The 144179-nt window shown below is 41.7% G+C and overlaps 2 protein-coding genes across 2 annotated transcripts; both read left to right on the top strand.

The window, feature by feature from the left end:
- The first annotated feature begins 37614 nt into the window (after positions 1–37614).
- On the top strand, positions 37615–68134 carry CCDC112 (coiled-coil domain containing 112). The gene is made up of 10 exons (XM_027076875.2): positions 37615–37901; positions 48482–48603; positions 53142–53263; positions 56628–56717; positions 59135–59210; positions 59631–60021; positions 64514–64927; positions 65662–65757; positions 67236–67354; positions 67562–68134. The coding sequence occupies exons 1-10, from the start codon at positions 37785–37787 to the stop codon at positions 67602–67604; spliced, it is 1590 nt and encodes a 529-aa protein (XP_026932676.1). The 5' UTR covers positions 37615–37784; the 3' UTR covers positions 67605–68134.
- Positions 68135–71862: 3728 nt separating this feature from the next.
- PGGT1B (protein geranylgeranyltransferase type I subunit beta) lies at positions 71863–134351 on the top strand. Its single transcript, XM_027076876.2, has 9 exons — positions 71863–72038; positions 80878–80996; positions 98620–98687; positions 102878–103029; positions 104842–104974; positions 111297–111342; positions 120246–120430; positions 126757–126865; positions 132924–134351. The coding sequence occupies exons 1-9, from the start codon at positions 71899–71901 to the stop codon at positions 133103–133105; spliced, it is 1134 nt and encodes a 377-aa protein (XP_026932677.1). The 5' UTR covers positions 71863–71898; the 3' UTR covers positions 133106–134351.
- Positions 134352–144179: the final 9828 nt, after the last annotated feature.

The raw sequence follows: 144179 nt of genomic DNA, 5'->3' as shown, positions 1-144179 counted from the left end.
AAGTAGTTCTCTGACAGAGACTCTCTGCTCCTCAGGACATCCCATATTCATTATTCAAATCCATACACATCCCTGGAACAGGTTCAGCGACAGAAGTTCCTTGGATTTAGGATGGTGAGGTATAAATAGTTCTGTAGGACTGAATGCCCGCATTTATTTCATAATATTGAGAGCCGTGGAATGTAGCTGTGAATCAGGTTTCAAGCTGTTGTACCATTTCTTGGGGGAAAAAATGATTTGAGCTAATTCATCCCTCAAAGGTCTAATGAATTTCATTGCTCCTATTTGGAGCCTGGCTTCACACAGTACGTGCAGTTAACCTGGCTGTTTTTAAAGGAGGGGAGGGAATCGTAAGGTCAAATAAGAAGGCAACACTCAGAACCACAAAACTGAAAACAATGCTACTCTTTATGAAGTCAGCTTTTTTTTAAAGTTTTTATTTACTTTTTTTGAGGGAGAGAGGTAGAGCATGAGCATGGGAGGGGCAGAGAGAGAGGAAGAGAGAGAGAATCCCAAGCAGGCTCCACGCTGTCAGCACAGAGCCCAATGTGGGGCTTGATCTCACAAACTGTGAGATTGTGACCTGAGCCAGAAACAAGAGTAAGACGCTTAACCGACTGAGCCACCCAGGCACCGATATTAAGTCAGCATTGAGAGGAGTGGTTGACCTGGAGGACAGTGTGATGTCTCCAGGCCATCCTAAATTTGGGGGTGAATATGGACACAGTGATACGGAGTGAAGAGCACAGAGAGGACAGAAGCGCCTTTCTATCCAGTCTCTAAAGTAGACAATATCACACCCCAGTACCGTCGGGGGAGAGAATGCCTTCCTCCACCACCTTCCCAGAGGACAGTTTGTGGGGGTTGCTGGGAAGGGAACATTGTTGGGCAGTCATTTTCCATCTATAAAACAGCTGTGACTTTCAGTACATACCTTTTCTCCCTGGTCCTTGCTTAGATACTGCTGTGTGTCTGTCGGTCCATCTCCTCTCTCCCGCTTAGCCTCGTTATCCACAGATCACACTCCTGGCCCCTTCCCTATGGTCGCTTACATGCCTAGCTTCCTATTCCGTCTGTCCACAGCTTATCACAGGAGAGTCATGAAGCCCAGAAAGCTTGTGGGTACCTGCATCTCCAAGAGGCACCACATTTTCTGTGTGTGTGTGTGTGTGTGTGTGTGTGTGTGTGTGTGAAAAGCAGCGGTGCTAGGAAATCAGGCAGTAATTCCCAGCTGAGAATTTAGGAATGCTTGCCCTGTGCATAGCCTTGTTCTAACTTATTTAGTATCCACATCAGGCCTATGTTTCTTTCTTTTTTTTTATGTTCTTTTTTTAATGTTTATTTTTGAGAGAGAGAGAGAGACAGAGTGCGAACAGGGGAGGAGCAGAGAGAGAGGGAGACACAGAATCTGAATGAGGCTCCAGGCTCTCAGCTGTCAGCACAGAGCCCGAGGCAGGGCTTGAACTCACAAACTGCAAGATCACGACCTGAGCCGAAGCCGGATGCTTAACTGACTGAGCCACCCAGGAGCCCCTAGGCCTATGTTTCTTATATCCACTTTCCGGGGAAGTAAAGCAATGAGGAGAAGAGGGGGAGTCTCTTGCCTATGGTCACAGTTTGCAAGGCTCCGAGTCAGGACTGGATTCTATGCAGTGTAGTGACAGTGTCTATGCCTTTAGCCACTATCTAAATAACATTAACCAACAACGTTGGGGGCTTCTGGCCAGCTCAGTCAGTTAAGAGTCTGATTCTTGGTTTCAGCTCAGGTTATGATCTCATGGTTCGCGAGTTCGAGCCCTAAGTCGGGCTCCATGATTCCCTCTTTCTCCCTCTCTCTCTCTCTGCCCCTCCCCCCCCCAAAATAAATACATAAACTTTTTTTTTAATATTTATATTTGAGAGAGAGAGAGAGAGAGAGACAGTTTGAGCGGGGGGGGGGGGGGCGGTAGAGAGAGACCAAGATAGAATCCGAAGCAGGCTCCTGGCTGTCAACACAGAGCCAATGCGGAGCTTGAACCCATGAGTCATGAGATCATGACCTGAGCCAAAGACAGACACTTAACTAACTGAGCCACCCAGGTGCCCCTAAATAAAAAAAAAAAGATTAACCATACTTTTCATACTAGAAAATAAACGTCATTCTTTCCAGAAAACAGTCCCATTTCCCCTTTAGGGGTTAAGACCCCTGTCACGTGTTGCTGGGGAGGAAAGTCACCGTCTTCTTTCCTGCTCTGTGGTCTTGAGCCTGTTCGGCTTCATTCCCCAAAGGAGAGCAGCTAGAACACTCCACCTCCAGCACCCATCTGGGGGGACAGTGGTCCTGAGCAGGAACAGCTGAGGATTTCCCTCTCCCGAGCACATGGGCCCCCCAGCCCGGTGTGGCAGTGGGGGGTACTCACCATGGGGAAGGAAGGCCCCACGTCTGTGCGCACCTGCTCCAGTATGGCTCATGGACACTCACACGACACTCATAGCATCTTTACTGGAGACCGATCACTGGGCACCTCCTGGCTCCCAGGTTCCCCTTCATTAAGATATATCCTTGGGCCCCGGGCGCCTGGGTGACTCACTTGGTTAAGCATCCAACTCTTGGTTTCAGCTCAGGTCATGATCTCATGGTTCATCAGTTTGAGCCCCGAGTCAGGCTCTGCGCTGACAGCACGGAGCCTGGGGCCTGCTTCCGATTCTGCGTCTCCCTCTTTCTCTGCCCCTGCCCTGCTCCCACTTTGTCTCTCTCTCTTTCTCTCTCTCTCTCAAAATACATAAAACATTTTTTAAAATGTCTTAAATTTAACGGCAGCTCTTGTTTTCTAGCACTACTGTATTACTTATTTTTTTTAAGCTATATGCTGTTAATTGAAAGGATTTGGAGAGGTGGGCATATGTGCTCAGTCTGACACCTTGTTCTAATCTGTCAGCTCTACAGAACGGAAGATGACTGGTTCAGAATAGTCAAAAGAGAAAGACTTGCTCAGGATCTTTACATAGAAACTCTCTAGGAAATTTTCCTCTTTTGGAAACGTCTGACCCTGAAATCTGCCAGCGGGCTCTGTGAAGCATCATCTGCAATGTTAGTTTTTCTGTTGAATGCCTCTCGCTGTGGGTCAGGGAGGAGAGGACATAGAGCATAGATTTTTATATCACCCTAATGGATTAATGGCTCGAAATCAAATCCTGGCCGAGTATCAAAGCCTCACAGCAGAAACGCAAGGGGAGAAGTTCTCTCTCTTGAAAATGTGTAACTTTGAGCTTTTTTTTTTTTTTTTCAAACATTGACTGTATTTATCATATTCTTTTAATCCAAGAAACCAAAAGAAAACCGCAGGGTGCCAAAGAAAGCAAGCCTCCAGAGAATAAGGAATAATTTTGGAAGCAATAAGATCTACTTTAAAACATTTGCTTGTTTTAAGGAGACGCTAAATGACCCCGTGTTCCATACAAAATTCTCAAATCTGGACACAGGCCTTCTGTTTTCTGTTTAAAGGCCTGTGCGATAGTCCAAGCAAATGCTTTGTCCAGCTGGCATTATGCTTTGAGCTGACTCTGCTCTGACAGGATTTCACCTTCTCAATTCTGCAGGAAGGTTTCTGGCCACATACCCCACCCTCAAGGCTGGATCTCTGCAATGCTTTGAAGCAGTGAGATTTTTTTTTTTCCCCCTGGTTTCCCAATTTGGGCAGCCTTTTTTTCCCTCTATCTCTGCGTTTTCTTCTGTCTCCCAGTCCTGAAACACCTGCAGATTCTTTATTAGTGCAAATGACTGACGGTTGCTTAAACTTTTTCTTACAGTTTATTTATTTTGAGAGGGAGAAATCAGCTGTGAGTGCAGGGGAGGGGCAGAGAGAGAGAGAGAGAAAGAGAGCGAGGGAGAGAATCCCAAGCAGGCTCCATGCTGTCAGGGCCGAGCGCGACGTGAAGCTTGATCACAAGACTGTGAGATCATGACCTGAGCTGAAATCAAGAGTCAGAGGGGGAGACGGGGGCATAGGAGGACGCTGGGCTCACCACGCGTCCTGCTGATCACTTAGATTCCACTTACACCTGCCTAAATAACCCAGAAAACCGCCAGAAGACTAGCAGAACAGAGTCTCCAAAGCCAAGCGCAGACAAGAGGCCCATGGAAGAGGGTAGGAAGGGCAGAGAGACAGTGCGCGCTCCACGGACTGGCGGGAGGGAGCTGGGGCAGAGGGGCGGCCCTCCGGCCAAGCAGAGCCCCCCCCCCCCCCCAGTCTGGCTTACAAGAGCGAAGGGGCCGGACGGAGTGTGTTCCGACAGCAAGCGGGACTTGACATCTGGAAGGTTATAAGCTAACAGCTCTGCTCGGAGAACAGGAGGGATGGAGGACAACGGGAGGGAGAGGTGTTGAGCCCCGGACGACACAGCACAGCTTGGTGGGGAACAAAGGCACTCGCCAGCGCCATCTCCCTCGCCCATCCCCCAGCCAAAATCCCAAAGGGAACCGGTTCCAGCCGGGGAACTTGCTTGCACCCCACAAACACCCAATGCTATGCTTCTGCGGATCCATCCCTCCAGCGGGTCTGACTCCCTCCTGGTGCCACAGGGCCCCTCCCGAAGCAGATCTCCGAAGGAAAAGCAGGCTGAGCCTGCCCCTCCCACCCCCGGGCACCTTGCCGATCCACCCCAGCTAATACGCCAGATCCCCAGCACCACAAGTCTGGCAGTGTGCAAGTAGCCCAGACGGGCGACGCCACCCCACAGTGAATCCCGCCTCTAGGAGAGGGGAAGAGAAGGCACACACCAGTCCGACTGTGACCCCAGCGGTGGGCTGGGGGCAGACATCAGGTCTGACTGCGGCCCCGCCCACCAACGCAAGTTATTCAAGACAGCACAGGGGAAGTGCCCTGCAGGTCTGCACCACTCCAGGGACCATCCAAAATGACGAAATGGAAGAATTCCCCTCAGAAAAACGTCCAGGAAATAACAACAGCTAACGAACTGATCAAAAATGATTTAAACAATATAACAGAAAGTGAATTTAGAATAATAGTCATAAAATTAATCACTGGGCTTGAAAACAGTATAAAGGACAGCAGAGAATCTCTTGCTACAGAGATCAAGGGACTGAGGAACAGCCAGGAGGAGCTAAAAAATGCTATCAATGAGCTGCAAAATAAAATGGAGACAACTACGGCTCGGATTGAAGAGGCAGAGGAGAGAATAGGTGAACTAGAAGATAAAATTATGGAAAAAGGAGAAGCTGAGAAAAAGAGAGATAAAAAAATCCAGGAGTATGAGGGGAAAATTAGAGAACTAAGTGATGCACTAAAGAGAAATAATCTACGCATAATTGGTATTCCAGAGGAGGAAGACAGAGGGAAAGGTGCTGAAGGTGTACTTGAAGAAATAATAGCTGAGAACTTCCCGGATCTGGGGAAGGAAAAAGGCATTGAAATCCAAGAGGCACAGAGAACTCCCTTCAGACGTAACTTGAATCGATCTTCTGCATGACATATCATGGTGAAACTGGCAAAATACAAGGATAAACAGAAAATTCTGAAAGCAGCTAGAGATAAACGTGCTCTAACATATAAAGGGAGACCTATAAGACTCGTGACCGATCTCTCTACTGAAACTTGGCAGGCCAGAAAGGATTGGCACGAGATCTTCAATGTGTTGAACAGAAAAACCATGCAGCCGAGAATCCTTTATCCAGCAAGTCTGTCATTTAGAATAGAAGGAGAGATAAAGGTCTTCCCAAACAAACAAAAACTGAAGGAATTTGTCACCACTAAACCAGCCCTACAAGAGATCCTAAGGGGGAATCCTGTGAGACAAAGTACCAGAGTCATCGCTATAAGCATGAAACCTACGAACATCACAATGACTCTAACCGCATATCTTTCTATAATAACACTGAACGTAAATGGACTAAATGCGCCAACCAAAAGACGTAGGGTATCAGAATGGATAAAAAAACAAGACCCATCTATTTGCTGTCTACAAGAGACTCATTTTAGACTTGACGACACCTTCAGATTTAAAGTGAGGGGATAGAGAACTATTTATCATGCTACTGGAAGTCAAAAGAAAGCTGGAGTAGCCATACTTATATCAGACAAACTAGTCTTTAAATTAAAGGCTGTAACAAGAGATGAAGAAGGGCATTATATAATAATCACAGGGTCTATCCATCAGGAAGAGCTAACAATTATAAATGTCTATGTGCCGAATACAGGAGCCCCCAAATATATAAAACAATTACTCACAAACATAAGCAACCTTATGGATAAGAATGTGGTAATTGCAGGGGACTTTAACACTCCACTTACAGAAATGGATAGATCATCTAGACACACGGTCAATAAAGAAACAAGGGCCCTGAATGATACATTGGATCAGATGGACTTGACAGATATATTGAGAACTCTGCATCCCAAAGCAACAGAATATACTTTCTTCTCGAGTGCACATGGAACGTTCTCCAAGATAGATCACATACTGGGTCACAAAACAGCCCTTCATAAGTATATAAGAATTGAAATCATACCATGCATACTTTCAGACCACAATGCTATGAAGCTTGAAATCAACCACAGGAAAAAGTCTGGAAAACCTCCAAAAGCATGGAGGTTAAAGAACACCCTACTAAAGAATGAATGGGTTAACCAGGCAATTAGAGAAGAAATTAAAAAATATATGGAAACTAATGAAAATGAAAATACAACAATCCAAATGCTTTGGGATGCAGCGAAGGCAGTCCTGAGAGGAAAATACATTGCAATCCAGGCCTATCTCAAGAAACAAGAAATATCCCAAATACAAAATCTAACAGCACACCTAAAGGAAATAGAAGCAGAACAGCAAAGACAGCCTCAATCCAGCAGAAGAAGAGAAATAATAAAGATCAGAACAGAAATAAACAATATAGAATCTAAAAAAACTGTAGAGCAGATCAACGAAACCAAGAGTTGGTTTTTTGGAAAAATAAACACAATTGACAAACCTCTAGCCAGGCTTCTCAAAAATAAAAGGGAGATGACCCAAATAGATAAAATCATGAATGAAAATGGAATTATTACAACCAATCGCTCAGAGATACAAGCAATTATCAGGGAATACTATGAAAAATTATATGCTAACAAACTGGGCAACCTGGAAGAAATGGACAAATTCCTAAACACCCACACGCTTCCAAAACTCAATCAGGAGGAAATAGAAAGCTTGAACAGACCCATAACCAGCGAAGAAATTGAATCGGTTATCAAAAATCTCCCAACAAAGAAGAGTCCAGGACCAGATGGCTTCCCAGGGGAGTTCTACCAGACGTTTAAAGCAGAGATAATACCTATCCTTCTCAAGCTATTCCAAAAAACAGAAAGGGAAGGAAAACTTTCAGACTCATTCTATGAAGCCAGTATTACTTTGATTCCTAAACCAGACAGAGACCCAGTAAAAAAAGAGAACTACAGGCCAATATCCCTGATGAATATGGATGCAAAAATTCTCAATAAGATACTAGCAAATCGAATTCAACAGCATATAACAAGAATTATTCACCATGATCAAGTGGGATTCATTCCTGGGATGCAGGGCTGTTTCAACATTCACAAATCAATCAACGTGATACATCACATTAATAAAAGAAAAGATAAGAACCATAGGATCCTGTCAATCGATGCAGAAAAGGCCTTTGACAAAATTCAGCAACCTTTCTTAATAAAAACCCTCAAGAAAGTCGGAAAGAAGGAATATGCTTAAAGATCATAAAAGCCATTTATGAAAGCCCACAGCTAACATCATCCTCAATGGGGAAAAACTGAGAGCTTTTTCCCTGAGCTCAGGAACACGACAGGGATGTCCACTCTCACCGCTGTTGTTTAACATAGTGTTGGAAGTTCTAGCATCAGCAATTGGACAACAAAAGGAAATCAAAGGCATCAAAATTGGCAAGGATGAAGTTAAGCTTTCACTTTTTGCAGATGACATGATATTATACATGGAAAATCCGATAGACTCCACCAGAAGTCTGCTAGAACTGATACATGAATTCAGCAAAGTCGCAGGATACAAAATCAATGTACAGAAATCAGTTGCATTCTTATACACTGATAATGAAGCAACAGAAAGACAAATAAAGAAACTGATCCCATTCACAATTGCACCAAGAAGCATAAAATACCTAAGAATAAATCTAACCAAAGATGTACAAGATCTGTATGCTGAAAACTATAGGAAGCTTATGAAGGTAACTGAAGAAGATATAAAGAAATGGAAAAACATTCCCTGCTCATGGATTGGAAGAATAAATATTGTCAAAATGTCAATAGTACCCAAAGCTATCTACACATTCAATGCAATCCCAATCAAAATTGCACCGGCATTCTTCTCGAAACTAGAACAAGCAATCCTAAAATTCATATGGAACCACAAAAGGCCCCGAATAGCCAAAGGAATTTTGAAGAAGAAGACCAAAGCAGGAGGCATCACAATCCCAGACTTTAGCCTCTACTACAAAGCTGTCATCATCAAGACAGCATGGTATTGGCACAAAAACAGACACATAGACCAATGGAATAGAATAGAAACCCCAGAACTAGACCCACAAAAGTATGGCCAACTAATCTTTGACAAAGCAGGAAAGAACATCCAATGGAAAAAAGACAGTCTCTTTAACAGATGGTGCTGGGAGAACTGGACAGCAACATGCAGAAGGTTGAAACTAGACCAATTTCTCACACCATTCACAAAAATAAACTCAAAATGGATAAAGGACCTGAATGTGAGACAGGAAACCATCAAAACCCTAGAGGAGAAAGCAGGAAAAGACTTCTCTGACCTCAGCCGTAGCAATTTCTTACTTGACACATCCCCAAAGGCAAGGGAATTAAAAGCAAAAATGAACTACTGGGACCTTATGAAGATAAAAAGTTTCTGCACAGCTAAGGAAACAACCAACAAAACTAAAAGGCAACCAACAGAATGGGAAAAGATATTTGCAAATGACATATCGGACAAAGGGCTAGTATCCAAAATCTATAAAGAGCTCACCAAACTCCACACCCGAAAAACAAATAACCCAGTGAAGAAATGGGGAGAAAACATGAATAGACACTTCTCTGAAGAAGACATCCGGATGGCCAACAGGCACATGAAAAGATGCTCAACGTCGCTCCTCATCAGGGAAATACAAATCAAAACCACACTCAGATATCACCTCACGCCAGTCAGAGTGGCCAAAATGAACAAATCAGGAGACTATAGATGCTGGCGAGGATGTGGAGAAATGGGAACCCTCTTGCACTGTTGGTGGGAATGCAAACTGGTGCAGCCACTCTGGAAAACAGTGTGGACGTTCCTAGAAAATTAAAAATAGACCTACCCTATGACCCAGCAATAGCACTGCTAGGAATTTACCCAAGGGATACAGGAGTACTGATGCATAGGGGCACTTGTACCCCAATGTTTATAGCAGCACTCTCAACAATAGCCAAATTGTGGAAAGAGCCTAAATGTCCATCAACTGTTGAATGGATAAAGAAATTGTGGTTTATATACACAATGGAGTACTATGTGGCAATGAGAAAGAATGAAATATGGCCTTTTGTAGCAACGTGGATGGAACTGGAAAGTGTGATGCTAAGTGAAATAAGCCATACAGAGAAAGACGGATACCATATGGTTTCACTCTTATGTGGATCCTGAGAAACTTAACAGAAACCCATGGGGGAGGGGAAGGAAAAAAAAAAAAGAGGTTAGAGTGGAAGAGAGCCAAAGCATAAGAAACTCTTAAAAACTGAGAACAAACTGAGGGTTGATGGGGGGTGGGAGGGAGGGGAGGGTGGGTGATGGGTATTGAGGAGGGCACCTTTTGGGATGAGCACTGGGTGTTGTATGGAAACCAATTTGACAATAAACTTCATGTATTGAAAAAAAATAAAAAATTTTTTAAAAAAGGTAAAAAAAAAAAAAAAAGAAAAGAAATCAAGAGTCAGATGCTCAACCGACTGAGCCACCCAGGCGCCCCTTAAACTTTTTACTGCTTGGGAAATACCTGCATGTTAACATGGGTGCATGTAATTATGGAAGCCGGGGGTTAGCGAGCAGGTGCAGCCAGACTGTGTGGGCACCAGGGACTCCCCCGTGCCCTAGTAGGTGAGGGGTGGCCTCCTTCGTCTGCACACCTGGGTGCCACTTCCAGCTTCTCACCAGACTTTCATGTGGTTGCGGCCAACAGGATGACACTTTCATGCATCTCAGGTTCAGAGAAGAGCCAAGGGTGAGCCAGGCTTCCAGCAGTAACTGCTCAGCCCCTCAGCAGCCTCCAGGGAAGGAAAGTGGTGAGAACCGGTGAGACCTTGGCCACTCCCCTACCTTCTTCAACCAAAACAATTCCTTGTTTTTCCTTTTTTTTTCCCCCTCAGGGTAAAATGTTGGAAAGGGGAGTCCTGTGTCTAAATAAAGCTGGAAACCAAAAGTGAAGGAGATTGTGTTCTCTAGAACGGAAGAACGCTCTGATTCCTGCTTCCTGGAGCTCGGGTGAGTTCGGTTTGCAGCGACTAATGTATACAAGTCTTGGTCAAAGATGACGTTGGCCCAAAGTCACATGGGGTCAAAGGAGACTGTAGCCCACAGCTGCCTCCCAGGTCAGGCTGCACCTCTGTGGACAGGGCATGCCATCCTCAGGGCAGGAAAGATCATGTGGATGGGAGACATTTTCAGTGCACATGGAAAACCAGACAGTTGTAAATGACGTGTTATATTTTATTTGTTAATGTTTATTTATTTTGAGAAAGAGAGAGTCGGGGAGGGGCAGACAGAGAGGGAATCCCAAGCAGGCTCTGCTCTGTCAGGACAGAGCCCGATGTGGGGCCCGAACTCACGCATCGCTGAAATCAAGAGTCAGACACAACCGACTGAGCCACCCAGGCGCCCCATGACATGTTATATTTTACTAACTCTCCAAGTCTCAGTGTCCTCATCTGTAAAATGGAGCGATGACAGTGACCTCACAGGACTGAACAAGTAATATGTATAAAGCTGTTTGCCCATCATTTGTCCTGAGGTCAGTGCAAATGTGGGCTATTGTCACCTAGGTATATGCTGTCCTGTGTCACTCTCCAGCCTCTTTTTTTTTTTAATGTTTATTTAATTTTGAGATGGAGAGAGACGGAGTGTGAGTAGGAGAAGGGCAGAGAGAGAGACACACACACACAGAATCCAAAGCAGGCTCCAGGCTCTGAGCTGTCAGCACAGAGCCCAACGCAGGGCTCGAACCCACGAACCCTGAGATCATGACCTGAGCCGAAGTCGGACAGTCAACCGACTGAGCCACCCAGGTGCCCCTTATTTTAAATTTTTTAATGTTTATTTTTGAAAGAGAGAGAGACAGAGCACAAGCAGTGGGGGAGGGGCAGAGAGAGGGTGACACAGAATCCAAAGCAGGTTCAAGGCTCTGATCCATCAGCACAGAGCCTGACGCGGGGCTTGAACTCATGAACCGTGAGATCATGACCTGAGCTGAAGTTAGACATTTAACTGACTCAGCCACCCAGGCGCCCCTCTCTCCAGCCTCTTCACAGGGGAGCCACGTGCGGCACAGCTGGGCAGAAAGTGCTTGGATGGCATTATACTTCTCCTCCTACAGCCTGTGGCCTCTCATCTCCCCACATCACCCAGCCCAGTGTCAGCTCTCCACAGACATTTGTCAGCTGAGTCATAAATATTGTAGCTGAGCTCACGCGCTATCTTTTCTTTCGCGGTCCATGAGATTGGGCTCCCCAGACACCCTTGTATCTGTTTGCTCCTTTATAGAGAATACCACCTTGACTTCCAAGCACTTTTTGATTTTTGTTTTGTTTTGTTTTGTTTAGAAAAAAAAGTTTCTGTGGTTTGATCTTCTGGTCTACCTACATGAAGTAAAAGAAAAGGAAGGATAAAAATCGCATTCTTTTGTGGGTTTTTTTAAGTGCACCTTTGGAGTCAACCCAATTAAGAGCTTGTATTTTCTGCTCTTAAACTATAGGATATTGGGGGGAAAGTTTTGATTTCACTGTGCTTTGTATTCTCCACTTGTAAAAACAGAGGAGAAAAGCACATTTTCTTTCAGTGCCTTAACAATTTAAAATTTTTTTAATGTTTTATTTTATCTTTGAGCGAGAGAGAGACAGAGCGCCACTGGGGGAGGAACAAAGAGAGAGGGAGACACAGAATCCGAAGCAGGTTCCAGACTCTGAGTTGTCAGCACAGAGCCTTGACACGGGGCTCGAACCCACAAACTGCGAGATCATGATCTGAGCTGAAGTTGGACGCTTAGCCCCCCAGGCTCCCTCAGCAGATTAGCAATTTAATTTTTATTCATTTTGACCTTTGTTGAGGATAACACATTTTTGAATGCAGCGGAGACTGTCTTGTTTTTGAAAGATGAGAAAGGTTAAATATCAGTAAAGATCCCCTACATGAAGTATATTCAATAGTAGGAACATGAAGAGGTTTAAATTCTCCTCCATCATTGGGTGGATTTTGAGTTAAAAATATGGGGTGCCTTGGGGAGCCTGGGTGGCTCAGTAGGTTGAGCTTCCCACTTCATCTCAGGTCATGATCTCACAGTCCGTGAGTTCAAGCCCTGCGTCGGGCTCTGTGCTGACAGCTCAGAGCCTGGAGCCTGTTTCAGATTCTGTGTCTCCCTGTCTCTCTGCCCCTCCCCTGCTCATGCTCTGTCTCTCTCTGTCTCAAAAATAAATAAATAAAAACATTAAAAAATTTTTTTAAAAATATGAGGTGTCTGGCTGGCTCAGTCAGAAGAGCACGTGATTCTTGATCTTATGGTTCTGAGTTCAAGGTCCATATTGGGTGTAGAGATTACTTGAAAATAAAGTACTTAAAAATAAAATAAAATAATTTAACAATAGATCTTATGTAAGATGAATTGTGTAATTTCTCAGATGACAAAAGATATCATTGAGTTAAATCTTTAAAAATATGCATACTTGATATTACAGTTAATGTTGAACTCACAAAGGAGTTTTCCTGTTTAACATATACTTCAAAGATAAATAATGATGAAATAGCATAGTCACTTGAGAATACAGTTTGGCAGTTTCCTGAAAACTGATCATGCACTTTGTATAATCTAGCAATGATACTTGTGGGTATTTATTCCAGAGAAATGAAAATTTATGTTCATACAAAAACTTGTCCATGGATAATCATGGCAACTCTACTCATAATATCCCAAACTGGAGATAAACCAAATGTCCTTCCATGGTGAACGGTTGAAGAAATTGTTGTGCATCTGTACTATGGATCACTACTCAGCAATAAAAAGGATGAATTCCAGATATATGCATCAGGAATTATGCAGAAGAAAACAGTCAATCTCAGAAGGTTATATACCATGTAACTTTATGTAGCATTCTTTAAAAAAAAAAAAATGTTTATTGTGGCGCCTGAGTGGCTCAGTCCGTTAAGCATCAGACTTCAGCTCAGGTCTGATCTCACCATTCATGAGTTCAAGCCCCGTGTCGGGCTCTGTGCTGACAGCTTAGATCCTGGAGCCTGGTTCGGATTCTGTGTCTCCCTCTCTCTCTGCTCCTCCCCACCCTCGTACTCTGTCTCTGTCTCTTTCTCAAAAATAAATAAACATTAAAAATTTTTTTAATAAAATGAAAATTTAGGGGCAACTGGGTGGCTCAGTTGGTTAAGCATCCAACCCTTGATTTCTGCTCAGATCATGAGCAGATCGTAGCAGACTGTCGTGAGATCTAGCCCCGTGTCCAGCTCCATGCTGAGCATGGAGCCTGCTTAGGATTCTCTCTCTCTCTCTCTCTCTCTCTCTCTCTCTCTCTCTGCCCCTCTCCTACTCTCTCTCTCCCTCAAAATAAATAAACATTAAAAAATTTTTAAAAAGTAAAACTTGGGGCACCTGGGTGGCTCAGTCGGTTGAGCATCTGACTTTGGCTTAGGTCATGATCTCATAGTTTGTGGGTTCGAGTCCTGCGTCAGGCTCTGTGCTGACCTCTTGCTCAGAGCCTGGAGCCTGCTTCAGATTCTGTGTCTCCTTCTCTCTCTGCCCCTCCCCCGCTCACACTTTGTCTCACTCTGTTTGTCAAAAATAAATAAATCTAAAAAAAATTTTTTTAAAAAAAGTAAGTAAAACTTTGAAACAAAAATACAGAAAAGAAAAAACAGAAGTTCTACACAAAATAAATTTCCATTGCAGACATTAGGTTTTTTTCAGTAGACTTATCTAAAAAGGGAGCCACGTGGTATTACAAATGATACACAGAAAGGGAACTAGAAAATGTAACCCAGCAAACTTTCCTTTTGACTTAGCTTGTGAACACAGATGGAGTCGATTGAATCATAAAAATTTGGCTCTCCAAAATAATAATTAAACTTGAGCAACAAACATTTTTATTCATCTCTTAAAAATCCAAGAGAGCTCCAGGGGCACCCGGGTGGCTCAGTCGGTTAGGCGTCCAACTTCAGCTCAGGTCATGATCTCACGGTTCATGGGTTCGAGCCCCACATGGGGCTCTGGGCCGACAGCTCAGAGCCTTAAGCCTGCTTCAGATTCTGTGTCTCTCTCCTCTCTCTCTCTCTCTCTCTTCCCCTCTGCTCCTCCCCAACTTGCACTCTCTCTCTCTCTGTCTCAAAAATAAACATTATTAAAAAAAAAAAATCCAAGAAACCTCCAGCATAGCTGTTAAAGAACACGCATACTTATCTATATTTTTGGAGAAAGAACATGAAGCATAAAGTTTCTCCCTGTATGCATACTACAGAATTTCTGTTAACATTCCTTATTCTCCATAAGTGGCTCTATTTCTTTCCCTTCCCTTTGATTCTCACAATAATTACAGGAAGTATGTAGAGGAAAGAACAGCAGCGGAAAAATCATAGGCTGCTAACGCAACCATTCTTGTATAAACTGCCAAGATGATCACACATAGGCAGACGCAGGTGTCCCCAGTAACCCAGAGACACCCCACCACCACCACCACCCTCACCTAGTCTACCAAAAGGACCCAAACATGTGGAGTGACTTGACCACTCTTCCAAAGCACTGTGCCCATGGAAACAATGTTCGGTTCATTCCATTTTCCGACATTTTATTCTCCTTATTACTGTGTGAGGTAGGCGTCTTATAGGTAAAGAAACCACATAACTCACCAATTTGCAGAAGAAACGTATACATGACCGAGCCTGGGGCTCGTCCTGGCCCAGCCACACTCAGGGTGACTTGGCTTTCACCTTCTGGAGCCGAGCTGCATGGGTGTGAATCTCAGCTTTACCATGTGTGAGCTGTGCTGTGCCAGGCTGGTTACGTGAACTCTCTGTGCCTCAGATTTCTTATCTGTAAATTAGTGGCAGTGTTTTGAGGATCAAATAGCTTGATACATGTAAATCTGTAAATCATTCAGTCGGGAGCCCTCAAGCTATGTCCTGTGGGCCCCCACCCAGCCTGCTGCCTGTTTTGGAAAATTAAGTTTTATTGGAACAGAACTATGTTCACCCCTCCCATGTTATCTGTGGCTGCTTTCTCACTACGACGGCAAAATTGAGTAGTTGTGACAGAGATCAGGGCCCAGAGAGTCCCAAAACATTTGCGATCTGGTCCCTTCCAGAAAAAGTTTGCCGACACCTGATCTAGTTGAATACGTGGCAAAAGCTAAGTATTCAGGAAGTGTTGGCTCCTGTCATCCCTGTTGCTGTTAAAGTTCACACTGAAGGCTTGGAGAACAGGCTGCCCCCTCCATGGAGGGCCTGGCACAGTTCATACTTCAAGTCACGTGTGCTTCAATCATAATTTACTTATTTATTTTTGAGAGAGAGAGACAGAGCCCAAGCAGGGGAGGGGCAGAGAGAGAGGGAGACACAGAATCTGAAGCAGGCTCCAGGCTCTGAGCTGTCAGCACAGAGCCTGATGTGGGGCTCAAACCCACAAACTGTGAGATCACGACCTGAGCCGAAGTCAGACGCTTAACTGACTGAGCCACCCAGGCACCCCTAATGTTTATTTTTGAGAGAGAGAGACAGAGCACGAGCAGGGGAGGGGCAGAGAGAGAGGGAGACACAGAATCGGAAGCAGGCTCCAGGCTCTGAGCTGTCAGCACAGAGCCTGACGCGGGGCTCAAACCCACAAACTGTGAGATCATGACCTGAGCTGAAGTCGGACACTCCACTGACTGAGCTACCAAGGTGCCCCAATCATAATTCACCTAGAAAACCCATACAGTTGGCTGTAACTTAGGCCTGTGTTATGAAGGCAGTAACCTGGTAAAACAGGCTTCTCCTTACAGAGAAAAAACTATAGTCACTTTAATCTTTGGGTTGGGTTTTTGGGTTTTTTTGTTTGTTTTTTTGGTCAAAAAATCTTGGTTTGGGGCATAGTTGCCGCATGACTTTTCCGGGTCATGCCAACCCATGCGTTTGCTAAGAGATCATGAGAGGATGGGCCGCTTCGCCCCCCTCCCCTCCCATGCTAGGTCATTATGGTCATGTTCTCTGGGGAGGGGAAGTGTCATTACCTAAAAGGGCCTGCTGTTTCTGGAGGAAACAGCTGAGGTAGAACCAAGGGGAGGGATCATACACTAATCTGGATTTGCAACAAGTGGAAGACAAAAATAATAATCCTGCCACTGGCCCAGGTAGAACTCCTGGATTAGTTTGTATCGGCCCCAGTCACAAGATCCACTCGTCACACGGCACGCGGAGTGATCTGTGACAACACCTGTCAGGTTATGTCCCTCCCCTGACCAACATCCTCCCTCGACTTCTCATCTTAGCACCCGGTCCAGGTTCCATGATCCTGTTCGTCTACTCCTCTGACCTCGGTCTGCCCTCTCTCTCCCCCTTGCTCACTTGGGCTGACCACAAAGGCCTTCTGTGGTTGCAAGGGCTTGTCCAGCCTGCTCCTGCCTCGCTTTGCTCTGTCTTCTCTCTGGTTCCTGCTCCTGTGGAGAAAGAGACATTTTAAGCACTGATGCAAAAATAATTTCTTTGATGAAGTTCTTTACCATGGCCAGTTTTCTTAGGCACTTAAGAAATTGTTTCCTTTGGTAGGGGGAGTATCTGGGTGGCTCAGTGAGTTAAGCATTGGACTCTAGATCTCAGCTCAGGTCTTGATCTCAGGGTCGTGAGTTCAAGCCCTGTGTGAGGCTCCAAGCTGGGTATGGTGCCTACTGAAAAAAAAAGAAAAAAAAGAAAAAAAAAGTTGTTCAATGAATGAATGAATGAACTGGCAAGGTTTTTAGCCCCACAACTTAAAAAAAAAAAAAAAAAAGCTGACATAGACAATAACTCTTCAGGCAACATTCATCTAGGTCAGGAGCAGTATGTAGTTGGAGGGCATAGGGGGACAGAAAGACTGTGTGGAACAGAACTATTTGTAATGTGCTTTCAAAATGCATTCCTCTGATACACACATCCTCTCTTCTGCCATTTAGGCAATGGACTTGGAAAGCCTGTGGAAATGTGTTTTAACCAGCAATGACACTCCACCTTGTTAATCTTCATCAAGCTGCCTGTAAAACCAGCAGACAGATGCAACTCCCCTGAGCACTGAGTCCCCTTCAGTGCCTGCAAGGTAATCTTTCCCTTCAGTGTCTCTGGGATCATGGTCCAAAGTCTAGTTCTGTTTTCAGAAGAGAACACAAATCACTTTTTGTTTATGGCTCCATAAACAAACAAACAAAACATATATATATGTATGAAAAGTTATTAACATATAAAAGCCCATTAATGAAAATAACTGTGTAGCTGAGACTAGATCTTCAATATTTTCCCAAAAAGCAAAACTAGGCTTGGCATAGGAAAGACATGACATCATTATCCCTCTATTAGAGTCTTTTTTTTTTTTTTAAGTTTTATTTATTTAAGTAATCTCTATACCCGCCATGCAGCTCAAACTCACGACCCTGAGATCAGGAACTGCACGCTGTTCTGACTGAGCCTGCCAGGCGCCCCCAGAGTTCTTTTTCCTAGTACTAAAATTAGACAGACATTCCACACAGAATGAAAGATCTAAGCAGCCCCTTTAATTACCTACACCGGTGACCTAGGGACGCCATGAAGGCAAGGCATCGGGTCCTTCAGAATCCACTCCGAGGACCAAGCACGTCCAGGTCATTGGATAACAGCACATGGATGTCTTATTGAAAATGGATTTAGGGCACCTGAGTTACTTGGTTGGTTAAGCATCCAGTTCCAGCTCAGGTCGTGATCTCACAGTTTGTGAGTTTGAACCCCATATTGGGCTCTCTGCTCAGAGCCTGCTTGGAATCCTTTGTCTCCCTCTCTTTGCCCCTCCCCTGCTCACGTTCTCTCTCAAAAGTAAATAAACATTAAAAAAAAAAAGAAAGAAAGAAAATCGGGGCCCCTGGGTGGCTCAGTCGGTTAAGTATCCGACTCTCGGTTTTGGCTCAGGTCATGATCTCAGTTTGTGAGTTCTGAGCCCCGCGTCGGGCTCTGTGCTGACAGCTCAGAGCCTGGAGCCTGAGCCCCCCATCGCTCTCTGTCTCTATCTCTCAAAACGAAATAAACACTAAAAAAAAAATTTAAACTCTTCACATAAATTATTTAACATCTATCTGGACAGACCTAGGGGATATTCATTCTAGTGAGAATTCTGAATTTCACATAAATGGCAGATTTGAACGAGAATTTCAGAGTGGGGCAGACGAGAAGCGTGTCTTCCAGGAGGATTACATTTTTATTGCACTGAACGAGAATTGGACTCAGATTTTACTAGAGCAAATTAAATATGGGACATTTGTTCTCGTCACGTAACAAAAAGTATCGTCTAAATGGAGTTTATCAAATAAAATAGCTTTCTATGTATTTGGTGGATTAGAAAGATTAGTCTTTCATGGAGTGGTGTGTTTTGCTCTTCTCCACAGAGAGCACATCCTGATGGGTCTCTGAAGAGGGGCCCCAACCTGTATAGGAAAACTCAGAGGCCTTGTTTGCAGATGGTTCGGTCTCTGCTGGGTGCCGGGCCCTCTATGGGCTTTACAGCTGTGACCTCCCTTAAACCATAGATCCAGTAAACAAACGAGTGGTTACCAGATGGAGAGGGCTTGGGGAGCAGGCAAAGTAAGTGAAGGGGATTAAGAGGTTCAAACTTCCAGTTATAAAATAAATCACGGGGATGAAAAGTACAGCGTCAGGAATATAGTCAATAATGTAATAACTTTGTACGGTGACAGATGGTGACCACGCTTGTCACGGGGATCATTTTGTAATGTATGAAATTACTGAATCATTATGATGCATGCCTGCAATTAATACGCTATTGTGTGTCAGTTACACTTCAGTAAGAAATCTTTTAATAAATAAATACAATACACCTTTCAAACAACCTGACCAGACAGTTAGGGATACAGAGTTAAACCATTTGCCCAAGGTTGCCGTGGCTAATGGGTCAGCAAGTTCAGGCCTGACTCTGGGGTCCACGAGCACTCAACCACTTTCCTGGGGCCTCTCTCTCAGTTGAGAAATGTCCAATAAACTTGAATCTGAATCAGGAGAGTGTTATGGTTCATTTGGCTGTTTCTCTGTTTTATTATTATATTTTGAATGTTTATTTAATTTTGAGAGAAAGAGAAACAGAGCACAAGTTGGGGAGGAGCAGAGAGAAGGAGACACAGAATCCGAAGCAGGCTCCAGGCTCTGAGCTGTCAGCACAGAGCCCGACGCGGGGCTCGAACTCACAACCTGCGGGATCATGACCAGAGCCAAAGTCAGACACTTAACCGACTGAGCCACCCAGGCGCCCCGTGGATGGGGTGCATTCTTATCCACTCCGAAGATTTCCTTGTCTGCGAAGTATGCTGAGTTACTGGTACACTCCTGGTCTCCTGCTGATGCCTCAGTTACTCTGGCTCAGTGGAGGTGGAGGATGTGTCCTCACTGGCAGGTTTGAGAACGGGAACTACTCGTGCTGAGGGTTGACCCTTGCTGCCTTGCTTGCCCACCCAGAGTATTCTGAAATATTCCCAGAAATGTGATCACAGAATGGTTTCCTTTAGAGAAGTACCTCCTTATCAAACTATTAAACATACTTCTGTAAGAATAATTGGTTTGCATCCCCTGATGCGACCATAGGTTAGTTTATTTGTTTTAAATATGTCTGTGCGTTGGGGCACCTGGGTGGCTCAGTTAAGCATCTGACTCTTGATTTTGGCTCAGGTCATGATCTCACAGTTTGTGAGTTTGAGCCCTGAGTCGGGCTCTGCACTGACAGTGTAGAGCCTGCTTGGGGTTCCCTTTCTGTCTCTCCCTGCCCCTCCTCTGCTCGCTCTCTCTCTTCAAACAAACAAACAAACAAACATTGAAAAAATATGTCTGTGTGTTCTGTTTGGGGCAGAGTTCTCTGGACTGCACAGGGCCATTTTGGCAGCTAATGTATTCAAGTGTTTCTGAGAGGTTCAGTCAGTTGTGTGTCCAACTTTGGCTCAGGTCATGATCGCACGATTCGTGGGTTCAAGCCCCGCATCAGGCTCGCGGCTGTCAGCATGGAGCCTGCTTTGGATCCTCTGTCCCCTTTTCTCTCTGCCCCTACCCCCACTTGCACTCTCTCAAAAATAAATAAAACATTAAAAAAAATAAAATAAAATATTTCTGAGTAGTGTGACCTATACCCAGTAGAACATTGTTTCTTTGCCATTCTAAGCTAAAGCCTAGCATAGGACAATCATGGGGAAGGAGAGTGGTGATAGCGTCCTTTGGTGATTCTGATACGTGTCCCAACTTAACACCCATACTCACTCAGTCATCCTTGGGGAGTAAATAGCTCTAAATATAAGATCACGCTGGTGCCCACTGGCCACGATAATCTTTCCTCTCAAGAGGGAAGTTACACCAAATCAAAAGAAAATGTCACCACATTCTTCTTAATGAGCTAGAAGGAAGAACATTACCATAACCCTTTTAATAATTTGTGATCCTCGTACTATACTGCTGGGACACAAGTGGTTACTTTAAGGAGTTAGGCTTTCCAAAGATCCCTGTGGGTTTTGCCTTACATTTTCTTTTTTCCCCACAGTTTACTCATCAACCTTATCCAAAGGAAATTTGTGACACAGCTCAATGCTTAAGAGACCAGGGAACAAAGTTAGGGCTGGAAACAGTGACCTGGTTTCACTAGATATAGCAGGAAAATTACAGATTTATAGGTCACTGTTTTTTTTGTTTTTGTGGTTTTTTTCCTACCAGCAGTGTCTTACTCAATTAGATTATGGCCTGCAGCCCTGTCACCTGTCTCTCATATAAATAAAATTTCCCAAGAATGCCCTTTCAGCCCTACGCATTGGATGACGGGCACAGTCATTTCAGCTAGAATAAATTATCTTGTTTGTTCCAGGAGAAATTCGGTTCTCTCAGTGGGTGTGGTAAGAAAATCTGCTCAAAGCCAAAGGTGAGTGATCAAATACAATGGTCTCTAGGACCACAGAATTCTATGATTATAGGGTATAGAATGGAAATTAATGAGATCTGCTCCACACAAACAAGCAGATCTAGGAGTAGAAGTATGTCACAACCTGGGGTGCCTGGGTGGCTCAGTTGGTTGAGCGTTTGACTTCAGCTTAGGTCATGTTCTCACGGTTTGTGAGTTCAAACCTTGCCTCAGGCTGGCTGCTGTCCGCACATGAGCCTGCTTCAGACTTTGTCCCCCTCTCTATGTCCCTCCCTGACTGATTCCCTTTCTCTGTCTCTCAAAAATGTAATAAACATTAAACTAAAATATGTCATGACTTGAAGACAACCTCAAGTTTATTTTTAGGTGACATGAATCTTTTAAGGTTCTTGATTTCAGAAACAAAACCCACTCTGACTCGTTTAAGCAGAAAAAGAATTTTATTAAAAGTTTAAAGTAGTTGTCAGACTCTTGGTGGGGGCCATTGAATCAACCATGGATGCTCTGAGCCCGGGAGCCACATGCAAGTTACACAGCAGGATGGCTCCCCCAAGTACCCCACTTTCCCGGGGCCTGGACAGCCCAGCACTCACCCCCAGGGGTGGACTCCAGAGGCCACCGCTAGAATCTCCGGCAGTGGTCCCTGGACGCAGCCTCCTCTCCCCTCACCTGTCAGGATGGCATCTGTGAGGTGCCTCACTTCCTTCTGCATGGAGATCTCCCTGGTGTGGATCTAACTGGCAGAACCTGGAGCACCCCCATCCTCAAATCTAAGACGTCAAGAGACGTTCTGACTTCTTTGGAGAGCAAACTCTCCGAAACTGGGACATCTTCCATATATAAAAAGGGCTCAAAAGTAACAGGTGGCCAAAAACCATGATGGATGCCCACTTCGGCTTCCCCTAGGTGCCTGAAGAGGCTGAAGCACGTCTTTCCAGGGAAGTTAATGACCCACAGGGTAGGCTCTCTACTGGCAGGACGTGGGGAATGGGAATGAGCCGGTAGATCGATTTCCTTCCTCTCTCCTGCGGGGCTGCCTTGAGATGCCGCAGTTTGTTTGGTCTTACTGAACACATCCCATGAGATGGAGTCGTAACTACTTGCAACCAATAACAGGCTGACTCCAGCCTCTCTCACATTTGCCCCTGATTCATTCCCCCTTCTCCCTCACCCTTGCTTCCCTGGGATTGCACCTCCCTACAAGGGGGGCAGTGCACAGGCTTTTCCCTTAGGTTCTGGTTTCTCAGGGAACCCATGCTGTAAGCACAGCTTACTGCAGGTGCAACGTCTGTCTTCTCACTCGTCTTTGCCGGGTTCCCATAACCAGCTTCAGTGATTTTCCCTAGAAAACCAGTAATAGACACTCATGCTGATTTATCAACCCGTATTTGCTTCAGCTGTCGCTCATGCTGAAGACTTCTGTCTCTGATTTATCGTTGCCTTATGTACAAAAAGAGAATTATTATTCATTGGGAGATTGGGCTGGGAGATGGGGGTGGAGGAATCAGCTTGCCAACTCTTTCAGGGTCACTGAGAGTCTCCTAGCTTCTGGTTGAAACAGCCCCATGCTTTGTTAGAGCCATGCTGACTTTTTTTAGGTCCTCTAAACCAGCCATTGTGCCCCAGTGCTCTGTGCCCTTCTGCAAGTTGTTTTCTAGAAAGTGGTGCTTCTTTCTTTTCTTCCTTTCTTTTCTTTCTTTCTTTCTTTCTTTCTTTCTTTCTTTCTTTCTTTCACGTTTATTTTTGAGAGAAAGAGAGTGCAAAAGCAAGGGAGGGGCAAAGACAAAGGGGAACAGAGGATCTGAAGTAGGCTCCATGCTGATAGCAGAGAGCCTGATACAGGGCTCGAACTCATGAACTGCAAGATCATGACCTGACCTGAAGTGAGATGCTTAACCAACTGAGCCATCTGGGGGCCCTGCTCTTCTTTCTGTAACTGAAGGCTTCTTATCCTTGAAAACTAAGCTTGGGTGTCTCCTCCTTAAGGAAGCTCTCCCAAAGACCCCTGACCACAATTCAAATTAATTTGAGCTGTGTATTCTACTGATACACCGTGCAGAATATTTATGTGGGCCACACTGGACTTCAGCGATGAGTCTATTGGTCTGTCTTCCCTAAAAGATGACAAGCTTCTTGAGGGCCAGGACCATGTCTCATTTGGCTTTATAGCCCAAGCTTCAAGCAGTGTCACAGACACATAATGGTTATTCTGTAAAACGCTACTGAATGAATGAATAATATTTGCGGAATAATTGAGTATTTCCAATCAGAGTCTCTGAGCTAGCTTGTGGCAGCACCCAGAAAAATCCCCTTTGCAAGCCCTTCATCACGTGGAAGAGCTTCTCCAGCCTTCCACCCAGCTGTGAATCAGTCATAACTGCACTGCATGGTCCTAGTGAAAAATCCCTGTGATCTCCCTAGGAAGGAAGAAAACCCTAGGAAAGGGTTTAGCGTCCATGTTTGGTTGGTTTTTGAGTCAGCAAATGAAGGTGATAAGAAACTAAATTTCTACTTAAAAAAAGAATGTTATTTCACTTAAGATTTGCCTCATAGATGGGGCACCTGGGTGGCTCAGTCGGTTAAGCAGCCGACTCTTGACTTCGGCTCAGGTCACGATCTTGCAGTTTGTGAGATCAAGTCAAGCGCGAAGTCAGGCTCTGTGCTGGCAGCTGGCCCTGCTTGGGATTCTCTCTCTCTCCCTCTCTCTCTCTCCGCCCTTTGCCCACTCGTGCACACACTCTTACTCTCTTTCTCTCTCTCTCTACAAAAGAATTAAAAACAAATTTGCCTCATAGCTGGCCAGACTGTTTGTCAACCATGTATACTCATTCATTTGTTCAAGGATCCATTTAACAACATTAATGCCTACAGTGGGCCTCTTCTAGGCATAGGGTTGCAAGAGTGGACAGAACAAAGATCATCCTCCATGAAGATTGCATTCTAATGGGAGATGTGCACAAACATTGTAACCTGTATTCAATAATTCTTTCAACAAATATTTATTAAGTGCTATTGAGTAAACTCTACTGTGGCCTAGATAAACTAAAAAAAACACACTTTACAAAAAAAATTGAGGTGTCTCAGTGGCTCAGTTGGTCGAGCGTCCAACTCTTGGTTTCCTCTCAGGTCATGATCTGGAGGTTTGTGAGGTCGAGCCCTGAGTCGGACTCTGCACTGACAGCACAGGACCTACTTGGGATTTTCTCTCCCTCCTTCTTTCTCTCCCCTTCCCCCACTCAGGCTTGCTCGCTCTCTCTCAAAATAAATAAACTAGAAAAAAAATTGAAACTCTACTGTGGCCTAGATGGCAGAGATACAAGGGTGCCCCATGGAGGTGGTTCTCATCTAGATCAAATCACCACACACGTAGATAATAACAGATGGTGTCAACTATTATGAAGGAAAAGCAGATTGGAAGGAATCCAAATCTAGACAGTACTGACCATGGCCAAGAAAGGCTTCCTTGGGAGCTGGCATTCAAACTATGTCCTGGAGGCTCATGACTCATAAGATAAAAGAGGGTTGGAGGCTCATTCCAGACAGAACCCCTAACATATGCAAAGGGGACACTGCCTCATTCCTGGATTTGTAAGAAGCCCAGGGCAGCTGGGGAGAGCCAGGAAGGCAGGAGAGGGAAGCAGGAAAGGTGGTCGGTGCCAGATCATGCAGGGTTTTATAGGTCATTGAAGGAGTCTGGTCACACATAAGAAAATAATAGATTACAGAAGAGGGAATGGGGTTGTTGATAAAAATTAGTTCATGAACTTCAAAGTTACTCATCTCTATTATTTTGGTTTACCTTCTGGTGTAAGTAAGTACGTTTTGGGTTTTTTTTTTCATACCAATAGATATTAGAAATTGGTAGCATTAAAAACTATTCCAATGACTTCCGCTAAAAAGAGCTCTTAGTGTTAGTATAACATTTGGAAAACTGATATCGTCAGTTGACTCTATTTGAGAATCTAAATACACGTAAATATTTTTATTTATCTGCCACATTTCAACTAGTATGCACCTTCCTACCCCTCTTGCTGATATATCCTACCAAGAACATTCTAATTTTCATGCATAAAAGATAACGATATTTTTCTTCTGCGAAGATTCAAATATAGACTCTTGCTTACTGTTTCTCAGGTGACATCTGGTGGTTAAAAACTGAAATGCAGTTTTATGTAGTTGGAAAGGTGAGGTGGTCAAATTCTTTGAGTAGGAAATCATTGAAGAATTTGAGCTGAATTGGTTGAAGACTGATTTTGCTTAGATTTTTGGCATTGTGTGATCCACAGCAAGTAGGCATTGTGGTAGGAGATGTGGTGGAGAGAACGGTAATGTTCTACTGGATGTGGCAGGCTTTCAGCCCTGCTCAAGCCTCTGGCAATTAATAGCTAGAAGATTTGCTTTTGTGTTTGCTTTTCAAAAGAGCTTCCTGGAGTGCCTGGTTGGCTCAGTGGGTGGAGCAAATGACTCTTGATTTGGGGGTTGTGAGTTCCAGCCCCATGCTGGGTACAGAGATTACTTAAAAATAAAACCCTGGGGGGGAGAAAAAAAAAAACCAAAACAACAGCAACAACAACAACAACAACACAAAACCACTTCCAAACTGAAGGAGCAGATCAGCTGCAGGCAGACAAGAATCAGATTAATATTGGGCTCCACAGTGGCAGTACTGGATAGAAGAGACAACAGAATAGTTTCTTCAGCATTCTGAGGGAACTTTACTTTTATCTAGAGTTCTCAGCTAAGCCGGCTCTCCTTCAGATGTGAGCAAAACAAAAGCATTTAAAATATCGTCTTTATCAGTTTGTTTTTAGGGATTTTATTTTTTGCTATTGTAATTTGGGTCTTTATTTCCACTGGGTCTTTATTTGGTCTTTATTTCCTTCCTTCCTTTCATTCTTTTTTTCTTCTTTCTTCACTGAGGTATAACTGATATGTATCCCTTATGTTTGCTGACTGGTTGTTACTATTTGTATAGGTGAAATCAGTTGATTTTCATACATGAATTTTATATCCTTGCAGGTCATAAGTTCTCATATGGTTTACAATAGATTTATAATTGAGTTTCTTGAGTTTTCTAGGTATACAGTTATCTCTAAATAGTAATAAATGTATCTCTCTTCTAATGGTTATACCCCTGTGCCTTTGTCTTGTCTGATTATGTTGGTTAAATGTCCAGAACTATGCTAAATAATAATGGAGACTGTAAACATAATTGTCTTGCTGTTTTCTTTTTTTAACATTAAACATCTTTTCCACTTTATTTTGTTTTTCTAAGTAGGCTCCATGCCCCACGTGGGGCTTGAACTCACGACCCCAGGAACAAGAGTTACGTGCTCTACCAACTGAGCCAGCAAGATGCCCCTTGCTGTTGATTTTCACAGGAATGCTTCAGTGTTTCCTCATGAGACATATTGCTGGCTTTTAAAAAGATTCATCTTTCCTGTTTTAAGAACTTTTTTTTAAGTTTATTTAATTATTTTGAGAGAGAGAGAACGCGTGTGCGTGGGAGGGGAAGGGAGGGAGGGAGAGCAAGAGAATTCCAAGCAGGCTCCGCACTGCCAGCACAGAGCCCAATGTGGGCTTTGAACTCACAAACCGTGGGATCATGAACTGAGCCAAAATCAAGAGTTGTATGCTAACTGAGCCACCCGGGTGCCCGGGAAGATTTTTAAAAATCAAATGTGGATGGTGAAATCTATCAACTGCATCATCTTTGCAGAAAATCATACAATTCTTTTTTCTCTTTTAATCTATTTTATCAGCCTGAGTTCAGTTGCAGGAAATAGAAAGGGATTTAATACAGGGAATCAAGTGCTCACAAATCGGGAGGGCAGGAGGAGCAGGTTCTAAGAATAATTCCCAAAGCCATGCCAAGAGATGGACTCCCTCCGCCATGGTCAGGAAGCCATGCTCCCATCCATTAGCTCCAGGAGCACACCGTCTTTTTTCTAATATAATTAAAAAAAATTTTTTTTTTTCATTTATTTTTTTATTTGAGAGACAGAGAGCACAAGTGGGGAGGGGCAGAGAGAGGAGACAGATTCCAAAGCAGGCTCCAGGCTCTGAGCTGTCAGCACAGAGCCCGACACGGGGCTCGAACTCACAAACTGTGAGATCATGACCTGAGCTGAAGTTGGACACTTAACCAACTGAGCCATCCAGGCGCCTCCAGGAGCACACTGTCTTAATGTAATCTGGGAATGAGGCGTTGCCGCCAGAATTATCTGTCGCCTCTGGATCTCAAAACTGATGAACTGATGCTGGACCGTTAGCTCCACTGTTTCACCACGTCTGCTACAATCAACTCCAGCAAAACGGGTGCCTCAGGCACCACCTCTTTCCCTATTTAATTGAGTTCTGAAATGGAGTTTCACACAAGTGCCTCTGATGGGCGAACATAACATACAATGAGGACCTTAGCTGCAAGGGGCTCTGGGAAATGAGGATTCCTGAGTTTACCAGTCTCTGCAGTATGGGATGGCACGCCAAAAAGAGACTAAAATAGATGTTGAGTGAGCCAACCAAATAAACCCAACTGCTTCCTAACATAGTGAGTGATCCTGAATCATTCTTGCAATTCTGGGCGGGGGGGGGGGGGGGGGGGGGGGGTAGGGGGAAGCTGTTTTCCCTTTAATTCTTCTAAGGTGCCCCTGGATTCAGTTTCTGAAACTGCTGAACGTTTTTTGCGTTCAATGTTCATAATTGATTTTTGTCAGTAATTTTCTTTATGCTACCTGTCAGTTTTTGGTAAGTATATGTCACTTTTACTACCAGAATTGTGAAGCTTTTCTCTTTTGTCTCTGTTCTGGAATAATTTGAAAAGCATTAGAGCCTATTTAGTTCCTAAGATTTGGTTAAGATCAGCCTGTGAAGTCCTCTGGGCCTGGTGTTCTTTGGGAGTCTACCATTGTAACAATTTTTATCCTTTTTCTTAGGTTTTTGATAGGTAATTTTTAGATTTTTATTTTACCAATTTTATTAAATTGTATTTTCTTAATTTTTTAAATGTTTATTTTTGAGAGAGGGAGAGAGACAGAGCATGAGCGGGGGAGGGGCAGAGAGAGGGAGACACAGAATCCGAAGCAGGCTCTAGACTTCTGAGCTGTCAGCACAGAGTCCAACACAGGGCTTGAACTCATGAACTGTGAGATCATGACCTGAGCTGAAGTCAGACGCTTAACCAACTAAGCCACCCAGGTGCCCCTATCAATTGTATTTTCTTAGAAAAATTATTCATTTCATCTGGATTTTCAAATTTATTTGCAGACAATTAAGCAAAATAGTCATCTATGATTTTTTTTAAATTTTCCTTTGCATTTTATAGTATGTATATTTGTGCTTTTTTAAATCAGGTTAGCTAGTAGTTTAGTTTACCCTTTTTTTTAAAAGTTCATTCATTCATTCATTCATTCATTCCTTCTTTCATTCTGCGTTGCCAGCACAGAGCCCAACTCGGGGCTTGATCTCACGAACCATCAAGAGTTGGACACTTAACTGACTGAGCCATCGGGTGCCCCTACCCTTCTTAATTGATAAATTTATTCATTGAGATCATTTCTCTGATTTTCATTTTATTGTTTTCTGCTTTCACATTTCTCAGTTCATTTTTCCTTCTTTCCTTTTGGTTGTTGATCTTGCCTCTGTCTTCCTGAGTCAGGTGGTTAATTAATTTACTTTTATTCTTTCTTATTTACTAATATAATGTTTAGCTCCACAAATTTGCTTCTGAGGATTGCTTTAGCTGTAATCCCTGGGTACTAATATGTAGCATTACCAGTGTTTTTTTGTAATTAAATGGCAAATTTAGTTTTGATATCTTTGTTGACTCTAGACTTTTCTGAGAGTTTTTTAAATTATTTTTAAATTATTTTTTTTTTTAAGTAGGTTCCGTGCCCAACATGGGGCTTGAGCTCATGACCCTGACTGAGCCAGCATGCTCTACGGACTGAGCCAGCCAGGCACCCGTGGACTTCTTTTAGAGTTTTAAAGTTTCAGGTCACAGGGTCTTTTTGTCTTCTCAGTTGATTTGCTTTCTGATCAGAGAATTATGTTTGTGTTATTTCTTTTTTTTTCAATGTTTATTTATTTGAGAGAGAGAGCCTGCATGCAAGCAGGGGGAGGGGCAGGGAGAGGAAAAGGAGTTCTAAACAGGTTCTCCACTGTCAGGGCAGAGCCCAACGTGGGGCTTGAACCATGAGATCATGATCTGAGCTGAAATCAAGAGCTGGATGCTTAACCAACTGAGCCACCCCGGCGCCCCAGGTCTGTGTTATTTCTGCTTTCTGGTATTTATTGAGGTTTTTGTGGCCTACATATATGGTCAATTTTTGTGAATGTTCCATGAGTGTTAAAAAAAGAAGTATTATTTCTTTTCAGTGAACAGAGTTCAATATGTGTCAGATCTAGCTTATAAAATAGATCATTTAGTCTACTCTGTACTGAAGGCTCCAAGCTCCAGGTTGTCTCCCCATGGCTTGGCAGCCTTAAATGAAAAGAGTGGTTTTGCTACAGGAGTCTGACAGCTATGATCCTGAGAGAGTGAACATCCCTGCCTCCCAAGCTAAAAACCAGTCCTTACAGAAATATTGATAGGCGGAGGAAACAGAGCTACACAAACAGTCATTCACTTATACTGACCAGCAGCCAGGTCAAGCACACGCTTGGACACACATATTTGTACAAAACCAAAACCTTTCTGTTTTCCCTTATTTTATCCTTGATTCTACCAAGATTGCCACCAGGTACTTCGCGCATAGTGATCTATAACAGCCTGGGAGCAGCCTCTCGATACCGCCTACTTTCATGCCCAGATTGGGGTGGGACATCCACTTCTGCGTATATCCCCGTCCTTGGCACCTTGGCTTGGTATCTACAGTCTTTCCTTCACAATAGCCCTAACGTTTATAGATCTTCCTTCCAGTGTGAGCAAGCCGTAAAATGTTTCTGTGCACGTCACTAGACATTTATTTTGTGTTATGTTTTACAGGCACCAGTAAATGTTAAACTGGCATTATCAGGATTATCTCTGCCTATGTGTAATAAAAATCAAAAAAAAGGAGTGGTTTTAAAAATAGACGATTATTTTTCTCACATAAAAAGAAGCGCAGGAGGGCACCTGTTGCGATAAGCACTGGGTGTTGTATGGAAACGAATTTGACAATAAATTCCATATTAAAAAGAAAGAAAGAAAGAAAGCGCAGAGAGAGCCAGCATACCTGTTCAAATTAATACATGATAATTATTAAAAATTTCCAACATTATGGAAGTCCCAAACATTACTTGGTATTTTCTTTTTTATTTTCTTGATGTACAATTGTTTAACTTCCACACTTACGTCTAGGGCTATGCTTTTTGTTGAAAATTCTCAAGCAAGAGTAAATACTTATCGAAAAGTTATTTCATTCCTATGAGCTAGAAGTTTCTGAAAACTTTCCTAGAAACCCAAGGAAATACAGAGATGACATATGAGTTTAATTTTCTATCAACCTGCAAAAGAATGACCCTACAATAACTTTTTCTGAAATTAATTTTTTCAGAAATGATGGATTTATGCTCATCACATAGGTTGAAATTCGCAGGGAAAAGTGTTCTTTGGGGACTAAGTGGTGTAGTCATAAAACTACCAAATGGAGACTTTTCATTTCCCTGAGGTTGATGTGAGGGTTGCCAACCTAGGACTGCCTGCAAAAGAATAAAAAACACCCATTCAGGGGTGCCTGGGTGGTTCAGTTGGTTAAACGTCTGGCTTCAGCTCAGAGCATGATCTCGCGGTTTGTGGGTTCAAGCCCTGCATCGGGGCCCTACGCTGACAGCCCAGAGCCTGGAGCCTGCTTCGGATTCTGGGTCTCCCTCTCTCTCTCTCTCTGCCTCTCTCCCACTCACACTCTGTATCCCTCTCTCTCTCAAAAATACATAAGCATTAAAAATTAAAAAAAAAAACACCCATTCAAACACAATTGATTATCTTCTTTATTTTCCACTGGCCTTTAGAAAAAAATAGTCTGCAAAACAGACCTGGAGGTTATTGTGGTTTAGGAAAGTAAGTATTAATTATTAAGTCAGATCCAGGCTCTGTAGTTGGCTCTGTCATATTCAAGCCATATTATCTATAAAAGTTTGTTAGGGGCGCCTTGGGTGGCTCAGTCAGTTAAGCGTCTGATTTTTTGATTCCAGCTCAGGTCATGATCTCACAGTTCATGAGTTTGCACATGAGATTGCACTGTCAGTGCAATCCAAGCCTGCTTGGGATTCTCTCCCTGCCTCTCTCTCTGCCCCTCCCCACTTGTGCTCTCTTTCACTCTCAAAATAAAGAAATAAATGTATTTTTTTAAAGTTTATTCATTTATTATTTATGAGAGAGAGAGATAGACAGAGCACAAGCAGGGGAGAGGCAGAGAGAGAGGGAGACACAGAATCCAAAGCAGGCTCCAGTCTCTGAGCTGTCAGCACAGAGCCCTACACAGGGCTTGAACTCACAAACTGTGAGATCATGACTTGAGCTGAAGTCGGACGCTTGACTGAGCCACCCACTCCAACTTTATTTACACCAAGGGGTAGTTATGAGATTAATTAGAGTGTTTGGTACACAACAGGCAATCAAATGTAAGGATTATTATTTTCTAACACATGCTCACACTTTTTTCTTTTATCCAGACCCGCCCTCACTCTTCCTTAACAGCTATATCTTTTTTTTTTTTTAATATTTATTATTTTTGAGAGAGAGAGACAGAGAGAGAGAGAGAGAGAGAACAAGGGAGGGGCAGAGAGAGAGGGAGACACAGAATCGGAAGCAGGCTCCAGGCTCTGAGCTATTAGCACAGAGCCCAATGTGGGGCTCGAACTCACAAGACAGCGAGATCATATCCTGAGCCAAAGTCAGACGCTCAACCGACTGAGCCATCCAGGTGCCCCTTAACAGGCATATCTTAATTGGATACCTCAGCTTCTCCATCCCTTGGTGGAGCTATTCTAAGGATTGTTCTGTGACCTTCCTTAGGAGATCTAGGTAGAGTTAGTCCAACTGTCCACAGCAATAACTAATAAAGCCTCTTTTTAGGGTTTTCTCCCTTCCTTCACTTGGCTTCCTGGGACCACAGCCCAAATAAGGTCCCTCCCTTTGCTCACGTCCTTGACTCATGATCTGATTTCAGGGAAACTCAAACTTGCAGTCCTTTTCCTTCTTTCTAGTTGGAATATAAATATGAGAATTGGAAGGGAAGCTCTGACATGATCTCTGTTTGCAGATAATATCGTAGCATAAATGGAAACCCTAAAAGAATCACTCTAAAAATAAGACCAAAATTAAGAGAATTGATTCAAGCAGCAATATAAAAATTTAACAAAAATCTATTATCTTCACATATTCAAACTCAAAGAATAACTAGTGAGATGATATGAAAGAAAGGAAAATCACACTTATAGTTGCAATAAAAAACACAGGAATAGGGGCTCCTGGGTGGCTCAGTAGGTTAAGCATTTGACTTCAGCTCAGGGCATGATCTCACAGATTGTGGGTTTGAGCCTCATGTCAGCTGAGCTGACAGCACAGAGCCCGGATACTGCTTTGGATTCTGTGTCTCCTTTTCTCTCTGCCCTTCCCCTGCTTGTGCTCTCTCTCTCTGTCTCTCAAAAATAAATAAATTTTTCTTTAAAAAGCTTCAGAATAAATTTAAAGGAAAATCTTCACTCTTCAAAGATGCAAACGTAGGGGCGCCTGGGTGGCTCGGTTGAGCATTTGACTCTTGGTTTCAGCTCAGGTCATGATCTCACAGTTCATGAGTTTGAGCCCCACATGGGGCTCTGTGCTGATAGGGTGGGGCTTGCTTGGGATTCTCTTTCTCTCCCTCCTTCTCTCACCCCTCCTGTTCTCTCTCTCTCTCTCTCTCAAAATAAACAAACTTAAAAAAAAAAAAAAAGAGGAAGATTTCTGTGAAGTGATACCAAGTGAGTTCCCAGAGATATTTTTAGGTGAAAAACGTAACATGTAGAGGATTATATACAGTATGTGTTATGAGTTGAATTGTGTCTTCCCAAGAGATGCTGAAGTCCGAACGCCCAGTACCTGTGAACTTAGTTGGAGATGGGATCTTTGCAGCTGTAGTCAAGTTAAGATAAGGTTATACTGGATTAGGATGGACCCTAATCCAATGACTGGTGCCCTTATAAGAAGAGGAAAATTTGGACACAGAGAGCCATCATGCTGGGAGAGCCCATGGAAAGATGGGAGCAGACACTGGAGTAATGCTTCCACAAGCCAGGGAGCACCGCAGCTTGCCAGTGACCGTCAGAAGTTGGAGAGCACCATCGGACAGATATCTCCTCTGAGCCACAAGAAGGGGCTTCTAGCTTCTTGAACTGTGAGAGAATAAGTTTCTTTTTTTTTTTTTATTAAAAAAAATTTTTTTTTTACATTTATTTATTTTTGAGACAGAGAGAGACAGAGCATGAACGGGGGAGGGGCAGAGAGAGAGGGAGACGCAGAATCGGAAGTAGGCTCCAGGCTCTGAGCCATCAGCCCAGAGCCGGACGCGGGGCTCGAACTCACGGACCGCGAGATCGTGGCCTGAGCCGAAGTCGGATGCTCCACCCAGGCGCCCCGAGAATAAGTTTCTATTGTTATAAACCACTGAGTTTGCAATACTTTGTCACGGCAGCTCTAAGACAATACAATATGCTACATGTTTTTGTAAGAGAAAGGAAATAAATATATATATATATATAAGATTATACATATGCCTACATAAGTAACACATATTTGTTATATATGACACACATATGACACATGTAAGATATATAGCACATAATATATATGTTATATATGTAGGCATAGGTATAAGTGTGTGTGTGTGTGTGTATACACTCATTTTTGCAGAAAGAAATGTGAAAGGCAAGCCAGAAATTAATAAAAATGTTTACATGTCAAGGATCATTTGAAATGGCACAGAGAGGATGTGTTAGCAAGACTTCTTTAAATAGACCTTGTCAGATCATTTTGACTTTACATATGTCACATATGTTTTACATCTCTTTAAAAAAGTAAACCAGAAAGAAAATAAAAAAGAGGAAGCACTGAAACTGAACACAAATACAATCGAAAGAACCCAGCTATAAACAAATTGATTCCATAACCATAGAGAGAAAAGACAGATTTCAGTAAACCATCTCTGTGCGGACAGCTCAGAGCCTGGAGCCTGCTTCCAATTCTGTGTCTCTCTCTCTCTCTGCCCCTTCCCCACTTGTGCTCTGTCTCTCTGGTCTCTCGAAAATAAATAAACATTAAAAAAATAAATACTCTGATGGGATAGCCAGTGCAGGACATAGTCTAAGGACAAAAGAACCGCAAAAATTTCACTCAGTGGGTTGACTATTAGTGGAGATAGTGGAACTGTAATTTGAGAGTATGCAATTTTTGCAAGAAAAAGCAATTAAGTAATATGTTCGTGGCCTAAGGAACCAAGATTTTCAGTATGCGAGAAAGGCAAATCCAAAAGAGGTTAAGGAAAGACAAACCTCTGATGTTAAATTAGAATTAGTGCAAAATGCAAGACAATGACACCGTGTAATAACAATATATTTTGTAGCTCTGATCACTGAAAGGGGCCTGGAAGTGAGGACCCAGGCAGCTGCCTAATCTCACTGCAAAAGCCTGCTCTGGTTTTCTGTTTATGAGATTTTTAATCATTTCTTGGAATTCTCCGTCCTGATAAACCACTGAAAGCCTTCAACATAGCCGGCATCTTAATTGTTGCACGTATATTCCCTTCCTGTGTTGCCCCTTGCAGAGACCACTGAATTGAAATTGTTGATTGACTGTTTTTCCCCTGAGGCTGCCAGATTTTTCTAGACTAACAGCAACAGGAGCTCAGGCGGTGCTATAGCAACAGACCTCATTTGGGACAAAATGTAAGTATATAAATGACACATAATTTATATACTTAACAGGGAAAGGAGAGAAGATCCTCTGGTCTCCCCACATCTACCAACCACGTTGTGCTGAAACACTCCAGTCAGGAAGAGTCCACACCCCAGGGCACCTGGGTGGCTCAGTTGGTTAAGTGTGTGACTTTGGCCTAGGTCATGATCTCATGGTCCGTGGGTTCGAGCCCTGGGTTGGGCTCTGTGCTGACAGCTCAGGGCCTGGAGCCTGCTTCCGATTCTGTGTCTCCTTCTCTCTCTGCCCCTCCCCTGCTCACACTCTGTCTCTCTCTCTCAAAAATAAATAAACATTAAAAAAATGTTTTGTTTTGTTTTTAAATAAAAAAAGGTCAAACACCAGCCTTTTCACTTGTGCCCTGGGCTCCAGGGTACAAACACCCTCTACAAGTCCTCACCCTGGGAGCACAACACAGCAAAGATCACACATCTTCTCTGGTCACACATTTTCCAGCTAGCACCTCATTTATCTGGTCACCTGCATCACACAATCTGTGAAATACCTGTCATTTCTATTCCTCGCCTTCGATATCTCCTCATCCCTCTCAGTGAGGCTTTGGTCCTCACCATCCCGCTGGTGGTGCTCTTGTCCAGTGGCCATGGCCTCCCCGTTGCCAAATCCAACCATCATTCCCTGTTTTCATCTCACTCACCTCCCGGGGAGCAAACCGCACAGTTGATCATTCTCTCCTTCTCAAAACATGTTTTTCTTCCAAAGACTTGTGGTTTTTCTCCCTTCTCTCCTTCTGAGTCTCCCTTCTCCTCCTGTCCATGGTCACCTATGTTGGAGGGCCCTAGGACTCAGTTGTCAGACTTCAACCTATACGCTCCCTGTGTGAGCTCATTCAGAGTTATTTAAAATATTTTCTACATGCAGATGAAGGCCAAAGTCACATCTTTAGCTCCAGTCTGTCTCTTGGGGTCCAGAAGCATTTATCCACCTACCTGTGTAATTTCTCTATCAAGATCGTCTCTGGTCAGGATGCCTAGGTTTGTATCCTTATCTGTGAAATGGAGATGATAATACTTAACTGGGTTACTTAGAACAGTGCGGACACAAAGTAAAACTCAAAAAATACCCTATTTGTTTACTTGTTTAAATTGCCGACTAAAAGTTAGAAGGAACCTTGTGTGTGTGTGTGTGTGTGTGTGTGTGTGTGTGTGTGTGTGTGTCTAAGTCTACACTGTCTAAGTCTACGATGAATTCCAAAGGCCTAGAACAGCCCTTGGCATCTAAAAGGAGCTGGATGTTGATTAAGTGAAGGGATGAATGAATGAATCCATTTCTTCAAACAGGCGGTGCATTCCGCTATGCTTTGACTGGAGGGATCATCTGTGGCCTTTTTCCACCTCCCTGACACAGTATCTTTGGAATCTCTTTTCTTATTGACCAAGTGTGGCATTTTTGCCTCTGGTATCCGACAGTGTGCAGAATGCCCTGTTTCGTTTCTTTTAAAGTGTGAAATAGAGTTTATTGTTCAAGCCCATAAATAAGTGCTTTTTCATTTTCACTCGGTTTTACCAGTGGTTTGTAGAAACCTAGAAGGAAGTTCTATTATGTAAAATATCTCTGTACATCTATAGGTGGAGCTGTATCTATATATGACACGAATAGATTTGACAGTAAAAGGGGGGTCCGGAATCGGAGGTGAATAAGGGGATTAGCAAGATTTTGCTGAACGAGTGTAGACAAGTGCTGGGTCAAAGTTTACACAAACCCGCGGTAGCATAGTGAGGCTCTGGCCTGTAGCCCCGCCCCGCACTCAGGCCCCGCCCCTTTCCTCCACCCCGCCCCTTGCTCCGCCCACACCTGTAATCCGGCCGCGCCCTGAAGATACCCAGGTCCCTCCCTGCCTGCACTCTGGCCCAGCTCAGTCCGCATTCTGGCCCCGCCCCGCATCCCGCCCAGTCTCCACCTCCACCCTGCCCCACACGGCTGCTAGGGGGCGCCTCGGTCCCGCGCTCTGGCCCCGCCCCACACCTTGACCCGGCCCCTGCCTGACCCACCCTGCGCACTGGCCCTACCCCATCTCTCAACCCCGTCTGCGCTCCCGCCAGGCCAGAGCTCCTACCCAACCCTGTGATCCAGCCCCGCCCAGCTCGGCCCTTCCTTGCATCCCGGCCCAGCCCAGTCCAGGCCCTGCCCCACATCTCGGCCCTGCCCAGCCCTTGGCCCCGCCCCATGCTCCCCTTCCCCACCCTGCTCCTCGGCACCGCCCGCACCTCGGCCCCGCCCCATGCCCCAGCCCCGCCCTGCCCTCGGTCCCGCCCTGCCCTCAGTACCCACCCCCTGCCTACCCCGTGCTCCGGCTCCGCCCCACATCTCGGCCCCTCCCTGCGTCCCGGCTAGGTCTTGCTCTGCTTCCAGAAGAGCTCCGTTGCACGGGGAACGGTCTGCAGGACCAGGAGCTCCCGTGGCCCGAACCCTCTGGCCCGGGTGGCCGCTGCGGCCCGAACAGCTTGGCGAGGAAAGATGGCCGCCCTGACGACGGTCGTGGTGGCCGCGGCGGCCACCGCGGTAGCCGGGGCTGTGGCGGGGGCGGGCGCGGCCACCGGGGGCGGCATGGGAGCAGCGGCGGTGCCGCAACAGGTAAATCGAGGAGGGCCGGAAGCCTCTCTGGCGGCGAGCGTGGGCCCGAGGGGATGTGGGTACCGGGGGCGGGACGGGGACCCGGCCCTCGCCGAACAGGTGTCCTAGGCGGCACGGTCCCCGAGGCGGGAGGCGCGGTGTTAGCCTCCCTTTGCTCTCGGTCTGGCCCACGCCGGGCGTTGTGCGCTTTTGGCGTGTGCGTTTATCTGCTTTTACAGAGCTACCTCCATGTGGTTTCGGAGTCGAGGGAAGATCTGGGTGGAAGCCCTGGCTCTGCCTCTTCTTAGCCCTGTGAGGGGAACATATTCTCTCCGCGACTCAGTGCCTTCTCGAAAAACTGGATCTGGTCATTGCATCTTACCGAGCAGTGGTCCTTATGTGTGGGAAGGCCCTCGCACAGTGCTTGGTTTGAGAGAGATTCGGTGCCAAGTAATTGGTGGCTGCTTTGTTATTGTACCTGCGCCGGGAATACAAGGGGGAATAAATATGGGGTGGTCCGAGGCAGATGTGTTTCCAGAGATCTGCATATAGGACCCCTTTCTCTGCAGTGAGGACCAGAGGGTCCTCGGGAATTATTGGATCCAGTTGCTTAAGCCAAAGCCCTTAACTGCGCTCGTTCTCTCACAGCCCACACCCAAAAGCATGGGCAGTTCCTCCATGTTCTAGCTGCGGAATAAATCCAGAATCCCACTCTTAACACCTCCAGTGCCACTGCCCTTGTCCCCACCATCATTTCTCCCTGGCTGAAATACTTTCCTAATTGGTTTGTGTTCTAACAGCCTTGCCTTCCTAAAGTATTTTCAACAGCCAGGGCGATTCAGGCCAATAATGACATTCTTCTGCTCAGAACCCTCATAGTAAAAGCCAAGGTCCTTATTATCTACAGGGCCCATGAGTTACCCCCACCATCTCCCTTCTTCTCTTCTTCTCTGGACTTCTTCTCCAGTGCCCTGCTGTGAGTTGGCTGCAGCCATCCTGGCCTCCTGGTTGTCCCTCAGACATTCCTAGCACTCTCCTACTTTATAACCTTTGTAATTGCTATTCCCTCTGTTTGGAATGCTGTTCCCGGTCTGTTCTATGGCTAACTGTGTTCCTTCCAGGTAACTCTGTTCAGATGCCATCAGCTCAGTGATTCTTTTCATAACCTCCCGAAACCGAATCTCTTTAGTTAGCATATGCCCTATTCCCTTTCCTGGTTTTATTTTGCTCCATAGCCCTTATTACCGTATGCTACCTTACATATTTTCATTTTTCTCCACACGTCCGCCCCCACCGTGGGAACGTAAGCTGTATGAGGGCAGAAACTTTTGGAAGTTTTATTCACTATTGTGTTCCCAGGTCCACTATCGTGTGTAGTCCTGGAACATAGTAGGCACTCCCTAAATATTTGAGGATCGATCCAAAACTGAGGGAAGGCTGTTGTGAGCTGAGGACAGGTACCATCATTTTCTTCCTCTAAGGAAATACAGCGATTATCTGTCTTTACTTGTATAAGCTCAGGAAATTCCAACTCAGGCAAATGTTTTCACACAGCAATTCTGTTTATTATTCTAACTCTGGCCCAGAGATCTCGGGGGGGGGGGGATGTAAAATTTATAAAAATACATAACACAGGAAATATTTATTGAATAATTTTTAAAAATTTGTTTCATGCGTGATCCTAGTAGTGTAGCCATCTTGCTGGCTTTTTCCATGAAATCTTTCTGGCTCATTCTAGTTCAAAGTGATTTGTTCTCTAAATTCTTATAACCATGTTTTGCCTCCTGATTTGCATTTCTCACAAGTTGCCTAATACTGTTAATTGATGAGCCTTTTTATCACGCTACCATGATGATCCCCAGAGATTTGCCTTTCCAGGGGTTGGATCAGAGTCACCTGTCGAGCTGTTTCAGGTGTTTTATCTGTTCCCGACATTTAGCGATGTCTTAAGACATTTTTGGTTGTCACACCGGGGTGGGTGCTGTGTGTACTACTAGTGGGCAGAGGCCAAAGGACAGCCTCCCCCCCCCCCCGCCCAAACGAAAAATTATCTAGTCCAGAATGTCAGAGTGTTGAGGTTGAGACACCCTGCTTTATATGCTCTCATCACTTGGGGGAAGGGTAGAGCCTCACAGTTGATGATGACAGCACTGATAGAGTAGAATCCAAGGGTGTTTGGACTTTTAAAAAGGAATTACGGTCACTGCCGTACCAAATTGTGAGGTTTTGGAGGATTTTAATTATGTGTTACCCATCTTCGTACTTCCTTCAGTATACCACACACGTACGTATGCACGCAGATTCTCAGCCTAACACTGAACTTGAATATTTGTCATATGATTAAGTGAATATTTCTAGTGACTCTAATAGTAAAACCAACTAATGCTTTCTTGAAGAGACATAATTTTCCTAATGACAACCTCATCATGTAGGAGAGGTTCACTTAAATATCTAAAATTCCTCTCTGGGTCCGTTAGGGCTGCTGTGGCAAAATACCACAGACTGCGTGGTTTCAACAACAGAAATTACTTTCCTCACCATTCTGGAGGCCAGAAGTCCGAGATCAAGGTACCACCAGTATTGGTTTCTGGTGTGAGCTCTTTTCTTGGCTTGTAGACAGCTGCCTTCTCATGTGTCCTTACATGGCCTTTCCTCTGTGCACATGCAGTGACAGAGAGAGATCACCAATGTCTCTTCCTCTTTTTTTTTTTTTAATATTTTTAAATGTTTATTTTTGAGACACAGAGCATGAGCGGGGGTAGGGGCAGAGAGAGAGAGAGAGTGAGAGAGACACGGAATGTGAAGCAGGCTCCAGGCTCTGAACTGTCAGCACAGAGCCCAATGCAATGTTCGAACCCATGAACCGTGAGATCATGACCTGAGCTGAAGTCAAACACTCAACCAACTAAGACACCCAGGCTCCCGGTCTCTTCCTCTTCTTATAAGGACATTAGTCCTTTTGGAATAGGACCCCACCCTTATGATCTCATTTGACTTTAATTACCTCCTCAAAGGCCTTATCTCCAAATACAGTCACAAAGGGGGTTAGGGCTCCACTATATGAATTTAGGAGGGACATAAGTCAGTCCATAATGGTTCCTTTACGTTATTTTGGAGAAATTCTCTTTGAAGTTTTAGAAACGGTTTGTATTGTACTTTATTCTACAACCTCCTTAGGGTGTGGAACACTATAAATTTCTTACCCGTAACAAAAAGTAATAATGTCACCTGTCTATCCTTTCTAATATCTGTATATTATTTCTTGATAATCCTCACCTATGCCTTTCAGCACTGAATACCACAAATCCGTCTACCCTCCTCTCAAATGCCGTTTCCCTCTTAATCAGTTTAATAGACGAATGATGAGTTTTTAAAGGTATCTGTAACAGTATCACACTAGCGTATGTCTCTGCTTTTACCAGGAAAGGGCTGTGTCTTCTGTTTTGTTTTGTTTCTTCAGTGAACTTCCCTCTGATGGCCTAAACATTATGGCCTTTGGCTGCTTGGAGTAGTCCTCTGGTAAGAAGCACATTCCTTCTCTGACTTTAAATGATTACTCAAAAGGGATTTCCTCTAGACAATCACACACATGCTGGGCACCCGGGTAGCTCAGTCTGTTGAGCTTCTGACTCTTGATCTCGGCTCAGGTCGTGATCTCACTGTTCGTGGAATGAAGCCCGTCCCCCCCCCCCCCCCCCACTCCATTGGGTTCTGTGCTGGCAGTGCCGAGCCTGCTTGAGATTCTCATTGTTTCTGCCCCTCCCCTGTTCGCATTTGCACACTCTGTTTCTCAAAATAAATAAATAAACTTTAAAAAAAAATTTTTTTAATGTTTATTTACTTTTGAGAGAGACAGAGACAGAGATGAGTCAGGGAGGGAGAGAGGGAGACACAGAATCCAAAGCAGGCTCCAGGCTCTGAGCTGTCAGCACAGAGCCCAACATGGGGCTCTAACTCACGGAACGCGAGATCATGACCTCAGCTGAAGTTGGACGCTTAACCGACTGAGCCACCCAGGCGCCCTAAATAAATAAACTTAAAAAAAAAAAACAAAACAAAACCTTAAAAAGGAGCACCTGAGTGGCTCAGTTGGTTAAGTGTCTGACTTCAGCTGAGGTCATGATCTTGTGGTTTATGAGTTTGAGCCCCACATCGGGCTCTGTGCTGACAGCTCAGAGCCTGGAGCCTGCTTAGGATTCTGTGTCTCCCTCTCTCTTTACCCCTCCCTTTGCTCGCCCTCTTTTTCTCTTTCTCTCAAAAATAAATAAACGTTAAAAAAAATCTTAAGGAAAAAAAGAAGAGAAAATCACACACATGCATAGGGTAATGTCCGTGTTCAGGTGTGGTAGGCTGAATCTTGGCTCTCCAAGGACATTCACATTCTAATCCCCAGTACTTGTGACTATGTGACCTTACATGGTAAAAGGGACTTGGCAGATGTGATTGAATTACTGATTTTAAAATGGGGAGATTATCCTGGATTAAATGGTTGAGCCTAATGTGTTCACCAGGGTCCTCATAACAGGAATGTAGAAGGACCAGAGCCAGCAGTAGGAGATGTGACAGTGGAAGCAAGAGGAAGAAGTGACGTGAGAAAGTGGCATGAGCCAAGGCTGAAGGTAGCTTTTAAGAACCTATAGGAAGTATGGAAGTAGATTTTCCTCTGAAGCCTTCCAGGAGGAACACAAACTTGTCCACACCTTAATATATACTTGGCCTCCAGAAATGGAGGAGAATAAATTTGTGTTAAGCCAGGGAGGTTGTGTGAAAGTGATTCGTGGTGAGCTGTTACAGTAGCAGTAGGAAACTAATACACCAGGGAAGGGCGTGAGAAGGCCCTACGCTTTCATGGTTGGCCAACCTTGAAGCTCCGTGCAGGTGATGAGTGAAGACTAAGGTTGACTTGTAAACTCTCCGTCTGAGGGGTGACAGTATGTCCTGCCATGCACACAGACCATGTCAGCAAAGGCTGGGAGGCAAACTGGTTCATGGCATCTAGGAAACATTCTGACCAGCCAACCGTCAGGTGACAGCTGAGCTAACTGCCTCACAGAGTACAGACTTCACAGGATTAGTTCAGGAAGGTGACGAAACAAAGGGCAACAACAACACATGTTGGGCATGGAAGAAAATCTCATATTCAGAGCTACCAAATAATACATTTTTTAAAAGTCAAGGGGTTTTGGGTTTTGTTTTGTTTTGTTTTACCAAAATGACATTTTTAGTGGAATGAAAAGAAACTGATAAGTATTTGGAATGAAAAGGAATTGACAAATATTTGGAATGAGAAGAAATTGACAAATATTTCATGAAGAAAACACATTTAAAAATATTTAGGCTTCTCATTCATAAATTTGGTAGCTTTTTTTTCATTTCCTAAAAAAAAATCTACTTTTAATTTTAAGTATATTTTAACATCCTTTTATAGTTTTCTTCATATAGATTTTATATATTTTTATTAAGTTAATTCCCAATGTTTTGTTCTTGCTGTTAATAGGATATTTATATCCCATTCTCTCCAAAGTTACTCTTTTCTTTTTCTTTCTTTCTTTCTTTCTTAAAAAAAATTACATCCAAGTTAGTTAGCATATGGTGCAACAATGATTTCAGGAGCAGATTCCTTAATGCCTCTTACCCATTTAGCCTATCCCTTTCCCACAACCCCTCCATTAACCCTCTGTTTGTCTCCATATTTAAGAGTCTCTTATGTTTTTGTCCCTCTCCCTGTTTTTATATATTTTTTGCTTCCCTTTCCCTGTGTTCATCTGTTCTGTGTCATAAAGTCCTCATCTGAGTGAAGTCATATGATATTTGTCTTTCTCTGACTAATTTCGCCTAGCATGATACCCTCTAGTTCCATCCACATAGTTGCAAATGGAAAGTGAAGGTTTTTTTTAATGTTTATTTATTTTGAGAGAGAGAGAGAATGTATGCAAGTGGGGGAGGGGCAGTGAGAGAGGGAGAGAGAGAATCCCAAGCAGGATCCAGTTCAGTGAGGAGCCCATAGCAGGACTCGATCTCTTGACTGTGAGACCACCACCCGAGCCCATATCAAGAGTTGGGATGCTCAGCTGACTGAGCCACCCAGGTACCCCTAAACGTCAAGTTTTTAACAAAAAAAATTATGAGACATGCAAAGGAAAACTAGATAAAATAATAGACAAAGACTTTTAAATAAGCAGTTTCATTTATTTCTTTTTTATTTTTAAGTATAATTTATTGTCAAATTGGCTTCCATACAATACCTAGTGCTCATCCCAACAAGTGCCCTCCTCAATGCCCATCACCCACTTTCCCCTCTCCCCCACCCTCCCATCAACCCTCAGTTTTTTTCTCTGTATTTAAGAGTTTCTTATGGTTTGCCTCCCTCCCTCTCTGTTTGTAACTTTTTTCCCTCTTCCCTTTCCCCATGGTTTTCTGTTAATTAAATAAGCAGTTTTAAATTGTTGAAAAAACTAAAGGAAACCATGGCTATAGAACTAAAAGAAAGTATGAGGATGATATCTCACCAAATTAAAAATACCTGTAAAGAGATTTAAATTGTTTAAAAAAATTAAATAGAAATTCTGGAGTTAAAAAGTATAAGAACTCAAATGAAAAGTTCACCGAAGGGGCTGAACATCAGATTTGAACTGGCAGAAGAAAGAGGAAATGTGAAGATAGGTCAATTCAGATTATCCAGACTAAGGAACAGAAGGAAAAAAGAAGAAAAGTGAAAGAGCTTCAGAGCCCCATGAAACACCATGAACGTTGGACTGAGAGTCTCAGAAGGAGAAGAGAGAAATGGGGAGGGGCAGAATATTTGAAGAAATAATGGCTGAAAACTCCCCAAATTTGATGAAAAATATTCTACATATTTTAGAGCTTGATGAACTCTGAGTACATAATGAAATAATCAAAGAGATCATACCTAGACACATCATAATCAAACTGTTGAAAAACACAGACAAAAAGAAGAAAATCTTGAAAGCACCAAAGGAGAAGCAACTGAACACATACAAGGAATCTTCAATAAGATTAACAGCTGACTTCTCATCAGAAACCTTGGATTCCAGAAGGCAGTAGCATGATGCAAAGTGCTGAAAGAAAAGGACTATCAGTCAAGAAATCTATGTCCACCAAAAGTATTCTCTAAAATGGAGAAATTGAGACATTCCCAGATAAACAAACTAACAGACTTCATTTCCAGCATATATGCCTTACAAGAAATATTAAAGGAAGTCTTTCAGACTGAAATAAAAAGACTACATAGAAATTCCAATCTACTTGAGGAAGATTATGAATAAAGAGTACTGGTGAAGTAAGTGGAGAGGTAAATATAGAAGTCAATATAAACATTTTTTTGTTTGTAACAAACTTTTTTCAGAAAATACAGGAGAGAGCATTTTTCAACTCATTGTGTGGGACCATTATGATTACCCTGATACACAATCAGGCAAAGACATTACAAGGAAGAAAATAACAGACTAGTATTTCTTAATACAGATGTGAATTCCCCAACAAAATATTATCGACCTAAATCTAACAACATACAAAAAGGATTATGCACCATGGTCAAATGAGATTTGTTCCAGACATGCAAGGTTGGTTCAACATATAAAAATCAATCAGTGTGATAGAGTATATTAATAGAATAAAGGACAAGCCACATGATCATTTCAGTAGATTTAGAAAGAGCAACTGACAAGATCTGACACTTTTTCATGATAAAAAATATTCAACAAACTAGCAATAAAAGGGAACTCCTCAATCTGGTAAGGCATCTATAAAATGCCCACAGCTCACATAATACTTAATGACAAAGGATTAAAACCTTCCCCCATAAGATCAGGAACAAACAAGAATGTACATTCTCACCACTAATTCACTGGAGATTCTAGCAAGGGCAATTAGGCAAGAAAAACAAACTGGAAAGGAAGATGTGAAACTATTCGTATTTGCAGGTGACATGATTTTGTATATAAAAATTTTTAAAGAATTCATGTAAAGACTACTAGAGCAAATAAACAAATTCAGCAAGATTGAAGGATTAAAAAGCAGTCAACAAAAATCAGTTGTAATTCTATATGCTAGCAATGGACAGTTCAAAAATGCAAGTAAGAAAATAATTCCATTTACAGTAGTATCACAAGAAGAAAATACATAGGAATGAATTTAACAAAAGAAGTGCAAAACTTATACTCTGAAAACTGAAAAACATCGTTGAAAGAAAGTAAGGAAGACCTACATCCTTGGCCATTTCAGGTTCATGAATATGAAGACTCAATATTGTTAAAATGGCAATACTCCCCAGATTGATTTACACAGTCAGTGCAATTCCTATGAAAATCTCTGTTGCCTTTTTATGCATAAGTTGATAAACTGATCCTAAAATTCATATGGGAAATGCAAGGGATGCAAAATAGCCAAGACAGTCTTGAAGAACAAATTTGGAGGACTCCCTACTTTTGATTTCAAAACTTATTATGAAGCTTCAGTAATCAACAGTGTGGTACTGGCATTAAAGAGAAGACATACAGATCAAAAAGAGTTAAGAGGTAAACTCTATGTTCATGGGCAATTGATTTTCAACAAGGGTGTCAAGATAATTCAATAAGGAAAGAAGATGTTTTTCAGCAAGTGGTGTTGGGACAACTGGATATCCACATACACCATATGCAAAAATTAACTCAAAATAGATGGAGACTGAAATGTTAAGAGATAAAACTATACAACTCTTTAAAAAGGTGTAGGTGTGAGTCTTCATGACCTTTGATTGTTTCTTCTATATGATATTGAACACACAAGCAAATACATTATCAAAATTGACAGCATTTGTGCTTTGAAGGATGTTATCAAGAAAATGGGGGGAAAATGTGCAAGTCTTTTATCTGATAAGGATATATCCAGAATATATAAAGAATGTTTCCAACTCAACAATGAAAAGACAATCCAATTTTTAAAATGAGAAAGTAAAACATAGAGTTACCATATGATCCAAAAATTCCCTTGCAAGGTGTATGCCCAGGAGAGTTGAAAACATATTCATACTAAAACTTGTATACAAATGTTCATAGTAGCATTATTCATGTTGGCCAAATAGTGGAAGTAGTCCGTTACCCATCAACTGATGAGTAGATAAACAAAATATGGTAGATCCATATCATAGAATATTATTCAGCCATAAAAAGGAATACAGTACAGATATATGGTACAGTGTGGGTAAATATTGAAAAGATGCTGTGTGAAAGAAGCCAGACACAAGAGGTTGCACATTGTATGATCCCATTTATATTAATTGTCCAGAACAGACAAATCCATGGGGTCAAAAATAGATTGAATGGTGGCCAGGGGCTTGTGGGGAAGGCAGGTGGGCAGTGACTCCTAACGGGTATGGGGTTTCTTTTTGGTATGATGGAAATTTTCTGCACTTAGATAGTAGTGATGTTTGCACACATTTGTGAATATACTAAAAACCCTGAATTGTACACTTTAGATCGGTACTGTATGGTAATTTGAACTATATCTCCACGAAAAAAATATTTCCTAAATTCTTTACTTTTGTTTTGTCTGCTGCTAGAAATGTAAAGCCTTGTTTCCTTTCTCTCTCATCTCCTACATCAATCTGTCAGCAATTCCTCTTGGTTATAGACCCAAAATGTATTTAGTTTTCTTCCTTTTATATCCGCCACCCCAGTGGTCCTAGACACCGTGGTTCCTCATCTGTATTGCTGCACCAGCTACCACCTCGATCCTTCTGCTTCCAGTCTTGCTTTACCTCCACCCCCACCTCCCACCAGTTTATTCTCCAAAAATGGCCAGAAAGAGTTTTTTAAAAAATTAAATGTATCATGGTATTCTCCTGCTCAAAACCCTCCAGTAAACTCCAGAATCCCCCCCCCCACCCCCACCAAGTCACTTACAATGTCAATGTGATATACCTGCCCGTCTACCTTCATCTTGTACCAAGCTCTCCATCTTTTCTGATATCATGTTGCCCTTTCTCTGCTGAAACCAGCCGAGGTCTTTTCTTGCCCTGGGGCTTTTTCACATTCTGGGCCTCGCCCTGGGACCTCTTTCCCTACTGGCTGGTTCCAGTCTTCAATGTCATCCCCCCAAATAGAACTTTTGTGGCCATTCTAATTCTAACTGAAAAAACAACGTTTTGACCCATTATCTCTATCTCAGTACTTTTTATTTCCTTAGTAGCACTTATTGCAATTGGTGATTTTTTTTTATTATTGCTTATTTACTCTTTTCTTTTTAAATTTGTTTCCCTCACTAGACTTTAAGGCTGGGGCCATATTCATGTGGGTCATCATTGTTTCCCTGGTGTCTCGTGCACCACAGGTCACATCGTTAAGTGTTCAATATATATTGCCAAATGGCTGAATGGAAGAATTAGATCTTTCTGTAGGAATCCCTGGAGACTTAACATTTCCTACTCAGTAATTCAGCATTTTAAGGTAAGATATTCCTTCTTCCACAAAATATATTTCTAAAAATTAAATAAGATCAGCCCCAAGTTATCCCCTGAGAGAAACTTCATTATTGACGTTATGTCTCTGAAAGAAACTCTGCCTTCACCTCCTACCCTAAATTTGGTTTTGTTCTCCACGTAGAACGATAGCTGTCTTGGTACTTCAGGTGGGATTCGTCCTTTTCAGCTTCAAAACTGGAAGCAGAAAGTTAATCGGACAAAAAAAGCGGAGTTTATACGCACAGCAGAAAAACTAAAAAATCAGTAAGTATAAGAATGTTATCTCCAGTTAACATAACAAGCCATTTTATTGTGGACAGTCTAAAGTTAATTCTACTCCACCCAATCCCATCCCACATTAAATTACAAAATTCGAGGCACCAGCTTTTTCAAAGATGAACAAGAAAAAGGCAGGAGGTATGAAGTACACAAATTGTTACAGACTGTTTAATATAAAGTTTAAGTAGAGCTATTTCAATTTCATCTACTATTTTGAATATGTGTATTTCAAGGGAAACAAAACATTTATTTCTTTAGATTGCACATATCGGGGGCACCTGGGTGGCTCAGTCGGTGAAGCATCTGACTTCTGCTCAGGTCATGATCTCGCAGTTCATGAGTTCGAGCCCCGTGTCAGGCTCTGTGCTGACAGCTTGGAGCCTGGAGCCTGCTTCGGATTCTGTGTCTCCACCTCTCCCTACCCCTTGCCTGCTCACACTCTGTCTCTCTCTCTCTCAAAAATAAACATTAACAAAAATTTTAGATTGCATATATCAATGCATTTTCATTTACCAATGTAAGCACTTGTTAAATAACTTGGAGGGAATCAATAATTTTAATGAAGAGTCTATACCCTGGAGTTACTTTTCTGGAAATGGCCTTTTAATTGGTCTCCCTCCCTCAGTCTCCCCTTTCAGATCCGTCCTGCACATCATGAGTAGGGTCCTTGACAAGTTGCCATTTATTTTAATTTTTAGTGTATGTATAGTATTTCTTTAAATGGCCAGTGACATATGTTGAATGGTCAACATTGTCAGCAGCTCCATGATATGATAAATATTGCGAAGAATGATCAAAAGAATTAGAACTCATAATGCCCGGCTCTATCCTGCAGTTGAGAGCTTTATATAAACCCTGCTTTGAATTTGTATAGTATCGATTTGGTAAGGAATCAGGAGATATAGAGCCTGTTGTACAGAATGGTCTTTGGACCAGAATTAGTGGCAGTTCTTTGTTTAGAAATTCTGCCAACAAAAAAGTATACTGTTTGAATTTTGAAACATTATACCATATGTAGCTTTGGAAGTTTGAATTCACCCTGCGTTTATGTAGTACTTCTATTTTTAATACTCAGAATTTGAGAAAATACAATTTCATTTTATTTTTTATTTTATTTCTAAAATGCATGACTTTATTTTATTTTATTTTTTTACTTTATTTTGAGAAGGGGGTGGGGATCCCAAGCAGGCTCCAAGCTGACAGTGCAGAGCCCGATGTGGGTTCGATCTCAACGAACCGTAAGATCATGACCTGAGCTGAAACCAAGAGTTGGATGCTTAACCGACTGAACCACCCAGGTACCCCTAAAATGCATGAATTTAGATACAACCGGACTCTAGGATAGGAGTCTGGCTTATGTTTCCCTCTAGATACAGGATAAACCATCAAGTGGTTAAGGGCCCTATCTATAGCAAACCAGTGTAGATAAATGCCAGTGTAGATACCTCGTTTATGAGTATGTGTTGGTTTTACAGCTCCACTTCGGCTTTCTTCATTTTGTTGTAAGGTTTTGGAAAAAGTCATGGAAAGGGTATTAGAAAAATCCATTGGTAGAGTGTCTCTAGCCAACAATTTTCACTGAATACAAAAAAACCAAAGACAGTTTATCATAATACAGATCTGTTCTGTTTTTGGCACAGGTAATGCATTCACGTGGTTCACAAATGAACGTATATCAAAGGGTACACAGTGGAAAGTCTCCATTTCACCCTGGACCCCAGCCACCTACTTCTTCCTTCAGACAGCCACTAGTTTTAGTTTCTTGTGTATCCTTCCACAGAAGTTTTATATGCTAGAAGGAAATAAAAATACATATTCAGATGTTTCCTTTTTTATGTAAATGGTAGCATAATGCACACACTAGTCTGCATCTTGTTTTGCTTTTTTTTTTTTAAGACTGCATCTAAGATACCTAGGAATTGTTGATTTTTATCAGACATGATAATGGCGTTATAGTGAAGTCTAATATTCACAATTTCTCGAGAGGCACACTGAAGTATGCTGGGGTGAGATTACATAATGTAGTGGATTTACTTCAGAAGGCTTAAGTAAAAAAAAGAGAGAGGAGCGGGGAGGGAGAGAGAGAGAGATTGCAAGGAAAAAGAGCCAGGTGAACCAAGAAAGGTAACATCGTCCAATCAGAGTGATGTGAGGGAATGCGAAGGGAGACATTCCAGCCTCTCTACTTTGGGACATGTCTAACATTTGGCTGTAAAAACCTTTGATGGAAGAAGAGTGGGTCTTGGAGTTCTTTCCCTATCAGCATACAGAACACAGTACTGCTTCGTGGTATTCCCGGGCACAAGGTCCCCCCCCCCCCCCCCCCGCCCCATAATTGATTTAACTTGCCCCATAGCAGTGGACATTTAGGTTATATTCAGTCTTCCTTCGTCATAACCAATCACCGTAGCTGCATGGGTCCACGCTGTTTTGCGTATGAGTGAGTGTATCTTTAGGAAAAAGTCCTAGAGGTAGAAATGCTGAGTCAAAGGCAATAAATACTGCTAAATTGCCCTCCGTAGCAATTTGCAATTCCACCAATAGTGTGTGAGAGGACCTATTTCCCCACAGTTTTAGCAACAGAGTATATTACTTACACCCGTGATTTTTTGCCAATCTGATAGGTGTATGCTGTTACTGTGTTATAGTTTTTTTTTTTTTAATGTTTATTTATTTTTGAGACAGAGAGAGACAGAGCATGAATGGGGGAGGAGCAGAGAGAGAGGGAGACACGGAATCGGAAGCAGGCTCCAGGCTCTGAGCCATCAGCCCAGAGCCTGACGCGGGGCTCGAACTCACGAACCGTGAGATCGTGACCTGAGCTGAAGTTGGACGCCCAACCGACTGAGCCACCCAGGCGCCCCAACCGTGTTATAGTTTAAGTTTGTGTTTCTCCTACTGTGAGTGAGGTTGAGCATCTTTTCATGTGTCTAGCTATTTGTCTCCATTAGTACATTTTGAATGTCTTTGTAGGTGAATATTTTTAATCCAGGAATGGCAAAATATAACTTACTATCATAGCGTATCCTGTGTCCATGCAGACATTTCTAGATGATCGTATAATTTCCCCCACCTGCAACCAGAGCCGAGGTGGGCTTCTCAGCACAAGACTCCAGTAACCACCCTCAGTCCTTTAGAGTTCATGTGTAGACCGAGATCCATCTGACATCTCCCTTCTACCTGTTACTTCCTCTCCCATATCCACATACTACGGTGTGATCTTCTCAGCCGTGGGGGCAGCCGGGTAGGGCCCAGGGCAGTCTCATCTGTTTACCCCGCTGCACCTTATAAATATTTAACTTTTTTTTAATGGATGGCAAAATGGAGAATCTTGGGAAGCTCTCCCTTAAATAGTTGCCCCTCACGTTGTATGAAATTAAGTCAACGGCCAGAGACCTTCCACCATTCATTCGATACAGGATTACTGAAGAAGAGTTTGTGTTAATTTCTGGGAGAAAGAAAACAGGTGTTGAGAAAATAAGTGTCTTTGTCTAACCAGAAAATCTTGCTAGTATTTGTTTTGTCTTACCCTGGGGTTCAAACTAATACTAGAATTGCTTACTTACTGGTAGATGGGCTAAATCCAAGGACCAAAGATGACACAGAAGAACCTTTGAAGTCAATGTAGACAATATCCCTAAATATACTAAAATTCCTATCTATGTAGATGGTTTGCCTCCTGAAGTTTTATTTTTATTAATTATATTGTCTTCCATTTCCATGTTGTATTTCTACTGCCTGCCCTCGTGTAATATAATCACAGCCCTATTTAGGTAGTAGAGAGCTGTCATGATTCACATTTTAGTGATAAGGAGGTTCACCTCAGGTGAGGTTAAAGGTATTGATTCAGTTTACAAAAGCTAACTGTATCTCCCTATTGAAAGCAGCCGTCAGCAATGGTGGTCATTTTCAGGTTACAATGAGATTGAGTTGGAATCAAGAGCCAAATAGCTATTATATTTTTGTTTATTTTTTTATTTAATTTATTTATTTACTTATTTTTTAAAATGTTTATTCATTTTTGAGAGAGCGAGTGGGGAGGGAAAGAGAGAGAAAGAGGGACACAGAATCTGAGGCAGGCTCCAGGCTCTGATCTGTCAGCACAGAGCCCAACATTTGGCTCGAGCTCACGAACCGTGAGATCATGACCTGAGCCACAGTGGGACGCTCAACCGACTAAGCCACCCAGGCGCCCTGCTACTGCGTTTTTATACTTGATCTTAGCCAAAAGGCCGAAAAGCGATGCCCTGCTATTGTATCTTTAAAACAAGTCCATGACTGCCTTTTCTTAAACTCACATTTTATAATTTAAATAACAATTCAGATTACTTATGGTTATGATTGAACTTGACTCTTTTCTAACTACTATTTTGACTCCTTAGCCTTATTAATTCTAGTAATCATATTTTGACTCTGTAGACGAATTAATCTGTCTGTAAGTACTGATTATGAGTGTCTTCATATTTTAAACAATTTAAAAGCTATTTCAATCATATTTATGCCATTTATTTCTTTTCTTAAAGAGTTATTAACATAGAAAAAGATAAACGCAGTCATTTCTACAACCAAAAATGTGACTTCAGAAGCGAGCAGAATATGCTGGAAGAATTGGAAAATAAACTGATCAACAGCAGGAAAACAGAAAGTAAGTTGAGCTCATGATGAACTACAACCTGTTGAGTAACATCAAGCTGTAGTTGTTTTTCTTTGCCTTTGTGCATTGACTGTGTTACATTCTCTACGAAAGTGCTTTCTAGTTGGTAATGTCTGTCTTTTAGGGATGTGTATTTATTTTCTCAGGTCACTATTTGGTCATTCGAACTAGATTGTTTTCTGTGTGCGTTTCTTTCTATGTAATAGGAAAAAGAGGGTTTTGGTTTCGGGTGGCCAAACCAGTTAAACGCCATTAAAATATCTTAAAATGAAGGGAAATGGGTTCCTCGGCTCTGATCTTTGCTCGTCGCTCTGATACTGTCAACTGAGTAAGTAAACAGCAGCAGCCGCAGAAGCTGTTTGTAGCAGCGGTGTGCAGTGGGCAAGTTACACAGTTGCTTAAACCTGAGTTTACTTGTCTGTGGCAGAAAACCTACCATTTTGGCCTCAGGGAGCTGCCTGTGCGTCCAATAAGACAATATATGAGAAAGTGCACGGTAAATATATTCTGCTGTTTGTTATGAATATTAATCATTGTTAGCTGTGTACTAAGTGTCCCCCTTAAAAGATTTTACAGGGGCTCCTGGGTGCTTCAGTTGGTTCAGTGTCCCGACTTCAGCTCAGGTCATGATCTCACGGTTTGTGAGTTTGAGCCCCACGTCGGGCTCTGCGGACAGCTCAGAGCCTAGAGCCTGCTTCGCATTCTGTGTCTCCCTCCTTCTCTGCCCCTCCCCTGCCCTTACTCTGTCTCTGTCTCTCCCAAAAATAAATAAAACATTAAAAAAAAAAAAAGGAATTCTACAAAAATATCTTTTGTTGTAGACTTTATATGTTGCAAAATCCTTAACGTTCTAATAAAAAAAAAACTGCTTAGCATTGCATAAAGGAAAAAATGGTTATCAACTAAGGTTTATAAAATATTAACACTTATATGAAGAGTAGACTGCTTATGGTATTCCTTTACAGTCAATTAAAAGAAATTCTTAATAAATTTTTTCTTGCAGAATATAAGATTGCAGTGTTGTAAAAAGTCATCTTCTATCAGGTAGTAGCAAAAATCATTCTTCCTCCTCTGTTGGAATGACGGCAGGACCTAAGATAATTACCAAATGTTCAGTTCTCCTCTTTGATTCATGGAGAAATCTAAGCATCCCTAATTTAATATTTCTTTCTTTCTCTCTCAGTTCTTTTATAGACTGAGAGACTGATATTTTTGTGTCTTTTTTTTTTCAATGTTTAATTTATTTTTGAGAGAGACAGAGACAGAATGCGAGTGGGTTAGGGGCAGAGGGAGAGGGAGACACAGAATCTGGAGCAGGCTCCAGGCTCTGTGCTGTCAGCACAGAGCCCGATGCGGGGGCTCAAACTCACGAACTGGGAGATCATGACTTGAGCTGAAGTCAGACGCTCAACTGACTGAGCCACCCAGGCGCCCCTGATATTTCTGTCTCTTAATCATACCATTACTAGAGTGTCTCCATACTGTGCGTTTCCTTTTTTTTTGGGGGGGGGGGGTAGGTTTCACACGTGGAGCCCAATGTGGGGCTTGAACTCACAGCCCTGAGATTAAGACCTGACCTGATATCAAGAGTCAGACGCTTAACTAAGCCACCCAGGCACCCCTATGTGCATTCCGATTTTTAAGGCAACTTTATTTGTATCTTTTCATTTCCCATTGTTATACCATTTTTCCCTTCTTTATTTGCACTTTGGGCTTATCTTGTCTAAGAGAGGAAGGAATGCATTACTTCAGTATAAGCATGTAGAAGTTTCTTCTTCCAATATTACAACTTAAAATACCTTTCCCTTGCCTGAGATATCACACCACAATTTTGGCCTGCATTTATGTACTATTGTAATTAATGGTTTGCCCATACATAGTGTCAATTCCATAGTGAATAATTAAAAGATCATTTGCCCTGTGGCAGTGTCATTGTAGTTGATCCGACTATGGCAAAAACAAAACAACTGAATGCTTTCCTAGTACCTACACTTTGATGGAAAAGTTACCCGACCTAGAGCTGCAACCGTGAATGAATGAGACCCTATAAAATACACTGGATAAGTTTCTGATTTTATGGAACTCTTGGATTTTAGCAAAAAGTAGAAGAAACCAAAGTCACATATACACATGGTTTGTTTTGAACGTTAGCACTGGCTCTGGTCCTATGGGTAAACTTTTAAAAAACTAATTGGGGGGCACCTGGATGGCTCAGTCGGTTAAGCAGCCGCTTTCAGCTCAGGTCATGTCTCACGGTTTGTGAGTTCAAGCCCCGCGTTGGGCTTTGTGCTGACTGAGTGGAGCCTGCTTGTGATTCTCTCTCTCCCTCTCTCTCTGCCCCTCCCCAACTTGTGCTTTCTCTCAAAATAAATAAAGTATAAGTAAATAAATACATAAAACCTAATTGGTTCTGAGGACTTTTGGACAGAGCTGTTTGATGGTTCATGCTCATTTGTGGGAAAGTTGCCAGAAAGTAAAGGGGAAGCACATAAAATACCCAAAGATGATAAACAATAAATAATAATATCAATTATATGAACATATGTCTGTGAATATATATTAGCCTAATAATTTAAATAAACATTAAAGTAAGGTTATTACTTCAGAGCGAAAATACAAAAGATGAATCCAGTCTTTCTGCTGCTGCTACAGAACATCTAAAAATGTCTGTGAGACCTTCATCTGCTTCCCAGGCTTTTTTTGTGGGCCTAGTGAGTGACTCCAGGCTAGTCCCGTGGTTGAGGTGGGCAAACAGTAGCGTAAGTACCACTCCTTGGCTGCTGGGCATCTCCTCAAGGTCATGGCTGGTGTCACTGTTACATCACATGTCTTATCAGCCCCTGTCTTGGAGGATGTGATTAGATGAAATTAATTCCCATTAGGAAGTTTGTCAGTGTTCGTAGAATTAATACTGGTTAGGCAGTTTTAATATGCCAACGATAGAGTTGAGATCAAATTCTATTTCCGTAAATTATAACAAATTCAAAAAGAAAGAAAAAACTTTTTAAAAACAAAACACGACCACATCTAAGCTACTGTTCTCTGTGTTCATGTGTTCAGAGCAGTGTCCAATCACTCAATCCCCAAAGAGTTAAAAAAGAGAGAGAGAAAGAACATTTCCTTTTATGGTAAGATTTAACCCATGGTGCTTTTAAATACTGGAGGAGATTGGGAGATGCTTTATTTATTTGTTTGTTTATTTATTTGTTTAGAGTACTTAAAATGTTCAGGCTGTTTTGACACAAATAACCTTTTTTTGTCCATTATGTAATTGCTCTTGGCTGTCTTTTACTAAGTGATGGTGATCAGTCTTACAACCACCTCTGTCGGTAAAGTACATACTTCTTCCTTATAGGAGCAAAAATCCAGCAACAATTGACCAAAATACATAACAATGTAAAGAAGCTTCAGCATCAGTTAAAAGATGTGAAGCCTACACCTGACTGTAAGTAAATTTAGATTTTATGTTCTGTCTTTTGTATTAGTATTGCCTGATGCTTGTTAGAATTGTTTCTACTTTCCTAATAAGCAGGTTTTCTGTTTGGCCTTAATGGAACTCAGCCCTACTTTATTGGTTAGGGATTAATAAAGATGTATTAGGTAATTACTTCTAATATCTGGTGCTGATGTAATTGCTTTAAAATGCTATCACACCCTGGGTTGCCTGGGTGGCTCACTTGGTTAAGCGCTGGACTCTTGATTTCGGCTCAGGTCATGATCTCATACTTGCGGGATCGAACCCCGTGTCGGGCTCTGCACTGACAGTGTGGAGCCTACTTGAAATTCTCTCTCCCTCTCTCTCTTCCCCCTCCTGCTTTCTGTCTGTGTGTCTCAAAATAAATAAATAAACATTTTAAAAATGCTATCATATCCTTAAAAATTATGAAGCAGATAGAACAGGTAATGTTGTCATCTACAGGATGAAACTTTTGGTTTGGAGGAGTTCAGACTCAGCTGACAAAGAGGAAAAAGACTAATTTCCTGATTTCTAAACCCAGTGCTTTTCCCATCATTTACTTTTCGAAATAATTACCTTTCAAATAATTGCATTTAGAATACATAAGGAAGAGGTTAAGTAGTATTGGGGCAAATGTCAGCCATTTGGAAAAAATGAAACAGCGTCTTTACCTCCCTGCATACACCGACATTCATTCCTGAAGGATCAAATCCCTTATTCATTATGTGATTTTGGGCAGATTGCTTGATCTCTCTGAGCTTTCATTTCCTTAGCTGTAAAGCGGAGATAGTCATAGGACCTGACTCAGGAGTCTTTGGGAGATAGACTGACAGTGCATGTAAAACATTTGTTCAGTGTTTATAATCTAGGAAGCACTAATAAAAAAAAAAAAGTAACTGTGACTCTCCTAATTATTATTTATTAAATTCATACATGAAGCCATAAAAATCCTAGAAGAGAATATGAGTTAATATTTTTATCATTGTATTCTAGTTTATAAGAATGACAATGAGAAGCCATAAAGACAAGAGTGGACGTACCTGACTACTTTACAAAAAAGCCCCAAACCATAAAGTTGAAAAACAAATTAGGAAAGTATCAGCAATACATATGTAACTTATAAAAAAACTAATTTCTGTAACATATAAAGAGTGCCGACAGGGGCACCTTGGTGGCTCAATTGGTTAAGTATCCAACTCTTGATTGTGGCTCAGGTCATGATCTCACAGTTGTGATATCGAGCCTCGTGTCTGGCTCCACATTGAGCATGGAGACTGCTGAAGGTTCTCTCTCCTTCTCCCTCTGCCCCTCTCCCCTCCTTGAGCTCTCTCTTTCAAAGAAAAAAAAAGAGTGCCCACAAATTGGAGCAACAAAGGTAAATAACCAAATAGAGTAGGGGGTAAAGATTATCAGGTGCTCGTTTATAACAAGAGAAATACAAAACACATGTGAAAATACTGCTCAGGCTCATTAATAATCACAACAATGTCACTGAAATCAGTAACGATCGGTTTGGCCTCCCGTTTTGGAAACGGTTTGAGGTGCGCAGGAGGGGGCACTCAGGAACAGTAAGTCGGTAGAGCCTCCCAAGAGGACAGTGCGCCAGCGTCCTCCACACCATGAGGTGCGTATGCTGTTTTATTTGGCATTTCAGATTTCTCTGTTATCATCTGAAAACATCCAAGCATGCAAAATCAGTACACAAAAAAATATTTAGCATGGCATTGCATCTATCGAAAGGTTCATCGCTTGGAGAATTAATTAAATGAATTAGGGTAGATGTAGACAATGAAAGACTATGTAGCCATGAAAAGAATGAGGGGGACATATATATATATATACTGATATGGAAAGTTAGCCACATGTGTTTAAGCACATTTTGTTAAATAAAAACCGGTTGTCACAAGACAGCATGTGTAGTGTAAAACATTTCTATGGGAAAAATAATGATATTAAGGTTTAATAATATGTGTGTATAGGAATAAATTTATAGTCAGAAAAAAATTGCAGTCATAAACATTAGCTTCATAAAAGCGCAATTGTCTTATCCTTTAGGTTACAAAGCATTTTTAAGTTAAGGTGTGACATTCCCTTTTCTCCTAACATTTAATTCTTAGTCATATTAAAATATGACATAACAGGAGTGCCTGGGTGGCTCAGTCGGTTAAGCGTCCAACTTTGGCTCAGGTCATGTTCTCGCGGCTTGTGGGTTCGAGCCCCGCATCAGGCTCTGTGCTGACAGCTCAGAGCCTGGAGCCTATTTTGGATTCTGTGTCTCCGTGTCTCCGTGCCCCTCCCCTGCTTGCGCTCTGTCTCTGTCTCCTTCAAAATAAATAAACATTAAAAAAAATTTTTTTCAAAGATATGACATAACAGTTTTTTCATATTTTTTTGTTTTTTTACAGTTGTTGAAAAGCTCAGAGAAATGATGGAAGAAATTGAAAATGCAATTAATACTTTCAAGGAAGAGCAGAGATTGATGTATGTTTCAAATTCATTTTAATATAAAATGATTGACGTTTATGTTTCACTGCCTCTCAATAGGTTGTTCACAAATCATTTTATTGTTCTGTATTTAATATTGGTCTTACACAAAAGCAGTATAACACCTCTCTTCTTTTGTTTTAGGTTTCAGACTGCTTTTTATGTTTAAACTGAATTTTCATTTATGTTTGGACAAGATAATGTCCCAAATAAGAATTTGAATGATGTTTTTTTTTTTTGTTTTTGTTTTTGTTTTTATTCTGAGGAAACTCTTTTGAGGCTTATAATGTTAATAATTCTAAGTGGAGACGATGACACGGAAAGAGTCAGGATTAATGAAATTTGAGGGCGGGAAAGGAAAGGTTCATATGGATTGGTTTGTATCTTATTATTGACAATTTACCTTTAAAATTGTAGGTATGAAGAGCTTATTAGAGAAGAGAAAACAACCAATAATGAGCTGAGTGCCATATCAAGAAAAATCGACACCTGGGCTTTGGGTCATTCAGGAGCAGAACGTGCTTGCAGAGCAGCGTCAGGCAAGGTTCCTGTAGACAAAATGACGCCAGGCACCCTTCCGGAAGAAGTGGTAGATTTTGAAAACTTCCTTCAGCAGACAGGAGGGCGACAGGGGGGCTGGGACGACTATGACCACCAGAACTTTGTAAAGGTGAGAAACAAACATAAAGGGAAGCCGGCGTTTATGGGAGAGGTTCTCGAAAACCTTCCTGCAAGAACACAGGATGAAGTTCAGCAGCATGAGAAATGGTATCAAACCTTTCTGGCCCTGGAAGAAAGAAAAAAAGAGGTAAGAATCATTACAAGAGCTGTCATCTGTTGTATGTTTCTGTCTTCTAGGCACTGTGCTATGTAAACTCTTTGACACTGTCTAGTCGTTAATGTTACAGCCTTTCCGGGAAGTGTGTTTAGAGTCCCCTCCCCCCACTCTTTTCAAAGAGAAATGGAGGCCGCGAGAAGGTAAACATTTTACCCCTCCAGTGAAGTACAGTTGTATTTCCTCAAGGCCAGACACTTCTACCCCAAGAAATAAAACAGCGGTCCAGAAAACTTCTGACTGTGGGCAGAACCCTCTGTGTGCACCTGAAATGTGGGAAATCCAGAGCTCTTTTAGGCTTTTGGTAGAAGTCATCTTACCACCAAGGCCAGATTGTTGTCAATAGAAAATAAAGAGGCAGTAGGAAAAAAAAGTGTCTTTGATTCTTAAAAGTTTCTTTGAGTTTTGGAGCTTAAGCCTCATTGCCTATTTTATTTTACTTTACTTTACTTTATTTTATTTTACTGTTTTAGATAGAGAATGTGAGCAGGGGAGAGGGGCAGAGAGAGGGAAAGAGAGAGAGAGAATCCTAAGCTGCCTTCCACACTCAGTGCAGGGCCCAACGTGGGGTCAATCTCCTAAACCATGAAATCATGACCTGAGCTGAAATCAAGACTTGGACGAGCCATCCAGGCGCCCCCTCATTGCTTATTTTAAAAGACTCAAAGTTTGGCTACCCAGAGGAAAGGGTAACTCTTAATGGCAGCAAATACCTGACAAGTTGCATTTTCACAATAATATTATTTTGTCTTTGGTTTAAATCAGGACTTCTCAATCTTGGCACTGTTACTATTTGGGCTGGAGAATTCTTTGTTGTCCTGTGCATTGTAGATGGTTGGCAGAATCTGTGGCCTCCACCCTCAAGGTGCCATTAACACTCCCTTAGTTGTGATCATCAAAAATGTCTCCAGACATTGCCAAATGCCCACTGGAGGGCAAAAATTGCCCCTGGTTGATGGTCGAGGTCTGAGTCACTTTTTTGTGGACTTCAGCTATAATAAACGTCATCTAGGTTGGTTGGACAGCAAAGGTATGACTGTTCAACAGATGACATACCTAAGGAGCATTAAAGAAATGTTGATTCCATGTTTAAAGTTGTTGTTTTTTTTTAATGTTTATTCTTGAGACAAAGAGAGAGAGGAGAGTGAGAGCAGGGGAGGGGCAGAGAGAGAGAGGGAGACACAGAATCTGAAGCAGGTTCCAGGCTCCCAGCTGTCAGCACAGAGCCCGACATGGGGCCTTTGGGGTCGAACCCAGGAACTGGGAGATCATGACCTGAGCCTAAGTCAGATGTGCTTAATGGACTTAGCCACCCAGGCACCCCTACATGCTTTTAATTTAAAATCTTAAAAGGGGCTTGGGTGGTTCATTCGGTTAAGCATCTGACTTCGGCTCAGGTCATGATCTCAAGGTTTATGAGTTCGAGCCCTGCATTGAGCTCTCTGCTATCAGCATGGAGCTCTCTTCAGATGCTCTGTCCCCCTCTCTCTGCTCCTCCCGTTCTTCCTGTCTTTCTCTCTCTCTCAAAAATAGATAAACATAAAAAATAGCTTTTAAAAATAAAACCCTAGGGAAAATAACTGGGGTTCATTGTTGTGTTTTTTTCCTTCAAAATAAGTTGAATGTAGGAAAATTGATATTTGGGACTTTAAGAAAATTTTTTTGAAACCAGTCTTTTTTAAAAATTTGTTTTAAGAGAGAGAGCACATGTGCAAACATGGGAGAGGAGCAAAGAGGGAGAGAGAGAATCCCCAAGCAGGCTCTGTGCTGTCAGCACAGAGCCCAATGAAGGGCTCAATCTCACAAACTGAGATCCTGACCTAAACCGAGATCAGGAGACTCTTAACCGACTGAGCCACCCAGGCGCCCCTGAAACAAGCCATTTTAAAAACCTCAAAATAACAAGCTATTAAAAATTATTTGGGCCTTTTTCCCAGGATACTGAAAACATGGGGTCCCTGGACCAGCAAAATGGTCCATGGACCAGCAAAGTCAGTGTTACCTGGGGACTTGTTAGAACTCATAGGGCCCCAACCCCAGACCTAATCTGAACTCGGGGTGTGGGACCAGCAGTCTGTGTTGTCACAAGGCCACTTGGCTGTGCTGTTATGAGCTAACGTTTGAGAGCCATCTCTCCAGGGAAGGGAGCAGACACAGTGCTTCTTGTCATAAAGGTAAACCACCTGGATTCTAGCTGGCTCTTCCCAGCCGCTCTGTATCCTGGTGTTTGGTGACAGCCTGAATGTAGGAGTGAGGCGGGTGGAGTATGCAAGTTGGGGGGGCATTTACTGAAGTAGGACATGGTGGAGGAGAAGAGAGAGGCTTGGGGGAGAGCGTCAGGAATGTAGTTTAAACTCTACTGAGTTTAAGATGATACATGGGAAATTTTCCATTTGTTTCTCCCACGTCCCTTCACATGTCCCGTGTTTTGCCCCAATGAAGATACTTACTTTCAGACGTGCCCTGAACCTTCTGGCCTGAGTACCCTTGTTTGTCCTATTCTCTCTTTCTAGACCCTCCCTTCTTTGTTTTCCCCTCCACCGCCAGCCTCTCAAAACCCGCCCAGATCAGGTGTTACTTCCTGCTTGCCCACTCACACACAGGAGGCCCCCTCAGGATCCACAGACACCTCGTGTATACCTCTTTTAGGATGTGCAAGGGTACGTTCTGTGTTCTGGTGTGTTTGCACCTACCTCATCTAGAGCAGTGCTTGATCCAGGGACTGGCTGGGTTTGTAAAGCGTTAACTGGTTTCCAGTAGGATAAAGCGATTGCACTAGAACCGTCTACTCAGTAAGCATACTGTTTGGTTCAGTTCCCTTTTTTTCCAAAGAAAACTTTCTTGTTGAAGAAAGCAATGCATTGATCTACATTCTGGCATGAATTCCCGATACGTTTGTGGGCCTGCACTTTGAGTAACTATGTACAAAGTGGCATTTGCTATTGTTTTAATCGTCCATGGCTCCGATCACTTTGCCTCGCGTATGGTACATATACCACAGGGATTTATTTAATGAATGAGTGATACACCATGAGAAAAGATGAAGAAATGGTTTCCTGACTTGAGGGCAAAAAATTCAGTAGATGTATCTTTTATGGCTGCCAGAAGGCCGCTAGAATTTTCAATAATATTTATGTACCCATATGTAATGCAGTGAAGCGATTTTACTTTTTTTCTTCACACCTCTGAATCATTATGTGCCAGGCACTGACTCACTTCATCTTCATGACAACCCTATTTACAACAGGAGCAACACGAGGACAGAGAAGTTTAGTGACTCATCCAAGTTCACACCTACTAAATGGCAGAACCAGGGTTTGGTTCCAAATAGCCTGGCTTCAGACCTCATGCTCTCAACCAGCCCATTTTTATTTTTATTTTTTTTATAAAGTTTATTAATTTATTACTTGTGAGAGACAGGGAGACACAGAATCCAAAGCAGGCTCCAGGCTCTGAGGTGTCAGCACAGAGCCTGATGCAGGGTTCGAACCCATGAACCATGAGATCATGACCTGAGCCGAAGTCAGATGCTCAACCAACTGAGCCACCAGGTGCCCCTCAACCAGCCCTTTTTTAATTCCTCTTCTGATATTTGACCAGAGAAAGGTCACTCAGAAAGTATTCCAAGCCTAGAAAGAGGATTTGGAAACAGAGCAAGATAATTGGAGGAAACAGATGTTCCCCATGAACACACAAGCAAAGGAGGTAAAGGAGAGAAGGATACCTGATGAGGTACAGTCCATGTGAACCTGGGGATTCAGACAGGAGGAGGAAGGCCAAAAGGATAAACCACTATTCACTGTTCAAAAGATACATTCATTTTTTATAAAACATAAGTAGAAAATTGCATTTGCACAGGGGAAAAAAAAAAGCTTTAAAACCTAAGGAAACGGCATTCTGCAATCAATATTCTTTCTAGAAAGATGGATTTGACGTTGCATTTTTTTAAAGTTTATTTATTGATTTTGAGAGAGAGAGTCAGCATGAGCAGGGAAGGGGCAGAGAGAGAGGGAGAGAGAGAATGCCAAGCAGGCTCCGCTGTGTCAGCACAGAGCCCGATGTGGGGCTCAATCTCACAACCGTGAGATCATGACCTGAGTTCAAATCAAGAGTTGGACGCTTAACCAACTGAGCCACCCAGGCTCCCTGAGGTTGCATTTTAAAGTACTCTTGGTTAGAGGTGCCTGGGTGGCTCAGTTGGTTAAGCATCCGCCTTCAGCTCAGGTCATGATCTTGCAGTTGGTGAGCTTGAGACCCACATCAGGCTCTGTGCTGACAGCTCGAATCCTGGAGCCTACTCCAGAATCTGCCTGTCTCTCTCTCTCTCTCTCTCTCTCTCTCTCTTTTCTCTCTCTCTTTGCTCCTGCTCTCTCAAAAATAAATAAATGTCAAAAAAAATTTTTTTAAAGAGCGCTCTTGGTTATTAAAAAAGTTTTTCTCTTGCTATCTTTTTTAAATCACTTAGTCTATTCAGAACTGGAAAACCAAAAAGCAGCAAAAGAAGGAGGAAATTTTTAAGTTAAAGGAAAAGGCAGAGAACATGTCTCTGCTCTTTCACAATAAAAAAGATAATCAAAAGCGAAAAGAGGAACAAAGAAAGAAGCAGAAATTGGCAGTCGAAGCTTGGAAAAAGCAGAAAAGTATAGAAATGTCAGTGAAACGTGCCTCCCAGGTGAAAGAAGAAGAGGAAGAGAAAGAGAAGAAGCGACAGAAAGAGCACCAGCGCCAGTTTAAACTAAAATTACTATTGGGAAGTTACACCCAGCAGAAGAAGGAACAGGAAGAATTTCTGAGACTGGAAAAGGAGATTAGGGAAAAGACAGAAAAGGCAGAAAAAAGGAAAATGGCTGCTGAGGAGATTTCCAGGTTTCAAGAGAGAGTGAGTAAATAGGGTTCCTGAATCCAGTTTCTTTTTCTTTCTTTCTTTTTTTTTTTTTTAAGTGTATTTATTTATTTTGAGGGGCAGAGGGAGAGGGAGAGAGAACACATGCGTGAGAGCAGGGGAGTGAGTGGCAGAGAGAGGAGGAGAGAGAATCCTAAGCAGGCTCCACGCCCCGCACCTCTACACAGGGCTCGATCCCAGGAACCATGGGATCACGACCTGAGCCGAAATCAAGAGTCGGACGATCAACCGACTGAGCCACCCAGGTGGCCCCCTGGATCTTTGATGCTGCACGTAGAGGTGTTACTTCCAGATTGAGGTCAGCGAATATTGAGTGCTTCTCATGTGCCAGGCCCGTACCCAGCGTTCACATAAGCCAAATGAGAAAGCCGTGCTCCCTAATTTGTAGCAATTATAGTCTCGTGGGAAAGGGAGACGTTCAAGTGGGAGGCTGCCGCGGAAGGGGGTTAATTCCAATACGTGGGGTTTATTAGGAGAGAGCAGAGTGCGGTGCTGGAGGTGTGGCCTGGGCACTTGAGGCGTTAGATAGGCAGCAAGGGAAGCATTCGTAGTGTGTCAGACCGAAGGTGATGCTGCAGTGGAGTCTTGAAAGAGAAGAAAGGGGGGATCCTTCCTGGTAGAGGGAACAGCATCAGTGCTGCTTTGAAACAAATTCCGATTAACTTTGTTTTCTTAATGTTATCCTTCTTTTGTTGGTGTGTATTTTTTAGGATTTACATAAACTTGAACTGAAAATTCTAGACAGACAGTCAAAGGAAGAGGAAAAGGCAGAAAAACAAAGAAGACTGGCAAAATTAAAAGAAAAGGTACTGCCTGCTGAGATTTCTTTATTTTTATTGTTACTGTCCTGATTCCTTGATTGGTAAGGATACAAGCATAAAACCTATTTCCTTTAAAAACAATTATTTATTTTGAGAGAAAAAGAGATAGACTGTGAGTGGGGGAGGGGCAGGGGGAGAGAGAATCCCAAGCACGTTCTGCGCTGTCAGTGCAGAGCCTGACATGGGGCTCGATCCCACGAACTGTAACATTCTGACCTGAGCCGAATCCAGAGTCAGATGCTCAACCGACTGAGCCACCCAGTGACCCTAAAATCCATTTTCTTTATATTCAGTGCTCCATTTCTGTATCATTTCCTCTAAATTTCATACTTATGTATTTACATGTTACAAAGCACAGCTTAGCACAACTTAGGCAACTGTTGTTTGAATTCTGCCATTTCACATTATAAGCACCTTCTTTTATTTTTTTTTAATTTTTAAAAAAAAATTTTATTTATGGTTTAGAGAGAGGGAGACAAAGTGTGAGCAGGGGAGGAGCAGAGAGAGAGGGCACAGAATCCAAAGCAGGCTCCAGGCTTTGAGCTGTCAGCACAGAGCCCGACACGGGGCTCGAACTCACGAACCATGAGATCATGACCTGAGCTAAAGTCGGACGCTTAACTGACTGAGCCACCCAGGCACCCCAGAAGCATGTTATTTTCTTTACCCTGAATTAGTTCTCTCTTCCTACTCTTCATTCTGTTTTTCTTATTTTCTGTATATGCCTCTATTTTAGACCAAGTGAGCTAGGCGCATGGCTTAATCTCCCTGGTAGGACTCAGAACCACAGATGTTGGTGACTCTCATGGGTAAAATCAAGAACTTCTGGTGGTTATTTGTCCTAAAGTTACTGTCTGCCTATCCCACTATCACACTTGGCTACCTTACATTTCCCTCAGGTTACAAACAGAAAAACTAGAACAACAATAGAAACAGAATAAAATCATTGAATTAGAAAAAAATAAACTAAATTAACAGTTTATTAATAGATTGATGTAGTCCAGATTTTGTGTTAGCTCTAGAAGCACAATGAGAAGTTTACTGAAAAGGGGGTGCCTGGGTGGCTCGGTTTGTTAAGCTTCCGACTCTTGATTTCGGCTCAGGGTCATGATCTCATGGTTTCATGAATTCAAGTCCCGCATTGGGCTTGTGCTGACAGCTCGGAGCCTGCTTATGATTCTCTTTCTCTCTCTTTCTCTCTCTCTGTCTCTCTCTCTCACTGTGCACCCCCCATCCTGTTTCTGTCTCATAAATAAATAAGCTTTAAAAAAAATAAATAAATAAAATTTTAAAAACAAGTTTATGGTGAAAAGGTTACTAACAGTTTTATTTCTGGTTGGCTAATATTGAGGATGCTTCTTAAAACTGCTTACTGTTACTAGGGATCTCACCCACTAGTCCAAACTAGTTTGTATAAATAGTTTATATAAATCAACTGGCATTCATTTTATTTCTGATTATAGGTTGAAAACAACGTTAGTAGAGATCCCTCTAGGCTTTACAGACCTACCAAAGGTTGGGAGGAAAGGACCAAAAAGACAGGACCCACAGGCTCTGGGCCGCTTCTGCAGATTCCACACAGGTAAAAAAGGAGTGAGAGTGGCTGTCCCCTTTATAATAATTTGATAACTACATGTTTATATTTTATGCAATTTCTGTTTGCTACATTTTACAGCAAAAAATTGATCAAGTAAATCCTTATACTTTTTTTAAGTTAGTATTTAATTAGTTAGGATTTTTTTTTTTTTTTAATTTCCTTTGTATTTATAATTGCCCTTCTTCTTTTTAGGGCCATCCCAACCTGGAGACAAGGAATTGAGAAAAGAATATGAGATAATGAAGTTGATACTCAGTTGATGAGAATGTCAACATACTCAGTCATACCAGGAGAGAGTCACTAACCATGTTCTTTCAATAGCCCTAAACCCAGTCAGAGTGATAATTGTGTTGTATGTGAACCAATAGGTATTGAGTTTCATGCGGCGTTGTCGTTATTTCCTGTTTATACTAAGAGGGTATTTCATGGGTATGCTGGCCTGTTACTGATGTAAAAGTTTCCCTGAATAAGTTGATGTTACAAACATTGCTTCATTTTAATACTCGGAACATTTCAAAGATTCTTTGTTTTTGTCATGGCATAGCAAAATAAACTGGGACAATCATAGGGGAACATTTTTTTTTAAACAAAAATTTTGTAACATTTATAACTTGGAGATGAATCAGCTTAAGTAAGAAAAATGTAAAGGTTTTCCTTTTTTTTTTTTTTTGGAAATAAGTTGGTACTTTTCTAAGTTTAACAAATTGGCCGTTTGTTCAGTTACTACATTTTTGTGTAATAAACATTTTGTATTTGTTTGAAGCATGCTTTGTTTTATAGAGAATATTTATTAAAAAAAAATATGCCTCCCCTCATATATAACCCGTTATTTGTATTCTCAATATCTTTTTGGTTTCCTTTAGCTATTCCAAATTTGCCTAAAGGGGAAAAAAGCCTTTCTGGCCTTCACACATTTATAAAACCTTTGTGTCTTTCACATCTTCCTGGCTGGTGCAGTTTTTTTTACTGCTTCTGTTTGGCTCAAAATATTTGGTGAAAAGATTGAATTTTAACATTTCCAAATTTATGTGCATGAAAACACAACTTAGTTTGACTCAACTTTTCATATTATAAAATCTTAGTTCCTACTTTTAATCAGTTCCTATCATATAGGAATGGTACCATGTCCATGGTAAATGTAGGAAACTCATTGCTTTTAATTTTTCTCTTCGAATATCTTTTTTTTTTAAGTTTATTTATTTATTTTGAGGGAGACAGAGCGTGAGTAGGGGAGGGGCAGAGAGAGGGGGATAGAGAATCTCAAGTAGGCTCTGCGCTGTACTGTGCAGAGCCCAATGCTGGGCTTGAACCCACGAAACCGAGAGATCATGACCTGAGCTGAAATCAAGAGTCAGCCACTCAACCGACTGAGCCACGCAGGCGCTCCTCTTAGAATATCTTTAATTGTAATTTGACATATCTAGGTCATTTGACCTAGAAATTTACTATTAATAGTGGCCAAAACCTTGTCTTATCTCACAGTTAATAGTCAAAGTAGATGACATCCAAATTTTGGAGACTGAATTCTGATTACACAATTATTGCTGCAAAATGAGAGAAATAACATAAAATATCCTTAATCAGGAATGCCTGTTTTATTTGTAGTCTTTGTTCTCTAGAACTCTTTTTATTAAATGATTGGAGGCAGTTTAGAAATAAAATATAGACGTGGACAACGGATTTTAAAAACAGAATGGAACTACTACAAGATACCCAAAAGGAAGGTTTCTTATGTATGGTTTTTGAACATGTTGCTTTTTGTTGCACACAAAGGCAGCTCTCCATTTCCTGCATCTAAGGGAAGCATACCAGGTCCTGTGATTCTTATGGCTTTTTGTCTGTTTTTTGGTTTGTTTCTTAATAAAAATATGGGATTTTCTTTGACAAAACCAGTGCTTCTGAGTCTAAAATAAGTGAGGGATTTAATTTATGGTTCCTTTATATAAAGGATGTAGAAAAAACAATATCTCAGTTACAGGCTCATAGAAGGGCAAAATAAACATTTCTTATACTGGTTTAAAAAAGATAGGAATAAGAAATTTAGAAAAAACCCTAAAGGGAAAATATTAATAAAGCACCCATAATTCTACCACTCCAGGGTAACTTTTTCCAAAAATATACCTGCATATCTTAAAGTAGCTACAAAGAGGGGCACCTGGGTGGTTCAGTGAATTAAGTGTCTGACTCTTGATTTGGGCTCAGGTCGTGATCTCACACTTTCTGAGCTTGAGCCCCGCATCAGGGTCTGTGCTGGCAGCATGGAGCCTGCTTGGGATTCTCTCTCTCCCTCTCTCTCTGCCTTTCTGCTGTGTGCACTCTTTCTCTCTCTCTCAAAATAAACCCTAAAATAAAATAACTATGTAGAGTACATTTTATTTACTATACTAAATTACTTAACATTATGTTACACATACTTTTCTGTTTCTATATATTTCCAACATTATTATTTAATGGCTGAACAATGTTCCATTATATAGATGTTGTATCATTCCTATACTTTGAAAACTTGAGCTAATTATACTTCTTACCTAATCATGTAGAGTGGCATTTTACATGGGGGTTAGATTCTGTCATGCATGCGTCAGCAACTTGTGTGGTCAAAATCACCCCTCAAAAGCCCTTTCCCTACCTAGTAGGCATATATTAGTCTCAGTGAGCCCGCCCTCTCTGAATTGGATGAGATTGCTGGTTCTTGAGCTGAGAATCAAATGAAATATTTGGGTTCCCATTAAGGGCCCAGTTGAGTAGGATCATCTTTCAGAGCATTTATAGACTGCATTGTTCGTTCTAGTTAAATGTGTGTGATATGACTCCATTTTGAACATCTTCAGACATGTTTGTAAGTGTGAGAAAAAGATCTCAACTGTAATCACCAAATGAAAACTCCTCTCTGCTGGGCATACCTGGAAACCAAGCAACCGTGGCCTATTTGTAAGGAGGCACCCAGAACAGCCCTCTGCCCATACCCAGCCCTTTGTTAATGCAGTTTGTCAGTGAATAAGTAATTACTAGGGCCTAAAATTAGGTGCTTTGGGTTATTGAGTAAGTAGAAGACAATTCCTGCCCACGCAGTACTTATTTTAAGTAGTAGATTTTCTAAGAAAGTGAACAATCATAATTATATTCAAACTTCTCTTGCTTAGTTGACTGTAAAGAACCTGGGTTCAGGCCTGTCCATTGGGTGGATTTTTTTCCCCCAAAGACTGCCTCATGAACTTTTTTTTTTTTTTTAAATATTTATTTTTGAGACAGAGAGAGAGAGTATGAACGGGGGAGGGTCAGAGAGAAGGAGACATAGACTCTGAAGTAGTCTCCAGGCTCTGAGCTGTCAGCACAGAGCCTGAGACGGGGCTGGAACTCGCTGGAACTCACAGACCGCGAGACGCGGGTCTAGAATTCACAGAGCATGAGATCATGACCTGAGCCGAAGTCGGAAGCTCAACCGACTGAGCCACCCAGGCGCCCCTTGCCTCATGAACTTTTAAAGGGAATAATATATGATAGAAGCAAATTAAGATCCTCTTAAAAAAAAAATAGCATCTTATTTCATTTTGTAACATACGGGTAGTTGAACATTTTGTGCTATGGCAAATGGACGCAACATTGCTACTAGATGACGCACTGACTCAAGCATGAAGAGTAAAATCTTTTTAAGACTTGCAAAAGAGAGGCATCTGGATGGCTCAGTCCGTTAAGCCTCAGACTTTGGTTCAAGTCATGATCTCACCGTTTGTGAGTTTGAGCCCTGCTTGGGGGCTCAGTGCTGACAGCTCAGAGCCTGGAGCCTGCTTCAGATTCTGTGTCTCCCTCTCTCTCTGCCCCTCCCTTCCTTGTGCTCTCCCTTTCTTTCTCAAAAATAAACATTTAAAAAAAAAAAAAAAGACTTGAAGCACACACTTAGGAATATGTATCTTCTGTGTATATTGCATTTGTGTGTGTGTGTGTGTGTGTGTATATATATATATATATATATTATTTTTTAAGTGATTCCTGGTATTCTAGAGAGGACTAGGAACGTCTCTGAACCATTGAAGCATCTATATTTAAAACACATTTATCTCCACAGATGGATTTGAAGGTTTAGTTTCCCTACCCATTCAGCTTAAAACTGTGACCTTCCAAAAAGGTGTGTTGGCAAATTTATTCTGATCCATCCGTTTTCATATATACCACCCTTTAGGGCCGTGATTTTCTCAAAGCAAACTAGGAGCTTTGGATCTTGCACTTCCTCCCAATTATCGAGGATACAAGTTCTGGAAGGATTTGTGGGCTGAATTTTACAAGGCTTAAGAGGGGTCCCCAATCCTGTAGGGCTCGGAAGAGAAAAGGTTGAGTCTAGAGAGAAATCAGGGATTAAAGTGCTGCGAAAGACCGTCAACAGCGAGGAAGTTCAATCACAGACCGGGTCAGCTCCCCGCCCCCGGCGCCCGCCCCATCCCCACCCTCCAGCCGCGAGTCGCCCCTCGGGCTTCCTTCACGGCGCTCGCCAACTGCTTCCGGGTCGCGGCGGACGTCGCTTCCGCAGCAGCATGGCGGCCACGGAGGACGAGCGTCCGGCGGGGAGCGGTGAGGGAGAGCGGCTGGATTTCCTGCGAGACCGGCACGTGCGGTTCTTCCAGCGCTGCCTCCAGGTCTTGCCTGAGCGTTATTCTTCGCTCGAGACCAGCAGGTGATTGGTGGCCGTGGTCATCGGGGTGGGGACGGAGCCCGGCCGCAGCGGGAAGGCGCCGCGGAGCCTGCGCCGCCGCCCACCCGGCACTGCCCGGTGCCTCTCCTCTCGGGCGGGTGTGCCGTGGCTCTCCTCCCGCGAGCTACGGCGGGGGGACTGGGGGAGCCGTAAGGCCAGGCCTTGTGGGATCCCCATTTTCCGCCTTTTTTCACTTCCCAACCATTTTTCCGGTCAACTCTGAGCTTCCTTTTTTACTTCCTCTCGTAGGCTGTGAATCGCTTGGCCTCATTACTTCCGAGTGTAAAAGGGAAAAGACAAACCATTTTGTCTCCGTATTTTAGATAGCCTGTCCTGTGCTCCCCTTTCCTGCAAAACGTTATTAACTCTGCACTGAACATCTGTATGGTGTTTGAGGTGTAGGAGCGGCGCAAAGCCTGTAAAGGTTTGAGGAGAAATGAACTTTCCAGGAATTGTAAATAGAAAGATAGGAGAAGGTTGGCGGAAGAGGTGCAGTGTTCCGTAAAGCAGGCTGTGAAAAGTGTATCTGCTGTAGCCTTGTGAGTTGGAGTTGGCTGAGGAGTGTGATTTGGCTGCGGCTAAGAAGCTGTGAATTAGTCATTCAGAGTAAAAGTCTGGGGACGAGGAGAAGGAGGCGGTTTTGCTCTGCACTGCTGGGTTTTGGAGCGAGCCTCCAAAGCTGCCTGGGACGGGCTAAGACGAGAGCAGATTGGTTCTGCTCTCATCTCTCCATATGTTCTGAATTCTGATTCCCTGGTGTATTTTGAACTCTGCATGACTGGGTCAGTTTTGGAAGGTTTACAGATTCCTTCTGCCTACGTGGTCTACAAATTTATTATGATAGGTACTGGAGTACAGCTGAGCAAGACATACAGTTTCGTATAAGAGGCACTAAGTATTTGTTGAGTTGTGTGAGATGAGCCCTGAAGGACGAACACATTCTTGCTAAAGAAAGAGTGAAGCCTTACGTATATTCCTTTATCCATACATAGGTGTTGATTGGCTAGCAGAGCACATCCCTGGACCTAAATTAAGGTCTTCAGAACGGACTCCATTGACTGAATGATATGGGATGAAACAAATGATATTAATAAATCACATTTTAGGGGGATTAATTTGACGTGAAATTGGGGGTCGCCTGCCTGGCTCAGTCCGTTAAGTGTCCGACTTCGGTTCAGGTCATAATCTCACGATTCATGGGTTCAAACACCACGTTGGGCTCTACGCTGACAGTCGAGAGCCTGGAGCCTGCTTCTGATTCTGTGTCTCCTCTCTCTGCCCCTCCCCCAGTACCGCTCTGTCTCTCAAAAATAAACATTTAAAAAGTAAAAAAAAAAAAAAAAAAAAAAGTGAATTTGAAGCATTTGGATAAAAAACCTCTATTGTGACTGTTAAAGTTGTAGCTATCATTTTAGGTCTGTGGTTGCATTTTCTTTAATTTTTTTTTTCAACGTTTATTTATTTTTGGGACAGAGAGAGACAGAGCATGAACGGGGGAGGGGCAGAGAGAGAGGGAGACCCAGAATCGGAAACAGGCTCCAGGCTCTGAGCCATCAGCCCAGAGCCTGACGCGGGGCTCGAACTCCCGGACCGCGAGATCGTGACCTGGCTGAAGTCGGACGCTTAACTGACTGTGCCACCCAGGCGCCCCTGTGGTTGCATTTTCTAAATGCCAGTGTTTGCTCTATTTAAAATTCCAGCATGGACAAAACCATATATATACTAGTGCATGTTGGTAAACTGTGTAATGCTGCTCATAGAATAAGTAAAGCTGCAAAAACTGATTAAACTGATTTAACAACTTTAATACAATCTTAAAATCTACGCCAGGCATCATATATTAGATAATCATGTATAACGTCCTGGCGCATTAGTTAATATGTCTAATGTTTATCATTTGAGTAGAGTATCATTTCTTGTTTTGTTACAGCACACTTAGTAGCCACATTGAAGATCATCTGTACGTAGAAGTTTTTGTATTGATTTTTTAACAGTTTTTCAGTTTTTCTCTTTGCTGATTCACACTCCTGGTTTAGCATTAAGTTCTTCTGTGGTAGGTGTGTGTGATTCATGATTGATTGGAAGATGCTTGTGAAGGGTCTTGACCTCTTAAGCAAAGGTGACTGGTCACAAAATTTCTACTGATACCAGAGTTTTCAGGTAAAACAATGTGTTGGCTAGGTCACAGTTCTTACTCAGTATTGCTATTGTACAAACAATTATTGAGTGCCTGCTGTGTGTCTGGGTACAGGCATACAGTCCGAAACCAGTGCTTGTGGTGGTCCTGTGTTCCTTCTTACTGATAGGTATGAAACGGGACTCTTTGGAAGGCTCCGAACAGGCTAGACATTTAGACACTTATTTTCTGACCCACCATTTTGGCAAAATTCCTTCATTTCCCTGTTTCTTTTAGTCTTAGAAATAGGACTACATTTTAATTTTTCTAATAGCTGTGCCTTTATGAAAATAAAGTACTTGTAGTTTTACCTGTGGCTTTTTTTCATACGAATTTCTGAAAGGTGGTAGTTGTTAGTTAATTCAGCTGAATATTTAACCTTGGATGGTGAGCTTTGTGCATTAACAGGTTTCTTTTTTGTAAGTGGTTTAGAAAGTTGTTTGGTTGGGAGTTGCTGTTGCCAATTGTATTTGGCTAACGGAAGTTAGGGTAGGGTAGGTTTGTTTTGTTTTGTTTTTTTTAATCAAAGGACTAAATACTGACTATTTTTTGTGTATGTTGTTTTTATGGACCCAGCTGCTCTCCAGGAAGGGTTTAGTCATTTGGTTTTTATTTTAGAAGACCCCACAATCAACTTAGTCTTTCTGTTCACGGGTCCTTCCATATTCCCCTACGTAGCCTGTGATGTAGCTGACTACCATGTAGCAACCACTCTGCCTTCTCTTTCCCTCCCTTATCTGAAATAAATCACAGTCCAGCAGCGTATCTCTCAGTGTGATGACCGTGGCAGAAGGCTCTGCATTAGTGACATCATAAAATGCTTATAGGGGCGCCTGGGTGGCTCAGTCGGTTAAGCGTCCGACTTTGGCTCAGGTCATGATCTCACAGTCTGTGGGTTCGAGCCCCGCATCGGGCTCTGTGCTGACAGCTCAGAGCCTGGAGCCTGCTTCCGATTCTGTGTCTCCCTCTCTCTCTGCCCCTCCCCTGCTCATGCTCTGTCTCTCTCTGTCGCAAAAATAAATAAAAACATTATAAAAAAAATTTTTTTTTAAATAAAAATAAAATAAAATGCTTATAAAAATACACATACCTGGGCCCCTCCCCAGTTCTGCATGGAACTCTGTGTGGGCCCGAGAGTGTGCATTACAACAAGCATCCCTGCACGCTAAAGTTGGAGACTGTTCACTTGATAGGAGAAACATCTACAAACGGATTCTTGTAACAGTGCCTCCCAACCCTTTTGTGCGTATAGATCACCTGGGGATCTTGTTAAAATGCAGATTCTGATTGCGGAGGTGTGGGAAGGGTCTAAGTTACTGTGTTCTGACAAGATCCCAGATGATGCTGATCTTGCTGATCGCTTCACCGCGCTTGAGTTTGGTTCAGTGATTGTGGTATTTGCAGGGTGTTACGGAAGCCCCTTAGCCCAGCCTGAAGAGACACACATCTCAGAGATGGCTTCTTGGAAGAAGTAACCCTGGAGCTAAATAAATATTCAGTTTGGGGGAAGTCTGGGATCCGTTATAGGCAAGTGGACAAAAAAGGCGGATAAGTGAGTGTTGAGCAGAGAAACTTCAATCATTTGTCTAATAGTATAAGGCAGGTGTGGTAGGAATTTAGCCTGGGGGGTAGACAGGGGCCAGATCACAGAGGGCTTTGTGTGCCAGGTCAGGAAAGCTGAATTTGATGTCACATAAGTGATGTGAAGTCGCAAGCAGTGCATCTTCCTGGTTAGATACGCGTTTTAGAGTGGTCGTTGAATTTGAAATTGGTTGTTGTAGTCAGTGGGACAAGATCAGAGCCAGAAAGACCAGTTAGCTGTCGCAGTAGTCCGGAGGCCAGATGCTGGGGCAGTGGAAGGAGGGATAGAAAGGAGGGGTGGAGGAAAAAGGAGTTCCAGGATCCTGGGACTGGAGCTGCCATCTGGTCTCAGGAGCATGAGGCCGAAGGAGCAGGTTTAGAGAGGAAGAAGATGATTTCTGTGACAGCACTTTTCCTATAGGTACTGAGTTGTTTCCCCTCATAATTTAACCTGGTTCAGGTTAGGAGGCTTGTTATATTTGTTTTTGTCATGAAATCCAGCATGTAGTAGATGTTTAGTAAACATTTCTTCTTGAAAAATTATTTTGCATGTAAAATAATTCCAGAGATGAGCGGTTATACTTAAAAATACTTACCAGTCGGGCCAGCTATTTAAGAATATTACAGATCAAGAGTAAGGCTTAAAATTGTGGCATTTCTGCAGTGTTGCAGTAGGTCATTCCAGAGTATTTATTGGGACCTCTGTGTGCTGTGTGTTTAACTTTATGATTAATTTTCACGTGTTCTCTAAGGCTCTCATTTCCACTGTTAGCAATTTTATCAAGCAACTGTGTTCCTATTTCTAAATATAGCTGCTTGTTTATAATTTTAGAACTCTTTGCAGTATGATTTAGTTATAGCCCCACCGGAGATCTAGGCAGGAATGCAGTCACTTGTTAAAGACACTTGGAGATGCCAGGAAAGAGACTGTATTAGAAAGGGGGCAGAGTAGGTGATCCAAAGTTTAGGAATCTAGTCAGTGCCCATGAATCAGTTTCCAGTATATTCCCAAATGGTCACGTAATCTGCTCCAGCCTAACAGTACACTCCTCATTCTCATTTAGTGGCACAAGAAAATCGTATTACTGTGGTTGTTTTTTTTTCCCCCACACTCAGATTGTTTTTATTTATTTTTTCCTGTTTAATCCATGGGGCATTTTTTGGGCTGTTTTTTTAAGACCTAAAATTTTTGTTGTTAAGCCTGAAAAATTTGGCCTCTTTTGGAGATCTCATTCAGTTGATGCCTCCCATCTGTGAATCGATCCCCTGGTGCAGCAGCTTGATTTAGAGGGGATGAATGTTACTTCTTCATCCATGCAAGATACCCTTTGCACAAGTATTGTTCAGAGGGAACAAAGGGCAGGAAGGTGCAGCTGGCCTATTTTGCTTTTTCAGCATATAGTTTCAGAGTTCAATTCTAGGGAAAGAAGAAAGAACACAAATGCTGTCCCAAGTAACAACGTTCTAACCTACACTGGCCTGATTTTAGGCACATGTCTTGGCATGATTCCCCCCCGCCCCCCGCCCCAGCCACGTGCCCAAGGTAGGTTGCCCAACAGTCCATACATACCCCAAGTAGGACTCACTGGGGCACCTTAAGACAGACCCCCCCCCCTTAGTTCTCTCAGAGGCCCACATCCCCAAATCGTTTTTTATTATGGCTGCTTATTCTCTCCGTCTCACAGTTGTAGGACTGCTTGAGAACTCAGGTGTGGTCAGAAAGGACCATCTTCCTAGCCTGTCTCAGAGGGAGGCCAGACATTGCTCCCAGTGGACTTCTTGGTTCTGCCAGCCGCTGCTGGCTTTTCACTGTGGCTGTGTTAATCCTATAAACCTTAGTCTCAACTGCTGGGAGTTGCAAATACTGGACTCTCTGAAGTAGTTTACCAGCAGCTGACTAATTTTCAGTGTTCGCATCCATCTTCAGAAGCAAGTAAAATGAAAAGCAGATCAGATAACACAGGAACAGTGTGACTTTGGAGCAGGGTTACTTAACCTCAGCACTGTTGACATTTTGTTGAATGGCACTGTCCTGCGCGTCGTAGAAGGGATGTTTAGCGGCATCCCTGGCGTTTACCAGCTAGATGCCAGTGGTACCCTCCTCCCATGACAACCCAAAATATCTTTACAGTGTCCCCTGGGGGCATTATTGCCCCAGTGGGGATTACTGCTCTAGAGCTGGGCTCCTGATCCTGGCTGCATATTACACTCACCTGGGAAGTTCCCCACACCTGTGCCCCTGGCCCCCAAATTCAAGTTACCCAGACCCCACTTTCCACCCGGAATTTCAGTTTCATTGTCGTGGAATAAGGCCTAGACCTCTCTGTGTTATATCAGTGTTTTAGTTTTTTGTTTTGTTTTTAAGTTTATTTATCTTGAGGGAGATAGTGTGAATAGGGGAGGGGCAGATAGAGAATATCCTAAGCAGGCTCCACACTGCCAGCGCAGAGCTCTATGCAGGGTCAAACCCACAAAGCCATGGATCATGACCTGAACTGAAACCTAGAGCCAGACGCTTAACTGAGCCACCCAGGTGCCCCTAGTTTTGTTTTTTAAGCTGATTTGAATGTGCAGGCAGGTTTGAGAAACACCCCTGAGGAGAATACCACCGTGTGACTCAGTGTTCCTAAATAGTTTAATTGGTTATCTAGCAGTGAAATCTGAAGCAAATTACTTGACTTCTTTGGACTTCATGATCTTGAGCTAAAAAATTTAAGAGAGTACTTAACTTAGAAAAGAATACCAGTTTATTTTTATAGACTTTTAGTTGTTTTCTTCTTTTATTTTTTTTTTAAGCAACCTTCATGCCTAGTGTGGAGCCCATCTTGGGACTTGAACTCATGACCCTGAGATCAAGACCTGAGTCAAGATCAAGAATTGGACGCTTAACCAATTGAGCCACGCAGGCGCCCCTAGCTGTTTTCTTATTACATACTTTTCATTAACAGGAATATTTTTGATTTATCCAGCCTTAGTAGGCTGTGTTATCAACAACCTCATGTTGTCCCCCATTACCACCTCTGTCCTCCTTTTTTTTTTCTATAATACCTTAATAAACTAGATTATTAGATAATTTCATTGTATCTGACTGTGATCATTTACACCAACACTGAAAACCCCTGGGAGAGTGCTCCAGGTTGGTTAGATGAAATATTACAGGTCTTTCATTTGTTAATTCAGTAAGTGAGTACATATCCTGCACAAGGCAGACCTTATCTCATGAGACATAATTATCATGAACAGTGATTCTCAAACTTGGCTGCTGTTAGCTTGAGGTCTTTCCCATATCTAAAGTATCATTTTGTTTTGGGGAAGGGCAGGGCTCTCTGTGGGGAGGAAGGTTGCCAACCAGGGACCTGGAGATAAGGCCTATAGTGTAACAGTGTGATTAGATTCTGAGGTCACTAACTCATGTCAAATCAGGGAAAATACCAGTAATGATAGCCTCCTTGGGTGAGTGCTTGCGTGTGGGCAGGTAGTGAATACCTGTGTGAGGTGTGATGAGGATTTATAGATAAGCAGACTTAGAAAAGGCAGAAAAGATCCTGCCCAGGTTATGAATGGCTGTAAATCAGCCAACATATGATTTGAACCTAGCTCATTTGACAGCAGAATCTGAACTCTGAACTGTAGCCTCCCACATAAAGGGGTTCCACCGTCCTTAATTTAATCCTGATCTTGCTCAGGTAAATCACCTGCGTAATTCTGGTGGCTCTCGGTGGTTTGTTAGAATTAAATTGAGATACAGCATATGAGAAATTTTCTAGCTCCCTGTCTAATACACAGTAATAGTCTCTCAGTAATGTAACTTTCCCAAAATCTTTGTTCTTAAGTGTAACAATATCTTATCAGTTTTAGGTTTTGCCCTTAAGCTTTGGTTGGAATTACTCTTTGGTGTGTTTCCTCCTGTTGTCTAATGTATGCTAGCCTTTTTCAACCAGGGGTCAGAGAGAGAATTACATGGTTAAAAAAAAATTTAAAGAAAGAGTGACTGTTTTCTCATTTTTCTTAAGTTGGTAATATTTTTTTAGATGCATGAGAAAGAAGTTAATTTATTATACACAATGAGGGCATTAGGACTTATTTCTCTTTTGGAATCTTTTTTGAAAAGGTTGCAGAATGTGTCAAGTGGCTTTGCTGTAAGATTTTGGACCAGATGATTTAAAGTATTAATTGTTTAGTATTAGTCATAGGAACTGTTAGAATATAGAAATGTGATAACCATGTTCAGGGGTGCCTGGCTGGCTCAGTCAATATAGAGCATGCAACTCTTGATCCCAGGGCTGTGAGTTCAAGCCCCATGTGGGGTGTAGAGATTACTTAAATTAAAAAAAAAAGATAACCATGTTCAGAAAACAGTATAGAATGTATCTCAGCCTGAAAAGAATTATATATAACAAACTCTTCATGTAAAAAGTAATCACTTAAGTACTAGTTTTAAATGAAAACACAGAGTTTACATTTCTCATTTAGTATGCAATCTTGGAAGGGAATGTGTTGCCTTACAGTTTTTCATTCCATTGAAGAATCCTCTCTGGGAAAATGAAGTTGAAATGCATATGTATTTTTTAAAGTGTTCCATATTTCCCAAAATTCAGTTTAAGTTTTGTCCAGTTACATTATTTGTAAACAAATTTGAATACAGATGGGTTTATTCTAACCTTCCTTAAGAATTAAGCACCCACTATAAGTGTAGCTGTTCTTGGCAAGTAAGTGGAAATTGGTATTCTCTATGTTTTCCAGCCTTTGGGACTTACTTGTACTAATTGGGTGCAGGGAATTCCTTTTTTAACCTACATTAGCCTTCAGGTTGCTGATGAGTTTCAAATGTGTATGACTGTTTTTTTTACCCCCAAACGCTCCTTTTTACAAATGAAACAAAGATTTGATTGATATTTTTAAATTATAAGAATAAATATGACTTTTTGGCTTTTGCAGAATGAGAGTACTGTTTGAATTAATTTTAAAATTAGAAAGACTTTATTTTTCTGAACAAGAAAAACTTCAATGTTTAGACAGTTATGATGTAATTTTACGTTTGTTTCTTTGTTTTTTTTCTTTTAGGTTGACAATTGCATTTTTTGCTCTCTCCGGGCTGGATATGTTGGACTCCTTAGATGTGGTGAACAAAGATGATATAATAGAGTGGATTTACTCCCTGCAGGTCCTTCCCACAGAAGACAGTGAGTGAGTTTTTAGCATTTTATTTTTAGTACGACTAGCTAGTTGTACTCGGCATAACATGTGTTGGACTAGCAAATCGCAGTATTTATTCATAAACTCTTACCACGTTTTGTTCAGCCATGTTTTTGCTTGCAATGCTGCCCTCCTATTCTGTTCCAGCACAGAACTTGAGAGGTCTAGTCTTGGGGGCGCCTGGCTGGCAGTAGGTGGATCGTGCGACTCTGAATCCTTGGGGTCATGAGTTTGAGCCCCATGGTGGGGGTAGAGATTACTTAAAAAAATGAAATAAAAAGTAGCCTGATCATTAATCTCTCGAGAGAACAGTTGGTGGTTGTCTGGGATTAGAGATTGGCAGTTATAGCCGCATATTGTGTTCTGCGCCTCCACGTTGATGACTGCCTGTGGATGCTTTGTATGTGGTGTTTATGTTTGGTTAGTTTGGTAGCGTTTGCTCTATTTTTCATTCCCAGCCATTTCTTTTTTTCTTCTTAGTGAACTCTCTTCCGTCACAAAGTTTCATTTCAGTCTTCCTGTGGTTTTCCCTCTTAACGTTTCATGTTTCATGAGCCTTTCCTTAACGGTTTCTTAGACCTCTTACTAGCACTCCAGTCCTTTTTATGATGCTTCTTAAGCTTGATCAATTCTGGCCAGTTACATTAATTTTCAAAATTTATATATTACCCGATCAACTAAATGCACACAAGTTTTATATACCCTATTGTTTACTCTGTTCATACCTAACATTGATATAAGTTATAAATGTTAGAGATTCGAACCTTGAAAAGAGAAGCAGATAAGCTCCCAGGAAATGACACAGTTGTTTTTTTTTTTTTAGCACGGTCATCACTCAGTTGGCTCTTAAGAGTCAACATTTATAAATTAACCATGTGTTTCATTGGTTGGAGTAAATGTGTACGAAGGTCCCAACCTAGATAAACTCTAAGGAAATAATAAACTGAAAGTTTGTTTAGAAAGAGGTTTGCTCTGTTAGCAGATGCTCTTAGGCATAGTTTATGTCTTTCTACTTTATTGTTCTTGAATTTTGTAGTGCTTGTGTTTATACAATTTCTAAAATCTGTGCCTGTTTACAGATTGTTGTTTAAAAATGATTAAGCGTTTTGAACTAGGTTTGTCTTATGGAAACACCCGATCACTTTTCACCAGCTGCATGAAGCAGCATATATGCTATACTGGTCAGTGGTTACACATTCAAGCATGTTGGTGAATTGAGTAGGATTTATTGAATGTCCTGCTGAGCCTGTGGACAGAGGCTGTGATAAATTACAGGATGTGCTGCTCACCCTCTAGAAGCTTGGGGACTGACGTGAGGTCACGGTGCTAGACACCTGAAAAATTGAAGTAATTTGTTTTGGTTTTTTTACTAGTTTGAGTCTGGGATTTTTTTAAAAAAACCTTTAAAGTATTAGGGACGTCTGTGTGGCTCAGTTCAGCATCTGACTCAATTTCGGCTTGGGTCATGATCTCCTGGTTTGTGGGATCGAGCTCCATTTCAGACTCCACACTGACAGCACGGAGCCTGCTTGGGATTCTCTCTCACCTCTCTCTCTCTCTACCTCACCCCTGCTCATGTTCAGTCTCTCTCAAAGTAAATAGACTTAAAAAAATTGTTTTAATAAAAATAAATATTAGATGTAGTATTATTATAGATTCTGATGTTTTATTGTTTACTGAAAATACCTGTCCTGATTAAATTTTATGCTGTAGTTTCTTAAGGGGATGTATCTCACATAGTGCACATGTGAAATTGTACAGAGTGAGTCACAGAAAAGCTGTTCTGTACATTTTTGCTGAACATTTTATATTATTTTTATAAAACATTTACTGATATTCATTTTCCTGAAATAGCCATTGCTTCTATACTATAGAAAAGTATGGATCTTAAGATTTTAGTGAGAGAACTCTTGTACAGGTTTTAGTCACCAGAACGTTTATTCACCTTGTCTTCTACTTTCTGTCTTGTCTTCATATTTCTCCCTACTCTTGAGCACTCTTTGCTGGCTCCGTGATTGTCTTCTCTTAAAATACGTGTACTGTCTTCTACCATTTTGTTGTAAGTTTTTTTACAACAGCCTAATACCCATTAATACCCATATTCTTTTCTTTTTTTAATGCACTTTAGAGAGTGGTTAAAATAACTGGTTAATTCGTCTCCCAGTGGAAGAGCAGTGGCCATAGAATAATTGACTGCTGCTTTTATGTTCTTTTTTTTTTTTTTTTAACATTTGTTTATTTTGAGAAAGATCGTGAGCCAAGGAGGGGTAGAGAAGGGAGGCAGACACAGAATCCGAAGCAGGCTCGGCACAGAGCCCGACACGGGGCTTGAATTCACAAACTGCAAGATCATGAACTCAGCCGAAGTCGGACGCTTAACCGACTGAGCCACCCAGGTGCCCCACTTTTACACTCTTAAACGTGGACTTTACATGTATCATTTTGTTATCCCTTGGGTATGTGACTGAGCAAGTCAGTGAACTCTTTTTTTGTGTGCAGTTAGTTTAATTAAAACCTGCATTCTTTCTAAAGTCTGCTCTGTTGTGAGGGATTTGCTATTATCTGAACTCTCATATCATTCGTAATAATTGCATTTGCTGCAGATTCACTAGAATGGCTAACGTGGAAGAGGCGGCGAATAGCAGTTGTCGGGAAAGTGCAGCGCACCTGGAGCTCCCACACAGTGCTGGAGGGGTTGTGCCCATCCTTTGGAAACTGTTGGGTGGTACTTAATAGCGCTGCACATCTGTGTGGTCCCTGACACGGGGCTTGTGTTCCCTAGTACACAGCCCACAGAAGTGAAAACGTGTTCACCACAGGATGCACATGAGAATGTTCATAGCAGTGTTTCACAAGAGTCCAGATGTAGGCACCACAGAAACTACCCATCACTGGTATAATCGATAAGTGGTGTATTAAAATATTCACACAATGGAATACCGTATGGTAACGGAAAAGAACAGTCTCTAACTATATGCAAAACTTTTGATGAATGTCACAGACAGGTTTTTTGGGGGGAAAAAAAGTACCTAGTGTCTTATTCTCTTTACACAAAGTACAAAATTAGACAAAACCAGTCTGACCTTTTGGGGAGTGAAGGAAGGAAGTGCGAAGGGAAAGTAGGAGCGAAGTAGGAGGGGCTTCTAGGGTGCCATCGCGGACTTATGAGTGCTGGTTATGTGGATGACTTTACTTGTCACAGTTGATTGAGTTGTTTGACTATGATAGTGCACTTTTCTTATGTTTATTTTAGTTTGGTAAATGTTTAAAAATTTTTGTTTGAATCCTGATTGGTACTCACCATCTGAGACCCATCAGAATTCTTATTTCCCTTCGTATTGTCAACTACACGGATTTCATTGGTTTGCTAATTTTTTTTTTCATTTGTAGTTGCTTAACCACTGCTTAGAAGGTTTTTGCTTGTGTCCAAATTGTAAACTTCTGGAGGGCAGAGAATGTGTCTGTCTTACATTTCTTCTCTTTCAGTGCCTAAGGCATTGTTGTGCATCAGGAGTTGTTGGACTATTAATGAAATCACCCATACCTCCTCCAACTTTGCTGTTCCTCTTCTCCGTATTTTCACGTTGGGTCTACAGCATTGTGATATTGTGATTTATGAGACGTATATGTTTTGTCTTCATCCACAGCCCCCCTCTCACCGCTTCCAAAACGCTTAGCATTTCTTAAGCCTTTGGAGGGGGAGCAAGTTGTCTTTTGTTATGTTAATGAGGTTCTGGAAAGCACCTAAGGCTGGGGGCTGCTGGCCTCTAAGCAGTGATTAGAGGGTTGGCACTTTCAGTCCCACCCCTGACCTCCAGGGAGGTTGAAGCAATTGCCAGCTTCAATTTAATAGTTCTTGTCCAAAAAACGTAGCCTACATAAAAACTCAAAAGGATGGGGTTCAGAGAGCTTCCTGGTTGTTGAACACGTGGAGATGCTGGGAGGGTGGCGCTCCTAGAGAGGGCAGAGGCAGGGAAACTGCGGCCCATCCCCATACCTTGCCCTCTGCACCTCATCCATTTGGCTGTTTGTGAGTTACATCCTTTTACTGTTAATAACGTGTTTCGTTTGAGTTCTGTGAGCTGGCACAATAATTGTACCTAAGGAGAGGGGCTCGTGGGAACCTCCAGTGCATAGCCAGTGGGTCAGAAGCACAGCTAACTGGGCTGACGATGTCCGAAGTTGGGGGTGGGTTCGGGGCGGTTTGCAGTCCAGTAGGACTGAGCCCTCAGCCTGTGGAATCTGATGCTGTGTCTGAGTAGTGTCAGAGTTGATTATATTGAGCTATATTCAGTTGCGTTGAGTGAATGGCTGGCGTTCTGAGAATTGCTTGTTGGAAATTGCGTCTTAGAACACCTAATTTAAGCCTCCTCTGGCTCCTCAAATATTTTCTCATTCATAAGGCATTTATTTGCAGACAGAGTAGAATGTGCTGTCCGTTACTCATCTGTCTATATTTGTCCTGCTTAAAAATCTAAAAATGTTAAAAGCCCAGGACCGTAAAAGAATAACTTGGTAAATTTGATTAAATAAATACTTTTAAATGTTATGCAGTAAAAGATGAGGTTGAATAAGTGACAGGCTTGGAAATTGTGGCAACATATATTATAAAATATTAATATCCAGGCTGTGAAGAATTCTTAAAAGATTGAGAAGAAAATGACACATCAGCGCGTAGAAAATGACAAAATTTAAGAATAGGAGGTTCTCAAAAGAAGACAGTAAATACAGGATTAACCTTACTAGAAAACTCAGGGAGATGCAGTAGAAACAGTATTGCATTATTTTTTTATCTAACACATAGATTTAGCCCGAAGTTTTAAAAGTTGGCAAGAATCAGGGGAAAGAGCACTTTAGTATCATTTTGGTGGAAATGAAAATCATTGTAACCTTTTGAGAGGTATTTTAGCAGTATAATTTTTTATACAACTGACATATTCTCGTGTGTGTGGTCCTGGGTTGATTAATGGCCCCAAAAGTTATGTCCGATCAGAACCTCAGAATATGACCTTAGTTGGAATAGGGGCCTTCACAGGTGTAATTAAGGTAAAGATCTCCAGATTGGTGAGTGGTGTCCTTATAGGAGAAGGGAAGAGGGAGATTGAAGACACAGGGAGAAGGTGGCGCCGGGGCGGAGGCGGAGATTAGAGTGCTGGTTAGTACGCGGGACTGCTGGGATTGCCCAGAGCTGCCAGAAGCTAAGAGAGAAGCCAGAATGGACTTTCCCTCAGAGCCTCCAGAAGGAACCAGCCCTACCAACACCTTGATTTTGGACTTCTGGGTTCCAGAGCTGTGAGAGAATACTTTTTGTTGTTGAAAGCCTCTAGATTGGTGGCAATTTGTTGTTCCTAACCTCAGAAAACTAGTATGTGTGCGCAGAAACCTCTGTGGAATATTTTTCGGCATTGTTCATCTCACTGACAAATTAGAAGGGGAATCAGTGTTCACAAAAGTGAATCAGTTAAGGGGTGCCTGGGTGGCTTAGTTGGGTAAGTGTTCGACTTTGGCTCAGGTCACTGATGGTGGCAGTTCACGAGCTTGAGCCCCCTGTCGGGCTCTGTGCTGACAGCTCAGACCCTGAAGCCTGCTTAGCATTCTGTTGTCTCCCTTTCTCTCTGCCCTTCCCCCACTCATGCTCGATCTTCAAACTAAATACAAAAACATTAAAAAAAAAAAAAGTGGAACAGTTAAATCAACTATGGTCTACCAAGAATAGTACACAGTAGCCAAGTGATTGAGGTAGATCTAGGTATATACATACTGATTTGAAAATGTTCTTCTGTGGTTAAATTATATATGCCAACATGTACTCAGATGTTTTAATTAAAGTCTTTGATTAAAAATGTATAGGAAGAACTCTGTAAGGGTATATAGAAAATCTTTGTAGAGGGGGAGGTAGATGGAAACAGACGTGGGAGGATGGCAGGATTAAGTAGTACTTTCATTTTATTCTATATATCTGCACTGTTTAAGTGTTTATCATGTTTCTATATTTAAAAATTCAAGTTAGGAAAAGCTTTAACCTCTTCAAAACACAACAAAAATAAAAAACTAAACTTAAGGTTGTATGGTTATGTACGGATATTGATATTTTGCTATTGCAGAAATAATGCTATATGTTAATTAAAATTTTATAATGGAAAATGAGAAGCAGAGTGACGAGGAGACCTGCCCGAGGCCACACAGAGATACTAAGTGATAGAGTCAGACTGAAATCCCAGGCTTCTGACTCCCAAGTCCCCATGCTGCTCTGCTAGTGAAGTATGTAGGTCCCTAGTGGAGACCATCATGTGTGGCCCTTAAGTGCATTGTGAATATTTAATCAGAATTAACCCTGGCTTTCCACTTAACTCTGGGGTTGTAAAGACCCTAATGGTATGTCAGTCTAAGTGTGTGGTCACACCATTGGAGATTTGGAGCCCTTCTCATCAACCTCCAGAAGTGTTTAAGAAACACAAGGGAGGGGTGTCTCGCTGGCTCAGTCAGTTAAGCATCCAACTTGGGCTCAGGTCATGATCTTATAGTTTGTAAGTTCAAACCCTGGGTCGGGCTCTGTGCTTACAGCTCAGAGCCTGTAGCCTGCTTTGGATTCTGTCTATTTCTCTCTCTCTCTCTCTCTCTCTCTCTCTCTCTTTCTCTCATTCTCTCTCTAAAATAAATAAACAATAAAAAAAAAATTAAAGGGGCACCTGGGTAGCTCAGTTGCTTGAGCATCTGACTTCAGCTCAGGTCATGATCTCGTGGTTTGTGAGTTTGAGCCCCACATTGGGCACACTGGTGTCAGCCTGTCAACGCAGAGCTTACTTTAGATCCTCTGTCCCCCTCTGTCTGCCCCTCCCCAGCTTGTGCTCTCCCCAAAATAAGTAAATTATTTTTTTTAATTTAAAAAAGGATTAGTCTGGCTGTTGTGTATTCCCTTTTCTCATTAAGGGCACAGCTAGAACAAAGTAAAGAATATTATAGTCTGTCATTTTACAAATGAGGATGTTAAGATCCAAAGGGATTAATAATTTGTCCACAATAATGTATAACTAGTTAATGCTAGAGGAAGGTTTAGAGCACAGTTTTCTGTTTTGCAGTCCTTTGATATTCCCATTACTGTATATTTCCAGTACTGATTCCGTACAATAGATGCTCTGTGTATCGTGTGTGTGTTTTTCTGTTGAGAATTTTGTTTAGATTTTTCAATCCATTGCTGCCTTTGTTTGATAACATGCTCACAAGTGTAAGTATAGTTCTCATGTGGCTCAACTGAGCATATTGTACATTGAAAAAATTATATAGAATGTCTGTTTTGGAAGCATTGTAGGTCAAGAATTTTTTGCAAAGATTGGGACACCTGGGTGGCTCAGTAAGTTAAGTGTCTACCTGGTTTTAACTCATCTCATGATCTCATGGTTTGCGAGTTGGAGCCCTGCATTGGGCTCCACGCTGCCAGTGCAGAGCCTGCTTCGGATTATCTGTGTCCTTCTCTCTCTGCCACTTCCCTGCTGGTGTTCTGTCTCTGTCTGTCTCTGTCTCTGTTTATATCTCTGTCTCTATCAAAATACATAAACCTTAAAAAAAGTATATTTTTTGCAAAGATAGCCCTGCAGTGGTGATGTGCCCAAATGTCCAGTGTCCCTCACTGTGTGTCTGGTAGGCCACACCACACATCTGTTCACAATCCAGCTGCAAGTCTGAATTCTCCATTTACTGTTTGGTTGGATGAAACATCCATTTGTTGGATGCCTTTTCTGTAGTTGGCCTAGGTCTGACTCTGAAACTTACCTGTGAAATTTAGAGAATAGATCTACAAACCCATTTGGTAGGCTCTAGAATGTTTTGTTCACCTTGCACATGTTTCTTGAGACCTCTGAGGAATTATTTCTGTGCTAATAAAATGTACACATCCATTTGTACATAAAAAAATTGCCACGTTGCTCACTTGAGTTGTTAGCTTAGGGCAAAAACCTAGTGGTTAAAATGGGAATTAGAGGGGTTCCTGGGTGGCTCGGTTAAGCATCTCCCCTTGGCCCAGATCATGATCTCATGGTTCCTGAGTTCGAGCCCAACATCAGGCTCTTTGCTGCGGGTGCAGAGCCTGCATGGGTTTCTCTGTCTCCCTCTCTCTGTCCCTCCCCCGCTCGCTCTGTCTCTAAAAATAAATGAATAAACTTTAAAAATATATCTAAAAAAAATGGGACGAGAAAATTGAGAACATGACCAAATCAGGTTTTAAATTATATTTAACTAGCATGGCCACTATTAATAGCATGGAGATATTGTAACCCAAGAGCTGTTCTTTATTAGAAGTACCTAAATATAATTTTTAATGTATTTTTATGTCACAATAAAATTTTCTCTTAGAAGAGTGGGTAATATGCTGCTTTCTTATGAAAAGCAGCTTCAGTGACTAAAATCTTTTTAAACTGCCATTGAGGTTTTACATTTTATAGGTTTATAACTGTTTTGTTTAAAGAATACCCAAACATATTGCCTTTATAATGTTTGACATATAGTTAGTGTTTATTACGAGCTTAATAGTAAAACCCTAAGATTTAAAGATTTTATTTTTGGGGGCGCCTGGGTGGCTTAGTTGGTTAAGCTTCTGATTTCAGCTCAGATCATGACCTCAAGGCTTGTGGGTTCTGTGCTGACAGCCCAGAGCCTGGGGCCTGCTTCAGATTCTGCGTCTCCCTCTCTCTCTCTATCCCCCCACAAATAAACATTAAAAAAGTAATTAAAATATTTGGGGGCGGGCGCCTGGGTAGCTCAGTTGGTTAAGCTTTCGATGTCGGCTCAGGTCATGATCTCACCGTTCATGAGTTTGAGTCCCACATTGGGCTCTGTGCTGACAGCTCAGAGCCTGGAGCCTGCTTCAGATCTGTCTCTTCTCTCTCTGCCCCTCCCCTCCTTGCACTTTATCTCTCTCAAAAATAAACAAACATGAAAAAAGTTTTTTTTATTTTCTTTTAAGAGAGAGTGCGTGCCAGTGGAGGAGGGACAGAGGGAGAGAATCTTAAGATCTTAAGCAGGCTCTATGTGAGATCATGACCTGGGCTGAAATCAAGAGTCGGACATTTAACCACCTGAGCTACCCAGGCACCCCTAAAACCCTGAGTTTTTAAAAAAAAAATTTTTTTTTTCAACGTTTATTTATTTTTGGGACAGAGAGAGACAGAGCATGAACAGGGGAGGGGCAGAGAGAGAGGGAGACACAGAATCGGAAACAGGCTCCAGGCTCTGAGCCATCAGCCCAGAGCCCGACGCGGGGCTCGAACTCCCGGACCGCGAGATCGTGACCTGGCTGAAGTCGGACGCTTAACCGACTGTGCCACCCAGGCGCCCCAAAAACCCTAAGTTTTAAACTGAGAGATGCTCCAATCATCAAGAAGTCAGCTTTGTAGCTTAATGATTGTCTTTCACGTGCAGACACAAAAAATAAAGACAAAAGGATTGTTTTCCCTTGCCATAGACAGCTAAACACATTCTCTAATAAGCACATCCCTCTACATGCTCCCAAATAAACACACATGCATATTATATCCCTGTACATACTTCCATTTTTGCTGATTCTCTTTTTCTTCCCATGTACCCAATTTCATTTTTCTGCAGTAACCTGGATTTTTATGATGTATTGCTGTCTAAACCAGCTTCCACGTAACAAAGTAAACTAGTTTGACTTTGTGGCTCTGTGATAGTGGAGGATACATTCACCACATCAGTGGTTCTCAATTCTAATTGTATATCAAACAGGGATTGTTTTTCTTTTAATATACATGAGTGTCCATGCCCCACTCAGATGGTTCTGATGTGGACCTGAGTTAGGACCAAGAGGCATGTACTGTGTTTTTTCAAATTATGCATTTGATTCTTCTGGGACCTGAACCACACTTCCAGTTTATTCTGCTACTACTGAATAGGAGCACTAGATGGCGCTGTCTAATAACCTCCAAGGAAGCTTAAACTATCCTAAATATGCATCCAGTTGTAAATTTGGAATTAATTGCGTGTTTATACTTAATAATTATCATGAATAGGTAAGCTTACTAGAATTATAAATGAAAGCACAATAGCAAGCACATCTTGACAAGAACCAGAAAGGATTAGGATTGCCCAATGCCTTCTTTTCAGTGTGCACTCTTTTGAAAATGGAGGGGAGGCAGGTGTTTTTATTTTAAAGAAAATCAGTTTCAGAGGAAATCTTCTGTTACTTTCCACTTCACTTTTGTTTAAGTCTAATGAATTGACTTGCAGTGGTTACTGTTTCTTGTGCCTTGGTCACTGTGGTACACATAATCAGAACGTGTCCTTTAACCCTCGTAAGAACCCTGCAGAATACTGCTTGCAGTACATTACTGTTCCTCTCTCAGAAATAGAACTAGCTCAGAGAGATTGTTAGTTGCCTATGGAACACAGGACTAGTCAGAATAGGATCGTGAGTTTGATTCCACGTGTCCATGCCATCATCTCCTAACCTTAGGTGATATTTTTGAACATCAGTATTTTTGCTGCCTTTTCAGAAAAGTTATTGATGTAAATAAGCTAACAACATAGAAATGAGGAAATAAAAATGCCATTTAGTTATTTACCAGTAAAGAAATGATATTTCATTCAGAAACATTTTTTTAAACCCTAAAAGGCATTCCTCATTTTATTGCACTTCAGTTTACTGTGTTTTGCAGATACTGCATTTTTTACGGATTGAAAGTTTGTGGCATCCCTGTGTCATTCAAGTCTATTGGTTCTATTTTTCCAACAGCATTTGCTTATTTTGTGTCTCTGTTCCACATTTGGGTAATTTTCGTGGTGTTTCAGACTTTTTGTTACATGTATTATGGTGATGCGTGATCAGTGATCTTTGACATTACTATTCAGATTGTTTTGGGGCGCGACAAACTGTGCCCATATAAGATGGCGCACTTAACTGCTAAATGTGTGTGTTGTGACTGCTCCACTGACCGGCCGTTCCTCCTCATCCCTCTCCTCAGGCCTCCTGAGTCCCTGAGACACAACAATATTGAAAGTAGGCCAGTTAGGAACCCTACAATGGCCTCTCAGCCTTCAAATGAAAGGAAAGAGCTTGCACATCTGTCACTTTAAATCATAAGCTAGAAATGATTAAGCTTGGTGAGGAAGGCATGTCAAAAGCCTAGCAGGCCAAAAGCTAGATCTCTTGTGCCAGTCAGTCAAGTTGTGAGTGCAGAGGAAGAGTTCTTGAAGGAAATTAAAAGTGCTACTCCGGGGGTACCTGGCTGGCTCAGTCGGAAGAGCATGCCACTCTTGGTATCAGGGTCATGAGTTTGAGCTTCATGTTGGGTCTAGAGATTAATTGAGTAAAAATAAAACTTAAAAAGTGCTACTCCACTGAACACATAAATGGAGAGCACAACGACCTTATTGCTGGTGGTGAAAGTTCTCAGCCACAACATTTCCTTAAGTCAAAACCTAATCCAGAGCAAGACTCCCTTCATTTCTATGAAGTCTGGGAGGTGAGGAAGCTGTGGAAGAGAAGTTTGAAGCCAGCAGATGTTGGTTCGTGAGGTTTAAGGAAAGAAGCCATTTTTGTAACATAAAAGTACCAGGTGCAGCAGCAGGTGCTGATACAGATACTGCAGCAAGTTATCCAGAAGATCTCACTAAGATAATTCATGAAGGTGGCTACACTAAAAAAATGTTCAGTGTAGACAAAACAGCCTTCTTCTAGAAGAAAATACCACCTATGACTCTCCCAGCTAGAGAAAAGTCAGTGCCTAGCTTTCTAGGAGCTAAGGCAGTTGGTGACTTTCAGTAGAAGCCAGTGCTCATTTACCATTTCTCTCTCTCTTTTTTAAGTGTTTATTTATGTTTGAGAGAGAGAGGGAGACCGAGAATCCGGAGCAGAATCTCTGCTGTCAACTCAAAGCCCAGTGTGAAGCTTGACCTCACTAACTGTGAGATCATGACTTGAGCCAAAAGCACGAGTCGGACACTTAGCCCCCCTGAGCCATCCAGGTGCCCCTCATTTACCATTTCTGAAAATCCTAGGGCCCTCAGTTCTGCTAACTCTACTCTGCCCGTGCTCTATAAATGGAACAACAAAGACTGGATGACAGCACATCTGTTTACAACATGGCTTACTGAATATGTTAGGCCTGCTGTTGAGACCTGCTCAGAAAAGATTTCCTTCAAAATATTATTGCTCACTGACAGTGTACTTGGTCACCCAAGAGCTCAGATGAAGATGTACAATGAGATGAATGTTGTTTTCATGCCTGCTAACACAGCGTCCATTCTGCAGCTCAGGGGTCAAGGAGTCATTTTGATTTCAGGTCTCATTGAAATGCACTGTAAGGCTGTAGCTGCCATAAGTAGGGATTTCCCTGATGGATGTAGGTACAATAAAATAAAAACCTTCTGGAAATGATTCCCCAGTCTAGATGCCACGAAGAACATCTGTGTTTCATGGGAAGAGGTCAAAATACATTCACAGGAGTTTGGAAGAAGTTAATTCCAACTCTCATGGATGACCTGGAGGGGTCCTAGACTTCAGTGGAGGAAGTCCCTGCAGATGTAGTGGAAACATCAGGAGAGCTAGAAGTGGAGCCTGAAGATGTGACCGAATTCCTGCAATCTCATGGTAAAACTTGAACGGATGAGGAGTTGCTCCTTATGGATGAGCAAAAAAAGTGGTTTCTTGAGATGGAACCTACCCCTGGTGAAAGTGCTATGAAGATTGTTGAAATGGCAGCACAGGATCTATTACTATTTTTTAAAGATTTTATTTTTAAGTAGTCTCTACACCCAACATGGGGCTTGAACTCACAACCCCAAGATCAAGAGTCACATGCTCTACTGACTGAGCCAGCCAGGCACCTCAAAAACACAGGATTTAGAATATTACATGAACCTAGGTGATAAAGTGGTGGCAGGAATTGAGAGGATTGAATTTTTGTTTTTTGGGTTTTTTTTGTTTTGTTTTGTTTTTTTGGTTTTTGATTATGACTTCACTGCAGAACTTTTAACAAGTTTGAATGTAGGAGCACCTGGTTGCCTCAGTTGATTAAGCCTCTGACTTGGGCTCAGGTCATGGATGATGTCACGGTTGGTGAGTTCAAGCCCCACATCGGGCTCGCTGCTATCAGCGTCCACGCTGCTTTGGATCCTCTGTCCCCTCTCTCTCCGCCCTTTCCCATGCGTGTGTGCTCTTTTTCTCTCTCTCAAAAATAAATAAACATTTAAAAAAAATTTTTGTTAAGTTTGAATGTAAACCTTTGCCTTATAATTCAGAGGTACCTGAAGATTTATATATAATTGATTTCTAGTCTCTTAGAGAAGATTGAATTTTGAAAGCAGTTCTACTATGGGTAAAATGCTGCAGAGCCTGATAGGAAGAGTCAGGCATTCAGGAGACATTGTTTTATTTTAAGAAATTGACACAGCCACCCCAGCCTGCATTCAGCAGCATTCAGCAGCCATCAACATTGAGGCAGGACCCTTTTTGAAGGGGGCTCAAGGTAGGCTTCCTAAGTGAAGTATATACTCAGACCTGAAACAGGGATGCACAACTTTCTCCCCCAACCCCCGTTTTTTTTAAGGCTTATTTTTTGTGAGATTGAGCCCCGCATCCAGCTCTGCACTGACTCTGCTGAGCCTGCTTGAGATTCTCTCCCTCTCTCTCTGCCCCACCCCCAATAAATAAACATTTAAAAACATTTTTTAAGTTTTTATTTTGAGAGAGAGTGCGCATGCACGGGCACAAGCGGGGGAGGGGCAGGGACAGAGGAAGAGGAGAAGAGAGACAGAGAAAATCCCAAGCAGGCTCTGCACTGACAGCATGGACCCCCCATGTGGGGCTCGAACTCAGGAACCATGCAATGGTAACCTGAGCCGAAACTAAGAGATGTTTGACTGAGCCACCCAGGCGCCCCAATAAATAAACATTTAAAAAAAAAAAAAGGATAATCTTTAAAGGGCATTCCTAAGGGGAAATAAGAGAGAAAAAAAAACATTAAAAAATATGTCAGTAAGCGTCCGACTTCGGCTCAGGTCATGATCTCACGGTCTGTGAGTTCGAGCCCCGCGTCGGGCTCTGTGCCGACAGCTCAGAGCCTGGAGCCTGTTTCAGATTCTGTGTCTCCCTCTCTCTCTGCCCCTCCCCTGTTCATGCTCTGTCTCTCTCTGTCTCAAAACTAAGTAAATGTTAAAAAAAAAAATTAAAAAAAAAATGTCAGGAATTAAGGAAGATAATTACAGCATCCAATGAAATATTAAGCCTAGGGAAAATACACCTTTGACATGCCTCTCCCCCAATTAGGAGGGATTAAAACAAGTGGTGATAAAGGGATAAAGACATCTGTGACTTGGTGAAGACAATTTATTTTTAGAAAAGTATAACATTACACCCAGTTTGGAGTTTGGAAGCTGTGTTAGAATTAAGATGTTCCCCCTCGCCCTCTCTCTCCCCTAAGTTCCTGTACCGTACTTATTCAAACACTAAGCACCATGGACTTTGAAGATGAAGTTAAGGTTACTGGTCAGCTGACCTCAAAATAGGGAGATGATCTGTAGGTGTTCCATGTACAGGGGAGGCCCTAGGACAGGAGAAAGATTTCAGCCCCGTTGCAGACGCTTGGGTCCAGGGGCCCAGGTGTGAGCAGTGGCAAGGGCCCCAGCTGGCGGTGATCAAAGATGTGGAGACTCAGTCCCACACACTGGACAAGTGGAAGGAACTTGGGGCCAGCTGTCCCCCAGAGCCTCCAGTAGGGAGCGCAGCCCCTGGTGGCTCTCCATTCCAGCCTGGTGAGGCTGATCTTGGACTTTGGAACTTACAGAACTGCCGGATAACAAATGGGTGTGGTTTCAAGTTAATAAGTTCTGCGATAATTTGTTATGACAACACTGACTGATACAAAGAACAGAATTCACTCTCCTGTCATTCCACACAATATTATTTTGTTTATTCCTTTCTGGGCTTTGTTGATAAGCATCCTTTGGTTAATTGTAAACATAATCACATAAATGTTCGCATCCTACCTTTTCTCTTAACTTGATCATTTCTCCATGTTGCTACATAGTTTTCCCTAATTATTAGTAGTGTCATGTTCCTTTGATGAGATATAGTATTATATTTAACCTCTTGGACTTCTGTGTTGCTTCTAAATTTTCACCAGTGTAATACTGCCCTGGGTGTTTCTGTGCATACGACCTTTCTCATATGGGAAGTTCCTGGAGTCAATTCTCAGATGTAGCATTATCCATTCAGAGTCTGAGCCTTTCTATGACTCTTATTATATAATGGCGAGTCTTAAGTGGCTTAGTCATTTAAAAGTCTTTAGCAGAGATAAAAGAACTATGTTCATTAATATCATCACCATTAGGTAATACCCTTTTTCAGATTTTTTTTGTTAATGGTGTAAGGTGGTTAGTGGAGAATTTTAAATTTAGTGGATAAAGTTCCCTAAATTGTATAAGAAATTAATGTTTAAGTTACTGTTGTAAGTTTATGAGAGATAGAAAGCTGAATAGAGTACCTGTGTTGAAAAAATAGAGTGAAAAACAGTTACTATGATTTAGTCATGTTCCAGTCCTAAGAGATATGAAACTGGTTTCTCACGTCAGAACGTATTTATAAATCTACGGGTTTTTTTTTTATTAATGATACAGTACAGTCTGCTGATACTACATTTCTATCTTCTGTGTCTATCATGCTGATTTTCTAATGGCAGTCAAACCCATAACCATTTTCTTGTTGTGGGTATAACTAATTATTCATTTATAGTTTTTTTGCAGCTTCATAAAGGTATTGTTGACATATAACACGTGTAAGTGTAAAGTATACAACATGATGTTTGATACATGAATATATTGCAGAATGATTACCACAGTCCCCTTACATAATTACCCTGTGTGAGTGTGTGGTGACAACATTTAAGATCTCTCCTAATAACTTTCAAGTGTATAACACAGTCCTATTAATTATAGTCATCATCCTGTGCATTAGCTCCCCAGAACTTACTCATCTTATAGGTAGACGTTTGTACTTTTGACTAACATCTCACCATTTCTCCCAGCTCCTGTCAACTACCATTCTGCTCTGTTTCCATGGTTCAGCCTTTTTAAATTCCACATGTAAGTGAGAACGTACAATATTTGTTTCTCTCTGACTTATTTCATGTGGCATCCATAATGTCACAAAAGGCAGAATTTGCTCTTTCATGGCTGATTAACATTCTGGATATGCGTGTGTGTGTGTGTGTGTGTGTGTGTGTGTGTGTGTGTGTGTGAAATTTTCTTTATCCACTCATCCAGTGGGTGTGTGTGTGTATGTGTGTGTGTGAGAGAGAGATTTTTTTCACTCCTCTGTTGATAGACACTTAGGTTGTTTCCATGTCTTGGCTGTTACAAATTATGTTGCAGCATTCATGGGGGTGCACATATCTCTTTGAAATGGTGATTTTGTTTCCTTTAGCCATCTACCCAGTGGTGGCATTGCTGAATCATATAGTAGTTCTGTGTATAATTTTTTGAAGAACCTCCACACTGTATTCCATAATGGCTGTACCAATTTATATTCCCACCACCAATGCACAGGGCTCCCTTTTCATGGATGTGACTTCGTTTCCAGCTTATTTTCTTTCTCAAGTTCCTAGTACTTCAAAGCAGAGTGGATGGGGTGCCTTGGTGGTTCAGTTGACCCGATTTCAGCTCAGGTCATAATCCCAGGGATCAAGCCCCACGTTGGGCTCTGAGCTGAGCATGGAGCCTGCTTCACATTCTCTCTCCCTACCCCCCACCCCGCCCTTTACCTGCTTGCATGTGTGCGTGCTCTCTCTCTAAAATAAAAAATAAAAACAAAGTAGAGTGAATCATTGGACTCAGAACAAAGGTTTGTCCGTACTAAAATACAAAGTATGGGGCGGGGGGTGCCTGGGTGGCTCATTCGGTTAAGCACCCGACTCTTGGTTTCTGCGCAGGTCATGATCTCGTGGTTTGTGAGTTTGAATCCTACATCAGGCTCCGTGATGACGGTGTGGAGCCTGCTTGGGATTTTCTCTCTCCCTTTCTCTCTGCCCCTCCCCTGCTCGCTCTCTCTGTCTCTCTCAAAAATTAATAAAAAAAAAAGTTTTTTAAATTTAAAATACAAAGTACATACATTTTTTTGTGACTAGGGCATCTTAGGTGTTTAGTTTGCTCACATATAAAGAAGCAGTAAGTTAAAATAAAAAGGCAGTGGAAGGGAAGTTAGGATTCCAGATCCAGATGTGTAATTAACTGATTGTTACTTTGAACATGTCACTTAACCTCTGGGCTTCTGTTTTCTGCTCTTTAACACGGGGTTGAGTATGTTGATCACATGAAAAATAATCGTATAGAAAAAGTTTGAAAGCATTTCACCTGCAGTGAGGTAGGCTATAAACTAAAGGTATGTGGTAGGAAATCATTATTTTGTCTCTGACTGGTTAGAAAATTAAGTGAGATTCCCATAAAGTGAGAACACACCTGGCACATGCTAGAATGAAAATGGAGACAGTGACAAAGCTTTGGTACTAAAATACTCAGTTTCTGAAAGAATATATAATTGATCTGCTTTAGAGTCTGTTCAAAAATAAAATATACTTTAAATAAGTACATGGTTTTATTTTCTAGGATCCAATCTAAATCGCTGTGGTTTCCGAGGCTCTTCATACCTGGGTATTCCATTCAACCCATCAAAGGTGAGTTCTTTCTGGGTGGGGAGGAGAGAGGAGGGAGATGGATGGATTTTAGTGGGAAAGAAAACTAAGAAATGACACAGAAGCCAGGCTTCTGTGTCTCATTATAGCTAAATATTGTCTGCTAATGTGTATTATGACCTTTACTTAAAGGAAAGTGATACCCACCCTACTTCCTGGAACTATGCACAGTATGTGTGCACGCAGAATTTGCTACCGTCACAAGTATTATGTCTCTCCTCCTATTGTTTGTGTGTCAAAATTACTGGTGATTTCCTGGAGAATTGGAAATACAGCTCTCCTGTGCTTGGTGCTTGCTCTCGAGGAAGCCAGTGAACTTCTGTGTTAGTGAAGGACTTTACATTTGGCTCATGTTTCTAAAGAATGAAACAAAAAGCTCTTGCCAAGGCAGTGATTGAAGACACATGAAGAGCAACGAATTTGAGGCAATAGGCAGGTTGTCTTTTGCCTGTTTTTTCATACTCTCTTCCTAATTTTAGAATAAATAGCAGTAATTTGGGAGAAGACAGCATGTTTTCATAGAGGCACTGGTTCAGCTTTCTTCCTCTGCCTTAGGCTGTAGATCACCTTGCCTGTGTCAAGGTCATGTGAATTTGCCAAGATGTGTCTAATCACGTGTGCCCGCTGCTTTTAGCAAGGAATCTAAAAACAAAGAATTCACAAAATCTGTTCCCTTTTTGCTGTGCATGTAATATTTTCCCGCTGATGCTGGTCCTCAGGAAGATGGCTGTCCCATTACTCGTATTGGACAGGCTCTCTGGGTGCCGTGCCATGTGGTCATGACAACTGCTTTATAGTGCCGTACCTTATTCAGACGCTTACCTGCCCTCGTTGAAATAAAGCTGGACTTTGATAACATTACTTGTAAAAGACAATCCCCTTCTGTACCCCCTTCTGAAGACAATTTTATTTATTTATTTTTAAATGCTTATTTGTTTTTGAGAGAGAAAGAGAAAGCAAGTGGGGGAGGGGCAGAGGGGGAAGGGAGGAGGATCCGAGGTGGGCTCTGCGCTGACAGCAGAGAGCCCAGTGCAGGGCTAGAACTCACAGACTGCGAGATCGTGACCTGAGGTGAAGTCCAATGCTCAACCAACTAAGCCACCCAGGTGCCACCCCCAACACGTTTTTTTAAATAACAAGAATAAAATTTAAAAACACAAAAACATTTTTGCTTTGGTTTACAGAGTCTCCCGAAACCTCTTTTTGGCTCTAATTCACCTAGACCCCTGGCATCTTCTGGGGGAGGTTGGGTCCCACTCCATGCCACGTTGTGTTCGTCTGAATTTGAGTGGTGGAAGGAGCAGGAGACTCCAGTGGACTCATGTAGGCCCCCCAGGAGCAGTTGGCTCAGAGTCGTCGAGAATCTGAAGAGGCACATGGGATTTCCCGACACAGTACATAAATACAGTAGTGTCAGCAATTTTTCTTACGAATTCACCAAACCACCCTGTCTGGTAAATGCCCCAGGACCTTCCAGGGCCATAGAGAACTTTTCAGGAAACACTGATGGAGCCTCTCCGCCTACTCTTCTCACTGTTTTCCTTCACAAATTCTGTATTGTCTCTTAAATTATGTGTTGTCCCCAGTACATGCTAAATATCCAGAATTTTCTTTCTCTGCATTGCTTTTACTTTTTCTTCTACCTATGAAGCCGCCTCTCTTTCCTCGCCTCGCCTCGCCTCGCCCCTCCCCTCCCCTCCCCTCCCCTCCCTTCCCTTCCCTTCCCTCCAAGTTCCTCTTCTGGCACAGACAAGAATCCTTTATTTAAAGCTTTGTGTTACTTTGTGTCCCTCATGACGCTTTTATGTCCTACTTCGTATTGTAATTACTTGATCTGCCCTTAAGGTTAAGCTCCACATTTGATTTGTGTTTGGATTCCCCCTGGTACTTTTAACCTAGTAGGTGTTTACTTTAAGTACCAAGAAATGAAATGGGCTGTGGGAGTTGTAAGAAGGCTGTTACAAATGTGGAATAGAATAGCTGGGAGTACCAGAGTTTCAGTTGAAGGGAGGAACTCAGAATGAATTCTAAGTGTTAGCAAGATGAAAATTTGTTTGGCCTGTTTGTGAGACCATATAAGGAATTGTAGATGTAAGGCCAGATGGGTAGGGTGGTGTCAGATTATAGAAGGTCTTGAACACTGTGCAAACTTGTTCTGTGAGGAACCACAGAAGGTCAGTGAGCAGAAAAATAATGTGATTTCCTGCCTGGTGGTTCTGGGACCCTAGTTCATGACTCCCAAGAAGTACTGGCCCTTTGGGTATCTGCCTTGTGCTTGCATCGTCACCAAGATAACCAGCATCTTTATCACAGTAACTTTATTTAACCCTCACAATAACCCCATGAGGGAGGTACTAATATCCGCATTCTAGTAGGAGGAATGAAGCAGGCCAGTGAGTAGTATAGCCAAGATTTGATGCATTTCACCGGTTGTAGAAGTTAACATTTATTATAATTTTTTAAAATTTTATTTTTAATGTTTTTATTTCTGAGAGAGAGAGAGAGAGAGAGAGAGAGAGCGCGCATCAGTGGGGGAGGGACAGAGAGAGAGGTAGACACAGAATCTGAAGCAGGCTCCGGGCTGTCAGCACAGAGCCCGACTCAGGGCTTGAACTCATGAACCACGAGATCATGACCTGAGCAAAGTCAGAGGTTTAACTGACTGAGCCACCCAGGTGCCCCGAAGTTAACGTTTATTATAGTAGGTGAGGAGTCTGCTTGAACCAGAACCTTGGTACAAGCTTCACTTTCGCTTTCCAGTATGCTGAGCAGTTACTCTAGAATTTGGAGCAATTATTGATGAACCTAAACTGAGATAGAAGGGAAACCAGTGAGAGAGATGAATTTTAAAATACACTCTTATTCTTTCAAAACTAAAATGTTCTTCGTTGTGTGTCAACTACACTTCAATTAAAAAAAAAAAGCGCTTAAGACATTCTTAAACTTACATAAATTAGTACATTGTGAAATCTTACATTTTTCAGGTGAAATATTTTTTTTTTTTAGTGACTGATTCATAGGATCAGCTGATTATTTGAAATTAATTGTAAAACTCTGAATGCTTTTTTTTGTTTTTTTTAAGTTTATTTATTTATTTTGACAGAGAGCACAAGCTGGAGGGAGGCAGAGAGAGGGAGAGACAGAATCCCAAGCAGCTTCTGCACCATCAGTGCAGAGCCCGACGTGGGGCTCAAACTCACAAACCGTGAGATTGTGACCTGAGCCGAGCTCAAGAGTTGGACACTTAATCATGTGTGCCACCCAGGTCCCCCTAAAACTCTGAATACTTTGTATATTGTGGGACATCAAGTTACTTGGCATAGTAAACACTTTTTTTAAATCCAGATTTTATCAATGCCAGTGCCAGTGCCTAGGGTCTTTACAGGATTTCCTATATGAGTCACATATTTTGTAGCTTAAGAGTTCTTTGATAACTGTGGTTATCTTTTGTTGAAACAGTCAGAGTGGTAAAACAAATCCGACACAACGTGGTAATGCTTCCTGGTAAGACTTCTCCGCTCCGCCTCAGCAATTTGCTGGTCTGATAGTCTTCCAGAACACTTTTTGCCAGCAGGATGCGTTGGGCTCTAAATTTTAAAAGTTACACTGTTTTATTTCTAGAGATTTTTTTCAGTTTTGGTAACAGAGCTCTTTGCTTTTTGTTATTCTAAGTGCTAATATGTTTTAAAGACTCATTAAATTGTATATGGGAGCAGAATGAGGTTTTTCAACTGTGTTGTTTTGTAATATTTTTATATGGTGGTCACTATGGTTTTTAATTTGGATTTATACAGTAAAAGGATTTTTATTTCTTTCATAAATTGTTTCTGTTTGAAAAGCTCTATGCTTTTCTAACTTCTTGAGACTTAAGTTATCAGTGATATGGTTGATGACATTTGAAGTTCAAATAATTTGGTTTATTTGTGTAAAAGCACTACTTCCCTGAAGCTTTAGATTTGCAGGATAAGTTTAAGAATTGTGTAGCCTGCAAAGTATGTGATTATACTTACATTGAGTCATGTAAAATGGAGGTTTGCTTTTTCAATCAGGTGTCAGTACAAATCAGTATAAACATTGCATTTTCCTAGTTCCTGAAACCTTGCATTAGATTGCTTAATGAAGTAAGTTTTCAGTTTACTAGTTCATTAACATTATGTTTATTTTAAATTTAGAATCCTGGAACAGCTCATCCTTATGATAGTGGCCACATAGCAATGACCTACACTGGCCTTTCGTGCTTAGTTATTCTTGGAGATGACCTAAGCCGAGTAAATAAGGAAGCTTGCTTAGCGGGCTTGAGAGCTCTTCAGCTGGAAGATGGGAGGTATGGGTCACTCTTTGATTTTTTTTTTTCCCTTTTCTTTCTGTCTTTCTTTCTTGGAAAAATTTTATACAAGTAAAAAATGGGTACAGTACTGTACTAGAACTTTAGGGTTTATCATAAACCCTTATTAGAACCACCTGAAGTTCACTGTACATACATAAAGTTTGTATGTACTTTCTTTTTCAAAAAAAGAAAAAAAGATCCAAGATTTTTTATGTGAGTAAAGAGAAATCACACTAGCAGAACTCCTTTCTTCCTCTCTGTTTTTAAGTGACACAGTAAATAGATTCATAAATAAGTGGTTGAATGGTTTCATTTGTAAGATGGATTTTAATTTACCTTCTCGGTGAAAAAAATGGATATTTTGAAGTAAGCATACATTTAATCTGAACTTTATTACTTAAGACATAGTGATTGGGGGGAGAAAGGGATGAACGCTGAGTATTAGATGCTAGTGTAAGTGGTTTCAATGACATTTATAAAAGATAGAAAAAGAACTTAGTGTATTTATTAATATTTGGTGGTTTGTATGGTATATCTGGAGTTTTAAGGGGAAAATTGTTTTCAAATCTAGGAAATGACAAAGCAGTAGTGATCCTGTTTAGTGAAGAGATTTTGTAAACAAATTCTGCTATATTGTTAAGTCAGTGCTCCATCTATTAATAGCTCTATTTAACTGTCAAGGTTTAAAAACACAGCTCTCGGGGAGCACCTGGGTGGCTCAGTCGGTTAAGCGTCTGACTCTTAGTTTCAGCTCAGGTCGTGATCTCACGTTCGTGAGGCTGAGCCCCACATCAGGCTCTGCACTGGCAGCACGGAGGAGCTTGCTAGGGATTCTCTCTCTCCCTCTTTCTGCCCTTCCCCTGCTCGTGCACGCTCTCTCTCTCTGTCTCTTTCTCTCTCTCTCTCTAGACTTAAAAAAAAAAAAACAAAAAACCTTCCCTCAGGCATGTGGCTGGCTCAGTCAGTGGAGCATGTGACTCTTGACCTCCCAGTTGTGAGTTCAGGCCCCACATTTGGTGTAGAGTTTACTTAAAATCTTGAAACACTGGTGTCATTAACTGAAAGATAAAGGTTATTGTCAAAGCAAATGATGATAAATACAATTAAAGAAAAAAAAACCACCCCTCTCGGTGAGGGGAAGACTAATGTAGACACATAAGATATTTTATCATTAATTGGAAATACTGCAAAACTGAATCTTGACCTCAGCCAGCACATGTGACTGATACCTCCAAGTTTCGGTGTAGTCTTTGATTATTGCCACTGTATCCCTTTTATAAATAAAGAAATAGATACCAGGCACAGACTGTTACTTCTCTTGAAACTAATGGAATAGGTAAAAATTGAATTACAGCACAATATGATCAGTTAGTGGTTATCTACATATACATTTGGAAGAAATTTCACACATCAAAACTTGGGTTTGGGAATTTCTTACTATTCAGTAGGTCCTGTGTTTTACCTGCGCCATTCCCCCCATTCTCACGCTAGCGTGCCACAACTGTGGTAGGGAGCAAATAAACTTACTCTGAGTGGTAGCATCTGGTAAGGAGTAACTGGTAGTGTGGAAAGCTACCCAGAAATCAGAACTTGGGAGCAGAGGGTGATTTAGAGATCATTTTATATTTTTCGAGTACTAGTTCTATTTGTTGACTTAATACAAGTAGTATATGGTTTTTAAATCTGTATTTAATAATAGGTTTTTCTGTGACAAAAGACATGAAGCCCGTGTTTCTCACCCACCCTGCAAGAAAATAAAAAAAATAAATTCTGCCATGTAATCGTGTGTCATACTGTTATTACTTCCAGTTTCTGCGCAGTCCCTGAAGGCAGTGAAAATGACATGCGATTTGTATACTGTGCTTCCTGCATTTGCTATATGCTCAACAACTGGTCTGGCATGGATATGAAAAAAGCCATCAATTACATTAGAAGAAGTATGGTGAGTTACGTTGATAAATCGACTATTTTAGATCATTATTGCTGCTATATGGGAGCTGCAGTAAAATGCACGTCTCCTCTTTCTTCCACCAAGAATCTGGAAATCAGGTTAGTAGCATTGCTTTTTAGATACTTTGTATAATCAGAACAGCCATATAGAAATAATTGTGAAGGGCAGATTGATTCATTGGCCATTAAAATTTAAATGTAATTTATGTCTGAAGAAACAAATGTCTTTACTAGAAAGAAATTGGTCAGCCCTAGAAGAAAAAAGAAGCAAAATCTCAAAGGCACGTGTTTGATAAACTGTCCTTGCAGGGGTCAGTGGAGAGCCCTGGCCAAGCATAGTAGAGATTTATGGTGTCTTTGAGGAGACTGTTTCTATATTTGGTGTGAGGTGGGAGTTCCATAAGTCATTTGACTAGCAGAGACCAAATATAACAAGATTGACTGGGCTAGCAATAGATTTTGGATCATTTTTGTTAATAATTTGACGTGTGCTTTTTTTTTTTTCAATCTAAGGTTTATTTTTAAGGAGAATATCAAATGGAAATGTTATTCTTTCACAGTACAATTTAATCTTCTCATTGGCAGTCGTAAGGAAAGCTCAGTCTCAGCCAGAATTATCTTTTGCTTTACTTTTCCGTCTCTTATATGAAACTGGAGACGTAGAAGTGTTGCTTCCCAAGTTTATTACTTCCCGAATACTGAGTTTTTAGTTTTAAAGATTAGACTATTTTCGGCTGTTAATTCAACTTTCACTTAGTGTTTCAAAATGAAAATTAATTTCTTAGAGGAATGAAACTGTTTTTAATTGAATGTGTGAATGTGGATCAGATTTTATAGAATGTGGATCAGGCATTTTTAAAAGCCTGTGGAGTCCAAAAGAACAGAGCCTGAAAGGAGTTTTAAAAGAAACAGAGATTTATGTGCTGTAGAAGGATAGGTGATGATGTGGTTTGGCATGAACATTAAGGAAGTGACCCTGTGTCACTCCTCAGCGTGTTGTCTTTGGGAGTGTAGCATACTGACTTGCCCTGTTACCAGTGATAGTAAGTTTTGATCACTCGATTAAGGTGGTGTATGCCGTATTTTTCTCTGTAGAGTTAGAATTTTTCCACCTAGAAGGATTCAGTATCTTGTGGCGAGATGTTTTGGAGACTGTCAAATAATCTGTCCTTCATCAGACTTTATCCAACTATAATAAGATTGTCTGGGCTAACAGGTTCTTTGTCTGCTAGTGTTGGTATGCAATTGATTTTCCAGCTGTGTCATTTCTTCTGTAATTTTCAGTTGAAATTCTGCTTTTAGAAAAAGATTTCTCTTTCTCTGTCTATCCATATCACCTTGAACTCCAGATTCTTATTTGATCCAGTGGGCTATTACCTGTTACTATCATTATATATTTTAATGGTCAGATTGTCCCAGATTCAGCCGGTGAGAACCCCTTCAAGCAGATGCTTGTGCCTTTTTTTGTCTCTCCCCCTGTATGCTTTGAGCAGCCCTTTGCTTTCTGCCACAAGATATTCCAGGTTCATCTTTTACTTTCCTAGCCATAGCCCAGGAATCGATCATTTTTTCAAGGAGCCCTGGTTCTTATCGGAGGATGGTGTGTAGAAATGAGGATTTGGGCCCTGGCTATGATCATGGCCCTGGGTAGCATTGCTTCTAGCCCCTCTCTCAGCAAGCCAAGCTAGGAAATGTGCACATGCATGCGTCTATACACAAACACACCCTCCCTTACACATAGCTCTCTGTTACTTTACATATGTATTAAAAACCGTGAGTCCTGTTGATGCCTCGGATTTTAGTCCGACACCACAGGGTTCCTTTCTGTCTAATATTTATTTATTTTTGAGAGGGTGGGGAGGAAGGGAGGGGCAGAGAGAGGGAGAGAGAGAATCCCAAGCAGGCTCTGTGCTGTCAGTTAGAGCTCAATGCGGGGCTCGATGTCCTGAACCATGAGATCATGACCTGAGCCAAAACCAAGAGTTGGATACTTAGCCTACTGAGCCACCCAGGCGCCCTCCACAGAGTTCCTTTTTAATCATCCTCCTTTTTTTGTTTTTTTTTGTAACTCCCTTCTCTGATGGTGACCAACCTGGTTACCGTTATCCAGAATACATTGTCTCTTTGTTTTGAACCTGAGGGTATGTAAATCAAAATACCATATTTAAGAAATACTTGAGTTACTTCTTTTATTCCCCCCTTTGCTATGGTTATGTTATTTTTTTTAAATATAGTTGAGTTTGTTTCTGTTTGGGTTCCATTTTAGAGTTTGCCCCAATTTTGTTGATTTTTTTAAAAACTTACTTAATATTTGGGGGCACCTGGGTGGCTCAGTCAGTTAAGTATCCGACTTTGGCTCAGGTCATGATCTCATGGTTCGTGGGTTCAAGCCCCATGTCGGGCTCTGTGCTGACTGCTCAGAGCCTGCAGCATGCTTCAGATTCTGTCTCTGGCTCTCTCTGCCCCTCCCTTGCTTGTGCTCTGTCTCTAAAATAAATATTAAAAAAAATTTTTTTAAACTTACTTAATATTTGAAATACTGACTTGGTTCTGAAAGTGAGAGCTGTACAAAAAGAGATATTCCAAGATGTGTAATTCCCTGTCTCCTGTCCCTTTTGTCTTTGGTCCCTTCCTAACTCCCCCTTTCCTAACATTTGTTTTTATCACCACTCTGTAGGGAACCAATCTCATTAGTGTTTGGTTTGGCCTTCCTGTATTTCTTCTTGATGAGCAGATATGTACATTTTTTTTAAAGTTTATTTATTTATTTTGAGAACGAGGGAGAGCATGGGGGGGAGGGGGAGAGAAAGAGAGGAGAGAGAGAGAATCCCAAGCAGGCTCCATACTGTCAGCACAGAGTCCAGTATGGGGCTCGAACTCAGGGACCGTGAGAGCACGACCTGAGCCAAAATCAAGAGTCAAATGCTTAACTGACTAAGCCACGCAGGCACCCCCAGATGTGTACGTTTTTATTGTTCATTCTTATCAAAAAAACTAAGATACTTAGTTTTGTACTATTCCATTCCATAAATGACTTTTTTGAATTCTTCCATAGGTGGAGTACATATTTTCCGAATGTAAAACAGTGTTGAAACTAATAACCATCTTCATATGCATTTATGTGTTGGAGACAGATTTTCAGAATGAATTCCTAATAGTGTGGTTTTTTTGATCTAAAGGAAAATACATATTTAGTTTTATCAGATGTTGCCATTTTCTCTCCAAAAAAGGGGTGGACCAGTTTATATTCCCAGCACTGTAGGCGAGTGCCTTTTCCACACTGCCTCTCAGTGGAATGAGTTGTCGTCCTCTTTAATTTTTATCCGTCTTGTGTGGGTGAGAAATGCTCTCTCGGTGTATTTTTAATTTGCATTTCGAGTAAGCTTGACCATTTTCTGCACTCCCAGGACTCTACAGAACCAGGCCACAGGCCACATTTAGCCTGTAGCCCATAGTTAGCTAACCCCAAGTTCCAGTCCGTTTTTTGCTTTGTTCTCTAGGTACTCCAATTTTGTGTATGTTCTTTCTTCTTTGCTTGTCTTTCATTTCAGTCATTTTCTCTCTGACCTTTTTGACTTCTGTATCCCAGTTTTAGTCTCTTGGCTGTTTTCTGCCTTTTCTTCAGTGTCCCTTATTGTCTTTTCTTTTGAGACTACTATTCCTTGGTCTTATTATTCCTTATTTTCTTCTGTTTCTTCCCTGCAGTCATTGAACTTCATTTCTTCCTACTGTTTGTCCTTTCTGTTCTTAATTTTCAGTTTCATTTTCATACCCCCAGCTGCTTGCCTGATAGTAAGCACCTGAGTTTGGGGTGCTGTATTACACTTTTCTTCTGTTTTATGGCCATTTTGGGGAAATGGGGGCAGATTTGCATACACCGAGATGTTTTCATTCATTTGCTGTGTTTTCTTTCCAGAGTTACTTCATAAAGATTTGTCTGTTTAGTCATTTCATGGATATTCTTTTTTCTTACACAAGCCCCTATTTGAGTGTACTCTTGGGGTGCCTGAGTGGTTCAGTTGGTAAAGTTTCCAACTCGGTTTGGGCTCAGGTCATGAACTCACAGTTGGGTGAGATTGAGCCCCACACCGGGCTCTGTGCTGACAGTGCCAAGCCTGCTTGGAATTTCTTTCTCCCTCTCTCTCTGCCCCCTGCTGGCTCGCTCGTGCTCTCTCTCTCTCTCTCTCTCTCTCAAAAAATAAATATTTTTAAAAAACCCAGAGTACACTCTTTTCAACCAATCAAGTGTGACTTCTTTCAGGAGTTTTTGTGGAGTTTGATTTTGTGGTTGTTTTGTGTTTGTGTTTTTCATGCTGGGGAAAGTGTTGTGTGTTCATGATTTTCTGGTAGGAGAGAGGTTGTTTTTCTTGTTTCTCAGGGTCTCTTAATGTTGCTCCTTTGAGCATCCTTTATTACCTGATCTGCAGAGGGCCTGTCTCCCTTCCTTGTTAACTTGATTTACCAAAGTCATGCCCTGTGAGTGCTGTAGATTCTGAGGTCCTTTCCAGCAGTCAGGGCTCTGTTCTGTCAGAACTTAGGCCGTCCAGGCAGCGCTCGCTTTGCATGGTGGAGCCAGACTGTGACAGAGACTGTGACAGAGACTGTCACTGTCACTTCAGCTGAAGTGAGGACAGTGATCTGAGTCATGGGGGGCAGGAAGGAATCAGCACTGCTCTGTGACCCGTACCAACTTGTTGCCACAATGTCAAACTCTCTAGCAGTTACAGATGTACAGAGAATTTTTTTAAGTGGTGAAACCAGTTTTAGTACATTGTAATTTAAAACATTAGAAGTAGTGAGAGTTAAAGTGTTTGGGGGAAAAAAAGTATATGTATAGAGGGAGAGAGGAGGGAGAGGGAGTAGTTTGAACGGTGTTTGCCTTGGTTTTGTTGTGTAACTTACGATATGGGGTAAACATCTTTTCTGTCATGGTAAATGATTGGACTCCTTCCTAGGTTTGTAGCAGCATCCAACCTTTTATCCTTTGTGGTGTCATTGTTGTGAAATAACTTGAAGGATTCCTTTCCTGTGAAGTTTTTTGCCAGCATCCCTTCTCTAGAATGTCTCCATCCTTGTCATCATGGCCATTGTCCCCACTTAGATGCTCTGCCTTCACTTACTCTTCTGACGTCGTATCTGGTCTCAGACAGTGGTGCTGTCCATATTCTTATGATCAGCTATTTCTAAGCTCCGTGTTTGATCTCATTTTCACTTCTAGTGGTACTGCTTTTCGTTTCTTTACTGCACTTTTATCTTTGGTGGCCAGTCTATTCTGGTTCTGTTTTTGGAAAACGTCATGTGGGTTTATTACTAAGACAAAGAGACAACGCACCCCTACGCTTTGCTGTCCGTGCATGAACTGAATAATAAGCGCAGTGACCCGTGACTAACAGACTTTGAAAAAGAGGACTGGATTGGTTACTGATTGTGATGCACATCTGTTATTCACGTAGCGATTTGTGAGCTGAGGTGCTAGCATCAAGTTTGTACTCCGCGCAGTTGCCCACAGTTAATACACCGTGGGGACTGACATTTGAATCCGTATCGTGTTGTTTAAGTTATGGTACCCAGACTTCGTAATATCAGATCTGCACAAAGCAAAGACTGCCTGTCCTTCGCCAGCCTAAGGTGGACCTTCTCCTTTTGGCAGTAATTTTAGATGAGTCTCAGGCCTCCCATTGGCTCCCTGCCACTCCCTTCCTCACGATTTTCCGTACACTTCCCTCACTCTCTGCAGAAAGGTGGCGGGATGTGAGAGGCAGCTTGCTGGGATTTGACGTTTCTTTTTCTACAGGCAGGTAATTTATAGCTTCGTGTGTCTTCCAGCTTCTCTAAGGTTTCAGTTTTATATAGTTGCATTGTTGTTCTGTTTTGATTTTGCAGGATGTGTGGGGAGATCCAAAGGTAGGCAGGCACTGTGATCCTTGGCTGCCCAAAAGTCTCAAAATAGACTTGTTTCATGTTTATAATATTTTATGAGTATAGAGTCTCCATTTTCCTTCAACTTGTATATTCTTGCAATAGGAAAAGAGTAAGGCTTGGGTCTTTTTATTGGTAGAAATCAAATCTATAGATGCTATCTGAACAATCTATCTCAGAATGTGCAAACTGTATGCGTTTAGTGATTTCACTTGGTGGATAAGATAAGATCAGGTACTTGAAAATGCTCGAACTACCCCTTTGTAGGAAAGAATGAGTATTTTAGAAGATATAAGGGAGAAATAAAAGTGGATCAAGAAACAAAAAATTAGCATGAGGACTTACTTATTTTTTATCCTTTCCCTATTAAACTGAACAATGTTTTTCTTTTTCAGTCCTATGACAATGGGCTGGCACAGGGAGCTGGACTTGAATCTCATGGTAAGACATCTTAACATAAATGAACGTGTAGTTTCTTTTGTCCCTTTAAATAACATCATGGTGTCTTCGACATGGAGGCCCCCAGAGGTTTGTGTCAGCCTGTGGCACGGCCTGGCTGTCTTCTTTCCTACTCCTTTCTTTTGACAACTTGTGCCAGTTTGAACCGCTCCTTGGTCAGTAATCAGAGATTATTCAGACGGGATATTCATACTTTTCTAGTAATGTTTTCTATTTACCTATTTGAGTGTTAGCTGCATGAAAATATCCTGGGGTGATTTCTCAAGCTAGCACTAGAAAACACCAAGTTTTCTTGTTTGGCATAACGCTGAAGGGCTCAATGCAGAATTGTTAGGCATGAATTTGTGAAGAAAGGAACATTTTTAATCTAATAGTCTTTAGTCATAGTCAGAAAATGTTTTGCTGCATAGAGTATGTGCATTGATACAATTTCTCCTTTCCCCATTTTCCCCACTTTGGGCGGAACCAGAATACAGGGAGCTACATCAGTAGCCTGATGTCTTTCAAATTGACTATTCGCATGTAGGAGTAAATAAACTGCCATGCTCTTTCAATTTCTTTTTTTTTAAAGATTTATTTTTGGGTAATCTCTACCCCCAAGTGTGGGGCTCGAACTCACAACCCCGAGATCAAAGTCGCACACTCCACTATGGGAGCAGCCAGGCGCCCCAGCCATGCTCTTTTTTTTTTTAAAAAAGAGAGAGCCGAGGGGCGCCTGGGTGGCTCAGTTGGTTGAGCATCCGACTTCGACTCAGGTCATGATCTCGCACTTCGTGGGTTCGGGCCCCGCGTCAGGTTCTGTGCTGACAACTCGGAGCCTGGAGCCTGCCTCGGATTTTGTGCCTCCCTCTCTCTCTGCCCCAGCCCACTCGCATTCTGTCTCTGTCTCTCTCAAAAATAAATAAACTTGGGAAAAAAAAAAAAAAGAGAGAGAGAGAGAGCCTAGATCAAGGAGGCTCTCTGAGTGAACTCCTTAGGTTTCCTCTTTATTACAGCAACCTGTCTGTGCCTGCAGCATGGCAGAGCAGTGAGAATGGGTCTCAGCCCTGGTACCCACAATGGGACCTGGCTCCTCAGTCTCTCTGACAGACTGGAAATAATTGGATCTTTCTTTAACTTTAAGATTGTTAGGATTCCGAGAGATAAGGGGGAAAGTGGTTTGTAAACTATAAAACACGTTTTATAAAAGGACACTTTTTACATACACTCTCTGGCCCCGTATCTTTGGATTTCCCTGGGGACCTTGTCCTCTCAGGTCTCTCCTCCCTGTCACGCATCTTCACTCCCTCCTTCGATGTAGGTATTTGTAAAGTGTGTATCGCTAAGGGGTATGTAGCGGACTGTGTCAGCGTTTCCTCTGAAGCCATCCTGTAGTTGGGACGCCATGATTCCATGTGTGCCTGAGTCTGTGTGAGATCGGGGCTGTGGCAAGCCACCGTAGTCTTTCTGTCACCGGTCACCACCACTTGGTGAGGAGGGATGTGTACTCGTACTTGTGCAAAGGGGAAGTCTGGTGTCTGCGAATTTCCCAGAAGAGAGGGTCTCGTGCTCGCTGTTGTAGAGGGTGTTAACGGGCACTCTGGCTGAGGGGAGATGTTACCAGTAGGGGAGACTGTGGAACAGACGCTGTTGTTCCCGGGCAATTGGGATTGCATTCGCCGGGACAGGAAACCGAGGGCCACTCAGACATGATACTCTTTGACAGATCCTGTCAGGAAAAAATCTTGCCGAGTCACGCTAGGCGTGATTTTAAGTCTGTGTGACTTGAATAGGATTACACCCATCAAGATCATCAGTCATGGACCGTGGTTCCAGTCAGAAAGCTTACATCTTTCTTTTCTCTCTAAAGTTTTGGGTTGGAGACCCAAAGCCCTGGAGGAGGGCGTCCCACTCAGACAGCCACAGTGTGTTGGTGTCCTGTGAGTGGGCTCCAGGTATGCCGGGATGCTGCTCCCTCCACCTTTGGGACAGCTGAGCCGAGCTGTGTGTCTGGAATCTCCAGCAAGATGGCCTTTGGCCAGGAGCCCCTCTTAGGGCACCACAGTGAGCCTACAACAGTGTGTCTACATAGTGCAGCTACACAGTATGTCTACGCAGTGAGCCTACCACATTGTGTCTACACAGTGTGTCTACGCGGTGCACCTACACCATGTGTCTATACAGTGTGCCCACACGGTCTACGACAGTGAGTTTACACAGTGCATCTACACAGTGTGTCTAAACAGTGAGACTACACTGTGTCTATGCAGTGCACCTGCAGTCTACCATAATGCGTCTACAATGTGTCTGCACAGTGTGTCTATGCAGTGAACCTACACAGTGTGCCTACATAGTCTACCACCGTGCGTCTACACAGTGTGTCTACCGCAGTGATCCTATACAATGAGCCTGTATAGTGAGCCTACACAGCGCGCCTACACAGGTCAGGTATTACCGTGTTCTTGGTGTGCTGTGAGGTTAGATGGTGGCTGTGGCTTTCCTTCCCTGCTTTCTGTTCCTTCTCTGCGCTGCAAAAACTCTTCCTCAGAAGTCAGCCTACAGTTTGGCCGCCCTTCTCGTCTTTATCTTCTCCCTTCTTCTTTCTGTTAATCTTTTTAGACTAGCAGTCCAAATACACTATTCACCTTTCTACACGAGTGGCTTGTTCTTCAACCTTCTGTGTAAGCCTTCAGCAACTTTGGAAGTTTCTCATTTAAAGTCTTGAGTGGTTGACATTTCAAACCGTTTTCGCCTTCTCACTCCTCACCTTGTTTGTTGAAGCCCCGGGAGCTGTCAGCCTCTCCCCTCCTTTCTGGAAGCATACGCTCCAAGTGCCTGGCTTCCTCACAGGCTGTCTCTGGCTCCTTCACTGTGTTTGTGTCTTCCTCTCTCACCCGTACCTCGACCCACCTTTCTTCTTCCCTTTGAGCCATTCATCTTTCTGAATCTCCAGGTTGTTCTTTTCTTGTACTTGCTGTTCTGTGTTCTCCACCCTCACCTCGAGCTTACATTTGGCTTTGTTTCATATCCCTCAAGTCTTGGCTCAGATGATTTGCTTTTAATGATCATTTTTGAGATTGCAAATCACCCACATCACATACACATGCTCTGCTCCCTATCCCCTTGTCTGTTTTTCTGTGAATTATATTTTATCGGTTTGTTCATTGTCTCTCTGTCCCCACCTGAGGACAGAGATCTTTGCCTCTTTTAGTCACTCCTTATCCCCCACACGTATAAGTGTGGCACACACTTGGATGAACTAATGGTTGGTTCTTTATTAATCATCCCTGTGCTATGGCTCCCAGCACTCTCTCTCCAGATCTGTACTGTTGCTTTGGACGTACAAGCTCCCTTCCACCTGCCTGCCAGGCACCTCTCCCTTCAGAGCACTTCATCTCAAGTTGCACAGTTTTAAAACCATCGTTTTCTTCTTTCACCCAAGCGTGTGTTTGCTATTCAGGAATGCAGAACAGCTGCTACCAGATCTGGTCTTTCTGTCCGCATGAGCCAGATATCCAGAATTTGGGACATATGATCTCATGTTCTATTTTATTTTGCTGTTCTGTTTTTTTATTTGCATTTATACCAGTTTTCCCCCATAGTTTATAATCCTTGATCTACAGAGTGGAAGGACAGGAAGTTATTATTGAGCAGCTGCTCTGTGCCAGCTACCATTTAGTCTCTTTAATCCTCACACCAGCCGTCTGAGAGTGGGAATCTTTGTATGCGATCAGAGAAGCAAAACCACCATGAGTAGTAGAGAATAGGGATTTATTGTAGGAATAAGGTTACACACAGTTTTGGAAGAGGATGGAGAAGTAAGGCCTGGAAGCGGAAGTTGATTTGTCAGAGAAAAGTCACTGACAAGCCCTCGTGAAGCCCTGGCCCAGGTGGACCATGAGACCTGGCTGGAGAATCTGGAAAGCCACATGGAGCTGCCCGAACAGGACTGTGTTAGTGGACTCCGGTGGGGGCTGCTGCTCCGGCATCTGGCTATGGGCCTCGGGTCCCCAGGGCAGGGAGTAAAGCGGACTCACATTCTGAATGTTTGGGGGATGGGGGGGCCGAGGTGAAACCTCCCAGCACCTCTGCCTTTGGCCCCCGCCTCCCTGAACTCCCAGCCAGGATAGTGGCTGCTGCTTCTCTTCCTTCTCACACATCTTACCCAGATTTCTCAGACTCCAGACCGGATAGGGAAGGGGATTCTGGGAAGCAGAATCCTGGCTTAGCCAAGTTGACATGATACCAAACCACCGCAGTAGCCATTGTCATTTTACTGAGTGTGACTTAACCTAGTAGGCTCATGTATCTGGTACGTGTCAGCCCAGATGAAACCCTGTGCTTGCTCAGCAGTGTCTGTCTTTCTTTTTCTTTCTTTCTTTCTTTCTTTCTTTCTTTCCTTCTTTCTTTCTTTCTTTCCTTCTTTCTTTCTTTCTTTCTTTCTTTCTTTCTTTCTTTCTTTCTTTCTTGTTTTCTCTTTTCCTTTCCTTTTCTTTCTTTCATTATTCTTTCTTTCTTTTTTAATGTTTTTTAATTTATTTTGATAGAGCACAAACGGGAGGGTCAGAGAGTCAGGGAGAGAGAGAATCTCAAGCAGGCTCCACACTGTCAGCGCAGAGCCTGACGTGGGGCTTGATCCCATCAATCTGGAGACCATGAGCTGAGCCGAAATCAAGAGTCCAAAGAGTTCGCTGCCCAACCGACTGAGTCACCCAGGTGCTTCTCAGCAGTGACTTTGTACCCTCATTTTAGTTCTCCATGCCCCTTTCCAGCCTAGCTTTGTAGACCGCTCGTGAGTGACCCCTGCCGTGCATTCCAGGCTGCAGAGAACACATATTCCCCAAATGTCCTCACATGCCCTTTCACCTCCGGGCTTGGCAAATACTGTCCGTCGTTGGCCTGAAGTGTTTTCCTCCACCTGCTGCTCCTCTTTTCCCTTCCCCTGAAACCTCCAGAGTTTTGCCTGTCTTCCTGTGCCTTGTTCCATTCCCTGTGTAAGGCTGTCTGTGGTATCTCATCGCCCAGCCCCGAGCAGCTGGTCCCTTTTCTGTGTTCCTTGTAACACCTGGCTCATACCATTTTCTCATGTGCCTTGTCTTCTGTGCCAGATGTCTCATTCGTGTCTGACTCCGCTTGCCCTTGTACATTGTGGTTGTCCAGTAAGTATTTGAATTGGTTGTGCTCCGTCCCTCTCTGCGTCCTGAAGCTGGGGAGGCTGAGTCTGGGCTGCGTACCTGTGCCACGGTTCATCTGCTTTTCTCCCGCTGCTGCCGAGAGCCCGTTCGTCCTGCAGACAACACAGGCACATGATATCCTTCTAGGCTGTGACCATCAGATATGATGATCCCTTCTTATCCTAGTGAGTGAGTGGCTTACGCGCTAGTACAGTTGTAGGGTAAAATGCTCTTGTGTCTGGAAGAATTGGGTTTTCCTGCTTTGCTAGGATTAAAGCTGTTTTTTTCTCCCAGGATCATGATATAAAAGTAATAGGTCAGATAAGTTAATGTGATTCCATGAGTCTTCCAGAACATCTCTACTCCTTAATCCAAAAGAGAAATACTCAACTTTTGGGCCTAATTTCACCTAAGCATTCAGTTCCCTTGAGTTTTCCTCACTTTACCTTTTCCAGGTGTTTAAGTATAAAATGGTTTAGTTACTGTTATTTATGTACCTTTTATTTTATTCCTAGCTGTGTGATTGTTAACCATCTTAAATTATGTATTTCAGAGTACGTGGATTCCTTCAGATAATTTGGTACATGCAAATAAATACTAAGAGAATGCTTAAAGTTGGGTTTTAACGCCTTATGGGAGCATTTAGTTAACTTACACCTGTTATGCTGTTAAACTGTAGGTAAGTCCTAGCATCCAGGACTAGAGTCAGGAATACCTCCTTCACCCTGCCCCTGGGAGAGCTGAGGTAGATTGTTAGAGAGACCCGACCTCGGTGGTCCCTTCCATCTGTGATGTCTTGTGACGGCGGCATTCTGCACATGGTAACTATCCATGTGGCTGAAGTGTCACGCTTCAGGTGGCAAACTCGGCGGTTTTGATCTTTCTCTTTGTGTGTGTGTTAATATCTCTTGCCATAATAACCTTTGGTAAAGAAGGGTATTTTACCAAGGCATAATGAACACAACTTAACCTTTTCTTGAATTCAGATAATTATTATGAGAAGCAATTTTGTGTTATACTTTAACGATGTAATATTCTTGAAATTTTTTGAAGCTCGTAGGGTCATTGACATAACCTTATTTAGCTCTTTAGGGGCTAAATAAATAATAATTATTATATAAACAAATATATGAATATATAGGATATATAAATAAATATATAAGTAATTTAGGAAATTATGTCAAAGAGTTGACTATTTCTCTTCTGGATTAAGGAGTAGAAATATTTTGGAAGACTCATGGAATCATATTACCTTTTCTGGCCTATTACTTTTATATCATGAATCCTGAGAGAAGAAAGAGTTTCTGGGGCATCTGGGTAGCTCATTTGGTTAAGTGTCTGACTCTTGGTTTCCGCTCAGGTCATGATCTCACAATTTATGGGTTCGAGCCCTGTGTCGAACACACGCAGCACAGAGCCTGCGTGGGATTCTGTCTCTCTGTCTCTCTCCCTCCTTCTTTCTCTTGTCCCCCCGCAAAATAAATAAATAAACTTAAAAAAAAATAGGAGTTCCTGTGCCTACTTTTTTATGGTGTTTCTTAATTGACTTACTGAGATGTTATCTGGCTTTTCTTGATGTGTTTATATCTGCCTCTAATACTCTTCTAACATAATACTTTTAATCCAGGTTTTAGAAATACTTTTTTAGAATTTTGTGTAAAACAAGAACCTCTCGGGTAAATGTTGGTAAATGAATTTTAGCTTAAAGCATAGACTTTGCAGTAAGTGTTTTTGGCTACTCAGAGCTCAGACTTACTTAAGAAACTATCATTGTGCAAAACTGGTGATTGGGCAAAAAGTAAAGAGTATTTTTACTTTGAATTGTGCCAGTTTGCTTTTAAAGAATCCTAACAAGTAATTTGGAGAGTAACAGTTAAGTGCCTCTTTTTACTTTTGGTAGTTTTTTGTTTTGTTTTCTTTTGGCTTTGTTTTTAAAATTTTATTTAAGTAACCTCTCCACCCACCGTGGGGCTTGAACTCAGGACCCTGAGATGAAGAGTCACATGCTATTCTGACTGAGCCAGCCAGGCCCCCTTATTTTTTTGTAGTTATTGAATATTTGTTCCCTTTTGGAGACTTTATTTTTAATGATGTAATGACACCTGAAGTCGTGGCCAGGTTGTCATGAAAGAGAAATTGAAATTGGTGGGTTACTAAAGAGGCAATAAAATTAGTTGCTTAATAGGAATTATTCTAAAAGGTTATTATAAATTTGTTTTATTTTTCTAATTCATTCATGACTAACATAGATCTCTCAAGTCACTGGAAAAATTTCTGAAGATTAAATAGTATTATTGTTTTATTTTATTGAGAGAGAGGGCACAGGTGAGCGAGGGGCCAAGGTGGAGGGGGTGGTGTTGAGAGAGAAAGAGTGAGAGAGAGAGAGAGAGAAATGGGCTTCACCTGAAGCGGGGCTCGAGTTCACCCAAAGCGGGGCTCGATCTCACAAACCGTGAGATCATGACCTGAGCTGAAGTCAGATGCTTAACGACTGAGCCACCCAGGCACCCTGACAGTGACTTTTTTTAATGTGATGGCTGCCCTGAGTTTTCTAGACGGAATGCACACTTTCCTTTGCCAGAGAATGCATGCAAGCATTGTAACAGCAAAAGGAAAGTTGAAGGAGGAAAGGAAAGGAAAGGAAAGGATGAAGCATATTAGAAACCATCCATCTATATTGCTGAAATTCATCACTAGCTGAAGTGATAAATTGGAAATATAAGTATTTTCATATTGTTTGGACTTGACAGCAGATAGTGCCGGTGCAAAGTTGTTTCTTTTACTTTGTGGAAAAAGACTGACTTTTCAATTCCAAAGGAAAGCAATCACCTTTCCAAGTGTATTGGTTTCCTGTTGCTGCTGTAACATTTTTGCCTCAAACTTAGGGGTATAAAACAACACAAATGTATTCTCTTGCAGTTCTGGAAGACAAGTCTGAACCTCCTCTGTAGTTTAATCTCCCTCTGCCCCACTTCATAAGGACACTGTGGTTGCATTTAGGGCCCTCCTAGATAGTCCAAGACAATCCCTCCAATGAGAGATCTGTGATCACATTTGCAAAGTCCTTCTTGCCATAGGAGGTAACATTGACGTGGTCCAGGCATTAGGGCCTGGACGTGTCTCTCTGGGGTGCGTCTTTCAATCTACCACAGTGAATGGGACTCACTGTGCATGTCTTTCCTGATAGGCTTTTCTCCTCGCCCCGCCCCCAGCACCCTCGCTCAGACTTTCCTTCCTTAAATTTTTTAAGCTGAGTAGGTCTTTCTGCATACCCGCTTCTAGCTTGTCTGTGCTACATGTCATAATTAGTCCGTAGTCTCAAGCAAGAGGCACCACGGTTCATGAGCATTGGGCCATCTTCAGAGGAATTAAATCAGACTTGGGTGACAGAGACCTGGACAGGGAGGAGTTGTCCTAGGTTTAAGTTTCAGCCCTTCCATTAAACTGTGTAATTTTGAACATGTTCCTTACCCTCCCAAGTCTTTTGTTTTTCATAAGTAGAGTATTTCTTACAGCTACATATTATTTTCAGTCATTTTCTGTTTCTTCAAATTAATATTGAAGACTTCAGTGCTTTGTGGTTATTTTAAAGGTGTAATTAATTGTCTTCTAAATTTACTCGTATCTGACTGTCTTCTAGAATTCTGTAACCACTATTTTTTTTTCCTCCAGCCATTTTATACTGTTTTCCTGGGTATCTAGTTTGAAGTATTGTGTGGTTTCAATTAACAGGAGGATCGACTTTTTGTGGCATTGCATCACTGTGTCTGATGGGTAAACTAGAAGAAGTCTTTTCAGAAAAAGAATTGAACCGGATAAAGAGGTGGTGTATAATGAGGCAACAAAATGGTTATCATGGAAGACCTAATAAGCCCGTAGACACCTGTTACTCTTTTTGGGTAGGAGCAACTCTAAAGGTAAGAGAAAAAAAGTCAACTTGAGAAACCTGTGCTATGTGTTGATGTAAACTGTGCTCTAGAAGGTTTGGTCTTTGTCATGTTCATTAAATACTGCTACATTCTGGGACGCCTGGGTGGCTCAGTCGGTTAAGTGTCCGACTTTGACTCAGGTCATGATCTCGCGGTCCGTGAGTTCGAGAGTCGTGTCAGGCTCTGTGCTGACAGCTCAGAGCCTGGAGCCTGTTCCAGATTCTGTGTCTCCCTCTCTCTGTGACCCTCCCCCGTTCATGCTCTGTCTCTCTCTGTCTCAAAAATAAATAAATGTTAAAAAAAAAAAAAATTTTAAATACTGCTACATTCAGGCCGCTTCATTTTTTCTGCTGCTCAGGCAAAGCTACTCTATGTATGGTTTTTTTCCATAGAGTTCATTACCTGTTGTGCTTCTTGAAAATTTCCATTCTTATAAAACTTAAGTGGCCTAGAACGTAGTAAAAAAGCGTAAGGTACAAGGTATAAGGTCGTAAGAAACTGGTTACCATAAATGGCCAGTGGTCTCTCTAGAGTAGGGCTCTGTCTGAACGTGATCCCAAAAAAGGCTTTATGGGAAGTTATTAATCTGAAAAGATAAACCATGGGTCATTTCTTTAAAAACTATTTGTGATTTTTAGTTTTTTTATCAGTTTATTTGCCTAACCCCAACGGATTGACATTTTTCTCCATCTCTTACCTTTTGTCATACCTAATGCCATAAGGTTATGAGCCACTAAGTACCCACAAGTTTTCTCTATCTTGAAGTTGCCTTTTCACTTTTAAAATATATAGTTTAATTGTGATACTCTGAAATCTAACAAAAGTCCATTCATCTTTTATGTAATATCCTATTTTCTAAAATTCTGAAATTCTGAAAACAGAATGATATAAAACTAAGTATATCTCCCTCTCCTCACTTCTATTGCCATTCCTCAAGTGTACCCCTTTGATTTTAATTAGGGAAAATTTCAAACATATTCAAAAGTAGAACAGTGTAATGAACCCCTGTGTGTCCACAGCTAGACTCATCAGCTTTTGTCACAAAGCCAGCCAGTCTTATTCATATTCCAGCTCCCTTCCCTCCCCATCACTGTATTGTTTTAGGGCAGATTCCAGATACCATTTTTCATATTATCTGGAAAATTTTCAGTGTAATTCCTGACTAGAAATAACTTTCTAAGAAACAGAACTATGGTGTCATTATCACATCTGAAAAATCAACCACAATTCCATGAAATCATTAACTGTCTAGTCAGTGATTATGTATATTTCCTATTGCATCCCGTCAAGAGGCACATAATTTCTGTTTATCTCCCTGTGATCAAAGTGCTCCAGAATCGTCAAACCTGATTTATCTACCGTAAAGTTCCCCATCAGCGTTTTTTTTTTCTTTTATGGTGGCGTACTATACATAATATAATATTTATCAGTTTAACTATTTGTAAGAATACAATCTGGTGGTATTAGGTATACATTCACAGTGGTATGGAACCCTCACCACTGTCTATACCCAAAACTTTGGTTATCCTCAGTATAAACTCTGTACTCGCTCCTTCCCCTAGCCCCTGGTGACCTCTGTTCTACTTTCTATGAATTTGCCTATTTTTGGGACATTGTATAAGTGGCATCACACAATATGTGCCCTTCTGTGTCTGGCTTATTTCACTTAGCATAATGCTCTCAGGATCCATCCATGTTGTAGCATATATCAAAATTTAATTCTTTTTACGGCTGATTAATATGCTGTTGTATGTTTATACCACAGTTTATTCATCTGTTGATGGACATGGTTTATTTCCACATTTTAGCTCTTGTGAATAAGGCAGCTCTGGACATTGGTGTACAATTAACTGACTTCTTTCATTTCTTTTGGATATTAGTGGAATTGCTGGATCTTATGATAGTTCTATGTTTAACTTTTTGAGAAACTGCCATACTGTTTCCCACAGTGAGGGTGTGCACCATGTTACATTCCTGCTAGCGGTATATGAGGGTTCCAGTTTCTCTATATGATCAATAACGCTTGATTTTTCTGTTTGGTTTTGGTTTTTATAATGGCCACGCCAGTGGGTGTGAAGTGGCATCTCATTGTGGTTTTGATTTGCATTTCCCTAGTGATTAGTGATACTGAGCCTCTTTTGATGTGCTTATGGGCCATTTGTGTGTCTTCGGCAAAATTTTTATTCAGGGACTTTGTCCATTTTTTAATCATGTTGTTAGGTTTTTTGTTGATGGGTTGTAGGGGTTCTTCAGGCATTCTGGATATTAATGCCTTATCAAGTTCTGTGATATACACCTATTTTTTTCCCATTCTGTGGTTGCTTGTAACTTTGTTGATGTTCTTTGATGTATAAAAGTTTCTAATTTTGATGAAGTCCAGTTTATCTGTTTTTTTCTTGTGTTGCCTGTGGTTTTGGTTGTCCTATCTATGAAGTCACTGCCAAAGCCAATGTCATAAAGATTTTCCCCAGTATTTTCTTCCAAAAGTTTTATAGTTTTAGCCTTGAGTTTTAGGTCTGATGCATTTTGAGTTAATTTTTGTATATGGTATAAAAATGAGAGCTCAACTTCATTATTTTACAGGTGGATATCCAGCTTTTCCAGGACTATTTGTTGAAAAGACTGTTCTTTGTCCCATTAAATGGCCTTAGGACCCTTGTTGAAAATAAGCTGAGCATATGCATGTGGTTTTTTTGGTTTCACTTTGTTTTTGGTTTTTTTGTGGGTTCTCTGTTCCTTTGGTCAGTGTGTCCCTACTCCAGTCTCCTCCTGTTTTAATTATTGCAGCTTTGTAGTAAAATTCAGAGCCAGAAAGTATGAGTCCTTCAATTTTATTCTTTTTCAGTATTATTTGGGCCCTGAATACAGGGCACCTTGCAATCTCGTAATGAATTTGAGAACTGGCTTTTCCGTTTCTTACCAAAAAGGCTATTGACATTTTGATAAATATTGCATTGAATCTGAAGATCATTTTTGGTAGTATTGACTTTTAACAGTGTTAAATCCTCCTTTAGTGAGCATCCATTTACTTAGATCTTTCATTTCTTTTAGCAGTATTTTGTAGTCCTTGATCGGTTTATTCCCAAATATTGAATTATTTTATATGTCATTGTAAATAGAATTGATTTCATAATTTCTTTTTGGATTGTTTGTTGCTGGTGTATAAAAAAACCTCACCATTTTTTTTTAATTTTCTTTTTTTAATGTTTATTTATTTTTGAGAGACAGAGACAGCATGAGCAGGGGAGGGGGGCAGAGAGAGAGGGAGACATAGAACATGAAGCGGGCTCCAGGCTCCAAGCTGTCAGCACAGATCCCGATGTAGGGCTCGAACCCACGAGCCGTGAGGTCACGACTGAACTGAAGTTGGACACTTAACCGACTGAGCCACCCAGGCGCCCCTAGTTTTCTTTTTTTTTACAGAATCATTTTAACAGCCATTGGGGTTAACATATTTTATGTTGTTAATGTTTAACAAGAGCACAAGTGGGGGAGAGGGGCAAAGAGAGGGAGGGAGGGGGAGAGAGAGGAAAAGATGGGGGGGGAGAGAGAGAGAGAGAGAGAGAGAGAGAGAGAGAGAGAGAGGGAGAGAGAATATGAATCCCAAGTAGGCTCAACGCTCAGCACAATTCCTGATGTGGTGCTCGATCCCACAACCCTGGGATGATGACCTGAGCCGAAATCAAGAGTAGGATGCTCAACCAACTGAGCCACCCACGCCCCCCAACATATTTTATGTTTTAATCTAATACATTGTTCTTTTTGACGCTCAGATTGTACCATTTTTAGCCAGTTGAAGCTCCTTCATGTTGGCTCTTGAGTCTTTTGGATATGATCTTGGTACAGTCTATGACAACTTTCTGAAAGCAACCATTTTTAAGCATCTTTAATTTTTTTAATTCTTAACGGATATCACCATAGCTTTAACTGATTTTTTAAAAAAAATTTTTTTATTGTTTATTTTTGAGACAGAGACAGAACATGAATAGGGGAGGGTCAGAGAGAGGGAGACACAGAATCTGAAGCAGGCTCCAGGCTCCAAGCTGTCAGCACAGAGCCCGACGTGGGGCTTGAACCCCCAAACTGAGAGATCATGACCTGAGCCGAAGTCGGACACTTAACCGACTGAGCCACCCAGGTGCCCCAGCTTTAACTTTAACTGATTTCTTGACTTGTCTTTAGACATTATCTTTGATTCCTCACATGAAAAATGAAGATTTAGCCTTCCTTTTTTAAAACAAATTGTTACTGGTTATTTATTTTTTAGTTCTGAAACTTTTCCTCTTTGCACCTTTTAATTCTGTCATAGTACCTTTATTTTTATAATGTCAAGTAACATATTTTATTCAGCAACAATAATCACATATTTTATGTTTTGCCTGTAGGTTGATTACAAAATTTGAAAACTAAAGGGATGGCCCAGTCTGTTCAGTGTCCCCAACTTTTGATTTCAGCTCAGTTCATGATCTCATGGTTCATGGGTTCAAGCCCCCATGTGGGGCTCTTGCACTTGACAGCATGGAGCCTGCTTGGGATTCTCTCTCTCTGACCGACCCTCTCTCTCTCTCTCTCTCTCTCTCTCTCAAAATAAATAAACTTAAATAAAATAAAATTAGAAAACCAAGAATCAGCACTTACTGTGACCATGTAAATATTGTTTATTGCTGAACCAAGTACAATGTTAAGATTATATAGTTTCTTCTTTTTATGTAATGACCTATATGCCACTTGATGGAAAATGTTTCTAGCTGGTGGATTTCTTTTTTAATGTTTACTTTTGAGAGAGAGCGTGTGCATGAGCGCATACAAGCGCAAGTGGGGAAAGCGTGGCGGCGGGGAGGACAGAGGATCCGAAGTGGCTCTGTGCTGACAGCAGTGAGCCCAGCCCAGTGTGGAGCTTGAACTCAAGAACCATGAGATCATAAGCTGAATTGAAGTGTTACACTCAGCCAGCTGAACCACCCAGCCCTAGTTGGTGGATTGTATAGAGTCTCTTTCCTTACATTGTATTAACTAAGTTAAAAGAGTGAATAAGTATGTTTCTTGTTTGTATTGTAATTGTTCTAGGCTTTGTTTTTCTTTTGAGAAATGCTTCTTTAATCACTAATATCTTGTATGGCTCTCTGATTTATTAACATACTTTCAGCTGCTTTGTGTCTTACAGAAGTTTTTTGAACTCCCTTGCTACTAGTCCACCCCCACCCCTATTCATGGTTTGATTTATTCTTTTTTTTCTATTTAATGGGATCTTGAGAGAGATCACAAATACATGTCCTAAAACTTAAAGCTACATAGTTTTTGTTTTTGTTTTTTTTTTTTAACGTTTACTTATTTTTGAGAGAGAGAGAGAGACAGACAGATGGTGTGAGGAAGCGAGGGGCAGAGAGAGACGGAGACACAGAATCTGAAGCAGGCTCCAGGCTCTGAGCTGTCAACAGAGCCCGACATGGGACTCGAACCTGCAAACCACGAGATCATGACCCGAGCCGAAGTCGGACACTTAACCGACTGAGCCACCCAGGTGCCCCAAGCTACATAGTTTTTTTGATGCTAAAATTACACTTCCTGATTACAGAGCTTTAATTTTTTACTACTCTCAAAATTGTCCATAGCACCTGGTTAATAATTTCTGTTGCTCTTTTTTGAAATATTTTTGGTTTAAGTTACTACCAGTATATAACAAAGAGCCTACCATAAGAATTGTAAAAGCCTATCATAAGAATTAAAATATGGGTACATAAAATTGCACTTTTAAGATGACTGATTAAGGGGCGCCTGGGTGGCTCAGTCAGTTGAGCATCTACCTTTGGTGGGGATCCTAATCTCGTGGTTCATAGGTTCAAGCTCCGCATCTAGCTTGCTGCTCTCAGCCTGGAGCCTGCTTGGGATCCTCTACCCTCACCCCACCCCCACCCCCACTCCCGCCCTGACGGTCTCTCTGCCCCTTCCTCTCTCTCCCTTTCCCTCCCTCCGTCTCTCAAAAATAAACATGAAAAAAATATTTTTTTATGACTGATTAAGTTGAGCAGATTGGGAAAGTTGTGATTTGAACCTAGCTGAATGTGATGCAAAGAGATTAGTTGGGTGTGATTCAGAAAATGTAAATCGTGAGTAGGTCAAGGAAAGGAGAGTAGTGATCAGATGATAAAAATGATAATGTGGTTAACTGATTCTAAGTGCTCAAGTCTCCAGAGGCCTGCTTTAAGAGCCTTAGCTAAACAAAACTGTATTTAATTGATGTGTATCTGAAAATTGAGCCAAAGGTCAATATGGAAGTTGCATGCAGTAAATGTATGTTTTTCCTGTCATTTCAGCTTCTGAAAATTTTTCAGTACACTAACTTTGAGAAAAATAGAAATTACATCTTGTCAACTCAAGATCGGCTCGTGGGAGGATTTGCCAAGTGGCCAGATAGTCATCCAGGTAATTGTGTATAGGGCTCTAGAACAATTTTACTTTTGTTTGTTTCTTGAGTAGATAGATCTTCAGGCATCTTTGTCAGAAAGGGCATAAGATAGAAAATTTAGCCACAGTTGTAAACTTAAATAATAGTTTTTAAAAAGGTAAATTAAGTTTGGGTGAAAATGTATCATGTTGAGGGGCATAAAGGAAAGTTTGGGTTATCAAGATGTGTTGGTATCGTTTGTCTTTTTTTCCATTTCATTTACCGAACTTTTCTTTCGTTTGAGGCAGTAAGGCAGATGGTCTGAATTGGCCCTGTCCATAATAGAGGATCATTTGGTCCGTCCAGAATCTAGCTGTCACTAGAGCTAAGTAGAATAAATGCCTAAATCCATAAGGGAACCAGTTCTTATTTCTGTTCAGAAGGCACTTAATCAAAAATCTCTAATCCTGAAGTTAGGTGTCCCTCACTGTCCAAACTATTTTCTGAATTTTAGCAGATTCAGGTTATTGTTTTTAGAAGATTATTTTGTTATTCAAACTCTTACCATTCATTGTCTAAAACTCAAGAGCCACATAGATTCAGACAATGTGATATTTATCGTTTTCCAAACTCAGGAATGACGAAGTAACAAACAAAAAGATTCTTGTATTTAGTAAGTACAGTTGATCCTTGAACCACACGGGTTTGAACTGCACCTGTCCACTTATAAATGGAATTTTTCAATAAATATTGCACAGTATTGTAAACGTATTTTCTTTTTTTTACTCTTGTTTATTTTGAGAGAGTGTGCATGTGCGAGAGCAAGCAGGGGAGGCGGGGGAGACAGAGAGAAAGAGGGAGGGAGGGAGGGAGGGAATCTCAAGTGGGTTCCACTCAGTGAGAAGCCCAAGTCGGGGCTCGATCGCACGACCGCAAAATCCTGACCTGAGCTGGACGCTTAACCAACTGAGCCACCTAGGTGCTCCCCTTTTTGTTATTTTCTTAATAACATTTCCTTTTCTTGAGCTTCCTTGATTAGAAGAATATAACACATAATATGTAGGACATACAGAGTATGTGTTCACTGACTGTGTTACCTATGAGGCTTTCCTGTCAACAGTAGGCTGTCAGTAGCTAACTTTTATGAGAGTCCAACTTCTATGTAGAGTTTTGACCGCACTTCTATGGTCAGTGGCCACAACTGCTACATTGTTCAAGGGTCGATTGTACTTTCAAATGGGTTCTTTAGAAATAATGGATAATCTTTATTAATAATGACATTTTTTTAAAAATGTAGATAATTCTGCCATTTCCCAAACCTAGACAGATTTCATTCTAAGCTGCATACTCTGATATAAAACAGCCTGCTCAGTTACTCCTCAGATGCCACCTACAGGCCCCTCAGACCCAGCCTGCCAACTGAGCCTGGTCTCTGTGCCCCACCCCACCTCAAAGCTTGAGTGGCCCCAGGCCAGGTTCAGGCCTACAGTTCTGCAACAGTCTTAGTATCATAGTCTTCCTGCTTCTGGTCTAGTCCTCCTCAGGTTGACACTGTGCATGTGTGTGTGCGTGTGCACGTGCTTAAATGACAGGGGAAAGGCCACAGCTTTCCTCAGACTCTCAAAGGATATCTCATGCAAAAAAGGTTAAGAACAGGGTGCCTGGGTGGCTCAGTGGCTCAGTCAGTTAAGGGTCCAACTTCCGGCTCAGGTCATGATCTCACCCCGCACCAGACTCTGCTGACAGCTTGGATCCTGTGTCTCTCTCCCTCTCTCTCTCTTTCTCTCTCTCTCTCTCTGCCCCTCCCCCACCCATGCTCTGTGTGTCTCTCTCAAAAATAAACATTAAAAAAAAATGTAGACATCAGTATATATATTTTTTAAAAAAAGGTTGAGAACGTCTAATCTGAACTCTTAAATCCATTAAAATCATCCAGAGACTCTTAGCTCCCTGAGTGGGTTCTTCCGCATGGCCCACAAGGGCCCTCCTGAGATCTGGCTCCTCTCCCACCTCTAGTGTTATTCTCCAGGCCTGCCTGCCCCTCCCCATTATGTTTTCACGTATAGCAAAATTACTCTATTGACAGCCTTCCCAAAAGTCAGTTTGAAAGTTTGTTATAAATAATTCAGAGCATTATGGATGAGCAAGTTAATAAAATATTAGCTATAAATATATGAAACTAGATACAAGGAATGATTGTTTTTATAGCATTGCAGTAGAACCATGGTTTTTATTATTAGTTTAGAATCTCTTCAGCTCATCTCCATTAATAAAACTGCTATAGTCGGAATATGTACTTGAATGAAAATAATAAATATGGGGCTCATGAAATCAAACTTTTGTACCTGAAGCAAGCAGAAATATTTCCTCACATTCTCACTTACCTGTGTTTTCATGCAAAATATTTTTTTTTTTTTAAGTTTGTTTTTGAGAGAGTGAGAGAGAGCTGGGGAGGGGCAGAGAGAGAAAGAAATCCTAAGCAGAGCCCACTGATGCAGGACCCAAACTCATGAACTCTGCGATCATGACCTGAGCCATAATCAAGAGTCAGACATTCAACTGACTGAGCCACCCAGGCATCCCCAAAATATGCTTTCTCTTTTAAAAATGTACAGTGCTTTTAATTTCTAAAGCAAAAGAATATTTTTTCCAGTTTTATTGAGAAATAATTGACATGCATCACTTTGTGAGTTTAAGGCATACAGCATTATGGTTTGATTTACATTTATGTGAAATGATTACCAGAATAGGTTCGGCCAGCACCCAGCTTCTCATGTAGATGCCAGAAAAAAAGAAGAAAATAATAAAGGGCAAACAGTTTATTTTGTGATGAGAACTGTTAGGATTAACTACCCTAACACATTTCCTGTACATCGTACAGCAACCTTGGCTGTAGTCCTCATGTTGTACGTTACATCCCCAGTACTTACTTATTACTGGATGTTTGTGCCTTTTGACCACCTTCCTCCAATGCCCCGCCCCAGCCCCCACCTCTGGTAAGCACGGGTCTGATGTCTTTTTTTTCTAGGAGTTTGGTGTCTATTTTTTTTTTTTTTCTTAGAGTCCACATAGAAGTGAGGTCATACAGTATTTGTCTTTTTCTGACTTATTTCACTTAGCATTACACCTTCAGGGTCCACTGATGTTGTCGCAAGTAGTAGGATTCCCCCTGCTTCTTTATGGCTGAATCAGGTTTCATTGTGTATATACTGCAAGTTCTTTGTCCATCTGTGAATGGAGTGTTAGGCTGTTTCCATATCTTGGCTCCTATAAATAATTCAGCCGTGTACATTGGGGTGTCAACATTAAGTTATTGTTTTCATTTCCTTTGTGTACACCCTCATGAGTGGACTTACTGGGTGGTGTGGTAGTTCTGTTTTTAATCCTTTGAGCATCCTCCATACTGTTTCATGGCTGCACTGATTTACACTCCCACCAGCAGCGCAGGAGGGCTCCCCTTTCTCCACATGCACACCAGCATTTGTTATCTTTTCTCTCTTTGATGATGGCTGTTCTAACGGGAGTCACATGGCACTGTGGTTTTAATTTGTATTTCCCTAACGGTCACTGTGTCCACTGATGTCGAGCATTGGTTGGCCTTTTGTGTTTCTTCTTTGGAGAAATAACTATTCAAATCCTTTGCCCATTTTTCAATTGAGTTGCTTGGGGTTTTTTTTCTGCTGGGTTGTATGAGTTCTTTATTTGTTTTTATGAAGGGAAATAATATTTTTAAATTTGGTATCTGTAGGGGCACCTGTGTGGCTCAGTTGGTTAAGTGTCCAACTCTTGATATTGGCTCAGGTCAAGATCTCATGGTTGTGGGCTCTGCACTGAGTGGATCCTTCTTGGGATTCTCTCTCTCCCTCTCTCTCTGCCCCTCCCCTGCTTGTTTGTGCATGCTCACTCTCTCAAAATAAACAAGCTTTAAATAATTTAGTATCTAACCATAGCTATAAATATGTTACAGTATTACCTTAAGAAAACAGAATTGATGCCATTATTTTTCATCAGGACTTGAACTATTTTGACAAATAATGTACTATTTTAACAAGTAGGAATAGGGAAATGACAGTATCTTAGAAAGCATTTCTTTTTTTTTTTCCTATTAAATGTTTGTTTATTTTGAGAGAGCACGCGCATGCAGGAGAGGGGCAGAGAGCGAGGGAGAGAGAATCCCAAGCAGACTCTGCACTGTCAGCGCAGAGCCCAGTGCGGGACCCCATCCCACGAACCTTGAGATCATGACCTGAGTTGAAATCAAGAGTCAGATGCTTAGCTGACTGAACCACCCAGGTGCCCCTGGAAAGCATTTCACACATAAACCTATTTGAAATACATTTTGAGTATTTACAATAAGTTTTTAAAAGAAGATTCTTGAAGCTTTTTTCTAGCAATCAGTTGCTAACTTTAACATTTGTGTAAATACTTAAATTTAATACTTTGTACAGATGTGGTAAAATGTCTCCAGAACTTGGACACTGCAAAGCATAGAAAGTCTTTGTATAATAAATTGAATTTATCTGGAAGACCTATTCACAGAGCCTTTAGGAAAATCCTTTCTAACAAGTCTTTAAAATTAGCTTATTCTTGGTTCTAGTAGATTTAGTAGGAGATTTGACACGAAACAATTTTATATACATTTACAGAAGAAAAGGATGAACTTTTATTATGAAGAAACCATATACTTCAGCATCTGACATGCTTTAATACACATACAGATCAGGAAGTTTAAAAAAATTTTTCTCTTTGAGGTTTGAAACAATTAAGGGCTGATTCATTGGCTTTTACAAAAATCTTTTTGAGAAAAAAATGTTTTATTTTTATATTACATGGAAAGTAGAAGATCCTATTTTATGTTACTCTGGATGGATTTTGTTTCTCTTTCAGTTGCATTTTTCCCTAGAAAAGTTCCCTCATTTTTAGACCATAAAAGTTTCCTCCTTTCCAGACAAGTTTTTAGAGTAACTATAAGGAAAATTAAATAGAACAGGGGAAATCAGATTTATTTTTTTGTGGTCTGAAAATTAGAGAAAAGCGAGCCAGAAGAAACCTAAGCAGTCTGTGAAAAGACATTAAAGAGGATTGATATGGGCCTCTGTTAGTAGAATAACTTTTTCACTGATAACTTTGAGTGAGCACAGCTGTCATTCCTGTTTTGAAAAGTAAATGATATGTTAGTAAAACATTCTCTTTAATTCTTTCGACAAAAGTTTGAGTCGGGAAGGTGTTTTTGAACATCCGTAGCTCTTGAGGCCATAAATGATGGCTTGACAGCTACAAAGTCTGTTTTTTGTAGTATTCCCATAACTGCAGAGCTCTGAGCTCTTCAGGGTCCATATAAGGCTGTCCAGCAGGCAACAGCCATGTGATTTCAGTGGCCACGTGAATGGAAGAGGGCCAGTGCCCCCTGAAAGATGGGCACCAGTAGTGAGGCCAGTATAAAAGAAAGGTTATGGTATTTATAACCACATAGAATGTGAGTTTGTTTTTACTGTCAGGTCAGACATTTTTTGAATGACTGACATTCCCCTAAATAGGAAAACTAAATATGGTACAGCATTCCAGAACGGATTATTTTGTTTAGGCTTCTTTCACTGAACACAGTATTGGGATAGTACTTACTGGTTTAGGAAATGTCAGAGGTACAATGTAGTAGGGAGGAGTATTGCTACTTACAGTCACAGGGTTATTTTCATTTTTAAGGAAATTTTTTCCTTTTATGATACACAGTTAAAGCCCCTTGTTTCTGTTTTCTGTAGTAAGTGAAAGGGAAAACCCACTAAGTGAGAAGTCTTGTAGCACGGCTCCTCTCCTTGGTGTTTTCATCACAGAGGATGTTGGGAGTGTCACCTCCTCATTTGAGAACTCTTTACCTTTGTTAGTGGTATTTTCTTGAATAAAATACCTGATTTTAGTCATCTTTTTTTTAATTGGTGTTTTCAGAGATTGAGAAAGCAAATGTTTCAAGAACTACATTTAACATTTTTCTAAATTTAATTGTTATGGGCTCATAGATATGTCGATGTAATACTTTGCAACATATACAAATAAGAATGCCTGTTGTAATTAAAATTAAAAAAAATGCTTTGTTTTCAGATGCTTTACATGCATACTTTGGGATCTGTGGCCTGTCACTAATGGAGGAAAGTGGAATTTGCAAAGTTCATCCTGCCCTGAATGTAAGCACACGGACTTCTGAACGCCTTCGAGATCTCCATCAGAGCTGGAAAACCAAGGACTCTAAACAGTGTTCCGAGAATGTGCACATCTCCACGTGACTGACTTCCTTTGGGGGGTGGGGGGGAGGCAGGGAGTTTGTAGCATAACTGTAGCTCAAGGTTCAAAGCCATGTATAACCAAGTGTGCTCTTTTCTTAAGAGGTAGAGTCTCACAGATTGCGTGCTGATGTCACTTTGGAATATGGTCTTGAGCCAGTAACCTTTGGACTGGGTTTCAAGAAAATCTTTGTTGAAGTTTGAACCACAGCGGACTCTGTTGTGGTTCTTAAATGTTTATACTGTATTTCTAAGAAGTTCTTTGGGCAAATTAACTGTATGTATGTAGGTTATCTTTTTAAAAAAACCTCTTCAGTGCGAATTGTATCATACTGTAAAATGGACACAAATCTTCAAGTTTACAGTTCACAGAGCGTTGATAATCTGCGGGTGAACACTTAGTGATCATTTGAAAAGCTTGCCAGCTGATGGTAAAAAATTGCTTTAATGAATGAAGTATTTAGGATTCTTCTTTGAAAACAGATGATTCCATAATTTTTAAAAAGAATGACTTATTTTGTCTTATTAAGTAAAGTGTGCCAGTAAACGTACGTGGCCTATATAAATGAAATTAACTTCATAGCAAGGATGAATAGGCTTAACTAATATAGTAATTTTCTAAGTGGACATTGATTTAAGAAGACTATTATGTAACTAAGGAAAAAATAATTTAACTGTATGTGATTGTGAATGAGAAGGTTTAGTGCTATGTGGGTCACTTATTTAGATGTTGCTGGAGTGAATAACAGGTTTGATTTTAAGTTCATTATTAGTTGCTTTTCCTTTCTGGGGAGAAAACAGTCATCTAGAAGGAAAGACATCTGGTGGTTTTGTTTATGTTTCTGAAATATGTGATATTGTAAATTATACTTGTACTTTTATAACAGAGTTATTTTTAGCCATTTAGATTTTTTTTTTTTAGTTTGTTGCCTCTAGTGTGTTAGTGGTTCTGATTTCACACTGACAATTTTCTAATTTTTTCAAAGCAAATAAGTAAAAATCTCAGTAAAAAAACAGAACCACTAAAGTAGATTTAATGGTGCAGCTCCATACATGGTCATTTATATTTTTATATTTTCAGGTAAGTGGAAGGGAAATGTTCTCTTTAGGGGTTAAGGACTGGGATTTCGCTTTTGTTCTTTCAGTTTTGTTTTCTTAATTCTTTGAACTACCTAATTGTAAAGGAAATGGCATAATAACTCATCTTCATTTGTGACCAGTTTATCAATAAATCCCTTCCATCACTGTTGTTGAATGACGTTCAAAGATGTGAGACGAGTACCGAAATGGAGAAGATCTCTTCACTAAAGAAGCTGGGTTTAAGTTAAAGTCGTGGGGATTATAAACGTTGAATTATTCTGCAACTATCAGTACAAAAACTAAATTACTAGCATTACTGTTTAGGAATTAAAATATTTAAATTTTAATTTATTTCCTAAATTGGAGGGAGAAATACTCTTAAATAATGGTCCTTCCAAAGGGAAATCTGGTATATGCTTGGAGAAATGATTCATTTGTAGTTGGCATGTTTAGTCTTAAACCTCACCTTGCCAAAGTCAACTTTATTATGTTTTTAATTAGAAATAAGATCCATTTTCTGATTGTGGGGAAAATATAAGCTTAACAAGAGATGTTATCTTTCGATGAGTTATTTCAGTTGCTACTATTTAAATCCTGGCAAATTAAAACATCCCCATCTCAAACTAAGTCACTTCCTAAACATTAGAAGTTAAAATAGCGTATATGATACGGCTTTAGATCTGTTACAAAAAGCCCTGATTGCTTTTTCTGAATTGCCATCAGTGGTTAGAAGGTAAGAAAGTTAGTAATAATGGTAACTGTATTTGTAAATGCGAGGGAAGTCCAAGTTTAAAAGTATTTCATAAAACTATTAAGAAGTATCTCCTAGCTCCTTGTATAATTTAATAGCATGAGATTATAAATTACATTATGATTCTGAATGGGGCCTTTTTATGAAAACTTGTGGCCCAGTAGGTGTTTACCTTCCATAGCAGCGTGCCGACCGAAACAACCCAGTGAACCTACAGAGAAACTACTCCTGTTTCTAAATAGTTATTTACAAGAAGAGTATAAACTAAGTGATAAGTAATATTTCACGTATGTGCTTTGTTTTTTAGCAGTGCTATTACAATGAGCAGGGAAAGAGGAAGTCCACAAGAACTCTGTTCCCTGTGTTCTGCCCCTACCCTGAGTATGGTATTTTTCAGATGTTGGTAGAAGCTTTGTTTAGAGCATCTGCAGGAGAACAAGATTCATTAGGTCACACAACACAGTTCAACCTATTCATCATCTGCAGTGTCTTTAGATTTGACCTATACTGTGTGTGTGTGTGTGTGTGTGTGTGTGTGTGTGTGTGTATTTATCAGATCTTGAAATAGCTATTCTTTAATTTCAGTTCACATAGAGGTTTTGATTACAGTGGTAGATAGTTTGGAAATGGTTGCACCTGATAATATTTGAGAGTCAGTTTAGTAAGGAGGTGCTCTGGAGTGTGATGAGTTGGGTTTAAATCCCAGATCTGCCAGTTCAGCAGTATGATCTTGGACCCGGGAGTGGGGGGGACTAACTCCTGAGGTTATTCAAGGATTAAATGAGATAATGCATGTAAAGCATTTGGCATAGCACCTGAAATCCAGTAAATTTCTAAGTATAATTTCTGTCACAACCATCATAAAATGATTGTTACTGAAATCTCTTCTGTAATAGAGCTTTCACAGGGGTTAAGCTCCAGGAAGATGACAGCAATAGTGTACTTTCTGAGCCTTAGCATAAGAATACAGGGTAACCAGGATAGCCCCAGACCCCGTTCTACAAAACTAGATGACAGTTGTCCCCATGACCCTCAAGAGTGAGGCAAGCAAGGAAGGACAGACCACTGACCGACAGTTTCGGCGTCTGCCTGTGGGGAAGGGGGAAGCAGGCAGCTATTGCTGACAGCACGGTTTCTTGGCAGCCTGGCAGGGGGCCTGTCACCAGAAGCAGAGACTGGCCAGGCTCCTACAGGTTCCCTCTGCCGGTGGGTGTGCCAGCAACGTAGTGAGCTGGGCCCCGGGGCTGTATATGTCTCAGAACTGATGACACAAAGCCTGGTACAGGGAGAAACTGCTGAAAGTAGGATTTCAGCTGGACAGGACAGGTATGAGAGGACAAGGAAAAGAGAAAGTCCAGGTCAACGTTGAGAAGGAATGTCACTGGTGATGTCCTGTCGATTACTTTCTCAGAATGAACAAGAAGCTTTAGGACAGGAGCTAAGAAAAATCCTAGGGCATGCCTCTCTCCTAAAAAGTACAGGAAAACTTCAAACAACAAAAACTGTGAGAAGGATTACAATCGAATCTCCTCCAAAGACGAAATAAGAATAAACAGGGCAAGCACACCAGAAAGACATGACCACAGGGCTGATGAACACTTCAATATATTTCTTTTAAAAAGCAGTTAGGACAGGAAATTTATACTAGTTAGAACTGTAGCATTAAAAATGGAAGAAGCTGAAAATTAAATCTTAAAAACTTGAAGCAGAAAAGCAAACCAAAAGAAAACAGAAGAAAGGAATTTGTAAAAGGGAGAGAGGAAGATTACCACCACCTAACCTATTCAAGAACAAAAGGTTGAAATGACATGGGAGAAATAACCATAAAACAGGAGAAATTTCAAAATTCTAAGACTACTTTAAATAATTTTATACAATCAGAAGACTAACTTTTCTTAGAAAAATGCAAATTGAAATTGCCAGGGTTTACCTTGTAGATACAGAAATTTAAATCAATTATCATAGAAGAAACTAATAGAGGACTCCTTACCAAAAAAAGTGTTGGGTCTTGATTATTTCAAGGGATTTCTACCAAACCTTAAGATGAAATAATCCTGGCGTTTATACAATTCCAGAAGCTAGAAAAAGAATCTTGAGCCTCAAAGTGCCAAAAAAAAAAAAAAAAATTTTAAAGACTTGTAAATTCATTTTGTAAAGCAAATATAATAGCATTGTTTCCAAAACTTGACAAAGACCATACCAAAGAGAAAATTATAGACCGCTCACAAATATCAATGCAAAAACTTTAACAGTGTATTAGCCAACAACCCCAAAGCACTTTCAAGAAATAATACATCATAACAAAGTTGGGTTTATTACAGGAATGCAAGGGTAATTCAATAGTAGACTGTTACTATTCATTGTATTAAAAGAGTTAAGAAGAAAATCATTTTTTCTCCATTTTTCAGGAAAGGCATTTGATAGAATTGAGCATTCAATTCATGCTGAATGTACTCAATAAACAGAAATCGATGAGTAATTCATTAACGTTGTACCTCTGCCCAAAAGACAGCACCTTAACCTCAAAACAAAAGAAGCTTTCCACTTAAAGTCGAGAACAAGACGTGCCCCTATCTCTCTCTGCCACTTAGCATTGTGTTGATTTTAGCCAGTGCAGTTTGACAAAAGCCATGTGAATTTCATGGAAAAGAATTGCAGATACACATTTATATCTGGAAAACTGAAAGAAGTTTGTTGAAATGCTCTAGGAGAACTTAGTAAAGTAGCAATTACGTACAAATATACATTCAAAACTCATGCATATATATAAGTGCTCACCAGATTCAAAAGAGTATCTAACTCTGGATCCATTTAAATGAAGTTCAAAACAGGCAAAACTTATGGGTGTCAAAAATCAGCACCCCCTTTCAGTCACCACCTCCCCCTCCAAAGGTAAGCACTATCATGACTTAAATCACCATCAATTAGTTTTGTCAATTAGTGGAATCGTATACATTATTTTTCACCTGGCTTCTTCAGCTCAACGAGGCCTAGAAGAGTATGAGGCCGCCTCTATGGTGCTGGTAACGTTCTGTTTCGTTCAGGTGCTGGTTACATAAGTGCATTTGCTTTATGATACGTACACTTACAGTTTGTGCACTTTTCTGTATGTATAATTACAGTTCAATAAAAATGTTTACTAAAAAGGATAAAAGATTTCATATATATACAAACCTGAACTAGTTAGGAGGTATACTTGAAGATCCCTTTTGTAATTACAAAAAGAAAAACGTGTAAACTTTATTATTATTATTATTATTATTTTTTTGGACTCTCTAAGCCCAACACGGGGCTCAAACTCACGACCCTGAGATCGCATGCTCTCCCGACCAAGCCAACCAGGTGCCGCATTAAGGAAAACTTAAAAAATAAACTCTTGATAGAAAATTAGACTTTAACAGTTGAAAAGATGTATCCTATCCTTAGATAGGAAGACTCAACATGAAAACATGCTTTTCTCCCAAGGAAAATTATGTTTGCTTCTATTTGAGAGAGCATACAAGAAAAGCCATGGAAACTACAAAGAAGAACGAGAGGGAACTAGCCCTACCAGACATTAAAACACACTTTGAAATCCTCCCTTATTAAAAGTTTGGTATCAGCCCAGGAATTGGAGGTCCAGTGGGACAGAAGAGAAATTCCAAGAATAGACCCAATGGTAGCAATACAATAAAAGCAGCATCTGAAATCCGTGAGAAGATGAACTTTAATTTTTTTTTATTTTTATTTTTTAAAGATTTTATTTTTAATCTTTACACCTAATGTGGGGCTTGAACTCACAACCCCAGGGTCAAGAGGTTGTACCCTCTACAGACTGAGCCAGACAGGCCCCCCAGAGAAGATTAATTTTAATTTTAATTGTTGAATTTTTTTTAATGTTTATTTTTGAGAGAGAGAGTGTGAGTGGGAGAGGGGCCAGGAGAGAGGGCGATGTGGAATCCAAAGCAGGCTCTAGGCCCAGAGCCCAACATGGGGCTCAAACCCATGGACCACAAGATCATCACCTGAGCCAAAATCCAGAGTGGAACCCTTAACTGACCACCCAGGTGTCCTCTCCTGGGGTGACTCTTTAAGCTTAAAGATGTGGAATGGCTGGGGCAAAGACTATGCACATTTTAAATTCTGATGGCTTTTGCAAAAAAGACATTGTTTTCGAAGACCATATTGGTGCACGCTTGTACCTTGAAGCTGAGATTTTAAGTATCAGAAAATTATCTTCTGACAATAAAATAACCATCTTGTAACTCAGAATTGCGGCATTGGAAAAGATCATAGAGGCTTAGTCCCTCACCCTCATTTTACAAATTATAAATTTGAAGCCCAAAGACAGAGGAACTCACGCAAGGTCATGTATGTGCCGTATTCTTTTTTTGTTTTGTTTTATTTTGAGAGTGCAGAGGAGGGGCAGAGAGTGAGAGAGAGAATCCCAGGCAGGCTCCGTGGTATCCGCGCGGAGCCAGATAACGAGGCTCGAACTCATGATCCGTGAGATTGTGACTTAAGCCAAAACCAAGAGTCAGATGCCCAACCGACTGAGCCACCCAGTGCCCCCCCGTACTATATTCTTAGATAAGAACATATCTCAAGAACACATCGTGCATGTGTATATATTAATACAGATACGCAAGACAGAGATAGATGTAATGTGTTTTCTAATATAAAAGTCTGTGGTCGTTCTGTATCCAGAATACAGTGCACACTTTCTGTCCCCAGGATAGGGCTTTTCTTTGATCATAGCACTTCTTTAACGTATTCATCTTTTTGCCCCTTTTCACTTTTTTCTAGATCTTCAGTTCTGTTTTTTTTTTTTCTTGCATTTTTTTTTAACATTTATTTTATTTTTGAGAGTGAGGGAGACAGAGAGTGAGCCAGAGAGGGGCAGAGAGAGAGAGAGGGAGACACAATCTGAAGCAGGCTCCAGGCTCCAAGCTGTTAGCACAGAGCCCGACACGGGGCTCGAACCCACAAACCATGAGATCATGATCTGAGCTGAAGTTGGACACTTAACCAATTGAGCCACCCAAGCGCCCCCCTGGATCTTCAGTTCTAATAATTTTTCACTGAGGCTCTGAAGGCTTTGACTAAATTAAGGGTCGCCACTAAAAGTGTATGTGGGATTTCTTGAGTTAACCGATAATGCCCCACAGGTCTATGTCATTGACATAGACCGTGCATTATGGGTGCACAGGGCTTCATCATTCTTAGCCCACAACCTATTAGGAGTCTCTAAACATTTCAAAAAGTTTTTACAAAGTGTCTGTGGGAACATGAAAGACATGTAAAATTCACTGGAGGAAGTCCAAGCCACTTTTCCTCTGATGTAATCCTAGATGAGGAAGTCAGGGAGTTGGGTAGAGCTTTGTGAAGTCCCTGAGGACTGGAAGAAAATAATCGCTGAAAGAATCAATTTGATAAAGCACAGAAGTAGCTTACTCAAATGCTAATGGGTTTTCATCTTCGTTTGGATTTCAGCAACTGACTTCCACACTAGAATATCCACAAGCGATATTCTGCTACAGAGTACCTTCTTTTCTGCTACAGAACGTGATGTAGAAAAACATTCAGTGGTTAAATTCTAGAAATGGGCAGAGAAGAAGAATCGTTCAGGTAATACCTTTTGCTTTTATGACTCTTGGTACTGATTTTACTATTTCTCATTAAGGGACATTTGGTTACTTCCAACTTACAAGCACTTCTTTGCACATCATATGTGTCTGTGGGGTTCCTAGCAGGATATTTCTGGATTAAAGGATGTATACTTAGAAAGTATTGGTATCACAACCAAAAGAAAAAAAAAAGGAAAAAGTATTGGTAGTTACTATTAAATTGCCATCCAGAAACAGGGTAGCCATTCATAAACTTGCTAACAGAGTATTGGAGCACCTCTTTCTCTTCTGCAGCACTGGATATTTTCAACCTTTAAGTTTTTCCATTCTGCATACAAAAAATTTTTGGTGTTCCCTTGTTGATAAACAACACGTGTAGAAAACAAGATTTGCTAGGTTTGGGGGTGGGGTGGGGCTGTTGATTGGTGCTGTATGAGTCAATGCTAATCAGTTCATGTCTGAAAGGGTGAAATCAGAATAATGTCTCTCCATTAACGTAGGCTTACTAGGCTTACGACAGTCGTTTTCAAAATGTGTGGCCTGCAGACTGGAGCATTGACATCATCTGGGAACTTTTAGAAATGCAAATTCTCTGGCCCCACTTGAGACCTACCTACTGAGTCAGAAATGGAGGTGAGGGTGTGGGGAGGACCAGCCACCTGTGTTTCAACAAGCCCTCTCAGCAGCTGTGATGCAAAGTCAAATTTGAGAGCCAGTCACGGATGTAGAAAAAGCAGCTTGGGCAGGAGACGCAAATGAGAACCCCACAAGTATTTGCAGATTTAAATATTAAAAAGGTAGGGGTTTTAGTCCATAATAAGCGCAGTCTGTTTCAACAATGTGATCTTCCTGCCCATCCCAAAAAAGGTAATACTGTCTCTGTCTGCGGTAACAGGGTTGCCAATGTTAATGCTCAGATATGCAAAGAAAACCTTCAGTTTCTCAAATGGACCCACTCTTCATTTGCCAATCGCTTTGGGTGGGGCAGGCCCAGGGGTGGGGCCATTTAAATTTGGCAACAACTAGTTTCAGTCTTTGCTCAGGTCGGTGGTTGTTCTCTCTGGCTCCTGGCTCCTTGTCATCTTGGATATATGTGCCTCCTGGTGGTTGATGGGGCCTTTTTTGCAGGTTGCTGCTCTGATCGGGTCCCTCTGCTGGCGTCTCCTGAGGTGCCTGCCGGTCTAGTGTGGCCTTTCTGATGGCAGAGTCCAACCACGCGGCCTCTTGGCTGTCAGGCTGGTCCTAGATCTTTATGCCCAAATCTCTGTCTCCATTTTGTATTATCCAACTCCCTCCCCTCCCATTTTGGTGCCAGATGTGGAGGTAAACTAGGTGTGTTACTCCTAGGACCACAGCCTCTTAGTCTAGGCTGTGCCCAAAGAAGCAGGGCCCAAGGCCACCCCATTACCACGTCTAAATATTAAAGAGTTACAAATCAAACTAGAGAAATATGATCTTCCTGGTTGACACACATATATAATGCCAGATTTGGAAAAATAGCAGGTCATACCAAGTAACTGTGAATAACACACATCAATAGTTAACTTCATTTTCCACCCCTGGGCCATGATTGGGCAGTGGCAGTGCTGGTCTTGAGAACAGAAATCCAAAGCTTTCTCCCTGGTGTGCTGGTTGGCCAGCCGTGGCTCCCTACAATCATTGGGAATGATTGTGGATCATTGATTCACAGAATAAGCATCGCTTTCTCCTTATTTATCCATCCCTCCATTCATTCATTTTAAGTGGGTTTTATGACTAACATGAGGCTTGAACTCACAGTCTCAAGTTCAAGAGTCGCATCTCTACAGACTAAGCCAGCCAGGTGTCCCAGCTTTCTCCTCTTCTAACAGGGAGTGTGGGGACGGCTCTCTGCCCACCTGTACCCTCTCCATCGGATATGGCACATGGTCCGAGTCAGGCATTCTTTGCTCACAACGTGCCCCCAGCCTCCTACCTCACCCCCCTCACCCTCTCACCTGCCTTGGTGGAACATGAGCCTGGCCTTCCAGGCTCAGATTCAGAAATCTTGGCCTCCTCCGGGTTCCTGGGCCATGACCAGCCCTCATCTCCCCCTTCTAGGGCCCTTCCCACACCTTGAGAAGCTTCCTTTCATCACATCTTGGACCTGGGGGGTTCGCACCCAAACAGCACAGTCCAAAAAGGACCCAGGGAAGAAGCCCACGCAGGGCCTGGATCTCTGGTACCAGGAGCATTGTCTAGAAGGGGGCCCCACCAATTCCTCATTTTATGGGGTGTCTTGGACTAGGGTCCCCTAAAGTGCAGGGGTTTGATCTAAGGGCAATACTGGCAGGTGGTCAGCCAGTGTTCATGCCTGTCTGGACCGTGCTACTGGGCGTCCACACACCTCCCTTCCTCTGCCTGTGCCTTTCATCCTTTCCATACTCCCCCAGGGCTGGGGGCCACAGAATTACCCCCCCTTCATTGGTGGCGGGTCCTTTCCTTTCTTCACTTCCAAGTTCTCTCCACCAGTGACCTGACATTTCCATTGCACTTTTAAGAAATCTGTAAAACCCTGTCCCACGTGACAAAAGCTGACTTTCTGCTTCTCGTTTTGCTGCACACTCAAAAGCTTCCTCTTTTTTTTCCCTTTCTCCGTGCTGAAACAGTCTAAACCCTTCCAGGCAAATGAGTGCCCCCGGAGGAGCAGGAAATGCCAAGGCCAACGCATTAAAATTTTCCAAAGTCGGTTCCCCCGCTGCTGAGGGCCGGGTCGCTAGATCGAGGGGGAGGTGGTGACCCGAGTGTGATCTGTACTGTCAGGACACCAGAGTGCATTCAAGGTGCCACACGTGCAGAAGGTCAGAGGTGGGAAGGGAGGGAAAGGAGGCAAGGGAAAAATGGCTAGTTGTCATGTTCGGATCTATAAAGGGCTGTTCTGTGGAAAGAGGTGAGTAGATTGAGTGGCGACTCCAGAATTTCTCCTGGGGGATGGGGGGCATCAGTAAGCAGGTGAGGCCTGGAGGACTTGCCTGGAAGGTGCTTTGTGAATCGCTTGCACTTTTTGTGTTTGCCGAGCCTTTGTGTCAGGTAGCTGTAGAGGGAGCAGGTGAAGATTTAGGTCCGGCTTAACCGCATACCCCTCCTTAGCCGCACTGTGGCTCCACCAGTAACTGGCTGCTGTAAGCTTGAAGCACGCACGCACCACAAATAACGCTGGTTGAGTGATGGCACTAATACACGAATCGCTGTGAGAGACACCTGGAGAACTTTGGGACATCAGGGCTGTGTGAAGCTGGACCAGGTAGCCCAGGTCAGTTCCCCGGTGCCGGAGAAGGGGAGGCTCAGCTGGAAAGCAGGAGCGGAGCACAGACAGGCCTGCAGGCTGCCCGCGCACAGCCAGACCCGCTCGCAGATGGCATTCGGTTTGGCCAGGGCGGTGTTGAACGCGGAAACAAACACACGCCGCTTGATTTAACCCGTTTCTCTTAAAAAGTAAGCATTTTGATCAGCTGCTCTGAACAAACTGCATTTTCACAGTAAACCGACCATCCTGCTTGGTGAGGTTAAGTTCCCTTTTGCAGAAAAATGCTCAGCGTGTAAATGTAGGAAGAGTGAGGGGCGCCTGGATGGCTCTGTTGGTTAAGCATCCGACTCTTGATTTTGGCTTAGGTCATGATCT

This window comes from Acinonyx jubatus, chromosome A1 (assembly GCF_027475565.1).
Source record: "Acinonyx jubatus isolate Ajub_Pintada_27869175 chromosome A1, VMU_Ajub_asm_v1.0, whole genome shotgun sequence".
NCBI lineage: Eukaryota > Metazoa > Chordata > Mammalia > Carnivora > Felidae > Acinonyx > Acinonyx jubatus.
Note: the sequence above shows the minus strand (reverse complement) of the source record. Positions and strands in the feature narration are given on the sequence as shown.

What these genes read in the sequence shown, in the direction of transcription:
- CCDC112 (XM_027076875.2), top strand. Translation starts at nt 37,785, where the DNA reads ATGGCCGCCCTGACGACGGTCGTGGTGGCCGCGGCGGCCACCGCGGTA. An exon ending in GCAGAAAAACTAAAAAATCA is followed by an intron (nt 48,604 to 53,141) that starts GTAAGTATAAGA and finishes CTTTTCTTAAAG; the next exon opens with AGTTATTAACATAGAAAAAG. An exon ending in CTTCTGCAGATTCCACACAG is followed by an intron (nt 67,355 to 67,561) that starts GTAAAAAAGGAG and finishes TCTTCTTTTTAG; the next exon opens with GGCCATCCCAACCTGGAGAC.
- PGGT1B (XM_027076876.2), top strand. Translation starts at nt 71,899, where the DNA reads ATGGCGGCCACGGAGGACGAGCGTCCGGCGGGGAGCGGTGAGGGAGAG. An exon ending in GGTCCTTCCCACAGAAGACA is followed by an intron (nt 80,997 to 98,619) that starts GTGAGTGAGTTT and finishes TTTATTTTCTAG; the next exon opens with GATCCAATCTAAATCGCTGT. An exon ending in CTTCAGCTGGAAGATGGGAG is followed by an intron (nt 103,030 to 104,841) that starts GTATGGGTCACT and finishes TATTACTTCCAG; the next exon opens with TTTCTGCGCAGTCCCTGAAG.